At 40.4% G+C, this 102,361-nt stretch overlaps 2 protein-coding genes across 5 annotated transcripts; both read right to left on the reverse strand.

Moving 5' to 3' along the window:
- Nucleotides 1-27,870: 27,870 nt before the first annotated feature.
- LOC149323242 (ribitol-5-phosphate transferase FKTN-like) lies at nucleotides 27,871-42,468 on the reverse strand. Its single transcript, XM_089488636.1, has 9 exons — nucleotides 42,358-42,468; nucleotides 40,411-40,470; nucleotides 39,552-39,755; nucleotides 38,068-38,345; nucleotides 36,947-37,079; nucleotides 36,350-36,479; nucleotides 34,445-34,582; nucleotides 32,937-33,063; nucleotides 27,871-30,864 (listed from the first exon to the last, which is right to left on the reverse strand). The coding sequence occupies exons 1-9, from the start codon at nucleotides 42,460-42,462 to the stop codon at nucleotides 30,651-30,653; spliced, it is 1,389 nt and encodes a 462-aa protein (XP_089344762.1). The 5' UTR covers nucleotides 42,463-42,468; the 3' UTR covers nucleotides 27,871-30,650.
- Nucleotides 42,469-51,295: 8,827 nt separating this feature from the next.
- LOC149323243 (FSD1-like protein) lies at nucleotides 51,296-88,910 on the reverse strand. Of its 4 annotated transcripts, none has more exons than XM_089488632.1 (14): nucleotides 88,849-88,910; nucleotides 80,079-80,174; nucleotides 78,775-78,906; nucleotides 74,484-74,585; nucleotides 71,025-71,047; nucleotides 67,744-67,865; nucleotides 63,996-64,205; nucleotides 61,984-62,082; nucleotides 59,581-59,710; nucleotides 57,517-57,549; nucleotides 54,996-55,093; nucleotides 54,553-54,804; nucleotides 53,051-53,139; nucleotides 51,296-51,430 (listed from the first exon to the last, which is right to left on the reverse strand). In XM_089488632.1, the coding sequence occupies exons 1-14, from the start codon at nucleotides 88,861-88,863 to the stop codon at nucleotides 51,308-51,310; spliced, it is 1,524 nt and encodes a 507-aa protein (XP_089344758.1). In that variant the 5' UTR covers nucleotides 88,864-88,910; the 3' UTR covers nucleotides 51,296-51,307. The 4 variants fall into 4 exon arrangements, with proteins under 4 accessions (XP_089344758.1, XP_089344757.1, XP_089344760.1 ...); XM_089488631.1 differs by having other exon boundaries at nucleotides 54,996-55,096; XM_089488634.1 differs by lacking the exon at nucleotides 57,517-57,549.
- Nucleotides 88,911-102,361: the final 13,451 nt, after the last annotated feature.

A 102,361-nucleotide genomic window follows, 5' to 3' on the forward strand; every position in this document is an offset into this window, starting at 1 on the left:
ACATCAGTGTAGGGCCAGGGGCAGATGGAGTTCTTGGTGGGGGAGACTGGTTGGGTCCAGAAACCTGGTGTGGCCATGCTTTCTTAGTGCAGTATATATATACAGCCTTGAGATCAGCGGTGAGGGGCTCGATCGGGGCACTCCCTCCCTCTTCTTCCTCCTTGCCTAAGTGTTGTGTTCATGTTTACTGCTTTTACTCTTTCCCCCTCCTCTGATCTCACCACTTCTTCGAGCATTCACTGGTTCGCTCACTCATGAAGCGATCTGCAATGTACGTATGGGGGACTGGAGAGTGAGTGAGTGAGATCTCCACATGAGCGAATGGGTGAATGTTTGGGAGGGAAGATCAGAGGAAGGAGGGAGAATAAAAGTATTAAACATAAACACAACACTCAGGCAGAGGGGAAGAAGACGGAACGGTCTCCCAGTTTAATCCCTCACCGATGATGCCACTTTCATACATGAAAGATAAATAAGATGCAGTTTTGAAATGAGACATCTTCAAGCCCCGCTATCCTCCACTGCTCTGCTTAAGTCTTGCATATTCAACCCCTGACCAACCTGATAGAGTCAATCCAGCTGGTGTGAGGTCTTCCTCTTTTTCTGTTGTTTTCTACCTTTCCCAGTATTATTATCTTTCCTAATGAGTCTTGATATGGCCAAAGTACAACAGACTCAATTTAATCATTTTGACTTCCAGGCAGAGTTCAGGACTGATCTCTTCAAGGACCCATTTGTTTGTCTTTTGGGGTGTCCCCATTATTCCCGGCACTCTTCTCTAGCACCACATCTCAGATAAGAATTTTCTTTTTACACACTTTCTTTACTGTCCAGCTCTCACATCTGAACATGGTGATGGGGAAGACAATGAATTGGACAATTCTAACTTTAGTGCTCAGTTGTATTTCTTTATTCTTTAGAATCTTGTCTAGTTCTTTCATCGCTTCCCTTTCCATTCCTAATCTTTTTATTTCTTCACTGCAGTCTCCATTCTGATCAAGGTTTGATCCAAGGTACAGGAAATATTTAACTATTTTGATTTCCTCATTATCTAGGTTGAAATTTATGTAGATCCTCTGTGGTCATTAATTTTGTTTTCTTTATGTTCCGCAACAAGCCTGCCTTTGCACTTTCTTCCTTAACCTTCTGTAGCAATTGTTCCCAGTTCATGATGTTTTCTGCTAGTAGTATGGTTTCATCCACATCTCTTAGATTGTTGATGTTCCTTCCTCCTATCTTTACCCCTCCTTCTTCTACATCTAAACCTTCTCTACCTATGATATTTTGTGCATACAAGTTGAACAAATAGGGTGATAAAGTGCAGCCATCAGCTATACTATTCCCATATACATACATCAATATCTTACTTGATAACATGATAATTTATAATTTATAATAAAAATTCAAAAACCGATTATCTTATTAAAATAGCCATTATTTGCCAGTTAGTTTCACTTGGAAGAGCATTCCACAGTCTCACTTAGAAGATCTTCTTTTCTGTTCTTACAAAACATGCCTGGGAATGTGGATGCACCAAGAGCCTCCCTTAATGATCTTAAAACTTGAACATACTCATATGAGGAAATACAGTCCTTCAGATCACCCAGATCAACCCTGTAGTACTTTATAGACCATTCACAGTTATTTTGAATTGTGCCTGTAAATGGACAGGTAGCTAAGAAAACTGTTGTAACAAGGAACTTATATGTTGCCTCTAACCACATCTGGCCCACAATTTAGCTGTAGCATTTTTGTCTCACTGACATTTCTAAACACTTTCTAAAGGCAGACCCACATCGGAAGTTATTTCAAAATACAGTTTCTCATTCTGGTTCAAAGTAAAAATGCAAATATCATAGTTTGACATTATCATTTCATAGAATAATTTGCTCCTTAGTGGAAGTCAGAGAAAGAATGACAAGAATAAAAGAAAGGGATGAGAGCATGCATGCCTAATAGCCAAATGATGATTTGGCTTCACATGTGAAACAGCACTAAATGAACCAATTCAAATATAAGAACTAAAAAAGCAAGGAAGAAGTAGATTCTTTAAAAGAATATCCTACTCTTTCTCCCTCTCTGCCATATATCCTCAAAACTTTTTTTCCAAGGGGCAAGACAATGCATACCTGCCAACATTTCACAGATGAACGCCAGGACATGTGTGGCCAAGCCACATCAGAGTTATTAAACATTATTAATGAGGAAGAACACACAAGTTATGAGAGGCTGCCACAGTTTGCTTTTGCTTAAACCTATTGGGAAGGGCAAGATTCCACATTTCCTCTCTTTTCCTCTCTGCTGAGTTTATTGAGTGCAAATTGCATTTGTACTTTGAACTCAGTTTGCAGCAACTGAAGTAAACTGAGGACAAAGGGGGAAAGTGGGAGGAGGAGGAAGAAACTGGGACATTTTTAAAACAGCTGAAAAGGTGGAATGACAGAGGATTAATATGGATCATCCCTTCCAAATCAGGACAGTTAGAGAGGATGGTAGTGCCTTGTTTCATGTGTCTGCATAGGGTTAAACTCCCCTGCCTCTACTTTCTTCTATTTCCCCCCCTGTTAGGACATTTTCCAGAAGATAACATGGGTTTCTCTTTTTCAGGTTGTCAGAGTAGCAAAGGTAATGACAAAGAGGGAGGAAAAATAATTGGAATATATTTCCAATTAATTCCCCCACCCTTCACACACTTTTATTCATTTTATCTCTCCTTCCATGTGTGTAGGACTGCATAGAAACTAGGTGCCTTATGTTAAGTAATTTGCTACAATTCAGTTAGATGTGATCCATATATTTAAGGCTTCAACTATCAAGGTAGGTTCTCCATTCTTGTTATTTTTAAACACAATTTGTTTTATTAATCTACTATGTACCTCCATGCTTGGCACCATTTTATCCTGATCTGCTCTTGCATCTTTCATAGCAATCTGAAATATGCTTAAATCAAGAGGCTATGGGGTGTGTGTGTGTGTGTGTGTGTGTGTGTGTGTGGCATGGAAAGAAATGGCACTAAAATCTTCATCTACTCTATTTCTGCAGAGATGTGGGGTCAGTAAAAACATGGCAACCCTTGTTATTGTTGTCGGTATGTGCCTTCAAGTCAGCTTGGATTTATAGTGACACTATCATAGAGTTTTCTTGGCAAAACGTATTCAGAGGAGGTTGCTGGGAGAATGTGACTTGCTTAAGGTTACCCAGTCAGTTTCCAGCATTAAGCTGCTCTATACCGTATCCTCAATCCATTTCATCCATGTAAGGAAATAGACTGTTGCCTATGAAAACTCAGGTCACAGCAAGCCAGTTAGGCTCAATTCAAATAGTGATTTCGTGGTGAGACGATCAGTCGACTTCCGGTGGCAGAGTTCAGGTAACCATTCAAACGGCCACAAATGCATACCCAGAAACATTTCACAGATGAAAAATAGGATACTTGTTGCCAAATAACATTGGAGTGTGGCCAAGATGGCAATAATTATTAATGAAGAAGAACACACAAGCCAGGAGAGGCTGTAGCAGTTTCTTTTATCCGGAGCCTACTGGGAAGGGCAAGATACCACCTCCATCTCTTTCTTCTCCCACTGAATTTAATGCAAACTGTTTTTACATTTAATTTTATATATTTCTGTATCACTTCCCAGCCCACAAGGGCTCTGGAGGCAATGAGCAAATAAACAAGATTCTCTGAAGATGCCAGGCACAGATGCTGGCAAAATGTCAGGAATAAACTCTTCTAGAACATGGTCACATAGCCCGAAAAACCAAACAAAATTCAGTTTGCACCAATCAAAATAAACTGAGAATGGAGGGAGAAAAAAAAGAGGAGAGAGAAAATGGGACGTTTAAAAATCAATTGAAAAGTGGGGCAACAGATTATTAACTGGGACTGTCCTGCCAAGTTGGGACAGTTGTGGTAGGGTTGCAGTAATTATATTTTACAGCTATGGGACAGCATTATTTGCCTCGAGGTGGAAAGAAATAGAAATAGAAAATAGAAAATTTGGCCCATGTCTGACAATTATATATATATAGGCAGATATTGCATGGTGGAGTGGCACATGTCTCTCCCAGATATATAATCCCAACTCTTTCCTCCTGAGACCTATTAAAATGGCTTCCTGATTTACAGTTCTTCCGTCCCCAGAAGAGAGGAAGAAAGAAAATGTTGGACATGTTTTTATCCTTAGTAGGCTCCCAATGAAGTCTCTGTATCACGTATTATAATATGTGAGTGGTAAAGGGTGGTGTGAGGGCTAAGACCAGTCACCAGCTGCATGAATGTCTGAACCCAGACTAACTCTCAAGGGTATCACGACATCTTGCCTTCTCCTCAATCGTTTAAACTTATCCAAGCTTTTATTGTGCCATCCTCAAGGATAATCCAAACTCATCAAATAAAGGTTGTGTACACACAAAATTGTCTGACTCTGATGGCTACCTCCTTTCCCTTTTGGCTCTGCGCCCCCCCCCCCCCCCATCCCTTCTTGAAGGGCTTGGCATCACTGCAGGTGCAGTCTCTCTCCAGCATGGTGAGAGCTATGAATAGTAAAGATTTTTAGCTCAAGCACACGGAGACTGTTTAGCAGCCATTGGATAATCCCCAGTTAATCAGATTATGCAAATTCATCCTTCAAACCCCTCACCCTCACTCACTTTCCACTCTCTAAAATGAGAAATTGGGCCATGCTTTCTCCAAGAAAGACTAAAATGTCAAAAACAGGAAGATCTACTTATCCCATATTCCCTCCTGCAAATGTGTCCTCTCCTTTTTTATTTGTAACATCCTACCCAAGAAAGAATTCTGTGCAATTCAAACGTTCACATACCATACAACTGATCTTAATAACAATATAGTTGTAGTGTCCTTTTGCGGCATCATATACTATTTGGAAGTATCAACCACTGGAAGACTCAGCCCAGCTCCATGTTCATGTGCCAAATTTGTGAGGCAACACACACAACATTTAGGAAAGAATAGCTGTACAACTCGAAGTAGCAAGCAAGCCAAGGGGAGTGGGATCTTCAACCATTATTTCCCACTTCTTTCACAAAACTGGTTCCTGACTGGGGTGGGTGAGTTGGGGGACATGTAACAAACATAACCAGTTCAAGGTAGAAGAGGATATTTATATGTGTTGCAGAGTCTCAAAAACACCATTCTAGAATGCAATTAGCCAAGGGGACTTGGTTGTGCCAAAGCTGCCAATGTCCTGAAGATGCAACAAATGAAGATCTCATGATGGTTGTAGTACACAGCTATTGTGAGATCTGCCGTCTTTTTGTGACCTGATAGACTCATGAGATTTCAAAACCTTGTGAAGACCCTTCTTTTGTAAGGCTTCATGGATCCTTATATTCACATGTATCTTGGCCTCTTTCATCAGACAGATACCTACTCATGTGTCATTAGTGTTTTGGGTTCCCCATTGCTGGCTACCTGCAGGGGCTGGGAAGAATCTTTTTCCCCCCATATAATTGTGACATGTTTTTTGCCTTACCCGAGGATATACCCTTGGTTAGGTTGTTGTTTAGATCTTGTTCTCCTGCTATCAGACTGATTCGTTGTCTGTCAAACCTGCACGTGATTCTGGATGGCTCACTCATTTTTTGCAAACATTGTTTACTTACCTTCCAGCTGTCCCAGTTTGGTAGGAAGAGTCCCAAATAATCTTCTGTCATCTCACACTGCTATTAAAATGTCTCAGTTTCTTTCTCCTCTTCCCACTTTTCCCCATGGCTTACTTCAGCAGCAGAAAACTGAGTTCAAAGTGCAAAAGGAGTTTGCGTTCAATTAACTTAACAAAGGGAAAAGACAAGAGCAGTGGAATCTTTCCCTTCCCAGTAGACTCAGGCAAAACCAAAATGCTGCAGTTTCTCCTAGCTTATCTATTCTTCCTAATTGCCATATTGGGCATCCTCATGTTGCTTACCCATGTTTGTTCTGGTTTCCATTTGTAAATTGTTGAATAGTATGCGAACACATAGATGGATCAAGCCAAAATTGATGCTTTTGTCACAAACGGCAATGACTGAGGTGAGTGGGGTGAACGTCATATATAAAGAAGGGCCTTCCACTTGGCTAAAATTATAATTAGAAATACCGAAAGGCATGCTAGTGCAGGGAGATGGGTTAAGGGGGAATCTGAAAGAGAACACAATGAACTGCTATGTTTCCATTTTTTTAAAAAAACGACGCAATTGCTGCAAGAATGGGCTCATGTGGCAATGCCATCAGTCTGATTGCCCCCTAAAAGCAGTGAACAGTTTAAATCCCAACCTGGATATCTAGCTCTTTACAAGTAGGTAAAGGTAAAAGGTAAAGGTTTCCTCTTTGACAAGGCTGTCTAGTCATGGCCAAGTGTAGAGGATGGTGCTGATCTCCGTTACTAAGCAAAAAGAACCAGCATTGTCAAAGATGACTCTGTGGTCATGTGGCCAGCATGACTAAATGCTGAGGTGCATGGAACACTGTTACCTTCCCATCAAAGTGGTATCTATTTATCTACTTGCACTTTTACATGCTTTTGAACTGCTGGGTTGGCAGAAGATGGGACTAGTGATGGGAGCTCACTCCCTCACGTGGCACTTGGGTCTTAAACTGCCAACCTGGCGATCTTATGGTCATCAAAGTTCTTGTAAATATATTGAGAAAGAGACAGCTACCCAGTTTGGGATTTAAACTGTCCACTGCTTTTAGGGAGCAATCAGACTGATGGCATTACCATATGAGCCCATTCTTTGCATCAGTTAAAAAAAATGGAAACATAGCGGTTCCAAAGTAGCCATTTTTGCACATATTTGCTATCGCATGACTGGGCTACTATCTCCATTATATTCTCTTCTGGATTCCCCCTTAATCCCATCTCCCAGCCCTAGTATACCCTTTGGTATTTTTAATTATAATTATAGCCATATTGAAGGGCCTTCTTTGTATATGTTAAGCCACCGCATCTGAGAAAGGGTTAAAAAAAAACATATTCAACTTCTCTATGATTAATAAAAGGCAAAGACTAGACAGGGCTGGAAGACCAGCTAAAGAAAGGAAGGCCACATGAGCCAAGCCCCAGGGCTGATTCTATCATTAGGCAAAGTAAAGAAACTGTCTCAAAAGGCAGGTACTGGGAGTGGGTAATAATGGCAGTTACCTAGCTGATCCTCCTGAGATTCCCAGCCAATCCCCTCTGTTGGAGGACAGGGTTGGTGTAGCCAGTGTACTACTGGTCCTGTTCCCCTAAATTGGTTTGTCACCCTCAGTTGTGGAGTATGCTGCCTCGACACCACTGTTGATGTGAGATTAACTACCAGGCCAAGTACCCTTATGTATGTGATGTGAGAAGGGGATGCCATCTTGTTCTTCACCATATCCATTAGGATGTTGCCATGTCTCCCTTTGGGAATTCTCCCCATCCATTCAAAGAGGAGATGAGGCAACCACAGCCTCTTTATTGCCCCGATCTCAGCTTTTCCTGCTAACCCATCTTCCACCTGTGAGGCAGAATACCTGCTTGCTACAGCAGAAGATGACCCAGAAAGATATGTTGAGGTCAACATTATCCAAAACAGTAGTTCAAAGCACACCTGCAACTTCCGTGGATGAACCTACAAAGCAATTTGTTAACACATTTTTGCATCTGCCAGTGGGACACTTGTTCCTTTGATTTGCTTTTCTACATGTTTTGCACACAGGTGTACTTTTCTTCTATGTACGTAGAAATAGCCTTTGGCATTCCAGAAATGAAGGGGGGCAGGGATGTATAACACACACGTTGGCAAATCTTGAGGCTTAGAAGCTTTCTCTTTTCTCTTGCTGGGGGGATCTCAGAATATATCCTGACCCACATTAAGAAAAGACAACAACGATGCTTGTTCAGATTAAACTTTGGCTTTTTAATATGAGTGTTATGGTTTTATTTGATGAAGAGGTGGAGATCTTCCATTATTTTAGGTCCAAGTATTTCAAAATTCTTCAGTGTCGAGAATTGCTTCTATGTTAAGCATACATTGAGGTGTGACTGCGTTTTGCAACACATTCCCTGTCACACATTTGAATGAAAACATGGAAATGACAGGCAAGCTAATCTCAAAGGAACCCTGTCTGTTATTTTACTTATTTTAAAGCTGAGGGATCTCAGATAAGCTTCCAAGGATAACCATAGCTAGAACCTTCTGTTAATAAGTACTAATTGAATAATTTATAGATCCTCATTCAAATAAAGAAGATATTTTATTTAAATAAAATTAGTGGTATATATTACTCCTAAACCAGCTTTATGGAATCTGTTAAAGCATACTGTTTAGTGAAATACATAAGATGCTAACCCTGTTACTGAATAATACAAGATTTTAGAGTTAATCTGCCATGTCCTTTAAGTATTATTATTATCTCTGCTTTAGCCATTTGAATATTTTGCAGCCATTGTTTAATTGTGGTTTATAATGTTAATAGTTTCATATTCCCATATCAAAATATATGTTAAAATGAAAGCAAGAAAATGTCATGCTATAGCAAGGAAGTAAACAAGTAACTCCTTTGAGTCTTGTCTTTCCTGTTAAAGACTTCTGCAAATATTACATGAAGAACATCCTTATTGCACAGTCACAGCATTTTCCCATCGCAAGGACCAAAAGACGGAATCACCCCAGATACTTTGCTCCATGAGACAAAGGATAAGTTCATTCCCAGCACTCCACTCAACACAGATAAACAAACTGGACTAGCCATTGTATTTGTTGAAACTCGGGGATGGGACAGTGTCCTCCACTGGAATTAGGGACAGAAAAACCGTTGCTGGATTCAACAATTGTAAAGCCTTTTTACAGTTGGTTTGAATGCTGGACAAGGACTCTAGGAGACAGGAGTTTGAATCACAAGTTATCCATGGAAACCCACTGGCTGAGCTTGGGCAACTCACACTCTCTCAGCCTCAGCAGAAGGCAATGGCAGTCCTCCTTAGAATAAATCTTACCAAGAAAAACCTAGGCTAGGTTCTTCATAAATCAGAATTGATCTGATGGCACACAACAACAAACTACACCTGAGTACAGGAAACTTCCTTAGAGGGTCTGGGGAAAGCCATATGGCACACTATATTCTGTCATATAGAGAGATCTTGTAGCACATTTGAGACTAACTGAAGGAAAGAAGTTGGCAGCATGAGCTTTCGTAGACTTCAGTCTAGACTGAAGTCTACAAAAGCTCATGCTGCCAATTTCTTTCCTTCAGTTAGTCTCAAAGGTGTTACAAGATCTCTCTACATACTGATTCCACAGACTAACATGGCTATATCTTTGAATTCTATATTCTGTCATCTTCAGGAGACACAAAATAGAGATGGGAAGGGGAATGAAGGGGTTGATAATTTGGTTTCAATTAGCCAGGTCTTTTGAGATACACACTTTGGGTAATAAGAAAGTGGGTTCAGCCTCCAATTGATTTTTTGATTTGCTGGCTAGATCACTGATATCAGAAATGGAGGCAATCACACTACTGGATAATAAAATAAACAGTCTTGACTGTTTTTGCTGGACTCAGGGTTCTGTAAAAGCAAACATTTTCCCATTCCTCATGGTCTTTCCTGTTCACATCTGACTGGAGTCCAAGATGTTCCCTCTCAGACTATCCTCTGCTTAATTACCTCTGCACACGTTCTGTGACCCAAGATTCTACTCAAGAAAAGAAGATGTAGTAAGCTAAGGCAGACAGACTTTTAAAAAACATATTTGAAATCCTATGTTTGTTGTTGCCTCTTGTGTCCTCCCTGGTTCCTTCTTTCCTCTTATAAAATTTGACAGTAGTTTTAAAAGGACAGTCACCACCACAAAATTCTTGAAACTCATGAAAGACTGCCCACTTGCAAACTACCCCGTGTTCTAAGGAGTTTCACAAAGGTTGTTTGTTCATTTCTGTTGCAAATAAAAATTCAAAGTGCACCACCAAAACCTGTCCTCCTAAGCAGGGTGGACAGGATGGTTCATAAACTCCTTGAGTAGCTGGACCGATTAGGTTGAATCAGGACATTTGTCCTGACTTGTGGCAGCTCACAAATAACTCTTTCTGTGAATTCTTGCAAAGAAGTGGTGAAAAATAACAAATGTCATCCCCATTCCCAGATTGATTGCACAAACTGTTGCTTCTGAGCAGTCCTCAAAGGCAGATCCTTATACACTGCTTTGCAATAATGTGAGCAAGATAAAGAGTAGCCATTACTGCGGCCAAGCTATAAAACTATATATAAAAAAGAAGAAGAGATCTGTTTATCAAGCTACATTGTTATTGCAGGTGTCATGTCTCAGGGCAATGGCTGAAATGTCAGAGAACTGCTATGCTTCCCCAGGTGTACAAGTGGAGTGTGTGATGTTAAGGGACAAAAACCTTTGATTTTATTCTGTGAGGTGACTTTAAAGCCTCAGTACTCTTCTCCTTTTCCCAATGGAGATGAATTGATGCAATGCCAGTTAAAATAGGGAGTTTCTGGGTTGATTCTTTAAAGGTTGTGATATCTAAGAAATGGACAGATATCTTTGGAGATATCAGAATTACAGCTCTTTGGGTCATATCAAAGTTAGCATGGATTTAGTAGTACTAGCAGCAGCAGCAGCCACCTATATACTAGATCCCCTAGACATCTATCTGTGTACCTAAGATCTGTTTAGGAGCTGGTGCCAAAAATCTACTGTCTGTCTTGCTTTCTAATACCCTCACACACTATTTTGCCATTTTTGCACAGGGACCAGCCATCCTATCCCGAGTTTTATCTTTGAACTCTTTGGGAACATGAAGCTATAGATTTAATAAGACTAATTGTAATCTAGAACATCCAAAAGCATGAAGTGAGGAATAGCACTGGAACCATGAAACCACCATTCAGCCCATGTACAAAGCATTCCCAAATAGCCATGTTTTTACTGCTCCTTTTTGTCGTCGTATTTATTTATAGTTCACCTTTTCCACAAGAATGGGACTCAAGGTGACTTATGAATTGAAATCATTACAATCCATAAAAGTCAAGATTAAAATAGAATTGAACTATTAACACTATTCAAGCAATTTAAACCATCCACGTAGAAAGGATAAATAGCAGTTAAAACAATGCAATTTAAAACCTCTGGAAACCATTTTCCTTTTTAAAAAAAAAACCTTGGTGAAAAGGAGTGGCTGAAGAGCTAAAGGCAATCTGGACAAGCATTTCATTGAAAAGAACCTCTCTCTGGCAAGATAGGGTTTAAAACAACAAAACAACATATAAAACTGCATTCAAATAAGTAAGTCCTACTAGGTGCAGATGGATGATGCTCAGAGCCTGAAAATATTACTACACCTTCCAGAAGTCTACCCAGCTTGGCCAATTGTAATCCAAAACAGTAAATTTTCTAACTCCTGGACATGATATGGTTAATACATGCACCCTTACCCCCTTTTATTCTGTTAAATGTCAGCTTTGCTGTAACAGCATAGCTGTTATATAAATGTGATTGGAAGGTGTATTATAGATTTTCTGGGAAGCCCTCAGATGTCTTTTGCCACCTGCCCTCCTACCTCTGATTTAGCTGAAGTAGCACAAAAGGCACAAAACCCACAGCAGATAAAGCAAAGATTCACTTGCACAGCAGGTATTTTTCTCACCATAAATTCCCAACCTCTGAAAGCCTGCAGTCAACAGCCATTGCTTCCTCACACACCGCACACATAAAAGCACAAGGAACCGAGATCACTGTGCCAGGAAGCCCATCCAGCAGCAGGCCAAATGGTGACCATTTCAAAGAGCATCTGCCAAAGGGAGCATTCAGGGACCGTTTCTATAAACAGAGCTACCGTAAATACTGTAGGCTGCCATTCTCCCAGCCTAGAAGAGAGTTCGTGCTGAAGGAACCTAGCAGAAATAAAATCACCTGTTAAATCTCCATTTAAGCCTACTACGGTTGAATTTTGAGTTTGGGACCAAGCAATACTGATTCAATAAGCTGCTTGATCAGGAAACAAAAACTGGGTGGCCTTGAGAAAATGGTTATTTCTCAGCTTGCCCTATATCACAAAGCTGTTGTGAATCTAACCTGTCTCTCTAAACCTGTGTTCTCCAAACTTTGGTCCTCCAGATGTTTTTGAGTTTAGGTCCCAGAATTTCTGACTGTTGCCTAGACTAGCTGAGGCCTCTGGAAGGTAAAGTCCAAAACACCTGAAGGACCAAAGTTTGGGAAACACTACTCTAAACTTATTGGAGAAAAAGTAGGATATACGAATAGCATCATCAACAACAAAATCTATGGACTTTATCACATGGGCAAAAAAGATGGGAACATAGTGGGATGCTCCCGTCAATATCACGTGAATTAAGAGTGGTGTTAGAATTCCTCTTTATTCATGCAATAATCGCCAGATAATTGCAGTATCATGCAACGTTGTGTGATCATCTTCGCGTTATTGCGTGATATTGATGGGAGCATCCCTCTATGCTCCCATCTTTTTTGCCCATGTGATAACGTCCTATTATCATAAAAAATACAACTGTTCCAACTGTCCGAACTATCTGCATTGTAACTCTTTTCAAATTCTGTTTAAAGATTAATTTCCCTCAAACCTATATTGCATTTTAAAAAGAATCACTTGCAAATACTATCCATATATTTCATGATGCATGGCTTTGCTTGTTATAGTCAATGGCCCTTCATGCTTGCAAATGCATAGATGTATAACCAAGCAAACAAATACCTTTGATACATTATCCATAAAATATGGCCACTAAACCACACAGGATGCCATGAGTAAACCTTGACATAGTGAGAAGCTTCCAAGAAACACGTTGAAGAGAGTTCCCTTGCATTCTTCACCTGCAGGATCACAAATAAGGAAACTGCTGCAACCTTCCTTTTGCTATAGAATTCTCATTTTTCCTTTCTGCTAGTTGCTATTTTTGTTTGTTGTTAACTGCCCTCAGGTCAACCCCAATTCATGGTGACTCTATCTATGGATGAGAAATCTCCAAGTCCCCCATCCTCCACAGCTCTGCTTAGGTCCTGCAAATTTAGTCCCATGACCTCCCTGGTTGGAAGAAGACTACATATCCATGTAGTCCTCTTCACTTTCTACTACCCTTTACTTTTCCTAGCATTATTGTCTTTTCTAATGATTAATACCATCTCATGATGTGGCCAAGATATGAGAGCCTCTATTTGATCATCTTGACTTCCAAGGAGATTTTAGGTTTGATTTGTTCAAGGGCTCATTTGCTTGCTGTCTGCAGTATGCTCAGAACTCTTCCCCAGTTGCTACACCAAGTTGCAAAAACACATCCGGAGATATGCTACCAAAGAATGATCAAATAGATGAGTGGTGTGAGCATTGGAGACATAGGGCCAGAACTGCTTTCCATATGTATGCGATACATCTGTCAGAATCAATAGTTCCTACAAGCACCTGGCAATTTCTTACCCCATGAAGATTCAGTTCACAGGCCTCTGTATGACTTGGCCAATAATGAAATGTTATATGTGTACAAAGTGGCAAATGAAAAATTCACAAACATTGTGCAAATAAGCATACAAACTGAAGGTATGAGTTACCAACAATATTTAAGATATATCTGTTGCAAAAAAAAAAAAGTCTTACAACTTATTCGTTATAAATATTAGGCATAAGCTTTTGAGAACTTCAGGCCACTTCATGTCTCCATACATAGCTGATGAAGTGAACACTAGTTCACAAAATCTTATGCCAAATAGCAACTGTTAGTATTCAAGAATTTCCATTATTTTTGCAATAATGCTAAGGCTTTATTTTTAAAAAACTGAATGAAGAATTAAATCTAAATGAGCATGGCGGCAAAATCTCAGCAGAGAAGTCTTTGTGTGAGACACTGGAGGAAGGATAAGAGAACCTCTACTAAAATAAACAAATAATAGGACATTTTTAGGAATTGTCATTTTTAGTATTTGCTTTTTAATTTTCTATCACTTCACAAAACCAGAAAACAGACAAGCATGTTTAACTGTAAGGCCATATTTACAACCCAACTAGTCAATCAAAGCTTGCAACCCTGTTTTTCTTTTCAATAAAGTGTTTCACAAAATGTCAACTGGCAAAAGTAAATACAAAATCAGGCGACCTCTCCTTCCCTCAAAATACAAAATGAACAGAAGGTTTTAAAAGGGTCATAGTGATGTCTAGATTTAATTCACCATCATCTTTGATTAACAGCTTTGGGAAGGTTTAATAGAACTGGTCCATGATAACCACAGAACAGCAAATGATGCTCTCCCTCCAAGTTGAGATTCATTGTACCAAAGGCCTATCACATTATTTTGGATGGTACCTCCAACAGAAAATTCCATTGACTCTTGTACAAAAATTTCCTATCCTTTTCTGACACCCCAGATCAGGTGCAAGGTCTGACTTGGACGAGGTAAGGTAAATTGAATGTACCTATATACACCATGAAGGAAAGTAAAACATCCCTAGAGAAACTACTGTCTCCAACCTGAAGAGGCATTGGGGAGAAATTATGATTGTGTAATTTGTTGGAAGCTTCTTTCAGAAATCCCTTTTGGTTCTGTTATATGCCTGGTAAGAAATTTACCTGGCACTGCCCCGGCTGAACCTAAGGATTTTGCTTAAGATCTGAATGAAACAAATGTTTGACCAGTAATACCCATCACCCTTCAAAATGTGTTTTATACAAAGATCCATGCAACATGGTTTAAAAACAGCAATTTTCTAACCAGCACAAAAATATTTGGGATGTCAGCCCAAATATGTATGTATGTATGTAGTATGTGAGTATGTAAGTACTACATTTGGTTAATATCAGTTTATAAAAGTGCAACCTGGGAGTGGGGAGGAATTGCACAGATCCAAAGTGTTTGTTCAGGAGATAGCTGAAGTAGTGGATCGATTGGGTCCAAACCATTGAGTACAGTCTTTGCTTTGGGTCCATTTGGTACCACACACCAAGGCTAGAATTGTGTTGTGTACTATGTTTGTGTAAGTATGCTGCGACAGGCAATGAGAGTAGGAGAAAAAAACGCCATGAGTCCAATGGCTATGGAGGGAGTAACTGGAGAAAGAGGGTGCTCAGAGGGCAGATTTTGCCTGTCTTCCTTTATCACCATTGCAGAACCCTGGGAAAAAGTGCAAACACTAGTGTTAATTCACAACAGGCTTCCAACTGAGATCATAACTGTGATCAAGCATGTGGGTTTGTATACCATGAAAGACGAACATTCAAAATGCTTTAAACGGAATACTTAAAAACCACATTTTTAGATATACACTTGTGTGGCTACCTCACTTGATTCATGTCTTGTTCCTTCCAGTCAGCTTGCTTGCAGTGCTAAGCAACAGTTCAGAAACCATAGGGCAACCCTTGTGTAATACAATGGGAGCTGAAAAATCAGAATCCTCATCCAGCTCCCTGCCAGTAAATGGCAGAATTGCTGGGGGATTTGATGAAGGCGGGGGAGAGGAGCAGAAGAGTAAAAGAAAAGGAGGGGCTGGAAGAAGAGGAGAGCTTGCGTCTGGCTCTTCATTCCCTATTCATTGTAAAATGGGGATCACTCCAGCTAACTGGCCCAGAGAGATAAGGATTTTCAGACAATCTGCCTTCGCCTGATAAGGACAGCTCACATTGCGGAAAGATTATTTGTTAAGAACCTCTGCAGAGCAAAATATACAGTCAAAGGCCTTATCACTGGAACTCATTATCCATTCACACACATGGTCACCATCACCAATTTTGCTATAAACACAAATCATCTGCTTGTAGCTGAACTACACAGGGATGATACAGGCATTGGTGGTGGGGGGGGGGGGGGAGGAGGACCAAAGCTGGAAAGAGGAGGAGAGAACAGACACACGCTTCAAATCCTTCAGCCACAGCCATTTGTCCCATTGTTTGAATCATTTTGCTATTCCAGATCTCTTATAGAAAGGGGGCAGATTCTTAACCTCTTGTTTATTCTCAGAGCTTAAGAACAGAGCAAAAGCTGAAGACTGTCTCGCACTTTCATTTCCCTGCGTGATAGGTGGATCCAGGGGAGAAAGCACTGGAGGTCTTAATAGAGTTATAGAATCGTAGAATTAGAAGAGACCCCAAGAATCATCCAGTCCAAACCCCTGCCAATGCAAAAATCCACAGCTAAAGTATCTCCAAGAAATAACCATCTAGCCTCTATCTAAAAACCTCCAATGAAAGTGAGTACAGTACAATGTTTTCTGGATAGCCAGTTCCACAGTTGAATAATTCTTACCACCAGGAAGGTCTTTCAAATGTTTAGTCAGAATTTCCTTTCTTGTAATTTGAATCCACTGGTCCTGAGCTTAATCTCTGAAGCATTCCAAAGCAAGCTTGCTCCAGCTACCACATATCAACCATCTTGATTTTTGAAGATGACCATCATAACACCCTTCAATCTTCTTGTTGCAAAGTTAAACATACTCAAGTCCTTAAACCATTCCTCACAGGGTTTGGTTTTAAGATGTCTCCTCTGAAATGTCACAGCTTGTCAGTGTCCTTAAACAGTGATGCCCAGAGTTTAACATAGTATTACAAGTGACCAAAACAGAATTTGTTGTTGTTTGCAGTCAAGTTGACTTCAGTTTATAGCAATCTTATGCATGAGAGACCTGCAAGATCCAGAGACATCAACTACCCTGATCAGGTCTTGCAAACTCAGGGCCATGGCTTCCTTGATAGAATCAATCCACTTGTAATGTGGTCTGCCTCTTTTCCTACTGCTTTCCACCTTACCTAGAATTATTGTCTTTTCAGTACATCATGTTGTCCATGATGTTGCCAACGCCTGTTTAGCCATCATCATGTGTAGTGAGAGTTCACCCTTGAATTGCTCTGAAACCCATTCAGTAGAACTTTTCCAGTGCCACATTTCAAATGGGTCAGCTTTCCTCACTGCCCAACTTTCACAACCATATATAAAAACTGGAAATATTGGATGATTCTGACTTTGGCATTTAATGTTATGTCTTTACACTTAAGGATATTATCTAGCTCCTGCATAGTTGCCTTTCCAAGTCTTAGGGCTTTTCTACACCAGTGAAAAACACTGTATTCACCTTGAAGCCAGTGAATACTTCCGGGGAGGATCCGTGTTTTCCTGCCCTTACCCTGGCTTTTCTCTGAACTAAGTAAAGTTGAGGAAAACCCCAGTGTTTCCTGGAAAAATTGGCCCGTTCCATTTATCCACACACCAAGAGCTGCACCACCCTTGTTTCCCCTGCACAGCAGCACAGGGAAAGGCGATGGCCTGGTTTTGGAACCACCACCACTTCCTCATGGGCAGGAGTTCTGAATAAAGGAAGGCTGGTGTGCCAGTGGTCAGGCTTTACATGGAGCTTCTGCCTGTGAAGAAGAGGCAGTGGTGGCTCCAAAAACAGGGGACAGACCAGCAGGGCCAATGCGGTGTTGGCCCAGCTGGCCTGTGTGCACAATGATGCAGTGTCACGCTGAATTTGGCCCAGTGCGTGTGGTCATCTTCATGGTTGATCTAGGACTGGTCTGGGCATAATGCTCTGGACTGGCCCCAGATTAAGCGGCCAGTGTAGAAATGCCCTCAGTCTTAGTCTTCTTTTGATTTCTTGACTGTAGTTTTTATTTTGATCAATGATTGATCCAAGGCATTGAAAACCTTTAAAGTGAGCCTTCATTACTCAAAGTTATTTAAATCTTCTGTGGTCATTATTTTTGTCTTCTTAATAGTGACCTGTAACCCTGATTGTGCATTTTCTTCCATAATTTTCCTCAGTAATTGTTCCAAGTCTTTGCTATTTTCTACAGGTAATATTGTTAGCTAGAATGGTGTTGTGGTTTGGGCGTTGGATTACAAACTGGAGAACAGGGTTCAAATCCATGCTTGGCTGTGGAAACCTACTGAGTGACCTTGGACAAGTCACACTCTTAGCTTTGGAGGAAGGCAAAGGCAAACTCCCTCTGAACAAATCTTGTCAAGAGAACCCGTGATAGGTTTGCTGCAGGGTCACCCTAAGTCAGAAATAACTTGAAGGCACACAACAACAACAACAAACAACAACAACAACAACATGTCACCTGCATATTTTAAATTGTTGATACTCCTTCCCCCAATTTTCACATCTACCGTACTCCCTTTTAATCTAATCCTGCTTTTGATGTGATATGTTCTATATATAAATGCTCCCCAACCGATGGGAAACCATTCTATGTGTCCATACTGTGTCTTAACCATGACTTCTTGTCCAGAGTGTAACCGATGGGAAACCATTCTATGTGTCCATACTGTGTCTTAACCATGACTTCTTGTCCAGAGTGTAACCAATGGGAAACCATTCTATGTGTCCATACTGTGTCTTAACCATGACTTCTTGTCCAGAGTGTAACCGATGGGAAACCATTCTATGTGTCCATACTGTGTCTTAACCATGACTTCTTGTCCAGAGTGTAACCAATGGGAAACCATTCTATGTGTCCATACTGTGTCTTAACCATGACTTCTTGTCCAGAGTGTAACCGATGGGAAACCATTCTATGTGTCCATACTGTGTCTTAACCATGACTTCTTGTCCAGAGTGTAACCGATGGGAAACCATTCTATGTGTCCATACTGTGTCTTAACCATGACTTCTTGTCCAGAGTGTAACCGATGGGAAACCATTCTATGTGTCCATACTGTGTCTTAACCATGACTTCTTGTCCAGAGTGTAACCGATGGGAAACCATTCTATGTGTCCATACTGTGTCTTAACCATGACTTCTTGTCCAGAGTGTAACCGATGGGAAACCATTCTATGTGTCCATACTGTGTCTTAACCATGACTTCTTGTCCAGAGTGTAACCGATGGGAAACCATTCTATGTGTCCATACTGTGTCTTAACCATGACTTCTTGTCCAGAGTGTAGGTTACACATCAGGACAATCCAATACTATGGCATTCCCATTTCTTTTAGAGGAAACCCACATTTCTCATAATGTTCACAGACAAAAGCTTTGCTGCAAAGCACAGGTTAATTTTGTTCAGAAATTATTTAATGCATTCCATTATCCAGTATATGACTCCTGATGCTTCTTCCTTTTCTGAGCCTTTCTTGCTCCATATGTGGTAAATGCCTTTCTTGTAAAATCTTGAGCAACACATTGCTTGCATGGGGGACAAGTGCAATATTCTGGTGTTTACTACAATCCTTTTGCAGAGACTGGAATGTATACTGAGAATTTCCAATGTTTGGACCATTGTTCTTGTTTCCATCTGTTGCTGATTATTTATTTCACCCAAGTGTTTGGGGAGTGTTTTCCACTTTGCTTTCCCATATTGTGGGTTCATCTTCAAAAGGTTCTTCCCCAAAGAAATCTGTCAACATTTCATCTTTTACATAGTTCCTCAGTGTACTGCTTCCTTCAACTTTTTATTTTGTCCCGATCCCATAATGTGTTCCCTTGTTGATTTCCTTTTCGTTTCTCAAATCCTGTGGAAGAGGTCTCTTAAACAACCTTGTTGATGTTTTCTTCTATTTAATAATAATAATAATAATAACAATAATAATAATAATATTTATTTGTATCCCATCTCTCCCTATATTGGATCGAGGCGGGTAACAGCAAACAAGAACAATAAAATCAAACATGAATATCAATGAAAAAAACATAGCAGGACATATTAGATCCTAGTTCCCCTATCTCCCTCCCACCCTAAAATACCATTAAAACAATTCCCACTAAAATGGTTTTTATAATACCTTCGTTCATATACACAAGTTGCTGAACAGATGCATTCAGGATTATGGCCCAAACAGAACACAGTGATACTATTCCATCCCTTGATTTGGATGATACTTCTTTTGAACTGGGGTTTTATTTTATAACCCATCATATCACACTGCTGACTGATGTATACCCTGTGGCCTCCAAAAAACCTCCTATCTCCTTTTCACATGTACTGTAGCTTAAGCCAGGTGTGTTTTGTAATATCTGTTGATTTACCAACACACTGAACAGCACCCCTATACTTCATGAAGATATACTAGATAATACTTGATACTGTGAAAAATGTATTTCAAATATGGGGAAAGTGGCGAAAACATAGGGTCCCATAGTTTTTACCATTCATATGTCAGCCTCTATTTGTTGACCAAGACAAATTTCCTCAATGTAAAAACTGGGAAACCAAAAACCTGTATCATTTGCATGATTTATTTATAGAACAATGGAAGTCAGAGGCTCAAATAAAACAACTGGGTAATGGATTGCTTCATGGTTTCAGATTCAACAGATTTTACATTTTATATCCCTTCCTCAAGTAAAGCTTATAATAAACCATTCATTAACTAAATTTGAGTTACTGGTATTTCAAAACAACTGTAGATCTGCTGGATTAACACCAAAAATATACTCTATCATGAATGACGATACTTATGGTAATGTGTTGGGTTCAAAACTGGTATTGGAAAAAGATTTAGGATTGGTAACAGAAGATGATTTATGATCCCACTGATAGAAAGCCTCAATTTGAGCTAAAATACATGAATGATGTTGTAAAATAATTTATGAACAGTATAGTACTATAGTACTATTTGTTGCTATTGTGTGCCTTCAAGTCGGTTCCAACTTATGGTGACCCTAAGGTGAACCTTTCACGGGGTTTCCTCGGCAAGGTTTGTTCAGAGGAGGTTTGCCATTGCTTTCTTCCCCAGAGGCTGAGAGAATGTGACTTGCCCAAGGTCACCCAGTGAGTGTTATGGCTGAACTGGGAATCGAACTCTGGTCTCCAAAGTCAAATCACTACACCATGCTGGCTCTCACTATAGTATTAACTGTCAGAGAAACTGTTATGCTGTGGGTGCTTTCTTTCACATGTGGTGGTGGTGGTATCCAAAACTTAATTTTGGGTGGAGGTTTTCAATGAATTGGGGGAAAAATACATTTAAAAAAACCACTTTATCAGCACTGAGTTTACACTCTTTCTTTACACAAGAAAAAAAATCTTATTTGTAAAAAACTTTATTTTTTCCTTCTTTTCCTTTTTTTTCTCTAGAAGCTCATGTGGCGACTGCTCAAAATGGAAAGTTCTACACCATTTAACTTTGGATTGTTGTTATGAGAAATTGTGGTCTCTTGCTCTTCTGGAAAAACTGAGACAACAGGTCCCCAATCCCAACTTAAGAAATGAACTCCATGATGGCTCCTTTATAATGGATTGGTTTCCATTTATTTTCTTTTGTTAATAGAAATAGAGGTAATCTAGATCCACCCGATTCTCATGTTTGTCTTTGAGATGACATCTTGATTTGAAGGCTGGAAAAAGAAATGCATGCATAAGTGTTTATTATATATATATATATATATATATATATATATAATTTAAAATGCTGACAGTCTGAAAAATTTATTCTGTTGAACTTTGTTAAGTTATATTTATTTCAGTTTTGAAAAGCTTTAAAAGATTTTGTAGTTAGTTCAGTTAGGAATAAGAGTGAGAAATGGGAGTTAAGAGTATGAATGGGAGATGTGAGTTTGTCAGGATCAGTCAGCCATTAGATGTGTTAAATAAGTAATCTTTAACTTCATGTTTAATTTCTGTTAGTAAATTATTTTTGTATTATACACTTGTACTGGAAAGCTTGGGTTCAGACATACTGTGTCAAACATAATGTGTTGGAAGTAGTTATTCAATTATGGTAGTGTCCAGTGGTAGGATTAGATGAATAAAATCCCATATAAGAACCATAAGGGCAGCAAGGGTCCCTACATTTGATGCCATAGAAGTGAGATAGCAGAAGGGCTTCAGATTTGGTGGCAGTGGTGGGAAAGGTAAAAGCCCCCACAATTGGTTGAAGAGCAATGGTTCCAAATCAAAGTATATGCTACAAATCAAAAGATGTAGCAAATACAGAAGTATGGTTTTTAAACTGAAGTGTGTGTTTGAAGTGGAAGGTGTGAAGAAGAAAAAATGACAGAAATTTGTTCTTTAAAGAAAGGCACTGATTGGGAGGTACAGGATACTAAACCTGACCTATGAAATAAACATTGTGGAAGAATTAAAAATAATATTGATTAAGCATGAAATTCCAGACCTTGGTGAGGCAAGCATAAGTAAAAACCCAGAATCCTCAATCACTGATCCAGTTCGTTTAGAAATTTGGAGGGAACAAAATAGGATTAAAATCTTGGAACGGTGGGAAAGAGAAAGGAGATTTCAGGCTGAAGAAAATGAGAAAAATACAAGGACAGGTGATCTAAGAGAATGAAAACTGAAGTAGAAGAAAGACAAGCGTAAGATACAGAGGTGCAGATGCAAGGAGAGCTTGAAAAGATGGAGACAGAAATGGTGTAAATGGTGAACAAAGTGGGTGGGAAAAGCAAGAAGAGAAGGAAAAGGTTAACATAGAGAATCCTTTAAAAATTAAAATATCCCCGAGATTTTGTGGCTTATGCACTTGGTGATGATTTGGAAATGTTCTTATCAACTTTTGAAATGACTGTTCGGATTTGGGAAATATGCCCTACTGATTACATGGAACATATTCCAAGTTTGATTGAAGCAGAACTGGCTGAAGTATATCACAGTTTTACCACAAATCAGCTCTTTAACTTATGTATTTAAAGAGACTGTTTAAAGATGACCTTTGAAAAGGTCTGTTTAAAGATTCAAACTGGGGACAGACCAGTTCAGAAACCACCACCCTGGCAAGACATACATAGATTAAGAGCCCCACTTTTTATTTGATGAATAATGCAAATGTCAAATAAAGAGAGGACATAAGGAATTAATGATTTTGGATCAGTTTGTGTTTCTGCTGCACTCAGAAATCAGATAAGGGCCCGCAGATAGTTGAAGAAGGTGCAGAGCTGGCAGATCAGTTTACCTTGGGAAAATGGGCGAGGGACAGGCAAACTGCCCAGAGAAAGCTGAAATGGAGCAGGAGAGTAGCAGTTTTCTCTGTGCCTCTATGCATGACATCATAGCACTTCCATTCTCTTCCCAAGGGAGATGGTCATAAAAGTGTCTTTTGTCACTCTGGAAAAATCCATTCAACAAAAGGCATGCTTTTACAACTGTCTCCCTTGGGAAAAGAATGGAAGTGTTAAAGCGTCATGTGAAGAGGCACAGAAAAAGCTGCTACTCTTCCACTCCATTTTGGCTTTCTTTTCTCATGCAAAAAAGGTAAAAAGGTAAAGGTTTCCCCTTTAACTAGTTGGTCATGTCATGTTTGACTGTAGGGAGTGGTGCTCATCTCACTCAGCCAAGGGAGCCAGCATTGTCAAAGACAACTCTGTGATCATGTGGACAGCATGACTACACAGAATGCTATCACCTTCCCACGAAAGTGGTACCTATTTACTTGCACTTTTACATGCTTTCGAACTGCTAAGTTGGCAGAAGTTAGGACTAGTCATGGGAGCTAATTCTGTCCCGTGGTGCTTGGGTCTCGAACCTTATGGTATGGTATTGCGATTGTCAGAATCAGCATCTTAACTGTTAAATCATCCTTTTCTCATGCAAAAAGGATCTTAATCCCTCACAAAACCATGAACATTACAAAAATCAAAGGGAGAGGCAGGTAATAATCATAATAAAAATAATAATAAAATTTATTTATATCCCACCTCTCTACAAAATGCAATCGGGGCGGCTTACAAGGTTAAAATATACAGTCCAAACCCTCAACCCACCCACACCTTAAAATACAATTAAACAATGTGGAATTTAAAACATAAAACATACTTAAAAATCATTCAATAATCTGTGGTGAAGTCAGAGGTCAGCAATTAGATTTTCCTAGGTGAGATCTATTGACTTAGGTAGATTTCTTGGAGAGGAAAAGAAGGACTCTATGAAGTGAGTATAAATTCTGACCAGACTGATGCTGTGGTATTAGAGATATTATGGGATACAATGCAAAGGCATATATTACCACTAAAGGACCAATGGCTAAATCTGCACGGAAAAACTTGGGGCCCCAGAGTGATTGTGACAATGGATCTGCTAAGACAGAGAAAATGCCTATTATGCAGATGGAGGGGACCGTTTTTTGTGGAGAAAATTACAGGGTCAGAGCCAGATTTGAAGGTTCAAAGCAAGGGTGACAGTGTATCTACTGTGACAGAAGTGGCAGCTGTTACCATACCCTACACCCCCTCACTGAATATGGGGTTTCATATTTTCATATTTGATAACTAGTGTCATGTTTTTGAGAGGTCACAATGACCTTTGGAACACTAGGAAGTTACGCATAAGAAGGCATGCTGGCCCAAAGGCATATGGGAGACCGAGATAATACTAAAATAAAGATTGAATGGCTTTGCTGTTTATTCCATCCTCCTCTGGGCTCTCCACATATCCTCTCACAATGGAAACTAAGGAAGTCCCATTGCAAAGGCAGTTGAAGACTACCGTATGTCTCTACTCTACCCCAGGATCTGACTTTCTATTCAGTGAAAAAACCCAAACCAAAATAATTAAAATTAAAAATGGTAAAATCAGCCACAGGGCCATTGTGTACTGGCTTGGTAACATTACATGAACAAGGCTGGGGACGACAATACCGGCTGTCCACCTTGACATGATTATTCCTTTTCTTGCTTTCTGATGGTTTCCCATGGAGAATGCAATTTGTGAACAGAAACCACAAGAAAAACAAGTTCCCCAGGAGACCTGGCCCCATATATCTGATCTGTCAGGGAGTCCAACCTTAGACCTGCCAACACTGCCAGTCCTTGAAACAAACATTTTGGCCTTCCTTTTGTCTTCAGTGGCACCTATTACTGTTTGCTCAGAACTCCCTCTCTACCAAGCAGCTGGGAAAACGAACGCTGCTGCCATTACCAAAAAGCGCAACAAAGTGGGTAACCTAGGCCAATAATAGGAGTCTTGAAGTGTAAACATGGAGACGTTTCATCCCAAAGAAGCTGCTACGGAAACAGAGACCGAGGCGGCTGACAGGGAGCACGGTGTTAAGTGGTATAATGTCAGTTCAAGATGAGAGGCTACAAAAGTCAAACAGCAATTCGAGGATACTATAGTAGCACTTAAGAGCCTTGAGTTTCCAATTGCCTGAAAGGCCAAATGCATCATTAATTAGCTAATTTAGAGGAAAGAGGCTATTTATTTTTAAAGCAAGCTTGAGAGTGGAAAGACGCTGGGGGAGGGCTTTATTAGGAGTGCTTTTTAGAGCATCTGTGGGGGGGACAGTGTTGGAAGGGGACCTACATTTAGGTATGTTCAGGTTTAAGTGATCAAAAACCCAGCATATTGAAAGAGTGGTTTTGTTGGCCTTATAATAGCCAAAGATAAAGTGAGCTTGAGTAATGTTTGCTTTAAAACTGAGGCTAATAGTAGACCCCTTATACGGGGTATTGGGGGTTTAATTGCCACTCGAATATGGTTTTCATGTTTATAGCACTCCAATCAATCTCTTACCTAGAGTGGCAATGGTTGTTGTTGTTGCTGTGTGGCTCCAAGTCATGTCCAAGTTATGGCTAACCTAAGGCAACCCTAACATAGGGGTTTCTTGGGAAGATTTGGTCAGAGTGGTTTTGTCTTTACCTTCCTTTTTGACTGGGAGAGTGTGGTTTCCATGGCTGAGAGAGGATTCAAACCCTGATCTCCAGAATCATAGTCCAATATTCAGTAATATCTGCTGAGGAGAAAAACTAAGGCAAGACAATCAAGTAGTAGATCTGAGTGCTGTTAAAAGGAGACAGAGTGAGCGGGTTGATAAATCCAATCCACAAGAGAGCATTCATAGTGAATCCCCATCCAAGTCTGTTGAAATTAATGAAAGCTATGCATTTCTATGGAACTGAACTCAATTTTTAAAGCTTCAGTAAGGAGGGAGGAAATACTTTTAGCATATACCCAAACAATCAATTTTTTTTTAATTGTGTCACCTGGCAGAGGTTGGAAAAGAGGACAGGCAGACCTGTCTCTTAAAGCAGGTCAAATCCCAAGGCTTAGGTGGCAAATTATCACTGTGGCAGAAAGGTGTGAAATAAGACAAATCTATGTACCACACTCAGCTGACCTTGCCCTCTACAATAGCCTTCAGACTGCACCATTGTCAGCTCCCAGTTCTTTAGTGTTTGCTTGTCACCATGCGTGTGTGTGTGTCTTTTTCTTCACCTCAGGAAAGAACATGTTTTTAGCCAGCCTTGATGTTTTTTCTATGTTGTCATGTTAGCTTTGGATTATGGTGATCATATCAGTTCATATCATATCAATGAGAGGCCTCCAAGAACCCCAGTCATCAGTTACCCAGCTCCGTTCTTGCGGACTCAGGGCTGTGGCTTCCTTGATTGAATCAATCCCTCTCTAATGTGGTCTTCCACTTTTCTAACTGCCTTCCACTGAGACTCACAGTCCTGATAGAGCCATTTAAATGCAGACTGTGGGGGAGGCTGCTGAAAGTACCTTCTCTGTGTTGTATTCTCTCTCATAATTATTACGGACATCTATACTGCACTTTTATCACATAGCTGTTTTAACACATGGTTGGGAGCTAGAGTAGAAAACATACATGACAGCACAACAACATCATGGTAAACACTCCCATACCTAAGGGAAAAGGAAATGTAGGAATAGGGATGCTGTCTGCAAGAACATTAATATAATCCATAACTATGCCCCAAGTACAGTCGTCCCTCTGTTTTCGTGGACTTGGGAGTCTGTGTCCCTCACCCATTCGCGAGCGTCAAATGGGGGAGACAAAATGGGGCATGCACCACCATTCAATCCAAAGGGGCTTGAATACTGGCAATTTATTGTTTTTGATGGGGCTCTGGAACGGACCCCCTGCGAAAATGGAGGGGCGACTGTAAATTGCTGCTGGATCTGTTATCTTTTCAGTTTACTTGCTAAGCACAAGAATATTTTTAATAGCACATTAGAACATACCAGTGATACCATATATTTAGATCATGGACTTAAGTCAATCAAAGTCATGACTGCGAGCCTGCAATACTGGAACAGGACAACAGATGACAGGCTCTTAGAGGCCTCTAATTCAAAGATTACCAAAATTAGAATTTGGCCCGACAGCAAAGAGGAACAGACCTGGGTTTGCATTTATAGACAGCCTGTCCGTTTCATGATAAATGTCACTGTTGCCAAGGATTGTGTTTTGCATACTCCCTCCCTGGAGCAAGCAGATTCATTATTTTGAAATTCCAAGCAGGAAGGATTTTTAGTGATCAAATGTAGGCAAAAATTCAAATTTTTATATTTAGTTGCAGAAAAACATTATGGCAACTAGGTAATCAGATTTCTGGAAGTGTTTGTTTTGCATCTGCTGTCACCTATTAAACATTCATAATGATACAAAGGATCATCTTCAAAATTATGTAAGAACATACTTCCTTGCCCATGTCAGTTTCTCTCAATGGGACATATTAACAATTAGTCATGTAGACTTATTTGTGTCAAGAATGCAATCGCCCCCCCACATCCCTATCAATCCCTATCCACTGATGTCACCTCAGTGTGCTAACCCATGCTGTTATCCCCAGGCTTGGAATTGCCAGGCCAATGATCCTTTAGGAGCACAATGGTACTCTATAGAAGAGAAAGGATATGGTTACTTGCCAACAGTTGGTGGACTGGGGCATCTGAAGGGCCTGTCCATGTACCAGTCTACATGTCTTGTTTACAAGTCCTGAAGGGATCCAGGCGCCATTTGGCGGCAGGAGACAACTCCAGTTTACTATGGCATTCCAACAGTGTCTCAGCAGCCTCCTTGCCAACTCTGAGTGAGTGAAATGGGTCCCTTCAGTCTCTGGAGTCCCAGTCTACCTGCAGAGAGATGCAGTAGTACCTCTACACCAGAAGGCATACCACCCCCTATGATGTGCCATCTGGTTCAGTATGTACCCCCAGAAACACCCTGGTTATATTGTAACTTCATATAATGAACAAACAGGTTGGCTTTATTTTTACATGTTTATAACAAAGAACATTTCCATAAGAATGAAATATGTCTTTTAGACGTCTCAAATGTCTTGAGATTGTTTTGTAATGATTAGCATCCTAAACTGCAAGTTAAAACTGTACCATGACATAAATAACATAACAAGTATATCCTAAGCACACAGTCCCAATAAAAAAAAACCTAACTTCATTCATTCCAATGGGACTTAATCACAACTAACTCCCTCGATTGGCACAGCTGACTAGATTATATAATGTACAAAATAAACATGTTCCAATAAATAAAACTCAATTAAATACTGTTAGCCAGTGTTACATATTAGTTCCTTCTCTGTTAATTATTCTCTATTAAAAGCACCCAAGAACATTTTGAACATGTTGGAAAATATTCTATTCATATTCTCCCTTCTCATAGAGAGCTGTTATATTATTGTGCTTTGTATTATAGAGCTCCAAATAATTTAAACATACTTTAAGTCCATGTTAACACTTCATAATAAATAATATATACTAGGAGAAGTTTCATCCAGCACTACTTAGAAATTGAGTTTCTTGGTCTAGCTTTCTCTGTTTCAAATTTCTAAAATTGCTACTCTTAATAATGTGATGTGACAAATTGACATTGTAAATGAATTTCAATACCATGACCAAATGCAAAACAAGTTGGAACTAGCAAAAAGGCTGAACTGTCAGTGGCATTCAATCACACATGTATGAAAGCTAACTGGGGTAGGATTTCAGGGAATGCCCTTAAAGAAGAACCAGAGTGAGAACAATTGGGTTCCTTCCAACACTTTAAAAATGTAAGAGTCATGCTGGATCAGATCAAGGGCTCATCGAGCCTCACCCACGTTTTTATGCAGTAGGCAACTAAATGCTTCGAGAACATTCGCAAGAGGAATATGAAGGGCACACTGTTAATTCTGCTATTGCTCCTTTGCGACTCAAAGACAGTCTCTGAGTACAGAGGTAGCACAGAGCCAAGAAAACTAACTGCCGGTACAGACTGGTAAAAAGAGCTAGCTTCAGGGTGGCTGGCCCACAAGCCAGCATCATGCCGCCCCACACAGGGTAGCATCATGGCATTTCTGTAGCACAGCATTTACATACACCATGCCACAGAAATGGGGAAAAGTCACCACTGCAACAGAAAGGGCAGCTTTTTTTCAGCCCAAAAAGCAGCAGCATTTTGCCGCTTCTTTTTGGGTTAGAAAAATGCCAGATTGGGGCTGTGGCGCACAGTCTCTGTGACCCCGATCTGGTGCTCAAAGGCGCCCCTTTACTACCATCTGTTTTCAGCCTAAGTTAGTGATAGTCTGCCCACCCTATCAGCATTGGTTCTTACTGCCAACTGTAGTCCGCCCACCCCATCAGCATTGGTTCTTCCTGTCAACTTACTGCCAGCTAACCTCATCAGTACATCTTGGGCCAACAAATTCTATTAATTATGCAGAGGGTGGACAACTCTGCTACGTGGAAGCCATTTTTTACCCCTGTGCCCCCATGGCTGGCCATAGGAGTGCATTCAAAACAGTCTGAAGTGACATCACTTCCAGTTTAGGTCTTTTAGCTGAAATCACCTGCTTTTATTTTGAGATAGGTTTGGGGGATGAAGAGAAGAAAATGTTCTCATGCCAGTGATTCTGATTGTAGCTGCTTGAGTGGTTTAGGAGAATTTTGGAACTGAAAAGTGTTTTTTTTAATTGGGATGCCTGAGTTTGGGGGATGGGTGAAGGGTAGTGAGGCACATGTGACCTGCAGGCTGCACTTTTTCCACCCAATTATATTCTTTACTCTGTCTTGAATCGTTCGTCACTCTTAGCCACTAGATGCCCCTGTGAGTTCTACTATTAATGGGGAAAAACACCCTTTCCCTATTCACTTCTTCCACCCATTAGTAATTCCCTAAAATCCTTAAATATTCCAGTTCTTCCTTGTAGGGAAGGAGCTTCAGTCCTCGATCCATTCCTGTGACTCTCTTCCAGCTTTATACTATACTTCAAAGGACAGGGTGTCCAGAACGTCAGACTGTTTTCCAAATGCATCCATATCTTAGCTGTGTATCAATGCTTGGTGACACCAATTGTTATGCTTTCAAACCCTTTTTTGAAATAATCTGTAGGAGAAGGTGGAATGATGGAGACTTGCATAGGCTTACGCAATGGGCTGTTGTACCAAGTGATTTATCCCTGTCCCTTTCACCTTTTACAATTCTAGGCTGACAGGAAAACTTGTGAAATTTAGGCAGCTCTGATGGAATATTATACATGGTTGTGGGGTCTGGCTGGCTTTAGTGTGACACAAAGTATAGTGTACAATTTATCTCTTAAGTCAGTTTGACACAATGTTGTGTGCTTTCACGTCGTTTCCGAATCATAGTGACTAAGGTGAACCTAACACGGGGTTTTCTGAGGCTGAGTGTGTATGATTTGCCCACGGTCACCCATTGGGTTTTCATGGCCAAGTGGAGAATCAAACCCTAATCTCCAGAATCATAGTCCAGGGCTCAAACCACTACACCATGCTGACGCAATACCATTTCATCCTGCTTCATGCTGCTCTTTTCCTCACAATTAAACTGTTGTAAAAATTCTCCCCAGTTATAGAAACAACTGCCAAGAACATACACTAATCCTCTAGCTTGTTCTATCTCCATTTCCAACTAGAATGAAGCATCCCAGAATTGAGGAGGAGTTCTGGGCAAGGTGCAATTCAACTGGCAACAGATACATTCCAAAGTCTTGCAAACAGATCAGTAGAGCTGAATTACTTCATCCCATTCATCAATAGGCCACATCCCATTGGGCTGGACATTGGGTGGTGAAGTTTTCCAGTCCCACAACTGCACAGGGATCTTCCAATCTTTACCATAGTTCGCTTCAATGTAAAGGAGGGTTTCACAGGGTACACGTACCTTGAGTTCTATGAACTCAGTCCAACACAGTGTGAATTTGGGAAACAAGTACCTGTGTTACAGAAAGTACAAAAAGGGTCAATATAAATCAAGTAAGGTGCTCACCAATCAGTGCAACCTGTGGTAGAAAAATGCCATGTGAGATATGTGTATGAAGCAATGCATGAAGAAAATGTTTCTGCAGCCAGTAAGATCAGATTTTGCAATCTGTAAAGATGATTTCTGCAACTGATGTAAATTATGCACACTAAATAGCTCTTTATGATTTATATTTATTTAAAGCATTTATTTATAGCTTCTCAGCCTGCTGGGACTCCTATTGTGATGCACAATAGACATTAAATATAAATGGATAAAAACCTAACTTGAAAACAGATTTATAAAAGTAAAAAAATTAAAGAGAACAAGACATTCAAAATAGTCAGACCTGGAAATAATAAGCCTAGCTTTGAAGACTCAAGTGAGATAGACCAACTTACTGTAACTTCTTTTAGGAGGGAGTTTTACAGCCAACTACAGTGAAAGCCCTGTCATGTGTACTCACCTAAGTAGCCTCTAGATATATTATAATCCTAATCATCCTCATTATTATTATTCCAGTTTTCAAAGTTTTCAAACATTAGTGTGTTTCAGCACATACAAAGGATTCTAGAGCACCTTTCAGATTAAGTACATTGGTGCCTCAGAGAACGAAGCCTCTAACAAAGCGACTCCTGTCTTTTTACACCCACCTCTTCCCTTTTATTCTTTGTCCTCTACTTAGCTGTAAGTTTTTACATCCATCCAGTTCCTTGCCTTTTTCTTCTTGTCATCTTTCTAACTGGAAGCTTTTTAAATGAGCATCAGCACCAGAAGGTTGGTGAAGCAGCACAGAAGAAACATAGAACTTTGGTATCAGGTTGCAGCAGCATGTCTGCAGTAAATAATACAATCCAAGCTTGAATTGGGAAAGAATGTGATTCTACTCTAGCCAATCCTACTCTATCTAGTCTTATGTTTTGGCCAACAAGAGGAAAGATAAACATCAGGTCCCTCCACAATCCCTTACAGAGCATGTGTGCACAGCTAAATAGAAATAAAAAGGGGAAACAGATAGATTTATATAGCACAAGCATGTTAAAGCAGTGTATGCCCACCTGATTATGTTCTGATGAGACTACTGCAGAATACATGTATACATGAAACACTTAAAAGGCCTGTGCAGGCTGAGCAATCTGGGGCAACAACTGTGACTAGTAATGGGAACTCTACAATAAGTGAAGTCCAGCTACAAGGCCCACTTTACCCAGTTCTTGCCACTGAATTCTAGACACAGACACCATTTTGAAGACAAGGTGCAGATGGAGTGTGCATAGCTAAAATAAAATAAGGCCTCAGGGGTGAAACATGACAAAAGAAATAAACTCGGGGGGGGGGGGGAATAAACAAGAATGTCACATTTCTTCTACCTTGAAATGTCGATTTAGATATACAACATTTCTCCAAACCCACCTGATTCCAAATCCTCAGCAGGGCTCTCAAGAATTCAATCAGTACCCCTAGTTTAAGAGCACTTCGTTGACTTTTGCTCTCCTTGCTGCTCCACGAATCACTACAGCAAGTACCTTAGTCAAATCAGTGATTTTCAACCTTTCTACTTTCTGTGAATCCATGTCACACTGATTCTTCTGCCAAGGAACTTCTGTCTGCCCACAATAGCATCCTTGTACTTTAAAGATTATTCTAAATGTTGATCTAATGTAATCACTGTTCCAATAGGGGACTGATCACTGTCACAGGGCCATACTTTATCTTCAGGTCAAGATAATTATCTCCAGTTCAAGACAACGGCTTGGAACTGTGGATTTCAAGCATAGTTTGACCTTTTTGGCTTCACTTCCAAGAATTCCTGACTACTGGTGGGGACTTCTGGGAATTGAGAAACAAGAAGATAGGGAAAGAAGGCCAAAGTTTGGAAAGAACTGTCTTAGGACATAAAAAGCAACCACCTGTAGCTATACATTGCAAAAGAAGCCTGGTAAGGCTTAGCTATACAGCAGTTTGCCCCTAGTTATCACTGAGAATTCCATCAGTGTTCTTCAAAAAGACAGAAAACCAACTGCAGAAGACTCAACCAAGTCTTACTTGAATTTCTTGCCCGATTTCACCTGAGTTCCTCCATTCCACATATGGTCATTCTCTTCATAGAAGAAAAAAATATCAAGTTTCACATCATCACCTCCTGCCTGGAAGGACAGTTCCAAACTGTCTTCTACCTGTCAAAGAAAACAAACATATATAGTGCAGAACACAGAAACTGGGCCAGGGATGGGGGGTGGGAGGAGATGCCAAATAAATAAATGTAGATATTCAAGATTGACCACTGTGAACATGCATCTTTTACAAACAATTTTATGACATGTTATCCACTTTAAAGAAGAATGCTTAAAATACAGCTTAATTTAATAAATATATGGGAGTTTATTACAGAGTATGTGCAAGATTCTGGACCAGTTTCCTTTTGAGGGGAAAGAACCACATCCTTTCGGTGGAAGAGACTTTGTCAGAAAAGTGGTGCAGGATCTGATGTGAATCAGGTGAGAATTCTAGTTTGAGAATCTATAATAGCTTTTTCTTTAAAAAAAGAGTGAATGGTTTACGTGCATTTAACCTTACAGCCTTTGTACAGAAAATATTAAGATGGCACCAAGGCATACAATTAGTCCAATGATTAAACCAAATCCAAATTATTTCAATCAGTGAAAACCAAGCTACTGAGAAAAAACTTCTGCCTCTCATTCATACTCCAATGCAAGGAGCATGCTGGGATGTGGCTCACACAGAGACCTGACAACTAGGATACAAACTATTATCTTTGTCTGCAAGAACCTCAAGTTAATGGACAGTTCCTGTTCCCTTCTCCATTTTATCCTCACAAGAACTGTGTGAGATAGGTTGGCTGAGGAAAAACCCGAAGTCACCCTAAGTAAGACTCAGGCCTTATTTGCATGGGCTAAATACAATGGCCTCCCCTCTGATCCCTCGACAAGAAGACCAAACAAAGCATGGGCCAAAGCCAAGTTCTGGTGCAAGTAGACCAAACTATGTCCAGCCTGCTCAGTATCACAACTGGGTTTCACCCCTCTTGTCCTAGATTTCAAAAATTCTCTCATTTCTCTGGATCTTCAGTTCTGATGCTTGGCAGTTGTTTGAAATGTGTCCTGCTGAGCTGCCCAGTGCATCCGCACCAACAGCTCACTCTGAGGTCAGACCATGGTATCTGGCCATGTGACTAACACGGGAAATCTTGTTCTGACCTCAGAGCAAAGCAACCTACAGTGGCAGTGGATGTGCTGGACAGCTCAGCAGGATATGTATGTGATCAACTACCCAATGTCTTTGCAACAGAGGAAGGTCAAGACAGCTCTGGAGGCAGGTTACTCCAGGCTGCCCCCGCTCCAGTGCAAATAGGTCTCAGAGCTGAGGAGAGATTTGAAACCAGATCTTCCTGGGTCCAACCAGTGTCCTATCCACCCTATTTCTCTAAGAAGAGTCAACACATGCTTCTAAGAGCTTGTTACTGCAATGGTTACTGCAGACACGTGGAGAAAGATGAGAAAGATAGCCAATTACCAGTCAGACACATTATCTACCTACCTTGCCAAATTTGTGCTTTAGTGGTAATCCTGCCTTCTGAAATGCTGAAATAATCTCCGGTTTATAGTCTTGAATAAAAATGCCCAAGTCCACATCTTTGCTGTAGGGAATAATATTGCACTGTCTGTACCAACCTAAAAATACAGCAGAACCATGAGCTTCAGGGCAAATAGAAAGGTTAAGGTCTATGAACTGCAAGCTGGTACAGTTTAAACCCACAAAAGTTGCTTTCCTCCAGAGGCCTTAAAAATTTTTTTTTTGTTATCCTACTGAATGCTGACAGAGAAATGGTAGAGAGCTCTAGCCCTTCCTCAGCAGCCAGTTACCTTGCTAGGATGGATTCAGGAGAGGGGTTTTTGCCCTCTGAGTACCCAGAATAAGATGTTAGCCTATGTTCAAATGGAACAGTCACATATGAGAAAGTTGTGATTCTCTAAGCTTTTGGAATGTTTCTATGATGGAAAAGAGACAAAAGCATTTCTATATAAATCTTACTAAAATGTTTTGGCATATTACAAACCATCGAAGTGCGTTGAAATTATTTTGTTCTCAGACTAAAAAGCCTTGTACAGAGAAGCAAAAGGTAAGTCATAAAGGGGAAAACACCCCTGTCCCCAATATATATTGTAAGATGTACAATATACTATGCTTCATCACTGGCCAGGCTGGCTAAGGCTGATGAAAAATGAAGTTCAACAAGAGTCAGAAGGCTACCCTGACAAATGTCCTAATCTCAAATCTAAAAAAATGAAGAGGAAACACAAATGAAGGAAACTGATGTGAAAAAATTCATGGGGAGTAAAATGCATTTAAATAATACATACATTCTATATGGTCAAAATCATCTAACTGAAAAGTAACTAAGGTGCGTTACAAACGCGCGCATAGTACGCGCTCCATGCGTACTAGGGTTAGGAAGAGCCGTCTCTTCCTCACGGTCCCCAACCCTAGTACGCGCGGAGCGCGTAAGAGATGGTGCCACCCGTCCACATGGGGGCTGCTATCTTTATGTAGCGGAAGCTCTGCGTCCACACGTCACGCCCCGGATATGACGCTGCGAAGTGCGCGACTAGCGCCTCACGGCGTCACATCAGGGGCCCAGGAAGGAGCGTGATTTTCGCGCTCCTTTGCTGCATCCAGGAACTGCACTGTTTGGCAGCAAACGGCGGCGGCAGCAGACCACCGCTTTTCGGCAGTCTGTAACCCGCTCATGTCCCCTCCCTCCAATGATAGGATACCCCAAGACAGATAATCCATTCAAGTTATTTTTCTGTTGCTAACAGAATTGAAATTTTATTACATGTCTTTTATTGTCCTTTGTCTCTGATCCCCACATGGCCAAGAAGGAGAGTAATCTCTGACAGTATTGAGATCCCTCCAGAACTACAACAGAAACATCTGATACAAAATGTAGACACATGTCTATGAAAAACTTTGCTCTTTCAGTTAGTCTCAAGGGTGCTACAGGATCACATTGAAAAATGTAGGCCTGTGACTCTACCATTTTTCTTCTCCTGTATGATTATTACACATCTTTTGCCGGATGAAGCCACCAGCGAAGCTACAAAAGCTTGCATCAAGTATTTTGTGCATTTGGTTGGCATTTATTTGAGTTTTGCTCTTTCTGTGAATTTTTGGATACTGTTGTATTTTGCTGCATGGCCAACATGGCTACCCCTGAATATGGCTTTTGAAATGAGCACTAGAAAAGGAGAAAATGGAAATGTGGAGACCTTTGTAAGCTTATGGAAAAGGCTTGCAGCAAGCTGGTGCTATTTTAGACTCTCTGATGTACTAACACAATTAATCCATTTGATGCATTCAGTTCTCACTCAACAGCCAACACAAGGGCCAATTTTTTTAAAAAAAATTAGTTCCAAAAGTGGTAGTAAACTCCTTACCTAAGCAAGTTCCGCTGCTCAGCCAGAATTTGACTCCTAAACTATTTAAAGTCAGAGCAGCAAGATGCAGCAATGCCTTGGCCTTTCTCCTGAATTCCACTGCATCCAGAGATGCATCATCAGGGTACACCTTTAAAAAAAAATAACAAGAAAGGGTGATTATTTTGTAAATTATCCTGGTTTATGAAAATAAAGTGATTTAGTAAACTGTCCTACTTTTTATCTTTCTCAGATGATTCATGAATTGCTATGCCTTCAAGTCATTTCTGACTCACGGCAATATAATGCAATGCTTTTCTTGTTGTCCTGCACAAATGTGTTCTTCATAGTTTATGTTCATTCTTTGGCGCCACCAAGTGTTAAGCTGCATAGCAAATCTTAACAAGCAACTACCACAAGTGCAAAATATGGGACCTTGTGGCTGGCTTTTAGGCTGAAACTTTAAGTTATTGTTTTGATAGGTCTGAATTGAATCTCATTAGATCTTAACAGGACTATGGTCAAAATCAAAAGAACTATGTAGAAGGGACAGAAATAGGAAACCACAGCTATAAATAATTCACATTTTGAAGGTAACGCTACTCGGTAACCACTAACCTGGAAGAAAGAGCGAGCTTCTCTGTACCTACATTCAATAAAGCGAGACTGGGATCTTTCCTCTAAGAACACAGATGGTTCTTTTGGAATCTGGACTGTTAACCCATCAATGGAAAAACTCAGTAGTTCTAATCTATTGTGAAAGGAAAAAATGTTACATTATCCTGGTCAGAAATCTGACAAAACTGATCACTTCCTTTCCAATTTGCATTATTAAGATGATGAAAGGAAGGGAAAAAAAGCCCAGTAGTGTAGGTACTATCACCTCAGATACATAAACGCTAAAGGCATTTTCATTTCAGCACTCACAATCACTCCATCCATCCACATTAACATGATGCAAAACTCTTCAGCCCACCAGTGCCAACAAGCAGCAATCAGAAACGCATGTTTTTAAAGCCTTTTCCCTGAATATGTATTATATAAGTTAAAGCTGTTTTTAGACTTGTGCAATGTTTATTACTTTAACTGATACGAATGAATGTGACAGACTGAAAGGGGAAATGTAAAGAATAAATAAAATTAGAAGCGGGAGGGTAGGTGACATGACAATGTAACTGTTTTTGCCCTGATACAATAGGTATGTCACTATACCAGAGGTTGACCATCAGTTGGAAAGGGATTACATGTGCTATCCACAGAAGACAGATGTATTTGAGTGGATTTACCATTGAGAAATTATAAGTTTTTTCAAGATTCAAGATGCACATTAATTTATTTCTCTCTTACTTTGTTTGATGCCCTGTCTATATTCAAAGGTATGCCTGCCTTTATATACAGAAATTCCATTTAATTATAACAGCTAATAGCTACTGGTAGACAATTATGTATTTAAGGATGCATTTCTTTTGTCTGTCCTGAACCTATTGCCAAATAGTTACTGGATGATTTCCAGTGTTGGTACAGTATTAAGCAAAAGAATGAGAAAGGAAAGAGAATCAAGTTGTCTTATAACTTGCATTAACATATGTAAAAGTTTGTTTTACTGACCTAGGTGCCTTCCCATTTTTAACCCTCCCCATCTGATCTTAATGGTATTTCAATGATGCTGGCAATTTTTATTTGACAACTAAAGCTCAGTGATTGAACACACTGAACCTTGCTGACCAGCCCTCTCTTACTTGTCATAGGCTCCAGGATAGCGGCCAAACTGTAACTTCTGGAAAGGAACAAACTTCCGGTCCATGTGTAATTTTAACCGCAGTGGCCCATGCCAGAGGTAGTTTCCACTTCTCTCATAAAAAACAACCAGGTGAATGGCATGAGCTGCCAGCCTGAAGATGTAGTGCAGGGGGATCTCAGTCCCAGAGAGGTCATCCATCCCTTCCAGACGTGGGTCTTTGTTCTGAATCTTTAGCCACTGGAAGCCCACTCGCTCAGCAGCTCGAAACAAGCCCACCTAAAATTGACAGATGGTATTTGTTCTGGCTCTGCTCATACAACCATTGTACTGCTTTGGAAAACACCCTCAGCTTTCTGCTTCATTCATTCTTTACTCCAAGATCAAGAAGTTCACCCTTTTCTCTCCCCTGCCAACTCGGTTTTAACCATAACCAGAGAGTTCTAGTTAGAAGTCTCCCATCTAGTGACTCAAACTGGTACTGCAGACTTCATATTAATTTGGATTAACAAATCGACAACAAAATAAACCTGAGATGCACAACCTTAAGGTTTCTTTAGTATGTGTACCAAGTTTCAAACTGCACGAGTTTCTTAATTTGGAAGTTATGACAGAGACACACACACTCACTCTCTCCTTTATTACTATAGATTATAATGTCTGAATCTCTTTCCGAGGGTTTGTTCAAACACCAAAAACACCAAACACGAGTGTGTGCATGCGTGTATACCTTCAAGCCATCTGCTGAGTTATGTAAACACCATGAATTTCATAGGGTTTTCTTAGGAAAGGAAAAATCAAAGGAGGTTTTGACAGTTTTTCCTCTGAAATATATCCAATCCATTTAGCAAATCAGTCTTGGGCAACTGCCCCCCACTTGAACTTTTAGTTATATTGTGCAGAGTTGAGTTCTCTCTCTCTATCACTCTCTGTCACACACACACACAAAAGTTTCCCTACAGACATTGTGAGGGTTATCTAATCTCTTCTTTTTGTCCAACACACCTGGCATCACACATATCATTTAATCTTTATTTTTTGTTGTTTCTGCATAGCATCACTCCCTTCAGTTTTTCTCCAATTTCTCTTCTAAGTACTAATATTATGCTTAAGGCAAAACGAAGTCACACAATGACCGGATTGCAAAAGCAAATAATGCTTAAGTGAACCTTGCAATAGCAGAAGAGCTCTTGGAATTCATATTTGGAGGTGGTATCTCTTTCTGAAGGCCAAAGGAAACATGAATCGCCATCACAGACAAACTACTATGGCATCCTTAAGAGTTCTGATGCTATGGCAGGGTCAGTCTAATCACCTTAAGGATGAGATCACTTTATGACTTCCCCTTGCCACAAAGACTACTGGAAAATTAATTGTAAGCTACAAGTCTCTCATTGTTTCATTTAGTATTTCATTTAGTATTTAGTCTTTAAAACCGCTGTCAAGTTTATCATGGTTAGATAAAGCTGCAGGAAATGATCTCACCTCGTGTTTCCAAGCTTTGTCCAGTAGTGCAAATGTGGTGCAGTCCCGGGGAGTACAAAAGTACTTGCATTCTGACTGGCTGCCATCAGGGGAGGTCCTGAGCTGCTCCAAGTCTACATCAATCAACCCCAGAAGCATGGGATCAATCAGATGCACAGCTATGTTGTGACTGGACACCAAACTAAGGAATTTTCTAACCACGTGCTGTTTAAAGAGGCAAGAAGGAACATTTTTAAAAGGCTATTTTCAAAAGCTGAAAACTCTGCAGCAGAGGAAGCTGCTTTCTAGTGCACAAGTTTCTTGTTCCATCTACCATAATGCCATGTATATTATTGGGCAATAGTTCTACTGGATTTGTGGCAAAGAAATTGTTGGCATGCTGCAAAAAACAAGAATTTATCCATGAAATGCAATCCAGATGAGAGGCTTGGGAGCATCCAGTTTCTGTACTGCTTACAAAACCAAAGTTATTTTGGACTATAACTCACCAAATCCCCAGCTACCATGGCCCCTTGCTGAAGGATTTTGAGAGCTATAATCCAAAAATAAACTGTTTCAAACCAAAACTAGATATTAAGGATCCTATCTGCAAAGTGCTTGCAAAAACAAATAAATAAATGAATGAACCACAGTGGAACAGGGATAAGATCACACACACACACATATATATATATATAACCTGATCTGTTAAAAAAAAAAAAGCAACAACAGCGTATGTCTAAATAAAAGGTGCTGATTTTACTTGAGGTGGTGAGCTTCACCCTGTGCACCAAGGAATATTGCAATGAATTTACTCAGGAGAAACAAAATCCATCAAATGTACATTTAAAAGGAAAAGACGATGAGCAGAGTAACTTACCCGTCGACTACTGTCTTGCCCTGTTTTGGTCCCTTTAATCTTGGGGAAAACAGCTCCATTCTTTAAAAACAAAAATAAAAAAATAAAAGAGGCTGTACAAGTCAAATCTCAGCGATAAAAAAAAGAGAGAGCAATGAAAAGTGAAGCTACAACAGCATTTCCCTTTATTATTGTTTATCAGGATCCAATCATCTTTGTTTAGTAGCCTGTCTGGTGATGGTTTCAAATCTCAGGATAATTAACCATCATGCTCACACAAAGCAGGGACTTAGCCAAGGGGGGGGGGGGGTTCCATGGGGTCCGGACCCCCCTTCCATTAGATACAATGAATGGTGTGTGCCACTGCGCCGCTGTGCCCAAGCCCAATTATAATGGTGGCACTTAGTCTGGACCCCCCCCCCTCCCCAAAATCCTGGCTATGTCCCTGCACAAAGGAGGACCCAAATATGACATTTAGTTCTCATGTGTCAAATTATACCTTAAAAACTGCTTTTGATCAAACTGCATTACTTCTGCAGTGCAGTTGCAGCCAAGGACATTTTTCTTGACACCTTGCCCTTCTATGGTGCCAATGAAGTATATGGCACTTTACATAATAGTAGGCATGACTGATCTCCTATACACAGGGGTTTACAGTCTAAAACCGACCCAGGGAAACAACAGATGAAAGGGATGGAAATGGTGGAATAACTAAGCAGGGAAAGAATAAAAGAACAGCATAGTGTTCCTGTTGTTGTTGTTGTATGCCTTTAAGTCATTTCCAAATTATGGCTACCCTAAGGCGAACCTACCACAGGGGTTTCTGGACAAGATTTGTTCAGATGGGGTTTGCCTTTGCTATCCTGAGGCTGAGAGAATATTACTTGTCCAAGGTTTCCATGGCTGAGTGGGGATTTGAACCCTGGTCTCCAGAGTCCTAGACCAATTTTCAAACCATACTTTGATTTAATTACAATAAGGTATAAAGACTAAGGGGGTGATCTAAAATCTTGCTGGAAAAGTGATTTTGGAGGAACGCAAAGAAAATAACAGAGATGGTCAAATGGAAAAGTGGTAAGAGACAGGTCCAACTGTAAAGCTGTTTTGAAAATCCAAATGTTAAGGAAGGCAAGTATTGGTGGGCAAAGCTCTGTGTCTTATTTTTTAAAATAACTTGAAATGATGCAATATGGGAATGCTATAAATACAAACACAGAAAATGGTCCAAGGGCTACTAAATACCAAAATTAACAAGGTTTCTCATCCAATCACTTAAAAATATACTGTCTGACTATTCCTACTCAGATTTTTTTTAAAAGAACACAGACCTGTCAGAATTTAAGGGTAAGTTAACCATCAGTAACTCAATCTAAACATTACTAGCTCTAACTCCAACCCTTTTGTTTTTATATGCATATATACATTGCAGTGGGCTTTACATCAGAAAACACCTTCCTTCATGTGGGCAAATGAAAATTGTTGGGTTTTGTTACTCGTGAAACCTCAAGAGCCATATTAGATACTTGGCTCGCAGCCATAGCAGTCAGGAAAATGAAATGTATAATACCTGAACTAAACCATGTTTACGTGAATCAGTGGAATTTACTATTGAAACAACTGCTTTTGAGTGCTCCTTTGCTCACAATTAATACGCACTGCAGAAATAATCCAGTTTGACACCACCTTGACTGCCATGGCTCAATGCTGTGGAATTCTGGGAATTGTAGTTTGTTGTGGCACCACAGCCCTCTGACAGATAAGGCCGGATTCTCAGAAACTACAACTCCCACAATTCCACAGCACTGAGCCATGGCTGTTAAAGTGAACTGCATTATTTCTGCAGTGCGGATGAGATACAATATATTCAAGCAATGCACTTTAGATCAGAACAAACTTCTTTTAGATTAGGTATGCAGAACTTACATTTATTTACGTATTATTTAATTATAGAGCTGCAGCAATTCTTACCTTGGGGGACAAATAATACTTATAATAGTACAACTGGAACAAGAGGAAGACTGAACTGGTTAAAGTCAGAAGACCCAAAACTACGTTCTTGTTAATCCTCTGCATCAGTCTTCGGGACCTTCCTGGCTGTCACTGGAAAGCAGCAACTTAGTTCTTCTCATCTTTTTGGATAACGGATTACGTCTTCACTGTACAAAACAAAGCTGGGAAAATGTAAACAACAACAAAAATATATATCCTAAATCCTTGCAAAAATTGTATACATTGTACAAACCACTTCATTCACTATTTTTATACAGCTGAACCATTACACAAGTCTTTGCATTCATGGAAATGCAACTTTGAAAATACAATCACAGGTTGAGTTTCCCTTATCCGAAATACCTGGGACCAGAGGTGGTTTGGATTTCAGATATTTTTCACACTACATAATAAAACGGTTTTCAAACTGGTTTGGGCCACTTTAAAGGGCCCTTGTTCACACTGGCACCAAATTTCTCTGCTGCAGTTTGCGGGGGGGGGGGGGGGGCAGTGCTAGACCCAGTTAAACTGGTTCTTCCGAATCTGAGGCATTTACCACATCTTTTTAAAGGATTTGGTTCAATGTAAGTTCAAATGTGTTGTCCATTGTATTTGGTTTCCTGTGATGCGATCATCACTGTGACGTCACACATGGAGAACTCATTTTGAATCAGTCCAATAGATAATGTGACGCACGTTAAAATGAACATGGGTTAAACTGAAATGAGCAGGTTTGATCGCGGCCACCAAAGACTGAACGTCTATTTGGTGTCGAATCACTGCATTGATTCGAAACGATCCTACGCAAAAATCAGTTTATTGTGTAATGTGAATGAGCCGTTTGATAGTTAGAAAACATTGTTTGCAGAGCGGACTTAGAGGCCAGAGAGTGAAAATCGAAGGAAGGAACATTAGTAACCTAAGCTACACAGATGACACCGTACTACTAGCTGAAACCAACAAGGATCTGGAGTAATTACTGAAGAAAATCAAGGAAGAAAGCACCAAGGCAGGCTTAATGAATTAAGAAAACAGACATAATGATCATGGAAGAGTTACAAGAACTCATTTTCCTTGTTGTCATTTTGTGCCTTCAAGTCCTTTCCAACTTATGGCAACTCTAAGGCGAACCTATCATAGGGTTTTCTTGGCAAGATTTCTTCAGAGGAGGTTCATCGTTGCCTTCCCCTGAGGCTGAGAGAGTGTGACTTCTTGCCCAAGTTCACCCAGTGGGTTTCCATGGCTCAGCCAGAGATTTGAACCCTGGCTTCCAGAGTCACAGTCCGCTGCAGATGTCTTTGTGCTTTACAATACTAAAAACAACTGTACTGTAATATGGGGTGCATACACTGAGGGAATAATGCACTTTGACACCACTTTAACTGCCATGGCTCCGTCCCACAGAATCCTGGGATTAGTAGTTTGGTGAGGCACCACCAGCACACTCTGGCAGAGGAGATTAAGGGCCTTGTAAAACTACAGATCCCAGGATTCCACGGGACAGAGCTACAACACTTAGGCTGTATCCGCTCTGTAGAAAATATCCCAGTTTGAGACTGCTTTAACTGCCCTGGCTCAGTGCTAGGGAATGGGGAACCCTGGGGACTGTAGTCTGTTGTGGCACCAGAGCTCTCTCTGACAGAGAAGGCTGAATGTCTGACAAAACTACAAATCCCAGGGATCCACAGCATTAAGCCAGGGCAGTCAAAGTGGTGTCAAAACTGGATTGTTTTCTGCAGTGCGGATGCAGCCTAAGTGTTGGGTGGCTTTACATTTTACAAGGCCTTCACAGCCCTCTGTGCCAAAAGGTGCAGTCTGCACTGTGGAAATAATGCAGTTTGACCCAATTTTAAAAGTTTAATGCAATAATTTAATAATAATAATAATAATAATAATAATAAATTTAATAATAACTAAATAATGCAGTTTGTCCCCACTTTAAAAATTTAATAATAATTTAATAATAATAACAACAATTTAATAAATTAATAGTGCAGTTTGTCACTTTAAGAATTTAATTTAATAATAATAATAATAGTTTAATAAATATTTTAATAATAATAATAATTTAATAATACAGTTTGGGTACTGCTTTAATAATTTAATAATAATAAAAATAATAATTTAGTAATTTAATAATGCTCTTTGACACCATTTTAATAATTTAATTTAATGATAATAATTTAATAATAATTTAACAATAATTTAATAATGCAGTTTGACACCGCTTTGATAAATTAATTTAATAATTTGATTTAATCATTTAATAATAATAATTTAATAATGCAATTCAACACAGCTTTAATAATTTAATTTAATAATTTGATTTAATCATTTAATAATAATAATAATAATAATAGTTTAATAATGCAGTTCAACACTGCTTTAATAATTTAATAACAATAATAATTTAACAATAATTACATAATTTAATAATAATTTAATAATGCAGTTTGACACCGCTTTAATAATTTAATAATAATAATAATAAAAATAATAATTTAATAATGCTACCAATACTAATTTGATCATCATAATAATTTAATTATAATAGTCATAATAATAATCAGCATGTAATAACTGACCCCACTTTAAGCGCTGTGCCTCCCTCCGTCCATGAAGTGGGTCCCAAAGTGCATTATGTCAAAAGGGGGGGAGTGATGGAGGGAGGCCCGGAAAAGGCACCCAGGGGCCCAGACATGGCCCTCCTGCCTTGAGCAGAAGCCTGAAGCTGGGAGTATTGATCATGATCATTACTCTTAAGAGCAGGCAGAGAAGGCAAAGGGCGGGGGGCATTACAGGGGAGTTTACCTTACAGGAAGAGCCCCTCTCTCCCTCTCTGCGCTCTCAAGAGGGCGTGCTGCTTTACGGCTGCCGCAAAACCCTCCGAGGCGGCGGGAGGGCGAGGGAAGGCCGACAAAAAGGAAGCCGAAAGGGCAGCCAGCCAAGCGACCTTCTGACCGTAAGCAGCTCTATGGTTACGTAGGACGCCTCCGTCGTCATTTCCGGTTTGGCTTCGAAAGCTACTTCCGGGTTGGGAATGACGTCACTCACCGACCCTCAGAAATGGCCTCCAAAACGCAATGCGGAAATAACCCGCTTTAACTGCCCTGGCTCAAGGCGAGGGAACCCTGGGAAGTGTAGTTCTGTCAGAGAGAGCTCTAGTGCCACAATAAACTAGTTCCCAGGATTCCCTAGCACTGAGCCAGGGCAGTTAAAGCGGTTTCAAACTGGGTCATTTCTCCAGTGTGGATGCACCCTCCAGTCTCCGAAGCGAAGCTCCTTTCCTGACAAGTTTTTCTTTCCTTTTCCTCCCCCTTCCTTCCTTCCTTCCTTCCTTTTTGTACAACACCCATGGCTCCATCCTGGGATTTGTAGTTTGGCAGACGAGACTAAGGGCCTTGTGGAAACTACAAATCCCAACGCTTAAAAAAAAAATGGCTCCCCGAGAGGCCCATCCAAGCTGCGCCCGCCCCGACGAAATAATCTCTCCTTTCACTGCCATGGCTCAGTGCTGTGGGGTACTGGGAATTGTAGTTTGCCAGAGCTGAATGAACTACACTTCCCAGAGTTCCATAGCACTCAGCTGCATTGAAACCGGATTACACCGGCAGTGCGGACACAGCAGCCATAAATCAGTGACCAGACTATCATAACCATAAAGGAGAACGTTAACAAAATTGACTCTTCTATGAATATAAATCCATGCTTCTTATTCATGCTCAAAATGGAGGACATAATGGAATTCCTCCTGGAGAGAAATGGAGGCCCTGTAGTCGCCCTGCGCTTAGTAGCTGTTGTGTGCCTTCCATTTCCAGCTGACCTATCATCATCATGGGATTTTCTTGTCCAGAGGTTTGCCCTTGCCTTCCCCTGAGGAGGCTGAGAGAGTGTGACTTGCCCAAGGGCACCCAGTGGGTTCCCATGGCTGAGCTGGGAACTGAACCCTGGTCTCCCAGAATTATAGTCCAGACACTCAAATCACTATTGGCTTTTTATGGAGACCCATGGTCTAGACCAGCGGTCCCCACACTATGCTCTTTGAGGGATATTGGCCAACATGGCCAAGGCTTCTGGGAGCTGAAGCCCAAAATCTCTTAAAGGGCACAGTTTTGGGACCACTGGTCTAGACAGTGGGCCCTCCACATTTGGTGAGGTTGGGGACCCAGGACCCCCCTGAAAGTGGGGGGGGGGAGGTACTGGTTTATTTTCATTTTCACCTAGAGAACGCACCTCTAGGAATCTCTTGATCCTCCAGAACAATTATATTGTCAAAATCCACCAGAAACTGAACACAGAACTGTGTTGGAAAGACCTACAAATGCCTTCTTGAACTCTAGGAATCCCTAGGCCTCCCAGCAAAACATCTGGCAAACGCTGGCCAGAGTCAGGCTGGAGAGGACCCAAATGTTCCTAGGAAGAGTGTAATAATAATAATATTCATTTGTATCAAATAACCAAAGCCGCAAAAGTCAAAGCCACAAATGCAGAGGGTCAACTGCAATTAGAAGTGAAATGGCACCAACTTGAATCACCTCCAGCATTTTGCTATCATACAGTTAGCATGGAAGCGATTTTAAAAAGTAATTTATAGATGGCATTTCACCTTCTTGGCAAGATGAAATAAACATACATTTATCATCAGAGTCCTGGAGGGCTATGGGGGCAATGGTACTATATATACCTTTTAGATATATATATAATTGCCAAGATGACAAAACAAACATTAAAATGTGTGTTGTCTTATTACTCTCTTTGCTCATTAAGGCTATACCCACCCAATTCAGTGCTACCTGAAGGCTCTGGTCCATGGACTGGTGCCATCAGCTGCCTCTCTGCAGGTAGTTTACTGGAATGAAATAAACAGGTGTAGCCAGTGGGCACAAATATGGCACTGGACCCTGGCACATTAGGGGGGGGAATGGCTCTCTCTCACATCAAATAACCTTAGAAACACTAATCTGCGTTATAAGGACATTATGTATGCCTTCTAGTAGCCAGAAGGAACGGAGAGAGGTCACAAATGAAAAGTTCTGATGAGCTGAAATGCTGAATACTGGTTACAATGTCTGGCGATCTGCACTCACATAATATCTTTCTCACAAAAGAAAGGGTATTGGAGGTAAAAATTGTGATATATTCACTAACCCCACTTTTCAATTTATTGATTTCGTAAAGAGAGAAAGTATATTAAAGTCCATTTCTAACTTTTTGAACTTTTATACAATGTTTATCCGCATGTGCCATTACCTTCAGGGCCACATTTGCTTTGACATGAGAAGCCTTGGACCTCATAAAACCTTCTCCCTACAATGTTGCCCAGAGTTGTTCTTTCTGTATTGTCTCTTTTCTACTTCCTTTGTATATTTGATAGGTTGTATATACCTTGATAAAATAAAATCATATTAAACACAAGGAATCTGCAGTCTTTAAAAAGTTTTATTAATACAAAACGCCTGTAAGATGTGTTTGATTTCAAGACACAGCAAATAAAAACACTCCATGGGGTCTAAGGCACCCGGATTTTACAGTGTTGCTATGGCAAGTAGGGCTGTTGTCTTAGGATACTTAACAAGAATGAAGCACTGCATACCTGAGGTACTGTCAATGTGCAATCTCCCTGTTCAGTAAGATCAGTGTGATGTAACAGCAATAAGCGTTCTAGCATCAACACCTTATGCCTCTAGCAGAGTAATGATATTGAGCCATTTTGAGAAGGCACAAGCAGAAGTGTTTATCATAGGTGAAAACTGAACAGCTCATGGGGCAAAACCTGCCCAATGCAAGGCATGGGTGTATCCACACTGTAGAAATAAAGCAATTTGACACCACTTTAACTGCCACAACTCTATCCTACAGAATCCTGGGATTTGTAGTTTGCTGAGGCACCAGATCTCTGAGACAGACCAGATTGAAGACCTCACCAAACTACAAATACCCTATTCTGTAGGATAAAGTCATGGCAAAAGTGGTGTCAAACTGTTTTATTTCTGCAGGGTGGAAGAAGTGCCAGAGAGGGTGAGCAAATTTAAAGGTCCCCTTCAAATCAATTAACTTTCAGAACACTTTACTTTAATCCCAGGGGGGAAAATAACATCCAGAACAGGTAAGGTTAACAAGATGGACAACCATTATACTATTACACTCAGTTGAAAAATGACTATACAAAATACTAACTTGTCAATATTTGCCAGATTGTATCTTGCTTCCAACCTGTTCTACCCCACAAAAGGGAATAGAGCCCTAGCAAACAGGATAAAGAACAGAAGAGAGTGACCGAAGGTGGTGTTGCTAAGTCCTCAAGCTTAAAATTAAGTCTTTAGTTATTGTATTACATTCAAATGTTAAACCTTGAAATCCCATTCATAATATTGTTCATGTGGCTTGGGTGCTCAAGACGTTCACATTTGAAACTCTCAGCAAGTTCACACAGTCTGAGGTTTAAATTCAATTTGCTATTGGATTCCCTAAGATGAAGCCAATTTTTGTTACATAATTATAATAAACGAAAGGTCATAATTTCTGAACACTAAATTAGTCATACACCTTAGGGTTTTTTTTCCTGTAAATATACAAAACAAACCCTTGCTTGCTACAAATACAAAAATACTTTAAATTTTACATTGGGTATGCGGACAAATTATGTACATACAGGGAAAATGCCATGCCTTGTCAACCACAACTGCCACTTGAAGAGTCAACACAATCAAACTGAGCAATCCTTTTCTCAATTGCACCAACATCAGCATGCTTATTCCAGAATGAGAACCAGTCAGGGCTGTGAGCGCATACATTTCACAATCTAAGAAACATGTCTAAAGTGCTTAAGGCATTTCCTCTCATCATTGTACCCTATTTCATTGAACTGATAGGGAACTACCCTGTTGAGCAGCAACAGAACTAAGCACCAGTGTCACAATTTCACAGTAATCCTTCCATAAAGAAAAAAATAATAACCCTCAGCTATGTGTCAGTTTATGCTTCCAGATGCATGTTAGGAAACTCTAACCATGGAACTGCATCTGGATTCCTATGCAGGTCAGTTAATCTGTAGAAAATTTTTAAAGATGTTTGAACTAGATATATTGTGGGCATGTACACACCAAGGGAAAAACCATGACCTCAGTCCTGCTTTCATAGCTTACTTAGTGGCTAATAGGAACTTATACCCAAATGGTATCATTTGAACTTTGGGGATCTCACCACTATGCAGACTAACTGGATGTTGGTTTACAGGACTCAAAATATTCACTAAAGTATTTTGTATACTCTGTTTTATCCCAACAGTAGCTGGCATTTGATCTCAAAACCTGTTATCAAAACACCTTTATTTCACAGATCAAAAGTGCAAGGAATAAAAACTTGAGGTTAAGTGCGGCAAATACAAAAAGAATCGGCATCAGAAGTACAGGGAAGTGTTGCAGTATAGAATGTAACACTGGAATAAATAATGTGTTCTTTGATTATTGGAATACATGATAAAGCTAAACAGAGAAGGACATTTTAAGTGATCCGAACATCCTTACTCTGATTTGTTGAAAGGGAACTCTTTTGCAAGAGGACAAGAAAGAACACTGATTAGATAAACATAGACACATAAAGAATTCTGTAGAAGCAATTTACATAATTCCACTGAGAAGGTAAACATCCAAACTGAATCTATTTTTCAGAACAAACAAAAACACATTACTGTCCTTTTGTGAGGTTTCTCAGAGACCGCCAGCAAACCTACAGAAACTTTTTAAAAACCCAACACTAAGTGCTTTGTTGGAAACAGGAGAAGGAAGCCAAGACAAAATTTTATAAAGGTGAGAAGAAAAGTACCATGAAATCTAGACATGCCAACCTTCATTTATGCTTCTGACTCCATAATATGAGCACATGAATTATGAGTCTTCAAACTGGAATGTATAATCTACTTTTTATACCTAAAGAAGAAAGCCTTGATATGGATCATTTAGGACCAGAGTATTTCCCACGTTAGAGAATTAAGGTATTTGACTATCTGGGAGTTCAACAATTATAGATTCCATCTAGTTTTAAATGCTTAAGAACTAAGGTGTATATATGGAACAATCCACTTGTTTAGAGATAAAGCAGCATGGCTTGAGCAGACTCTGAGAGCAATGTTACCTCAAAGAGGTTTGCTCATTCAGAAAAAAAGCTAGAGAACTGTTTTATCAACATAGTTCAGACTGAATTCAGCAATGTGACTTAATCTCCACCATTACAAGTATTTCACATAAGGAAAGCACTTCAAAAATTGGAGATAAATAACATGATCTTACAGCATTTAATGCAAGTGACATTCTTCATTCCACAAAACATTCTATCTGGTTAATGGGACACTGTGTCCAAACACCAGTTCAAAATGTGGTCCGTGGCATGACTAAGTAGATGTTTCAAGGTTAACCATAACAGTTTAGTAGCAATCTTAAACTGAAGGACACTGATCAAAATAGATGTATTTTAACCCTCCCCCTTTCTATTTTACTGGGTGGTAAACCTTTAGACCAGCATTAGCAGGTTATTGGTGAAGCCTCAGTGCATGACTCCCTAGCTCAGCATCAGGAGTGAGTCTATAGAGAAGAAAAGCATTTAGGGCTTTTACAGTAAGATCATAACTGTCTTGGCTCTACATCATGTTGAAGTGATCAATTATAAGCATCCATAGACAAGTAGTCAAATTTAGTCTAGAAGAAGCAGATAGCTACAGCCTGAAATACTTTCTCCTCTAAAAAAAAGATGCCTATTTTCCTATTACACTGCAGATTCGCAGTACATTCCTGCTAACACTTCAGTGCAGCTCCAAACATTTTGCAGTAGTGGCACTCAGGCCTTAGAAATAGCAGGAATACATTAAACCGTTGCTCACAAACCCTTCAAATACTACCTGCAAAGAAAAGCAGTAAACCTAGAAGTGGAAACATCACTGGGTAACATTGGTTAGACTACTAGAAGAACCGCTTAATCCATTTTCACTCTTCTGCAGTGTTTTTACAGCAGTAGGAACTTGAAGTCCCGTTGTTAATGTAAGACCACCACACCAAACCTTTAAAGAAAAAAGAAGCAAAGTGAAGGTTTCTTACATTTGGACTCTCTTCTCACTTAAAAAACCTATTAATACCCTATTCAGGAATTATTAAATGTATGTGCAGTAAGTAAACCCAGCGAGTCACATGTAGTATAATGGCTTGAGTGTTGGACTACAGCTTTAGAGACCAGGGGTCAATTCAACCATGAAACCCACCTCTGAACAAATCACTGGTATGTATGCATCAAAAATATACTAATAATGCTTAGCAAACAAATCTATGGTTTGGTACCTGCTACTAATTTTAATAACTGGTGTGTTTACAATAATTTGTTATATTCTTACTGTTGGTTTATATATTGTTTTATTCTCTTTGGTGCTAATGCAATAATTTTAAATGAATGAATTTAGATTTTGATTTTACGGTCTGCAACATGCAACTACAGACTGCATGCTGTCGGCCACAGTAAATTAAGAGGCCATACCTGAAAATATCTGACTCAATTTATTATAATTTAACAATGCAGTTTCTCTCCAATGCTAAAAAATGGTTTTTAGCTTCAAAAGGAATCTAGCTCCCTAGACATTTTTAACATGAATAGGAAGAGAATTCATTGATATCAGACACCTATACGACACTGGATAGTGTAAATTCTTAGATATGAAGTGGTATGCTTCTTCTCCCTTTGTTCTCCAATTTCTTCCTCCCTCAACTGCCTATATTGTATAAGTCCTGAAAAAAACAGTTAGCATGAGCCCTTGAAAGACCACCCTGGATTTTATTTTCATTTTATTTGCAAAATAAAAAAGGAAATTAAAAATGTATATATGAGGTACGTCACAAGTATCCAGAATCTTTAAAAAAAAGGAGACCCTGTTTTGCAACAACCTGCTAGAAGTATGACTATGACAATTAACATTAAGAGGCATTTTGCAGTATTACAGCCTCAAAACCAAAGGCAAGAGAGTTATCTTTTCGAAAGATGGCTCTTGAAGCATTAAACATGCATTATTTTTTTCTAGTCCCTAATTCTGAAGTATATACAAAGACACAATTCAAACGAAGAAGTGTCCTGGTATTAACAGATACATGATTTACTTTATGTCCTTTCAAATATTACTAGCAAATGTCAATCCAACAAGGCAAGAGCATAGCCAGGTTTAAAAAAACTATTCCAATATGATAATACTCCATATTTTTAAAACAGTAAGATATGTGCAATCACAATTAATCTATCTGTTCACCTAGGTCAATCCAAATTCTGCAACCTGCACAAAATGTGCACATTATTTTCCAAAAGTGATGGCTTGAACATTTTCTATTTTAAAACACAAACTAAAGATTCTCAGTTCCTTTAGATGTTTCTCTGCACTCTTGATCTGTGGCATGCCTAAAGCCCTGGAATAAGTAATGGTAACCAGTTTTGCCCCTTGGGTAAACAGTTTTTAATTATATGTCATCAGTACAAATGAAATACTGACACACTAAACATTTGAAATCAGTCCCAAATTTTTGTTCCAATAAGGGCATTTTCCACATTATAAAAATATTTTACTTGCACTTTAACCAGTGAGTGATATAGACAATGCTATTTAAAGCAGTAATTACAAAGACTTGATTAGTTAATAAAAACTAACCATGAAGCCTGGTAAGAGTGGTTGGGTGAATCTCGTTTTGAAGGTGTACAGTAACTGCTTTGAAGTTGCATTATAGAAAGAGAGCTGACCTGAGGAGAAAAAAAGCAGATTGACAATTCAAATAAATACCAGTTTGCCTTCCTTTTAATTTCTCTAGTCATTAGGTTGTATATTTAACAAATATGATTCAAGCTCTGTAGGAAAATATTTGACAACTAGAACCCAGATCATAAGAAAGCAACATGATTTGATTACGCTACAACAGTTTGCAATAAAATGGATCTAGATAGAAGGGGAAACTGACTTTACCACATATTCATGTGTTAAATCCATTTTAATTCCAGGTAGTAGTTGACATTGTTGTCACTTGATGTACATGAGATACAGTGGGCATTTGGTGTCCGCAGGGAATCCGTTTTGGATCCCCCCACGGATACCAAAATCCGTGGATGCCCAAATCTCATTGTCCTCAGTGGTGGAGTGGCCACACTGCCACACTACCATTGGGGATATTGGAACTTTGCCACCCCCGCCCCCAGAAGTCGCTGCTTCTCTTCCTCCTCTGGCTCTTCTTTCTTCTTCCTCCTCCTCACCGCCATCTCTTCCTCCTTCTCTTCCCCCACCACCTCCATTGCCACCGCCACTCTTCCTGCTGTCTCTTCTTCTTCCTTGTTCCTCCTCTTTTCCCCGCTGTCGCTGCCTCTGCCTCCTCTCTTCCTCCCTCGTCCTCCTCTTCCCCCTGCCGCTGACACTCTTCTTCCTCTTTCCTCTTCCTTCCTCCTCTTGCTCTGTGGACATGCGGACTGGCGTGCACCAAAATGGTGCAGTGGAGGCGAAGTTAGGGCATCCAGTGTGAGGACAATGTGCCCTGACTCTGCCCACAGGTCAGCACAAAGTGCTGGTCTGTATAGGCCATTAGTTTTTAAAAACCATTTTAGCTCTGTATATTACAATTGGGGGGAGGAAGGTGAGGTTGGGGATATTAATGTCTTTTTCTTTGAACATGTTTTGGCTGGAAGTCACCCAACTGCTATTTCGAACCTCAAGAAGAAATAAGCAATGAGGGTTTTCCCATTTTTCTGTTAAAAGCCACCAGAGCATCACCTGCAGTTTTAGGCCTCCTAACCCCATTTAACCCAGGTTTTCTTCCCCAGCATAAGTAGAACACAAGAAGTAATTGTGTGGTCCTCCAGATGTTGAATTGCAACTCCCAGTTCCTTATTAATAGCTATGATGGAAACAGCAGTCCAACATCTATAGGGATGCAAAACTTCACTAGAGCCTCAAACCACTGTTATTTGCAATAGTCTAAATCCAACTGCTAAAATAAAGGCATATCACTGTCAATGCTTCAATGTCTCGACACTAGTTGAGAGTAGCAACTGCATTTAGGCCAATGCTCTCATCTCGCTCTGAAAAAAAGCATCTAGCAAATCAACAAAGATATAAGTTTCCAGGATTTCTTCACAACATTTGCTTAGAATACGGGGACTCAGAATTACCTCCATCAAAGTCACAATAGACTCCTATTCTGTCTGGAACAATGACGTCTAATGTTTTTGCTTTATTATTGTGTTTGGCAGCAAATGTGGTCTGGAGCCAGTTATTTACATGTACACACCAGCTTGTATTAGTCTTTCCCAGCTGATCAAATTTCCCCATATTTTTATATGCTACTCCTACACTGTAGGATTTGCAGTCTTTCTGGGCCTTTACTTCCCAGTAGTGTTGCCCATTTTCAATAGTAGTATCACCTGTAAAAAAAAGTACAGAGACATCAGTGAATACTTCAGGTAAGTTTAAACACACAAACTTTTCAAAAATCAGAATTCAAATCGTTGAATGTGGTTTATAATTTCATGCCCCAGTGAAAATAAAAAATCATTCCAGTGTTTTCTATCCACAATGCCACAACTGCAAGTAAGAAAGCTTGAAAACACCTTACCTAACACTGTGTACGATTCCCCAGTAAATCTATCTCTGCTTCCTCTTATCAAAGGTGAACGTGAGGTAACTGATGACCGTTTTGGAGATGGAGTGCCACTTCTGTAAGATGACAAGAAATGAATTGGTACCATGCTGCACCACACAAGCAATGGACACTATAGTATGTGAATAATGGAAACAAGGTAGCTTTGAAAAAACACAAGCATTTAGAGTAATATATGACTCATGCACTATTAGAGGCGTTTGTTCAGCTAGCCATGCTTAGTCAAGAGGTAATCAATATGAACAGCCATGCACAAAAGATGCTACTAGAATGGGAGATAAAGTCATGCTGTGTCAACAGAAGAGCTGCTATTACAGAAGATCAGACGGTGTAGGTGGATGGGAAAGATTGAAAGTGAGTATTCTGGTATATCCATGGGGGAGTGGGAATGACACCTTACAAAAGGGACCAAGGCCAGTCTGATTAGAAGTGGGTATCTTGAAATCAGACAGCTCCCCAATCTCATTACATCAGTAACTCTCCCTGCAATGCTGGCATAATCTTACCACTCTTTGGTATCACACTGACTGCAGTCAGCTCATTATATCTCAAAAAAAATTTTTTTGGGAGACTAGTCTGAGTCTTGGGGGAATTTTAAAGTGGATTAGTTTATTCTGTAAAGCAGAGTGTCTATGGTAGAAAAGTGGTTTCAAAGTAACTGCATTATTATTTTCAGAATGAAATTCTAATGTGGATGTGAATACAATTACAACAACACTGAAAAGGTGCCTTGAAAAGACAAAGCATACTAAAGAAAAGTTACTTACCAAAAGAAAAAGAGAAATAAGGGAAGCATGAAAAGATAGCAAAGCCAAGAAATTAAAGCATATCTTCAGGGAAAAAGAGGGAACACATAACAACACTAGATCCTACTCTATGTTTATCTTTACTATGAAGCCCTTCTCTTTTCTACCATAAAAGCAACCTTAGTTCTGCTGCCAGGTAAGGAAGAAAAATAGCATGCTCATTAACACAAATGCATTTGTTACAAACAGGCCAGACTGCAATTAATCCTTCCCACACACCCAGCAAATTCAACCCAAATGTTGTCATGCTATTTTTCAGGTAAGTGGTCACAGATCCCTTCACCGAGAAGACAACAGTTACACTAACAGCCTTTACTAGTATACACACAGACATGTACCATATTTGTGAATATTTGGTGCATTTAAATAATTGATTGCTCACATCAAAATAAATGCCAAATTCTCTGTAACTGTATGGTTCAAGGATACCATATACACCAGTGTTTCTTAAGCTATCTGTTGTGGGGGACAGGCACCATATTTATGCCCATGGACTGCAACTGTTTCTTGCTTTCCTGGAAACTCACTAGGGACTAGGAGCTGATGGCATATGGACTAGCCCTAGTCCATGGACCACCACTTTGAGTGGTGCTGATGTTCGCTATTTAATTTCTTAAGGCACAATAATTATACCATTGCCATTTCTATAGTATTTTATTTGTTCAATTAACAAAGAATAATAGTTTTGACTGCATCTCTATGAGAGAAGACATACAAACTGTCAAGACAACCTGATTAATTCTCTAGAACCATTACTTCAGCCAGGTTGGCAAAGGGCAAAAGGTGATATCCAAATTACAGCAGACATGTGTCAGTACATTTAATAACTGTTCCCTTCCTAGTACTGTTTAGTGATACAAAATTTAAGCATCATGTTTCAAGCTATACCTCACTTCACCAGTTGCTCCTACCAGAGCAAGGGAAATAATAGCATCCTCTGTTATTAAACTGAAGTTATTGGAAGGAGGCAAATTAGATAATGGGGTATTAGGTGGCTGTCTCAAGTCTGTTCTAGCAGCTAGCTAAAAACTGAAATCCTCTTTCAGGAACGATATATATTAATTCACACAGTATCAAACAAGGAGCCAGGGTGAGGAAGAATAGAATCTGCTGTAGCACTGTCTGTTCAATATGATTTTACGGAGCAGCCATGCTGTTAATTTTGGCAGTATAAGACCCAGTGGCAACCCATATTTTAAGTAGCAGGGGAACATCTAATCCTGTGGCTGTGGGATGAGCTCCCACCCATCCCTCAAACCACAGCCACTGCTATTAAGATCCCTTCATTTACTTCAAATTAAAAAGTGACAATCTAGGGTTACAGTCCCATTATGGAGGACATGGCGAACTACATATCATAAACATCAGAGAGGCCAACATTATCTTACTGACAACTGATGACTTTATATTTCAATTTTTGTCAGTAGTTTTCAAGATGTAAAAGGCTAAAATTCAATAGCACCTTCTATTCTTTTCAGAAAGAGTTTAAGTGTTAAAGCAAAAGATGGCATAACAAAACTGTAGGATCCACAATGGAACATAGCAGTTTGTCTACTGGTAAAGGCTGTTGAAGTGATTCATGCTAAGTCTAAAGAGCAAGAACTGAAAGAAGAACACTAAAGAGTAATGCTGGAGACTAAATCCTATGGCTGGAAGAGGCACATTATCACCTTGCATTGTTCTTCAGATGGGTGATCTGGCCACTGTTAGACAAAAATAGGCAGTTAAAAGCTACTTCATGGCTATGTACAGCCATATTTTTTTAAAAAGCAGAAATATCTTCTTTAGAACCAACAGTATTTGCCTTTTTGTAATGTAGCCACTGAGTATTATCTATACATATTTACCAAAAAAATGCTGATTTCTTATAAATTAAAATATAATGACAAGTATTTTAAGAAATATATTTCAAAGCAGGTTTTAAATGTGTTAAGCCTTGCTGGAATTTTACAGAAGTTTCATCTTTTTGTGTATATGCCTCTAAGTTGCATGGTAACTCCATGAATTTCATAGGGTTTTCATAGGCAACAATTTCTCAGGGGTGGTTTTGCCAATTCCTTCCTCAGTAATATAGCCTATGGTACTTGGTATTTGTTGGGAGACTCCCATCAGAGTACTAACCAGAGCTGACCTTGCTTAGCTTCCTAGATCAGACAGGATCTGATGCCTTTAGGGTATTTAGGCCTTTCCAAGTTTCATTCACTGCACTCAGTTTGTTACCACCTCCTTTTACATAGTGGAATCTACTACTATTGAGACCAGAGACCCATGGAGCTGACCAGGCTTAGGATGTCTTCCTTCACACTTGAGACATGGAGAATGTTTATAGCAAATGTTGTCAGCATCTGAACAGCCCTGTTCAATTACAAACAGTCAATACAGAAATACTGACCATAGCAATGATTTTACTAGCTGCTAAGCATGTGGCTTTGCCTGAAATTTCACAACACACACCTGTGGGCTGCTGTGTATGCTTCTCTCCTACACACACTTGTGGTTCCCCCAACTGCTTTTTACTTCCCCTATGGACCACCAATTGCTCCACTAAGGTCCAAAACACATTACAGAAATAATCCACTTTGAGACTGCTTTAACTGCTTTGGCTCAATGCTAAGGAATTCTTGGAACTGTAGTTTTGTGAGACATTTAGCCTTCTCTGTCGTAGTGCTCTGGTGCCACAATAAACTACAATTCCCAGGATTACCCAGCACTGAGCCAGGACAGTTAAAGTAATCTCTAACTAGAATATTTCTGCAGTGTGTTCTGGACCTAACTTGAATGAAAGAATGGTTTTGCTTACCTATCTGACCATCCCCTGGACCATGCTGTTCCTTAGGTGTAAGTGTGAAAGTTTACTGCATGCCAATAGATTGTAACTTCAGTACCTTCAGCCTTTTTTTTGTAAGCACTCAGAAGGATGTTGGTTACAAAGATGCTTAAAAGAACAGCTTTGCTTTTTTAACATGCTAGACGCAGAAAAGCTCCAAAAGTTACGGATGTGATATTCACATGATAAACAGAACAGCAACCATCTATAAAGGAGACATTCTTTATGTCTAAAACTTTCTATCTTACTAGAAACCCCAAACTGATGTTTAAAAAACAATTAATTCCATTGTTTCAATTCATTCTTATTTGCAGCTTTACAAATATAATTTTCAAAAAAGCAAACCTTGGTTTTGCCATCTTTTTTCAATAAGGGACACCAGTTTACTAGGCCATTATAGTTAATGGGACTTGAGCATCCATGGATTTTGGTATCCAGGGTAGGGTGGGAACCAAACCCCAGTGGAAACCAAGGACCCACTATACCTACAACATACAAAAAAGCTGCTTCCAATGAGTGTGGCTTTCATGCATGAGCCATATCACAAAAGAGGCAAGTCCTTAACCTTAGTACATACCTTTCTTTTCATGAGACAGGATCCACTTTAAGGTCAATATATATCCATCTAAAATTCTTTGTGATAATACTTTCTTTGTATGTTATGTCACTTTTCCAGAGCAAAGGAACTTCTCATATCAATACAGGTGCCATATTATTTGTTCTTAAAAGCTTCTTAAACTACTGGCAAGAATGTTTAGTATCAATGGCCAACATGTTCATTAAATTTAAGATTATACTTGCACTTTAAATATCTTCAGCCAACAAAAATTACAAACATCTATTCACCATGTTGGACCTCTATGAGACTTGTAAAGCTACTTCTGAGGAAGAAATCAGTTTTCCTTACCTGCCTTTGTTCTCTTTCCCCTTTATTTTGTTTTCCTGGCTTTTGCCTCCTGTGGAGTCCCACTCAACACAGGAATCTTCAACTTTCAAATTAATATGAGATGAAGAACCATCCAGATTGAATACAAGAGCTGACCAAAGACAAGATGCAGATCTTGTTATTCACAGCATTTTTTTTCAGTGTAAAGGAAGCTAATGTCTCTAAATAGGTTAACCAGTCAAACAAATGATGTTTGTTCAAAATGGTCAAATACATAATGTTATTCTTTTTTTCTAACGCATGCTCAACTTGGTTGGTTGCTTACTTGATTTGTTTTAATGGCTGTGGAGATATGATCTGAATACTCTCAGTCAGAGCCTTTCACCATTTTTTCTGTTAATAACTCCTTCCAAATCTGCTGTTTACTAAAAGCAACACCTTTGCGAGCAAATTATCATGGGAAGAGTGATTTTGCAGCAGAAGAAAGCTCTCACTATTTCGTCAAAGTGAGAGCAAAAGGTTGAGCACACTTGTAAAATATGTGGCTTTGGTCCAGGTGAGTTCATCCCAGTTAACTATACAAAATGATATAAAGTAGGGCTTTATTTCTAGTTTAACCTTAAAAACAGTTATTTTATTTTTGTGGTAAGAGCCAATTTGTCATTATAGTTCTATGGTAGGCTTGTCTGCTGCAGTAGGCATTTAAACCTTGTGACTGAAAATGCTATGGAAAACGTGGATTTTTTAAACGCTCACTTAACAAGTGTTAGGGTGATTTGTATGACAACATTAGAAGACAGAAGTTAGGAAAACGCTACCACCTCCAGATCTTTAACTGGTAAAACCAAATGCATCAAGTGGGAACAGATGAGCAATTTCTACCATGATCTTTCCCAATATTAAGTTTAATACAGGAATTTTCAGTATGTATAATTTATTCAAGAAGGCTTCCAATTTTTAGTGCTACAAAGGCAATGTCAATGAGGTAAATGAGGTAAATAATATTCTGGCCTCTGGGAATGTTACTATACAATCCAGCAGTCAGAATTGAGTCACTGTTCCTCACTGGAATTTGTTTTTGTGCAAATTTAATCTTTGTTACTGCCAACTAAGCAGAATAATTGAGCCTATGTTTCTGTGCTTCACTTTTGGAAGCTAAACAATAGCTGTCATACTAAACAGACCCTATTCAATTAGACTGCATTAAAAGCAGTTCTTCGCTATTTCAACATACAAGCTTTGAAATTCCTCTAGGAAAGGTCAACAAGGCAATGCTCAGTTTGAAGACTGTAACAAGAAACTATCAAGCCCACGTAAACACAATCCAGTTCTAGAGAGAAATAAGTAAGTTAACAATAGCATTAAAATGAAAAAGACATCTGTTAGGATTGGCACAGGCTGAGAAGTCATGGGTGATACTGGTGGTTATACAGTAGCTAAGGATAGTTTACTAACACCAGATTAATGCATCTTCCAAGCCAAGCCCAAACATAGTTGATGCAAAGCTAAGCAATGCAGCTTCCTAAAAATGTTTTGCAGTAGTTCTAATCTTAGAATAGAAACATGTGGTGATACAACCAATGACAAATACACATATGGACATTTGCAAACTCATTTGTCAGGGAGCCAGGTTCTTTTTAAATCTTAAAGTTGAGGCTTCTTTCAAGAACTTTATATTTCAAGGCTTTAAAGGTGTCTCTTTGCAGAACCCTCTATAGTAGCTTTCTAGGGATTTCCTTTCACCTGAATTTATGTACCTAGACAACTGGTCATTTCATACGCTATAGTAAACTGATCTCTGTATGGGCCTCTCCAATGATATCTTCAGTATGAACTCACATTTAATCCAGGCTGGCAAGAGATGTCACGAACTGAAATAAAATCCAAAGCTGTCTGAGATAACTGACCCTTATTCTAAGTTTTCTATTTTCACTTGATTAATGTCCTTTGCAAGCCTCTCAGTATCATAAAGCATGCTCTTCAGCTACAGAGCTAAACCATCACAACTGAATTATATTAATCCAACATGCATAGTGCCCAAAAGCACCCCCATAAATTCTGTTGCAAATGTAAGACTACTACCCATAATCAAAGTACTATACCAGGGATGGGCAAACTGTGGCCCATAGATTGCATGCACTCTCCCTTCACTGTCCTTTCAGGCCTTTGCCAGACCCCCCCTAGGCCCTCAAATTTAGAACAGTGAAAATCATCCACAATTATCAAATCCCCACTCCAGAGTGATGGATAGCTGAAATAAATAAATCCTCCAGACCACTACCTGCATGAAAATGCACAAAAATGAAATTGGACATTCCTCTTGTTCTTGCTTTTAGCCAACTTTGGGGAACAAAAAATTGGGTCCCTATCACAGTTGCCTACTGCAGCACTATATTATGTTAGTACATGATTACATGCTTCTACCTTTTGTCTCTAATGTCACAGGATCAGAATAATCTCCAGCCACAGCCTTGTTACAAGCACGGACACGGAAGTTCATGTATTTTGAATCAAACCTCAAACCTGCAAGAAGGAAAAGTCTTCTTACAAACTACAATTATGCTGAACAGGAGTACGAAAGGAACAGACAGAGATATTTAGGTTTCCTCCTGTTACATGGCCACATGCACATTCAGGTATTAATGACATCTGATGGTAGGGAAATTACATGAGACATAGAACCTCTGTATTATCACATTGGAAGCATAATGTATTTGTGAATGTAGTCTTCTTATTTCTAGTGAACTTAACAATAAAATGGGGGGGGGACCAGCTGACTCTAATACATATACAGTAACTAATAGACTTCAACGGAATGTGATTATAACTGTTAGCTCATCCAAAGACTCTGCTTTGTCAAAGGACTGAGATTTATAACAACTGTATACACAAGGGCTGGACTAAAAAGCAGATGATGTACATAATAATTAAGAGTGTTGGGCTAGTCTCCAAAATATTGTTTTAATGGGAAAATTACACAAGGAAAACTCCATAGGCATGTTAAGAAGATTACCCATCCTTGTCATCATTCATTGTTCTTTTAAAAATATCAATTTGATATTGTGGTTTTATTGTTATTACTTTCCCAGAACACAGTGTAATAATCAAGTTAATGAGAACACACTAGAAAATGAAGAAATGCATAGATTAGGGTTACTATACACCCTCCTTTTACTGGACATATCCTCTTTTTCAGAGAAAAAAATCTGTTTGGTCAGATTTTTAAAATGTTAAATGTGTGCAGCCCCTTCACTTCATGCTTGCTCCACTAGGAGAAGGGATGCAGGCTGACCTGGCAGAGAGAAAAAGAGATAGCAATTTGGGAGGTGAGGGACAAGGGAGATGGTCCCAGAGGGAGAAGGCAAGCTAGTTGAGGGAATCCCCAGGTCTGTGAGGAATGGATTTGGAGGTGATGGATCAGGGCAGTTTGATGGAGCACCTGTCAGAAATGGTGGAGAAGGGAGAAAGGGAAGGCAAAGTTGTTCTTTAAGCACAATGAAGGACAGGAATATTTCTAGTAGCATTTGTTGAAGCTTATACAGTAGAGGTATTGAAAGTGAGAGTCATCATAGTGATTAATGGTATGAAGTAGTGAGTTGGTAAATGCGTCCTCTTTTTTGCTTTTCACAATATACAGTCTGCCCTTCTTATACACGGATTTTTTATACACGGATTCAAGCATCCACGGTTTGAAAATGTTCAAAAAAAGTATAAATTTCCAATATCAAACCTTGATTTTCCATTTTTTATAAGGGACACCATTTTGCTATGTCATTATATTTAATGGGACTTGAACATCCACGGATTTTGTTATACATGGGGGATCTTGGAACCAAACCCCAGCATATAACAAGTGTCCACTGTAGTAAGTCTAGCATACATGAAATAATAATGGGCTTACAAAAGAACAAAATTATAACAAAAGCAAAAATGCTTAGGTGAAAAACATAACAAACAATGAATAAAGGAATGTTTTCCAGTAGCCCATTCTTTAAAATTCTTTGACAATGTTACAAGAAAGCAACAATAATGCAAATTTGCATTGTGCAATTTTAACCCTATGTCAAAATAAAATCAACCTGGAACAGACTGAACTCCCTGGGATAAAATTTTCCCCTGAGGTCCAATAACACCCTGCACTGTATTCTAATTGTTTTGTTTTGATATAAAAATGATGTACAAAAAAAAAAAATCTAACTTGGCACTTTCAATGTGGTGTAATCAATTTATGATAACCATATAATAAATTATTTTCCTGTCCTTTTTTGTGAAGTCTCTCAAGTCACATAAGGTGCTGGTATTTACATTTTCTATTTGTTTCAAAGGAGTAAATCAGATCCCAGATTGTTTGATGAGTTACTCTCATTGACCTTCCTGCTGTAGGAAGTTCTACCAGAATTCTAGTCAACTAGAAGAGAAAACAAAAATGAAATTACCTGATAGAGTATATTCTGTGCCCTTAATATAGTCTATAGGTTCCCAGCACCTCTCATCTTTTATTCGAGGAAGCCCATCAAAGTTGGTTTTTCTGTATTCTAGAACATAGTGATCAATTTTGCTGTCTTCTTCTGTCATTTGCCAGGATACTGTTACAGAGTTGTCAGCTACGAGGCAGTCTGATAGAACTATTTCGGGAGCTCTGGGAACTGTTAAAGAAAAGGAAATGAGAATATTGAACGTCTAGGATGCTTATCCATATGGAATTCTTTCAGAAGGTCCAAATGATTGAGCACATACTTGAGTGTAAAAGACATCCAATGTAAAATAGCAGTTTGAGAGCTGAACTAGGATTCTGGGAAACCAGAGTTCAAATCTCCATTCAGCCATGGAAATTCCTTAAGAGACCCTGGGAAAGCCACAATCTCAGCAATGAGGGAAGGCAATGGCAAAACTCCTCTGAATAAATATTGCCAAAAAAAGCTCATAATGGGTCAACATAATCTGGAGTCGAAGGTAAACCACAACAACAGACAGAGTTTTGGAAACACGTTTAAACAAACATGACCATATAGCCTGATGTTCACTTGCACTTACCCCAATCGCTTGTACTTACAGTTTGATTCCATGGACCTTGACAAAACTAATTTAGTAGACTGTTAGGTCAGGACTGCATTCTGAATGCTTATATTAGATTTTAAAATATTTTTGGAACATACTGTAACTCTAAACTATGTCCATTAATAGTAAAGTTACCTTTAAAAAGTTTTAATCTTTTGTTCAATACGTACAAATTGATAACTCTCTCACTATCAAATTGCCATCTATATGCTTAAAAGAACTGCTAGGAATTTACCTACTGCAGAAATGGACAACTGTGGAAGACTAGGGGGGCACATTGGTCCCTCCCATGAAATCTTGGGGGGCTGGACCTCCCAAATGCACTACCCTGCCTGCAAAAACATGGGAAAACTTTTTTGCCCACAAATGCTACATCATCATCATCATATTTATTTGTATCCCACTTTCCCCCCAAAATTGGGATTCAGAGCAGGTTACAATTTAAAAAAAAAACAGTACAATTAAAAACATACAAAAGTGATGCATTAAAATAGAATTAAATTATTACAATATTTAAACAGATCACTTGTTAAAAGAATAAAATAAGGTTTAAAAGATAGAAGTGTTGTACTGTACACCCTCTGGGGGGATTTCAGCCATGTATTTTTTTTTTGGGGGGGGGCTGCAATTTTAGCCACAGGACAGCCCTTTTTTACAAAAACAGAAAGTGAGCAGAAGCCTCTCCTAGGCCTATATTAGTTCTTTGAGGGCAAACAAGTAATGAAAATACATCCACTCCCCATAGAGGAAATTTGGGAGCATTCTGAGGCAAATAAATGGCCCTGGAGGAGCCACACCCTGCCCAACCCTGACCTAATGGATCAAATATGCTATGCCAATAACCATATTCAAGAACGTAGATGTCCTTAACCTAAGCTTGGGGAGATATGTCCAGGAAGACTAACTAAAAATATAATATATCATAATATTATACTCTAGGATAAATGCATTTCCAAGTTGTGAATTATGTATTCTACAGCTTTTGAACTGACACAAACCCTTCCAGCTCTAAATTTTTTGTAAACATTAACTGAATGTAGGGACACTGGGCATCTCAGTCTGCTCTGGTTCTTTTGACAGAAGAGCCAAGTCCCTCACACTACAGGTATCAAATCACAAAATGAGAATCCCCTCCCTCTCCTCTAACTGAGGGAATGGAATTTCTCATTATGCAATGAACAATGCCACATGCCTCTGTTTTCCCAAGGGTTATCCATGTTCCAGATATATAACAATGCAAACAGATATGGTTACAATCTCTGTGAGACTGAAGACTCAATCCACAACACAAGGATTAATCCCCATAATGTATAAGTCTCTTACAAAGCAGAGTTCAGGCCATTTGTATACACTTTTGAAAGATGTTCATAGCTGGGTTCATGCAAGCCAATCAAGACTTGCATCCCATTTTAACTTGCAACAACTTTATTTTATGCTAAGTCAAAAGATATGACATGGCCAAGTGAGAGTCTGGACAAAGGTATCCCCAACTCAACTCAGTTCACCATATTAATACTCCACTATCCAAAGCCTGATGAAAGGAAGTATCCTGAATTTCAACATTAATACAATTACCATGCACACTCAACTATAAGTCAAAAAATGTATGCCCTAAAATGTATGCTCTAAAACCCTGAGTCAACTTATATACAGGTCAATACAGTAATACTGCTTAGAAAGGTCCTGAAAGAAGCTCTGCGCTGGTGCCCCACTCTCCCTGCCTTGGCAATAATTTCTGAAAGAGCTGCGAAAGCAGGGAGTGTGTGCGAAAGAGGTGATTAACCTTTTCAATCTGATTGATGTTAAAACCTTCTCTCCCCATTCTACTCCTCCTCCTTCTCTAGATCTCTCTAGATCTCTATGACCACCAAACATCCCATTTCCCTCCATTTCCTTCCCTTCTCAATCCAATGTTAAAACCTTCTCTCCCCACCAAACACCCCATTTAACCCCACTTCCTTTTCAATCCAATGTTAAAACCTTCTCCTCCAGCACAAGGGAAGTGGTGTTAGGTGGTCAGGAAAGGTTCAAAGGAGGAGGAGGAGGGAGCAGTGTTTTCTCTATTAGGACCTTTATTACATGCCCCTAAATTTTACCCTCAGATTATCCACAGGTCATATCAAAATCTATAATTTTGGCCTTTGGCTTATACATGAGGGTTGACTTGTACATAAATATACATGGTAATTCAGGAAAGCTGAAAGAGTTGCTTCAATCAAATCTGCATGATTTATAAATCTACAGCAAAAAACACTACTTTTGCTGTTTTTCCAGGGTCAGAGAATACAGACAGAAGGGAAGAAGCAACAAATAAAAGAGTTGACAAGGACTTAAACCAGTCCTACCAACTGAATATTCTGGAGTGAGCTACCAGCAAGTCATTCAGTTACAAGTGCCAAAGTTAGATATGCCAGAAAGGAGAATCACTTGCACATCACAGAAGTCATTTAAATCTCAACTATTTGTAGCAATCTGCCAGAAACAATGTCCAAAGTGAAAACTCAAAAGTGCCCAAAGTGTTTTGGACCTTTATAGCAACAGATTACAAACAATTCATCATTCACAAGATAAATCAGGTTTGATATTCTGACAGTTTTAATTTAACATTTCAGTACAAAGTCTTACATTATCCTTGCATGAGCAGAAATAGGGTATCAAAATGTTACATGGACTTTGGCTTTGTAGGATAGAATTTTTTAAAAGGCAAAACTCACTGACTAGCAATTATACATGAACTCTCCTAAATTAGCAGGGAAGACTATGCCTTTGTACATGAATATTTGGCAGCGCCCCAAATCTCCTAGATCACACCAGACACAGTTTAGCTACCACTTTTCAATACTCATTATTTGATCGGTGGCTTCAATAAGCTGCAGGATTATATGTGTGAACACACCCAGCAGGTCAACAGACATTGTTAAAAAAAATGAAATGCAGGTTATGTCATGATGTATACAACCATGATCGTAAGTAGGGGAAAGTGCCCAGTCCTCCTGTAGCTTTAATATGCATTACATAATGACCTACGGTGGCAAGCAGCAGTAATTGTCCTGCATTCATTCATATACCCCATTTTTGGCAAGGGAAAGTCAGCCCCTTGTTTGCTGCAGCACAGACTATTTTTACCTGGCAAAAATTTTAGAGCCTGGAGCATTTGTCTTTCCTGAGAGAAGTCCACCATCAAATGCGTCATGTTGTCACTCACTTTGGGTTTCAAAGACAGGCGGAATGCTGGAGCCATTGTAACTCTAAAGTAACAGAAATTACAAAGGAAAATTCTTTAAATCTTGAACAGACAATGGTCAGGCTGTGGAAGATGTAACGTTCATTTTTACCACTGATCTATTAATATGCAAACTGATTATGGTCATTTCTAAGAAGCATAATTCACTTAAAATGTTGATATTTGATAGCTAGGAATGCATGCTCCAGTAATCACTTTTGTAGGAAACTACAAAAAGCAATCAAGTGACAACAGTAAGATGTCTGGAAGTTACTGGAAAATATTAAATCTTTCAGTGGTTACTCCTTATTGTAGAGAAAAACACATGGTAGAATTGGCAAAGAATGGCTGCTTCAATCTGTACTAATTAATTAGGATACTGAGCATAATAAGAACTTGTTTTACAAAGAGGTCTCAGAATATATAGCGTTATAATATCAGTTTTACATCCCTTACTAATAACGTAGTTGATTATTAATGAACATTAATATACATTAATGAACACTATCTCTTCTGATATTTGATGTGCCAAGTAGACCTGACTTATTTAAGTGTCACTAGCCAAGTGTCTAACCTGTAAAAATTCTTTAACCTTGGTATTTAAGCTACATATTATACAACCAAAAATCCAAATCTTTACTTGCTTTACTATCTGGCTCACAAAATATTAAGTATAACAAGTTAACCTAGCTCAGTGATGGTGAACCTTTTACAGACCGAGTGCCCAAACTGCAACCCAGACCCCACTTATTTGTTGCAAAGTGCCACATCCCTCTGGCTTTCTAGTAAGAAACTCTGGCAAACTCTGTGCTAGGGCGACAGCATGTGTGCCCACAGAGAGGGCTCTGAGTGCCACCTCTGCATGCGTGCCATAGGTTCGCCATCACTGCCCTAGCTCATAGTAAGGATACTGTCCCTTGTGACTTACAAATTAATCAAATGAGACAAGAAGAGCTGGGCCCTAGAATCATGTGAGTAAGCTCCAGTTATGGAAAGCGTACTAACAGTGCTCTCTAACAGAAGAGGATGAAGCAACCCCCCCCCCCCCGAAGAGGGAGATAAAATACACCCCAGAAGTTGGACTGCCATTTCTGGCATTCTTCCCTATTAGTTATGCTGGACAATAGAGTCACATTTGGAAAGCCTGTACAGAAGGAACAGGTCCTCTTTGGACTAGAACGGGAGGAGATGTAGAGAAAAATCAAATTCTCCATAAAAATAATAATCCCCCCTTATGGTTAGCAGAAGCCTCTGCTGTATCACAGGCACTTCAGTTCATTTGAGGGAACCTTAGAATCATGTAACATTGTGATACCCTAAATCTTTATCACTGGAGTGAATGAACTCTAAAAAACAGTTACTACTTTAATGTGCTGTCGAAAAACAGCCTTATAGCATTACAGAATTAAAGAGCTCTATTCAAAAACACGTTTTCATAAGGTAGAGTCTACCAGTGGAGTGTAAGGGCTTCAGCATTGGATTAGGACACTGGGAGAACAGGGTTTGACTCCTGGCTTGGCCACGGAAATTCACTGGGTGACCTTGGCCAAGTCACACTCTCTCAGCTTCAGGGAATGGCAATGGTGAACCCCCTCTGAAGAAACATGTCGAGAAAAGCCCATGATAGGATCACCTTAGGGTCACAGTAAGACAGGAACAACCTGAAGGCACTCAACAACAGCAACATGTCTACTTCACACTTATGCTTTGGGAATTATATGACATGAGACTTCTGTTTAACTCTACTCATTCTGAATAAACCAAATCTCCTTAAAATAGTATAAAGTCACAGTCTTAACTAAAAGAAAAAGTTAGGGTATACACTGAATTAGGCTTCCTCAAAGCAGCAGCTAAGGAAGGACATGGGTTCAAAACAAGGGGGATTAGACTGCTAATTCTTTCTTCAAATGGAATTACTGTTAGGGTGTGGGGACAGGACTACATTTTCAGGGCTCATGCTGCAGCTTCTCAGACCTCTCAGTCAACTCACCACTGTGATGAAGACACTACACTACATATCCATCTAGACTGTCACCCTTACTCCACTTCAGGAGCACATACTTCAAAACCGCACTACAGAAACTAAACAGGCCCTTACCACCAATTTTCTTCTGAAGAATATTCAGTCTTGCACTTCAGGTTTCATAACCTTAATCTAAGGAACTATGAAAGGTCCCAATGTGAGATGAATCTCAGTCCACTAGGAGACTTCTCACATATGGTTTGTTCTATGTTTGCCTGTATTTTTTGTAAACTCTGGGCCAGGCTAAATGCTACATGTGATAATTAAACATTTGTATATTTAGGGTGTCTATGTACCATGTACCACATGAGAACTGTGGGGAACAGATTTTGGCAACAGAAATAATGTGGAACCTCCACATTTGCTGGAGTTAGGGGCACAGGACTCCCATGAAAGTGGAAAAACTGCAAATAAAAAAACACTACTTTTTTATCTGAGAGAACAACTCTCTAGGAATTTCTAGGTCCTCCTGCACATGTCTATGATCAAGATCTGCCAGATGTTGACTGTGAAATTGCACTGGACGATCTACAAATGCCTAGAGAGGTGTTCCCTCTAGGAATCTCTAGGTTCTCCAGTGTGACTTTTGGCAGAAGTTGATAGAGTCATGCTGGAAGACCTAGAGATTCCTAGAGAGAATATCCTAGAGAGAGATATTAATCAAATAAGTGAATAATCAAATCCGTAAAAGTCAAAGCCGCAAATGTGGAGGGCCAACTGTAATAGACAAGTGTGCAAATTTTCTTTTTTCAGATTTTCGTAATAATCAAGTTGTCTTGGATAAATTATGTACTAAATTTGAAATTTGCTGAATCATGGCAAAGTGCCTTAACATGCAATGAAACATACAAACACCATTATTGAGCTCTAGCAGCCAAAGGTTTCAGGGCTACCCTTACACTGCACCTAAAAAACTACAATAGTGACAACCGTATTTCTATTTGAAGTCTGATCATTTTCTTTGTGAACGGAAAGTTCACACACAAAGGCAGCAGGAAGTATAAAGTGAAATGCACTATATTTTGTTACCATGCAAAAAATATTTTTATATTCTGGTTGGTGAATGCTAAATAAAAATGATCAGATGAGTGACTTGAAACTTGAATTCTCCACTCCAGTTAAGAAAAAGTAGGAAGAGAATCAAAGAAGTTTGTACCGTACCTATCCTTGATCTGTCTGGCAGCCTTGAGGTGCATCAGGAAGAAGAGAGAGAAGGTAGTTAATGGTTTCATGCAAGTTTCATCTGCAGTAACATGCAAGAAAGGGTTAGCATATGAATCTCAGATGTCAACCAGAATTTTATCAAATATTTGCCCCATAAGCATTGTTAATTCATGGTTATTAGAAATCCAGCAATAAGCAAACAAAGTAATTTCAACAAGCCACAAACCAATTCTAAGTTAGGTGCCATCAGAACACAATACTGAACAGTAACATTAAAATAATGTGCTCAGTTCATGAACAGCCAAGTGAAATTCGGCATACTGTTAGGCATGACATCAGTTGCCCTCCCTCCTCCAGCAACCATATAAGCTGCTCATTTATTGGATACTCCCCACATTTTTTAAAATCCCAAAGCCTCTAATCAAAGTATAGTTTTTTGGTAAACTAAATTTTATCTTCTGATGTAGGATCCTGTACTGAGAGAAATGTGAAATTTAAATCCAATAAATAAAATAATTAAATAAATAATTAGCAGCTCAAAATGGGCAGATTACCATTATACATTGTAAGACACTGCAAAACACCCCCAAAAGCTGTTATATTCTAGTGAGCATGTTCAGACTCTTAAAGAAAGATAGTAGCCAGGCTACAAAATTTCCTTGGGGTCGGAGGAACCTTATGAAATATTATGGCTTCTTGTTGTAGGGTGCTGCCAAAGAACTAAATAAAAATCCTGTCAGTCATAACTGCTTGCTATGATTTTCCAAGTCAAAAAGAATGCCAAAAAAGTCAGAACCTCCTCCTGTCAACAAAAGTCTGATTTTTAAAGAAATCTGTTGCCCTCTGTGAATCAAGCAACTAGTTCTTTATGTATATACTAAACAAAAGAGTAGAATGAATACCCCTCAATCACCACAGTGCAGTGTCTTAACTCATGAGATAACCATGTGGGATGGAGGAGATTATTAAAGATAGAGCTTTCCTGACTGAGATTTCAGATGTCTGACGAGGCTTTCAGCATTAAATGTATAATGCAACAAGCAATGGTGTAGCAGAGCCACAGTTCATGGTGTTGAAGCCCTGGGACTTTTTCATTAGCAGAGGAGTACTTATTCTGATACACACCCACACACTTGTGTTCTTTCTGAATCAATGGGCAATCCCTACAGAAGCTTGAGAAACAAGGGATTTTCTTAGTCATAATGTATTTGTAATAGCTATCTCTGTGCAATCAAAATATTTAGTGGTGGCTCCTGACTGAGCAAAACCCATTAGCTTTACAGACAAAGTGATAAAAACTGGTAGAAATGTTTTCAATAGATAGACAGATATACAGGCAGAGCAACAGAGCTGCTTGCATTTCCCCCTCCCTGGAGGTGTGTCTAAAGAGTATCAGGATGAAGGCCTGCACTCAAAACTAATCACTATAGCACTGGCAACAAGGCAATATGACATTTATCAAAGATGCAGATTGTGTGATGGATGAAGAAGAAACACTAATTTCTATACTTTCAGTATACGAAGAATTTTCTAATTACAATCATTGCATCTAAGGTACAAAAAACCACAGTGACTTCCCTAAGGCCACACAGTGAACTTTACATAATTGCAGTTCAGTTGCTTGTCATCTCTTATGTACTAGACAAAAACCCTCCAAGCTATTTTCTTCTACCATCTTCAACCAGACCACTGATATTCCTAGTCTACACGACGATTGCTTAAATTGGTTACTGCATAAATATTTAATGGAAAATGGATCAAAGATTAAATTACTCAATGAATTTAGCTAGAAGGGAAATGAACGCCTTCTATATATATTCTGCTACCTCAGCAATTAGCCATAAGTAGAGTTGAACTACTTTTCATGCCAAATTTAACAACCTACGTAATTAATTTTGATAATCACGCAATAGTGAAGAATAGCAACCGTATGAAGCAAAAAGAAACTGAGTATACTGCCATGACAAATACTGGCTATGACCAGCAACAATCAGGATTCTTCTCTATCCAACTTGATTCTTTCCTCATTTGAACTGAGGCACTTTTAGAATTCCTTCTGAAAACCTAAATATGACATGGCCACCAAGAGAATGGTTTCATGAGTTTTGTAAACCAAATAAGCTTCATTTGGCTGTGCTCAGCAAAGAACTTTTCAATACAGAAAGTGATGAAACAGCAACTTTTCAAGCACTCACGTATTTAAGATTTACCAATCCAAATTATTTTGGATCTATGATCATTTGGCAAGCATAAAAGGATGGAGCAACAAGCAGAATTAGGATTTGTTGTCAGGCTCAGAAAAGCAGAAATAATCAGGGAACTGGAGACCAGGAATCTGGACAAAGTCCAGGGGAAACACTGCAGCAGATGGAAAGGAACTATAATCTAGGAGAGAATAAGACCAATTAACCAGAATCAAAAACTAGGATAGACAATAATTGAGGACAAAGGGTTGCCAGATGGGATGTGAACAAAGGGTATCTAAGAAGCAACTTTTACTATTGTGTTTTTGCTCTGGTTTAATTTCTAGGTAAGCTACCCGAAGCATCTCCAAACAAGCTGGCCAAACAAATCAAATCACATTTTAACTTTAAAACAGGTTTCACTTCAAACACTTGAAGCCAACATTCCAAGTGTGACTTTGCAATTACTTCAAGTGTTAGTTTTAAAGCATTACATAATGGAACAAGCACCTCCCATTCCATTTAAGAAAAAAATCTGGCAACAAGTATAAGGAAAAAGTGATAGGCATTGTTAGTATAAATAAAACATCAACCCAAAGCAATTAAAAAGCCAACATGAAAAATCCATGTTACAGAATTATTGGTACCACATTATAATGGAAACTAACTGATAATTTTATTTATATGTTTATCTCAAGCATTTGTTGATAATCTCTCAGCCCATTACTCTTTCTACTTCACTCCTGGTTTGTAGGTTTTCCCCTTCAACAATACATTATTATATGGTAACACTGATGCCTTTATGGTTTTCATGCTTTCTACCTTTTGAGCCTGAAGAGACAATGACAGTTCTCTGCAAATTATTAAATATATATATAACAGTAATACTGATTTGATCCTAGAAGCTATAAGATGTTTTTAATACAATACATGCTATCATAAAACTTATCAATTCAGCTACCTCAGCAATCATTAGCTCTTTACCAGTCTTCTACCTCTATAATTCTTTCAAACAATCTACAGAATTTATTTTATGTACATACATGAAAGTTAAACCTGGCTACAAAATCATCATTTGTGTGGTTCTATTTTCCCAGAGCAGTGTTACTATATCCACATGAAATACTTAAAGTATAATGTTTAACGTTAAAGAGATTCCACTTAATTCCCACAGTTCTACCACAAAGTATTATTCATTTTAAGTTAGTTGCAGACAGACAACATACTATTAGGTAGCATCCCCTTTCTTGCTCACATTAGGCAATTTTTATACCTTTGAAAATTCCTCAGTGTCCTTTACGTCCAGTGACCGTGTGGCAAATTCCAGCAATTCTTCAGAGTTCTCTAGGGCACTACTACATTGGCTAAGTTGACTCTAGGGGGGGAAACAAACACTTAATTATACAAACTTGTACCAGGTTTATTAATTAGAAAACTCATTTTAGAGCTCTCCCTTTTCGATTATATGTTTTGTTCAGAACTATGGTGAGAGGCCATAGTTCAGCAGTGGAGGACATGCTTCACACTGGGAAGGTACAAGGTTTGATTACTGACATCTCCAGGAAAAAGCAGCAAGCAGCACATGATACGAACTTTCTGCCTGAGACCCTAAAAGTGCTACCACTACGATGATCAACACTGGTCCAAATAGACAAATGGTCTAACGGGGAATAAGGCAACTTCTTATATCATGTCTGCTGCCCCTTGTTCTATGCTAGGTCTGTCCAAGATATTTTTGTTGCACTAAGATAAACACCTCCTCTATACATAGCCACCAGGTATATGCAGACTTGTTCTAAAAGTAACATATGCCAGAAGTCTCAAGGACCTACAGAACACAGACTACCACTCAACATGGGACTGTTCCATTTAAGTCATCCAAACAAACACTGCCCAAAATACTGGGCAAAGACATATGCTTCCACCATCATTCAGATACCCAGAACAGCTTATTTTATCAGGTCCTAAGGCACTGATTGGCTGGTATGAAAAGAGGTGATCTGTAAAATTTCCTTCAACCAAGCTATTTACAACTTTAAAGGTAATCATAATTCTTTCCAATTGGGCCTGGAAAGAAACTGATAACTAGCACACCCAAAACTAGATTTATTTATTTAATATACAGCCTTTCTCCCAGGATGAGAGCTAGGACAACCAGCAAACTAGAACAAATGCTTTAGGGCCCTCAGAAGCTGGCAGGTCCCACACACATGCATCAGCACATACACAAAGTGTCTTATATGGTGATGCTATCTAGCTATAAGTGCTCCTGAGATGGGGAGTGTAGTGTAAATCTCTTTTTCCTTGCTCTCTCCAAGCTCTGGTAATTTTACAACTCACCCTGGATTCATTTTTCACATGTGAAGAAAGTGAAGAGGTGAATGGCACATTGTGGACTGAAATTCTAGCCTTGGCCACAATTGCTGTGGCTGAAAGGATGCTGGCCTTTCTCAGGCCTGAAAGGGATTGGCTCTGACCCCAAGAAGGGTTTCTAATGGCCTGACGCTGTCAAGCCTGATCTGCTGCCAGTTAAGCCTAGCACTCCAACAGCGGAATTCACTAACACAAAAAGGGGCACAATTTTTGGAATTTCTCCACAGTACCAACTGCTTTAATCTGTCCTTGAGTGCATCCCCTGCTGCATTCTGGACCAACTGTGATTTTCAAAGGCTTCCCATGCAAAACCATTGCAATTAGTGATCAAACCTACATATCTGGCCAGGTGTGACCTCAGCCTAAGTTGGATAAGGAGACTCCTAGCTATAGTTTCCATGTATACCCCAAACTCTTATCACAATGACTGCCTGTATCCTTACCAAGGGCATCCCTGTGTTTTCTGGATTAAATCTTAATTTATTAGACCTTAACCAGCCTGAAACTGACTCCAGACACCAGTTCAGAACTTTAGCAGCTCCTTGGTGACAAGATGAAGAATTAAAATAGAACTGGACATCATTCATATTCTGGTAACAATACACTTGAAATTCCCAGATATTTTCTTCCATGCTCCTATGAAATAATATGGGAACAGAACTGAACCCTGTGATATAACGATGGGCAAGTGTTCAAACGTAAGTTCCACATCACTTTCTGTAACCAAAGAAAACCATTTTCCTTCTCTCATTTATCTCTCAGAAACCTTCACCTACTGTGCTACATGTTTAAATGTCTCTGTTCAGTGTCAGCTTCCTACACCAAACTCAAGTATTTTACAGAGAGACAGCCATGCTAGTCTGAAATATCAATATGAGGAAGTACACCAAGTCTATAAGAGCGTATGCTACACCTTCTTCCACACAGTTAGTCTCAAAGAAGCTACAAGACTACATTCAAGTATTTTAGTGATATATACCAGGTTGCTAAGTTAATAGAAACAGGAGATGGAGAACATCCTTTTCCACAGGTGGATGGGAGCGTGCTATTAGATTGTTATATTGAAGAATGAGTAAGTCCACCTCATTGGTTAAAAAAAAAAGAACATCATGTAAAATAAATCATATGTACACAAAACTAGCATGTCAGAATGCTATTCTCCAAGTGAATTGTTATCTAAAATACTGGCATCTCCTCTCTCCGCGGAAGAGCACTCAGTCATGTGAACCTTTATCTACAACTCAATGATGCACCCTGTAACCACCTCAAAAATAACTCAACCATACTGCTGTACGTGTAAATGTAAACATAGCAAGACACACCTGATAAATCCCTGGGTGAGTGCGATGTACTTTGGTCTGCTGTATTCAAATACAACCTAGAGAAATCTACAGATGCTGCAGGTTACTGAAGTTAATAATTCATAATGAAGGAAAATAATATACTACTTATCTAAGCCAATTAACTGTTACACCCAGTAGGGATATAATCTGCTCCTGGTAGATCATAATATAAGGGGGCTCTTAATTGTGAGGCGAATCAGTTGTGAATGCCTTTTCTTAAGTTTGCTCAGCATTAGAAGATCAGCATTTCTACCCAGTTATGCTGCATTTGCTGTATTAACTCTAAGGTTCAGGGAATGCCATGTGCTATTAAGTGACAATCTAGTCATACAATATTAAAGTATCCTGGTCACATTCCTCAAGACAGCAGTACAGTACTGACAAACAAGGTTTCTAGTGTCAGAAAGTCTATTCTCAATTCACAAAGCAAAGCTCTTTCCCCCAACTTAACTGCTTTGTCAGCCCACCAGAAACATCACTATGTAACTAAATGCTATAGGTATGCTTCATGCATGTTTCAAAATAATTCAGACTTGCATTGATCACTGGAGAAATACAGCAGAGTCCGTATTATATGAAAATCTAAATTACAACTAGGCACACAGAGTTTGTCTATATTTAGATATAAACATTTTCATTAGATAAAGGAACCAAACAAAACTACACAACTCATTACCAAAATGAATTCATCACAGTAAATTTGTGGAACAGATGAGGACAGCTACATATGTATCTTTATTATCCAGTGGGTTGCACAAAACTGGAGCCAACAAATTTAAGCACAACGTATCAACATCTTGAGCATGTTTGCCAGCTCCAAGTTGATAAGTGCAGTAACAACCCTTGGATAAAACATTTACTTTTCATGTATCTTACTCTGAATGCCCACGCTATCCAAGCTTACTGGCTTCCATTTCATTTAACTAATGTGCTGACATAGGGATTTAACATACGCATGGTACAAAGCAAGACCACAGACAAAGGGCTTTCAATTATCTAACACAGGCATGTTAGTGTTATTGTCTGTTCTAATACTTGCTTGCATTTTTTCTGGGTTGATGTGGCTGAATATACTATACATTAGGATCTAGTAATAGATATCTTGCATACTGTACGCACCAATACCAATAATTTTCTTCATTTATAGATGTTCACATCTGCCACAAAGGTACAACAAATGTAGTGTGCAAACATAGCCTAGTGACTAAAGAAATAGTTACAAATTCCTGCTGCCCTGCCTGAAGCTGACAAGTCTTTATATAAGCCACATAGGGCAAAATTTGAGTGACAGTGTTTTACTTTTCTTTCCACATTCAATAGCAAAATGACACTAGAAATAAAGCTCTCAGTCTAAAATAAAGAGCCATACTCAAAGGTGCAGCAAGTACTCTCTTTTTTTCACTCTTGAATGTTACAGGAATTTTTATAACGTACATCTGAAAATTCTTATATGCTCATTTATCTAGCTATATTTAAATAGAAATCCATACTTTTACACAAGTATGCTTTTAACAGTATTCAAAGTTCCTTTGGAAACTGACACACCTTTGCTTACAGACTACCAAGTAAGTAAAATGACAAAATGTGATACCCTAAGAAGGGAACAAAAGCAGGTTAAAAATTTAATATAAATTAAATGAATTTGTTCAAGACAAATAAAATACTAGTCATAGAACTTTTAAAACTTATTTTTAGACAGCCCTTGTAGCACCTTTGAGACTAACTGAAAGAAAGAAGTCGGCAACATGAGCTTTCATAGACTTCAGTCTACTTCCTCAGATGCATCGTAAACATCTTAGTTTTTGAAACACAGTATTTTTAAGAAATCATTTTAATATCTGAAGTTACCTGAAGTTCTTGGGTTTTATGAGCATGTTCCTGCTTGATACTAGTTGTCATGCTCTCCTTCATCTCATCAAGTATTGAATATAAGCCATCAAACTCCTCATCCAGCTCAGCAATTACACTAGAAGAATTAGCCTGTAAATATAAACTAAGTTGCATAAGAACTGCAATATGAAATACATAGATTTGTTCAGCACAACTGTAAACAGTAGCCAGTCTACATTTCCTAAACATCATGCTAAATGTAAGAGCACCACAAGTTAATACTGATATGTAGAGATAAATATGTGTAGGACTTGATCTAAGGCTTTAGTAAGTCTGGCCCAAAAAGAAGTCAGAGAAAATTACAACCTAGCATAATAATTGGTTTGGTAGGGTTTGCTACCCCCTTTCCAGAAGATACCACATTTATATCCTGCCTTTTTTCATGAAGCACTGATAACTGTACATGAGACTATCCTAAATATTGTATACAGTGGTACCCCGGGATACGAACGCACCGCGTTACGAAATTTCCGGGGTACGAAAATCTTAGATTTAAAAAAACTGTTCTGGGTTGCGAAGATTTTTTCGGCTTACGAACATTTTTTCGGCGCGTTTCGGCGCGAAATTCAAAAGCCGCCGCTAGCCGCTAGCGGCTTTTCGGGGCTTTTTGGGTTGCGAAATGTATCGGGTTACGAACGGCGCCGCGGAACGAATTAAATTCGTAACCCGAGGGAGCACTGTACTTACAATTACCTTCTGTGATAGTCAAGACACAGATAATGACACATTTGGAACAATTTCACTCCAGTTCAAATACAGCATTATGACCACTATTAAGAGGCAACTAATGCAAGATACCGTAGCCCTGTGAGCACATACAGACTAAAACTGGAGATAGATGTGAGCGTCATCCTCCAATATCCCCGAAACACATGGATGAAAGTCAAACCTTTTCAGCTCAAAACTAGCTGGGTCATATTGCAGACACATAAATCTATTTAAACTAGTGCTCATTCAGGTGCTCTCTAGCAAGCTCGTTTTTTACCTGTTAACAGAGCAGGCAGAGAAAGCACTGTTGCCTCCTCAGGATGGCAGATTCCACATAAAAGCAAGGATGGTTCAACTCACCAACCATTTGAAACCTAATTCCTCTCTTTATATGCAAGGCAAATATACAAATGAACTCAGAGGGCTCGTGGGGTTTTTTTGGCCATTGGTCTGAAATACAAAGAACTTAGCACCAATTTAGAGAGGTTTGTTTAGCTGTGAACATAGTATGTTTCGCTGTGAACATAGTATTTTACATTATCTTTACAACATACCTGTACACCTTTTAGAGTGTGATTTAGTGTTTCAATGAAATTTTGGATTTCATCATTTTTGTGTGCCAATGTAGAGATAATCCTTTGCAGAGCTTCCTAAAAGAATAAGAAGAGGTTCATTACACATTCCTTTTTCATACACAACTTGTTAGCCTTCCAGCTAGCCATTACTAGTGAGCAACTTGTTTGGAAACATAGTTTGACTGTGCAGCTACTGCAGCCACAAAGACCTATGGTGGCAGACAAGTTGGTAGCATTTTTAACATTTTTTCTCACCTGTAAGACAGGAATGCATGTAATACCACTTGCAACTTTGTGAAGTAGTAATATAACAAAGTCAATATGGATACACTTCCCAGACAATAAGCACAGTATAAACACAATTATGGTTTGTATCCATAACATTTTCATTGTTCAATATCAATAAAAGTGATATTTTATCCAATATATTTTTACCCTGCCTTTCTAGTGGGAGAAGAGTAATTTTGTTGCTGCTATAGGGGTCTGAAACCCATGCTGTCCTACTTATCACCCAGATACCTAATACCAAATGTACCTTCTGTCAATCCTTACCCTAGTGACACAGAAACTCCAAGTTCTCCAATCAAATTCTTCATATCTGTATTTTTGTGTTGTATAAAACGTATATACAATGTATGTAACCGTTTTTGCTGTTGTTGTTGTGTGCCTCCAGGTCTTTTTTTACTTATAGTCAAAAATCTGGGAAGTTCCTTTTCTTGAGGCAAAAAATAAATACCCATGTTTAGTGAGTATAAATATTCGTATTTCAGAAATTATCAACTGGATTTCTGCATGGAAAAGACCCCCTCCCAATAACACCCTTTAGCTGCTTATAGCCAAAATTTAACAACTGTCCTAAGGCTCTGCTATGTTTAACAATTTTTGCTTCTGGTATATTGTATCTTCAAAACCCATTCAGTTTCAGACTTTATATGCCATGCCTCTGCAGTACTGCCACTTCTGTCATTTTTTACCACATTGCCTCGGTTTGACAGAGTGCTTTTACCACCAGCCAGTCCCCTAGATGAGCAATGTGTGTGTTGGCCTGCAGCTAACCCTTAGATCCTATAAATATAACTGTCAGCTTGTTTCAGTCAGAAAAACCTTCCCTTACTTTGATTAGAACACATTTAGTGCCACCACATGGAAAACGTTTTATTTCCACGAACAGAGAAGCAATAACCGATTTGGGGGCAAAGGTTTCTATCTGAAAAGGTGCCAAGACAGTTCAATATATAGCCACTCCTAAAATACAAACATACCATCTGTGCTATTTTACACTTACCAATCACTTCTCCACAAATAAAAGTTTGAGAAGGAAACTTGTTAAACTAGAGTATGATGTTTTTTAAAAAATGAAAGCAAATGTGAGCACAGTCTCATTAGTGAAGGCACATTTACATAGTTGCTCTTACTTACAGCCCCGTAATTTTAACTCACTTGAGTTACAGTGACTCCTCACCTGCCCAATATAGGAATGCAATTACTTTTAAACTGACCTTTACTAATTGTTTAACGCTGAAGTAGTGTATTTCAAACAGTTTTAAACTCTTCTAACTTAGAGAAGTAAAGGTGCTTGGTAGAAGGCAGGAAGAAACATTTGCCTTTCCACATTAACGTTGCCTTGGGTCCCATGCTGGGAGAAAGGTGGTATAGAAATAAAATGTTTAAAAGAAGGCCTGACTAGCTTCTGCTGAGATTTGGAACAAAGCTGCTATTTTCAGCGAAGATATCTGTTACTATTTATACAATGCTAGTAAAAAAACAAGTTATTTCTTTGAAAATCCACATGGCATCTGTCTCAACTATCCAGGTACCTGGAAAAAACAGCCAAATTTCTGATATCCATTACCCACAATAAATATAATGTTTCCTTACATTAAACCAATATTTATAGGTAGCCCATACTTATCTCTTATAATGTTTTTCTCCCTGCTCTTCACTAGAATTCAGAAAAGCTGCTACATCTAAACAAGAAAGTTTAGTCATGGAACTAGCATCCAAAATTAAATAATTTGATTAACCTATGCTATTTTATCTGTGCAGTTGATAATCTGCATTTGCTTCCATTGATGCAATGGTAGCATATTACTTCTTCCAGAGGTACACATTTAACCTTGCTCAGTTTGCTACATACTGAATTATTGATAAGAGCCTCTTCCATTCTCTAGCACATTGTCCTACTTTATCAGGATAGCATATTCACATATAAACACCAGCTTTAAAGGGATTTAGGATTATATATACACTGGTCTCCATCAGTGCATGACACAACCATCTCAAATCTATGCCACACAGCTATATATAGTTGTCTCCCCAAAACACCTCTGAGGTGAAGTATATATGATGTGGGAGACCCATAAATTGCCTAACCCCTTCTTTACCAAATAATACACCGATCTGTCACATTTGGAACAGGCCTGTACCACCAGGACAAAATGACTCTGAGAAGCTGCTGCTAGCTATAGAAGGGGAGAAGAACAGATGCTTGTGCTTTTGTCTCCTAACAGCCACCTGCAACTTCAGGGAGGGAAATGAAGTATTAGAAAGGGAAGGCATCATACTGATCAATGTCAAAACACACTCTTATTGTGAACTCTGAACTTTCTAAAAGACCAACACAGTTGTTTATATGCTATATGTTTTTGAGAAAAACAAAGGTAGTAGTTTGTTCATTGTACAATGGCAGCTTGACATCAAGTATAAACGGATTAGGATCTGGCCATCCTAAAGGATTAGCTTTCTCCTGACTAGAATAAGAATACCTTCCAGTTCTGAGATCTCTCTGCACTAATAAACTCTGCTCTTTGTCACCCCAGAGAGTTGGAGAGAGAAAGGATGCTTTAGTGAGCCATTTAATCCATTATCAGATTGGTATGATGCACAGCAAGATGTTATGCCACTGGTAGCAAGGAAACACTATGCCACACACAGGCAAATAACACAGAAATAATAATTTATACCATGATTGTAAGAATATTTCACAACTCAAAAAATGGAAGCTGTAATACTCTTTTGGACAGTTACAAACAAGAAGAAATAAAGCCAATACTATTTATTTCTGTAAGTAACATTTCAGAATTCATCTAATACTAAATTTATCAAGTCAAGATGTTTAACTTGTCACATGATCTATTATCTACTCTAACAAATGATATTTCATGGTTAGAGATGGCAATTTAATATACTGGAAGAGTGCCAACACATCTAATTGTTCCTCTTGCTAGCCTATGGCTGCTTTAAGTCTCAAACCCAAATGGCTCAAAACTAAACAAAATTTAGAGTTAACCAAATGCTCTTCAGGGGTCTCTACTATTGCTTCATGGACCCCCATTCACTGACTCTTAAGCCTCACCGATTTCTTTCAACAAACTTAATGTGCTCACTTTGAAGCAAAATGCATATAATATAAAGTCAGTCAATGCAGCTGTCCATTTTCTTAGCCACCAAAATTAAAGATAGTTGTGCACTTTAAAACATTCCTTAAATATGCCGAACAAAACTGCCACATGCATCAGGTAGCTGTTCACAATGCACATGTTCTACTTTGGTTTCACCTAGTCAAAAAAGAAATGTTATGCAGATTGGCCTAAATCCAGTAGCTAATCCCAATTAGAGTAGAATTAATAAATTGGTTTATATAATTGTTGAATGTTAAGTCAATCAATTATCTACTTTACCTAGAACAGCTATCTGACTTAGACTTTTACTTGTGTTTATATCGGTTATATTTATTGGGGCTATAGTCAATGCAAACCCAATGTTCTGGGTTGAAGGAGATCTTTCCTAAAAGTAAACCTCACTCATTTCAGTCACACTTCAAAGTGTACATGCTTCAGATTTGCTAGATGCATTTCAAAGCATCCCCTCCCCTCGCAGGTTTAACATTTGCAAAATACCACTATTTTTTTTCCAAACCCAGAAGTCAACTGCTGGTCACTTTGGTTCATCTGTCTATTGGCATTTTGACAGCATATAAAGCCCACAGCAGTTTCCAGGGCAGAAAACTGCCCCCAGACACATTAGAGTTGCCCACCCATGCTGTAATGGTTGCTGGCAACATCAGCTGTCTTTCACAAATGTTTAAAGGCAGAATAAGATACAAGTATGTTAATAATTTGATTTGACTGTATTAGTATTACTAATTAAAAGAATGAGGACTGAGACAGGAAATACCTGGTTCAAATTTTATCTTCTGCCATGAACTCGCTGAAGGATTCTTAAGTAGCTTGATCAGTAGGAATATTACTAAGCTATTGAATAAACTTATTTTATAGGTACAGTAAGTCAAATTATTAATGTACAGGTTTTTTATTCTAGTTTTATCCTAAGCTTAGCTAAAATTGGCTGAGAATTAAAAATAAAAGCAGTTAAGACAGAAAAATGTTGGCTTAGATTCTTTCCTTCTACCCCAGAAACTTCATTTTCTATCTCCAACTATTCAAAAGGCTTTACAAAAGGGCCATAAGAGTATCTCTTAGGGGGGGGGGGGGGGTGTCTGCCTTCAAGTAGCCTCTCAATTTATGGCAACCCCATGGATTTTATAGGGTTTTCTTAGGCAAGAAAACTCAAGAGGTGGTTTCACCATTGCCTTCCTCTGAAATATAGCCTGTAACACCAGGAATGAATCCAATTACTAACCAGGGCTGACCCTGCTTAGCTCCCAAGATCAGGTGGGATCTGGTGCTTTAGGTACTGCTCTACAAAACTAGGAATGCGACCAATGGTTCAAAAATAATCTCCCACTAAAACAATCTCTTTTAATAAAATAGTTTTAAGTTTACTTATATCGTGTCCTAATCAGATCAATATTGTGTCCAAATCAGATATAGGCTTTCCATTTAGGGTTAAAGTCCAGGCACCAGTAAGACAGTATAGCTAATAAAGCCCCAAAGGTGTAGATTTTGAGATCCCTGGTTAGGTTCTATTTACTGACCAGGAAAAAAATGACCGGTGGATATGTATTGCGAATGATCTCTCTAAGGCGGTTGAAGGAGCAATTCACAACTAGTGGGTTATCCATCAGCTGACATAAAGGGAATAATCCACTAGCTGTGGATTGCTCCTTACCAGCGTGAAAATGTTCTTCTTCTTCAACCTTAGTAGAGGAAAATTCTTTCACAGAAATCCTTCACCACTATTTTATTGTTAGTTTCTTTTATAAAGAAGAAGAAAAAAGTTAGTTTTTTTCACAGATGCTCAGTGGGACTTATTTCAAAGTCAACTGGCTTGGGCTGCACCCACACTGCAGAAATAATCCCATTTGATCCCACTTTAACTGCCATGGCTCAATGCTATGGAATTCTGGAAATTGCAGTTTGTTCGTGCACCAGAGCTCTCTGACAGAGAAGGCTCACAACTGTCTGGCAAAACTACACATTCCAGAATTCCTTAGCACTGAGTCATGGCAGTTAAAGTGATGTCAAACTGGACTATCCCTGTAGTGTGGATGCAGCCTTGGCCTTCCAAGGCCTGGCCATGCTTACTCAGAAGTAAATTCCACCAAGGCTGTCGCTACTTAGAAGAAGACCAATAAGCATAGGACAAGTAGGGTCCAAAACACACTGCAGAAATAATCCATTTTGAGCCTGCTTCAACTGCCCTGGCTCAGTGCTAGGGAATCCTGGGAATTATGGTTTATTCTGGCACCAGAGTTCTCTGACAGAGAAGGCTAATGTCTCCAGAATTCTCTAGTATTCAGCCAGGCCAGTTAAAGTGGTCTCAGACTGGATTATTTCTGCAGTGTGTTTTGGACCCAGGTGCTACAATTCAACAGCAAACAAAAGTGGAAACAGCATGATACCTTTACTGGGGCTACTATGAAATGCCACAAAGTGACTTGACAAAAGAAGTGGGAGGAGGAGGATTGCAGAAATGCCTGTTTGCTGTTGTTGCTGTGTGCCTCCAATTATTTTTTTAACTTATGGTGTCCCCAAGGCAAAGCTATCACAGGGTTTTCTTGGCAAGTTTCTTCAGAGGGAGTCTGCCAATGCCATTGTGAAAAGTGTGACTTACCCAGAGTGACTCAGTGGGTTTTTATACTGAAGAGAGGATTTGAGCCCTGGTCTGTGACTCTGGAGATCAGGATTCGAATCTGAACTCAGCCATGTAAACCCACTAAGTGGCCCTGGGCAAGTCACTCTCTCAACTTCAGAGGAGGGAAATGGCAAACCACCTCTGAAGACCCCCCCCCCCAAACAAATTTATTGGATTGCCATAAAATGGCAACGACATGAATGCACACAGCACCAATGGTCCAAAACGTACTGCAGAAATGATCCAGTTTTAACTGCCCTGGCTCAGTGCTAGGGAATCTTGGGAACTGTCGTCTTGTGAGACATTGAGACTCCTCTGTCAGAGAGCCCTGGTGCCACGATAAACTACAATTCCCGAGAGTCCCTAGCACTGAGCCAGGGCAGTTGAAGCGGCCTTAAACTGGATCATTTCTGCAGCGTGTTTTGGACCAACAGCAACAACTCCAGAGTCATAGTCCAATGCTCAAACCGCTACACCACACTGGCCCTGCAAGATGGGAATATCCAAGTTGACAATTTAAAAACAAAAAACAAAAACATTTGTTTTGCACACTTGAAGTCAGCTTTGGCTATAGCTATGGAAACACCAAACATGGCTCCCCCTCCACACACACACACAAAGACACCACCATTCAGCCTCCCCAGCGCTTAAAAGGCAACCATGTACTTCCAATGCTTCCTAGGAAAAGCATTGCAACTATTGCTGCTGCTGCTGTTAGGCCGGTGTTCCCATAACAAATTGCTATATAATGCACAGGAATGTGGCCCACATTGCAAAGCTCTCATGCCCCAAACTAGAGAGAGAGAAAAGACGTTCCCAGGAGGACCTTTCTCTCCTTCCCTGTCATTTCTCACCCAGCCAGAAGTGAACTCCTCTCACAGGGTGACCAGATGTCCTCCTTTTTTCAGGGTATGTCCTACATTTCAACCTTCTGTCCAGCAGGAATTCAAAATGTCATCCATTTTGAGCAAGATAAGAAGCCCACCGCTGTCCTTTCCCCCTTTGAGGATGCATATGCGCTATGCAGTGATTCCCAAACTATGGCCTTCCAAGTGTTTTGGACTATGGCTCCCAGAATCCCAGTCCACTGGCCAAGATGGCTGAGGCTTCTGGGAGCTGTAGTCCAAAATACCTGGTGAGCCAGAGTTTGGGAATCACTACCTATAGAAATAATGTAGTTTGACATTGCTTTGACTGCCCTGGCTCACTGCTATGGAGTTTTGAGATATTTGGTCTTCTCTGTCAGAGGGCTCTGGTGAAGCCACAACAACACAAAACAACTATTTGTTATTATTATTATTACATGTTTTCCATGCAAAAATCCTAGCTTCGGTTTCCAGCAGGTGGGCCTGGGAAAGACCTTGGCTGCATATGCACTGCAGAAATAATCCAGTTTGAGACCGCTTTAACTGCCCTGGCTCAATGCTAGGGAATTCTTGGAACTGTAGTTTTGTGAGACATTTAGCCTTCTTTGCCAGAGAGCTCTGGTGCCATGAAAAACTACAATTCCCAGGATGCCCTAGCATTGAGCCAGGGCAGTTAAAGTGGTGTCAACCTGGATTATTTCTGCTGTGTGGATGCAGCCTGACAAACAAAGGCACTCTGAGTCCTGGGTGCGAGTCTTGTATGCTGCTGTTCCTCCTTGGGGGGAAAAAACTTTAAAAGGATCCATCCTGGTCCCTCTTCCTTGCAGTGAGGACAGGAAAACATATATATATATAATACAATAAAAACAATACAAGGTTGATAAAATATAGTGCATGTAACAGAGCTGCAAATAAACTATATACAGTGCATATATTCTGCATCCGCGCTGCAGAAATAACCCAGTCTGACACCACTTTAACTGCCATGGGAACTGTAGTTGTGTGACACCTTTAGCCTTCTCTGGCTGCATTTGCATTGCAGAAATAATCCAGTTTGACACCACTTTAACTGCCCTGGCTCAATGCTATGGGATCCTGGGAACTGTTAGTTCTGTGAGATGTTTAGCCTTCTCTGTCACTGAGCTCTGGTGCCACAGCAAACTACAAATCCCAGAACCCCACAGCACAGGAGCAGTGGAGGTTAAAGTGGTATCAAACTGGATTATTACTATTACTATTATTATTACTGCAGTGTGTTTTGGACCATATTTAGCCTTCTCAGTCAGAGAGCTCTGGCGCCGCAGCAAACTACAAATCCCAGAACCCCACAACACTGGATTATTACTATTTATAGCAGTGTCAAACTTGATTATTACAATTATTATTACTATCAACTTATTATATTACTAATTATTATTATTATATTACTAATATTAATATCAATATTATTACTGTTATTGTTACATTACTAATATTAATATCAACATTAATACTGTTATTGTTATATTACTAATATTAATATTATTATCATTACTACTATTTGTACTATTATCACTATTACTATTATTGTTATGCCTGCAGTGTGTTTTGGGGCCATATTCAGCCTTCTCTGTCAGGTGCCATCCCAAACAAGCGCCCACCCCCAGCATCCCAGAGCAGCATTGGTGCCAAAAGCGGGTTATTTCTGCAGTGCGGACGCACCCTGCGAGCGTTCTATTCCCCCCAGCCCTCCATTTTCTGCTCCTTTGCAAAGGAGGAGGGGACCTTTGCAAGGGGAAGGTAGACCCCCCACCCGCCCCTCTAGAAAAGAAGGAAAGGGGTCTCCCTCTTCCACACCCTCCACTTACTTTCTGCGCCTCCATGGCCGAGAGAGACAGAGGAGGAACACCTAACCCGCCCCTCCTTCGCCACCGACTGACTGACGCTGAATGAAGAAGGGACTGGAGCAGCAGCCCAGGACTAGAGCGAAGCCCCGCCCACCGCCTCGCCCCTGCAATGAGCATGCGCGGTGGGAGGCCGGGAGGCCGCGAGCTCAGCCAGGGCGGCTTTAACCTACAGAGCATGCGCGCCACTCTTCTGCCCAGCAACCGCCCTCTATTTACATTCAGTGCCGCCCCGCCTCTTTTCGCTTCTCCCTGCTCCTAGCGCACTAGCTCCCCTAGTGGTGGTTGGTGGGAAGTGTTTATTTATTGACTTTTATTTATATTGTTTAATGTATAGGCCTCCTAGAACAGGACCCAGGTGTCCTCCTTTTCCAGGAGGCGCCCTACATTTCAGACTTCTGCCCAGGAGGAGGTGTTTCCAAATATGTCCACACTGCAGTTTATATATATATATATATATATATATAAATAATTTATTTTAATTTTTTAAACTTTATTATTTACACACAGTACATAGTACAAATTATATAAGCCATAATTCGTAATATGCTTTTACCCTCTCCCACAAACAAAGGAAAAGGAAGGTCCAATTAAAAAGATTGTATGTACAGCACTGTGTAAATTTACAGCGCTTTATAAATAAAGGTTAATAATAATAATAATAATATAAGTGAATTAAATAGCATTAGTATCTTAAAGGCAACAGATCCTGTCTGATCTTGGAAATCAAGAAGGGTCAGCCCTGGTTAGTACTTGGCTGAGTGACCACCAGCAAGTTCCAGGTGCAGACTATGTTTCAGAGGAAGGAACTGGTAAAACCACCTTTGAGTATTCCTTGAGTAAGGAAAAAACAGTTGCCATAAGGTGACAGGCAACTTGAAGTCACATGCATCTGCACACACTCCTCTGCTGTTAGAAAGCTTATATGGGATTTATAATTGTTGCAGTGGTAATTACTTTCTAATACATTTCTCAAAAGATTGCAAGGCACTCTTCTGTCAGCCCTAAGGGTAAAGATACTGAACTACCTCCAGAGTTGTTTCTAACGGTTAAAAGCTAAGAACGGCAGATATACAGCCTGATTTAAGGTGACAAAGGTCTTCACGCATCTCAGTAATCTTTATGACAATCCTATAAGACACAGCTCACTTTGTCCTTACACACCCTTTTCTCTTCCTCTCTCAGTCTTTTAGTGTGTATGTGTGTGTATGTGCATGGCTGTCAATGGGGCTACCGCACTGGAACAGGTGAGATGAGAATAAGCAAATTATAATATTTTCGCAGCTTGGCAGATTGAAAAAGATACACTCTGTCCTGATTAATCCTCTGTCATCCCGCTTTTTCAGCTGCTTTGAATGTGTCCTAGTTTCTCTCACTTCCCATTTTCTTCCTTTGTAATCAGCTTCATTCATAGAATCATAGAGTTGGAAGAGACCACAAAGGTCATCCAGTCCAACCCCTGCCATGCAGGAACTCTCAATCAAAGCATCCCCAATAGATGGCCATCTAGCTTCTGTTTAAAGACCTCCCAGGAAGGAGACTCCACTACACTCCAGGGGAGTTTGTTCCACTGTGGAACAGCCCTTACTGTCAGGAAGTTCCTCCTAATGTTGAGGTGGAATCTCTTTTCCTTCAGCTTGCATCCATTGCTCAGGGTCCTAGTCTCTGGAGCAGCTGAAAACAAGTCAGCTCCCTCCTCAGTATGACATCCCTTCAAATACTTAAACAGGGCTATAATATCACCTCTTAACCTTCTCTTCTCCAGGCTAAACATCCCCAGCTCCCTAAGTCGTTCCTCATAGGACATGGTTTCCAGACCTTTCACCATTTTAGTCACCCTCCTTTGGACATGCTCCAGTTTCTCAACATCCTCTTTGAATTGTGGTGCCCAGAATTGGACGCAATATTCCAGGTGATTCGATTCGTGTAAACTGAAGTGCAAAAGTAGTTTTCACTCACTGCAATGTGTCCCATTGGTCCTAAAGACACATTATGCATCAGGACATGCTGTCCTGAAGTCCTGAAGTTGGGGAGCTTCTGACTTCAAAAATTGGCCAGCTGAGCAAGGCTTCGACCCGGGATGCATCTAGGCGGCAGCATCCCGGCTAGATATGCAGCGATTGAGATATGACATCCCAAATCCTGAATTCAAGCCGGAAGAGGTAAGCCAGTTTATTTGTTCATGGGATAAGCTCCTCAATTAACTCAGCAAGGGGGGAAAGCGAGGAGCAAGAGGAATCTTGCCCTTCCTTCTGGCAAAAACAAACTGCCATAGGCTCTCCTGTCTGATATGTTGTTCCTCATTAATCACATTTGTCATCTTGACCACATTTTAATGTTGCTTAGCCAAACATCAGCCAATGGAGTGCACCAAAGAATTCCAGAAGAAAATCAGCATGTGCTATGGAATATAGCTAAGCCTTTGAATGCATAGATCACAATAAGATATGGATTGTTCTTAAAGAAATCAGAGTGCTATTACATTTGATAGTCCTGATGAGAAATCTGTACATAGGAGAAGAGGCAGCTGTCGGAACAGAATATGGAGAAACTGAATGGTTCCCAATTGGCAAAGTGTTGAGGGAAGGATGCAGAAAATATCATATTAAAAGTAGGTTTAGACTCAGAAGCAGGAGGAGTCAAGATAGGAGGAAGGAACATCGACAATCTAAGATATGCAGACGACACCATACAACTAGCGGCAAATATCAGAGACTTAGAACAATTACTAAGGAAAGCTGAAGAAAGGGCAAAGGCAGGCTGCTTGCTGTTGAACATTAAGAAAACAAAAATTGGGACCTGTGGCTACTTGAAAAACAGACTGACAGAATGGCAAGTTACACAAGATAACCAAAATCTGGACCTTTTGTAGATAAATGGCTCCCACTCACTGACTTTAGAAACAAAGATAGAACAAGAGGAGACAACTTCCATCTCATCTGAAACTTTGGACAGGCATTATGGACTAGATTTACACAAAGGCAACACTGGACTTTTAAAATGACCACTTATATTGAACAAAACCCAAGAAGTAGACCCACAACACTATTCAAAATTGTGAGATGAATTGTTTTATTTTGCTTTATTGTTGTGATATGTTTTGTATATAGTTGTTAACTTATAATATTTTTTTTAAAAAAATAAATGTTTTTTTAAAAATAATCATAGAATCATAGAATCATAGAGTTGGAAGAGACCGCAAGGGCCATCCAGTCCAACCCCCTGGCATGCAGGAAATCCAGTCAAAGCATCCCCAATACATGGCCATCCAGCCTCTGCTTAAAGACCTCCAAGGAAGGAGACTCCACTACACTCCGAGGAAGGAGTGTGTTCCACTGTCGAACAGCCCTTACTGTCAGGAAGTTCTTCCTAATGTCGAGGTGGAATCTCTTTTCCTGGAGCTTGCATCCATTGTTCCAGGTCCTGTTCTCTGGAGCAGCAGAAAACAAGCTTGCTCCCTCCTCAATATGACATCCTTTCACATATTTAAACAGGGCTATCACATCACCTCTTAACCTTCTCTTCTCCAGGCTATACATCCCCAGCTCCTGAGTCGTTCCTCATAGGGCAAGGTTTCCAGACCTTTCACCATTTTCGTCGCCCTCCTTTGGACACATGGCTCCAGTTTCTCAATGTCCTTTTTGAATTGTGGAGCCCAGAACTGGACACAATATTCCAGGTGGGGTCTGACCAGAGCAGAATACAATGGAACAATTACTTCTCTTGATCGAGACACTATACTTTTATTGATGCAGCCTAAAATTGCATTGGACTTTTTAGCTGCCGCATCGCACTGTTGACTCATGTTCAACTTATTGTCTACTTGGACTCCTAGATCCCTTTCACATGTACTTTCATTCAGCTATGTGTCTCCCATGACTCACCTCGACGGATGACGTCAAGCAAGGCCTCGATGTCGGGCATGTACCTGGGCAGCAGGGCATTGATGCTGTGGCTTAATTCCCTGCAGAGAAGAGAGAGCGAAGATCACCTCACTAAGTCAACAGAAAACCCTGTTTGTTCAGTAGAGAGATTTGCATTCCTCCATCTGGCCCCATCCAGCGGACTAGAAACCCCAACGGACCCTTTCTCCCCCAGCCTCTACTTGTAACACAACTCACTCCTTGAACTCCTTGCGGTTCTTAGCACGGAAATTGTCTTCAGTCATGGCAAAAAGCAAGGCCTTTGTGACAAAAGGTACCCACGGCTCCAGCGTCTCCTCAAACTCGATGACGCCTGCGATTAGCCCAATGGCTTTCATCGCCTTCAACTGGGATGAGAAGGAGATTCTGGTCTCAACAAGAGGACAACACTTGCAAACAATAAGGAAAGAGATCGAGGGTCACCCTGTCCTCCTCCCCAATTCTCAAACACAAGGTGCAGCCTTTGAATTTGCTCCGCGTGGAGCAGCCATGTGAGGGTCAGCAGGAAAGACCCCTTCTGGGCGATGTCCCTACCTTCCTCAACCAGGAGGATTCCATCACCTCGGCCATGAGGAATAGCAGCGCATGCTCCTGGTCGCAGGACGGAGAATTGAGGACTTGAAGCAGGAGCTTTTCACAGCTGCTGTCAAGAGAAACAGGGAAGGAGAGGGAAGTCGCATCCTTACTGGACTTCCGGCCCCAGAGAGGGAATATAGGCCCAGGGTCCCAGGGATGCGTGGGAGACTAAGAGGCAGTCCACCTACCTTTTGGGTGACTCAAAATAGTGAGCCAGGATGAATTCTAAATTTTCCTTGGCCGCAACGTCTACGACTAACTCGCTCACTGTAGGGTCCAGATGGCGGAACCATTCACAAACAGTAAACTCCACGGAGAAGTCCAAAGGAGCAACAGGAATGTTGCCTTGGAGCTGCCTTGGATCCCATTTCAATGTATATTCAATTTGTTTGGTTAATCTTTATATTTAACCTCCAGTTTGTTAAAACTCATCCATCTTATTACTGGTCAAGGCATCAACATTTTTTCTGCAATCAGATGGATCAACAGAGTTGTGTTTCACCTGAACACTGATGTCCAGTGCACCTTAGATCTTCATGTTCAGATGTTTCATGTGATATTAAAGAGCACAGGAGACAAAAATGGAACCCAGTGGGATGCCACAGGCTAAAGGGCCAAGGTTTGAATAGCTCCATATTTTGGAACTGGCTTTTCAAGAATGATGAAAATCTTCTCTAAACAGTGCCTTTGCCGCATCTTGATATGTGAACCCAAATGTAAATGACAGTAAACTCCACTGAGAAGTCCAAAGGAGCAACAGGAATGTTACCTTGGAGCTGCCTTGGATCCCATTTCAGGAGAAAGGCAGGACATGAGTGGAATAAACAAACAAACAATCCTATCATGTTCCTGTTGTAGGTGGTCTATCAGAGAGATCAAAGTAATTTCCATCCCAAATCCCAAACAATTCCAGGTAATCCATTTAACTGGAGAATCTGTGAACCTAGAATGACAGGAGAGGCTTGACTGACCTGCCTAAAAATGGAATGTAAGGTGCAATATTTCTTTCTTTTGTTTTATATACTAAGTCTCTGACAAGCACCAAAGGCAGCTTACAGTTTCAAATGGCAGTTTCTCAGAAACCATCCCTGTCAATACAGGTGTTTGCCAGGGCTGTCTAAAAGCAGTTCTTTTATTTAATTTCTGTATGAACGGTATAATCTCTTCTCTATTAGATGCAATGTTTTTCTCCCCTTGTTTGAAGGATAAAGATATCCCCATTTTATTATATGTCAATGATGCCATCCTTCTTTCTTTTGCACAAGTGGTCTTGCATGGACTTTTCAGGACTCTAGGAGAATATTATGAGAAAGAATTCATGGGTTAATTATTCAAAAGCTAAAATCATGCTGTTTGGAAAATGAACGCAGAAATATCAATGGCAGCTTGAAATCACCAACAACTGGAGCAAGTTAGTCATTCTAAATAGCTATTGGTAACATTTAAGGACTCTGGATGCTGGACTACACTCTTGAAAGCTGCTGTAGCTAATACAAAAGCTAATGCTATTTTTCAATAGGCAACACATTCTGGTGGTAGGTTTGTGTTGCCATGCCTTGAGCTCTACAAGAGTAAGCTATTGCCTCAGTTGTTGTATGGGGCTGAAGTGTGGGTTTACTATGAAGTGGTTTAGAAATGTAAATGCTATTACTCTTTCCATTGTATGAATCATAATTCCCATATATCACTGCATGGAATGGCAATTGTTGTGGTATGAGCAACTAACAAAATTAAAATAAAACCTTAAAATGACAGTATCGAACACACAGCCTAAATGTATTTGGAGTCAGCCCTCCGTTTTCGTGGGGGATCCATTCCAGACTCGTGTGCAAAAACGGAAACTCGCAGGTATTCAAGCCCCATAGGCTTGAAAGCGGGTTTATGGCTGCAAGTGGTTGTGGACATGTGCCTTGGGTATACCCCCAATTTTAACCCCCTCCATAAGCTCCTTGGGAGTAAGCAAGAGTTACAGATCTGAAGTATGCAAAAACGGAGGGGCAACTGTACGTGTAAATACCTCCATGTGGTAAAAGTCAAAATTTAATAGGAAGAGATGTTTTTAAAGAAATTTTAAAAGAAGAAAAAACTAAATGAAATTAATACAACCCTGGGGTCTCTCCTTCCCCACCCCCAGCCCTGGCCACAAAGCCTATCTCCACTCACCCCATCTCTTCAGACCTTTACAGGGACACAGGCAAGTGTCACAGCTTATAGCTACAGTGGTGTCAGCCCCACTTCGGGCGTCCCCTGGAGCAGCTCTCTTCCCCCACATTCCCCTAGTGGTTATACTGCTTAAACTACAAGGTTGACACAATCCAGATTTGTAATATATAAGCCCATATACCTAGCTAGCTTGCACAGAAAGCCATGTTGTCCCAGAATCCATGCAACAGCGGGTAATAGCACTGTGCTTAACAGATTAGTGAAAAAGGCAAAGGAAACGAGAAATAGTTTTAAATCAATAAATTTATTTTCCTTGTATTAGCTCTTATTTCTCTTTCTGTTGGATTTAGTATTTTTATTATCTTCACCATGATTTTTTAAATGGATTTGAATGTGCCAATTAACCTCCCAAAGTGACTCCTGCTCAGTGCCCAGGGGAAGGCGAAAAACCTCCAGGATCTCAGGCCAATCCGCCCTGGAGGAAAATTCCTTCCCGACTCCAAAAGTGGCAGTCAGCACTAGCCTGGGCATGCCATGAGCAAGAGCCAAACACAAGTGCCCTCTGATACTCCTTCTTCCAATTTATATATTATTTGTATTGCCTTCTTTAAATGATATTATTTACTGAACTCAGTATGCCATCTAACCGCCCAAAGTGACTCCTGCTCAGTGCCCAGGGGAAGGCGAAAAACCTCCAGGATCTCAGGCCAATGCGCCCTGGAGGAAAATTCCCCCCTTCCTTCCCCCCAGCCTGCTCCTGGCCCTGGCAGACTCTGCCTCTTCAGCCAAGCTGGGGCAGAAGCCCCCAAGGAAATAGGTAAGCAGGGAATGAGGGAGGGAGAGAAGGAAGGAGAAGGGAAGAGGGAAGGAAGGAGGGAGGGAGGGAAGAAAGGAAGAAGGGAGGGAAGAAAGGAAGGAAGGAGGGAGGGAAGGAGAAAGGAAGGAATGAATGAATGAATGAATGAAGGAAGGAAGGAAGGAAGGAGTGTTGAGGGAGGGAAGGAAATAGGGAGAGGGTACAAAAGGAGGGAAGAAAGGAAGAACAGAGAGAAGGAGGAAGGGAAGGAGGACGGGAGGTGAGGTACTTTTGTCCCATTGTCCCTAATAATGGTGCGGCCGTGTGGGACTTGAGCATCCACGGATTTTGGAATGCCTCCCTTCCAGCCCCATCTTGTTTGACCAATGAGGCCCCAAAAGCAGGCATCCCCTTCCCTAGGCAGCAGGGGCTCCTGTGCCTCTTCTCCTCCTTTTGGCTCTCCTCCTTCCGTCCCCATGCCAGTCCCTGGTGCCAAGGGGTGGAATGGGCAGGGAAGAGGAGAAGACCCAGGCAAGCGTGTGGGGCTGGTGGACGGGTGTCTGCCCCAATCTTGTCTCTGCTATTTCCAGGCCTCCTCCTCCTCCTCCTCAGCTGTCCAGCACCAGAAAGGCGGAGGGCCAGGCGTTAACGCTGATACAGCCCTTGTTTTTCCCTGCGTGAGCGCTGGCATCGTATTCCTGAAAAAGAACAGAGAAAGCAGAGATGTTTTTGACTTTCCCTCTCTATTTTTTCCCCAGCAAGGCTGCAAATAATCCCATTCTCCCTTTCTTTTGGGAGAGAGGGATCGCTGCGGCTCAGGGGTTGGGGAAGGGAGAAAGGCCTTTCCCCCCAGAGAGAGACAGACAAGAAAAGCAAGACTCACCTCGACGGATGACATCAAGCAAGGCCTCGATGTCGGGCATGTACCTGGGCAGCAGGGCATTGATGCTGTGGCTTAATTCCCTGCAGAGAAGAGAGAGCGAAGATCACCTCACTAAGTCAACAGAAAACCCTGTTTGTTCAGTAGAGAGATTTGCATTCCTCCATCTGGCCCCATCCAGCGGACTAGAAACCCCCACGGACCCTTTCTCCCCCAGCCGCTACTTGTAACACAACTCACTCCTTGAACTCCTTGCGGTTCTTAGCACGGAAATTGTCTTCAGTCATGGCAAAAAGCAAGGCCTTTGTGACAAAAGGTACCCACGGCTCCAGCGTCTCCTCAAACTCGATGACGCCTGCGATTAGCCCAATGGCTTTCATCGCCTTCAACTGGGATGAGAAGGAGATTCTGGTCTCAACAAGAGGACAACACTTGCAAACAATAAGGAAAGAGATCGAGGGTCACCCTGTCCTCCTCCCCAATTCTCAAAGACAAGGTGCAGCCTTTGAATTTGCTCCGCGTGGAGCAGCCATGTGAGGGTCAGCAGGAAAGACCCCTTCTGGGCGATGTCCCTACCTTCCTCAACCAGGAGGATTCCATCACCTCGGCCATGAGGAATAGCAGCGCATGCTCCTGGTCGCAGGACGGAGAATTGAGGACTTGAAGCAGGAGCTTTTCACAGCTGCTGTCAAGAGAAACAGGGAAGGAGAGGGAAGTCGCATCCTTACTGGACTTCCGGCCCCAGAGAGGGAATATAGGCCCAGGGTCCCAGGGATGCGTGGGAGACTTAAGAGGCAGTCCACCTACCTTTTGGGTGACTCTAAATAGTGAGCCAGGATGAATTCTAAATTTTCCTTGGCCGCAACGTCTACGACTAACTCCCTCACTGTAGGGTCCAGATGGCGGAACCACTCACAAAAAGGAGTCAGAGACTTCTTTCTCGGGGGGGGGGGGGGGGAGAGAGGGGGGGAAATTAGGTAAGTGCCACCTTCTAAGTCTCCGCACGTCTGAAACGTAGGACGTGTCCTGGAAGGTGTCATGGGCACCCTGCTCAATGGGCCTCTTCGTTATGCTCATAACCGGAAGACGTTTTGGGATTCCTCCTGGTCAGGAGGTGGAAACGTCCTGGAAAAGGAGGAGGTCAGGACCCTTCCCTGCCTGGCCACAGGTCACGGTCCCTTCTCAAGACACTCTTGGTCTTGGGTCCAGAAGGGCAAAAGATGTATAAATACACACAGTGTGCCCTCCTTATCCACGGGTTTTTTCTACAAGGATACACGGCTTGAAAACATTCCTAAAAAGTACAACTTCCAAATAGCAAACCTTGACTTGCCATTTTATATAAGGGACACCATTTTGCTCTGCCATCACAGTGAATGGGACATGAGCATCCATGGATTTTGTTATCCACGGGGAATGCTGGAACCAAACCCCAGCGGATAAGAAAGCCCCACTGTGTGCGTGTGTGAGTGTGTTTCTTTTAAAAATGAATAACTAAATAAGAAGAGGACCCCCTCTGAAGGTCAGCCAGATTCTTTCCTTACCGGCAAGGGGCCAATCGTATCCCAGTACTCCTCCTCCTCAGCGCAGTCCTCCATTGGCTTCGGTTGTCTAAAATGGAGGCAGAAAAAGTTCATGATTTGTGGCACCTTCAGAGCATCTCTCTGAGGCAGAATGATGCTCCAGACATCCCACTGAGGGACCACAAGGGCATCCTTATGGAAGACCATGGACTGATGAAGAGAGTGCTCCTTCCAGAAGCACCCAGCCATTTCTCCCGGGTGAGGCATTACAGCACCCATCCCTGCCAGGTGAGAACAAATTACCTATCTGAAGCCAAGGGGGTTCTTTCTGGAAGCTAGGAGGAGAGACAATACAGTGCGCCAACTCCATACGCGGGCGCACCATATGCAGCTTCCTGTTGACACGGAAGCCACCCGGCAATCCATTGAAGGGGGCTCAAGCCTAGGCAGAATTTGCCTTACGTGGCGGGGTTCAGAACGGATCTCCGCATAAGGCAAGGCTCCGCTGTACAAAGGTCCGAACAGAAGCCCATCCATGGCCCCTCCATGGCCCCTCTTGGGCCCACATGCCCTTTGGAAATGGCAAGAAAAGGAGTACCTCTGATCCCTCTGGTCCTCCTCATTTTTGGCCTCCGTGGGCACCTCCTCCATTTCCAAGGAATCCTTTCAAAGGAAAAGAAGAAACGCAGTACATTCATGGAAAAATGTAGGACGTTACAAAACTGAAGTCATCACACACAATGTAAATACATGATTCTTAGCCATGCTGGTAATGGAGGACATTTTGTTATTCCTCCTGGTCAGGAGGTTGAAACATAGGACATGTCCTGGAAAAGGAGGACACCTGGCCACCCTCGAGGGCCCTTCAATGCCTGACCACAGGCCATGGTCCTGACTCAGGAAACTCGTGGGCAAAAGATGAGGCCCCTCTGTGGGTCTGAAAGACTCTTTCCTTACCGAGAAAGAGGGCTGGACCTCCACAGCAAGAGCAGGACAGGCAACATCATCCTTCTTGACGCAGGTTCCTTGCGGCTCCGTACGTCTGGAATGGGGACAAAAAAAGGCCTTTCGATGTGGCAACCTCAGAGCATCCCTAGCACCACTGACCATCTTTCCTGTCCAGCGATGCGGCCAGAATGGCGCTCTAGAAAGCCCACTGGTGGGGCCCCAAGAGTGGCATCTTCAGGTGGATCTCTGATCGCTTCCGTAAAGCCGTAACATAAATACCGCAAAAGACCTTAGAGCGCAGGAGAGAGGTCAGGAGAAATGAAACCTAAACCTAAAAGCCCCACTCAGCCTTTTCCCACTTCCCAAAGTGAGATATGGGCCTCATTCCCACATACAGAGAAATCGGTGTGTGACCCCAATCGTTGGATCCATTCGACATCGGATTGTGGTTTACACTACATTTGCCCCAATCGTATTTTCTGGCAACAAAATAAACCGGTTGTGGTTCCCATTCACAAATGAATTGATTCAACATGATTCAGTTCCAGCCGGCCGAAGGGGTAATTTGAATCGATTCTGATCCGCTTGTGGTTCACGACACTTGCGTCAAAAAGACGTGGGTTAAATGCATCTGGAGCATGCCCCCCTCTCAGAATGACTCCAACGATTCGGATTAAGTTGGAACCAGGGTCATTTGAACTCTTTTCTTGCCATCGGGTTCAAAAGGTAGTGGGAATGAGGCCATGAAAACACCAGCAGATCTATCTACCTCTCCCTAGCAAACAACAACTCCAAGAGATGCCCAAAAGTCCTCATTTCCCAGAGCCCTGTACAGAAAGTTCCCCAGAGAACATCAGCGATACAAGCCCTCATTGCCCAAACCAAAAGGAAAAACGAAGGGAGGGAGGGAGGGAGGGAGGGAGGGAGGGAGGCAGCAGGAAGTAGAGACAGAAGGAAGGAAGGAAGGAAGGAAGGAAGGAAGGAAGGAAGGAAGGAAGGAGACAGAAAGAAGTGTTGGAGGTAGTAAGAAGTAGAGACAGAGGGAGGAAGGGAGGAAGGACGGAAGGACATGGGGACTTACCTTGGAAGAGGAAGAGACCAGGCATCATCCTCCTCATCCATTGGTCGTATGGAGCAAGAAAACCATTTGATCACGGTTTTCTTGGCCCTCTGCAGAGGGAAGAGATGAATGAGAGTCAGAGAAAGGATGGCTGGCCAGAGCCATGGCCTCAATGGTCACCTCAGGCCTCCCTCTCTGCTTACCCCTCCATGCTCTTTGAGGAACGTCCACACGCTTGGCATCATGGCGCTGAGAACTTGGGTAGACCCAAGCCAAGTGCCCTCCAAGAACAGGTCTGGTCCGACCAAGGTCCAGAAGAGCACTGGCCAGTATCCAACGCACTGACCAGTATCCAACGGACTGAACAGTGTCCAACCCAGTGACCAGTATCCAACGCACTGACCAATAGCCAATGGCTGCACTGGCCTCAGCTGCATTCTAGAGTGGAGTCCAGATTCCAGAGCGGATACGGAATGCTTTCAAAGGCAAACAAATGCATCTGGCCAAGTGGCCATGGTTGCCATGTGCTTCTCTGGGCCGTGCTACCCTGCCTTGAAGGGCAGGCGGAGGTGCTGGTCCATAGGAGGAAATAAACAAGGCAGCAGAGTGTTTTGAAAGGCTTGGCACTACCTTGCCTCTTCCTAACTCTTGTCATTGGACCGCCTTACATCTCAATATGGCCCTTAATAGTCCCTGCCAAGTCTAGGATCCTATGTATTCCTGCAGGGCAGGAGGTGGGTTTCAGATTTTGGAATTTAGGAATATATACAGAATGAGATTGTATTGAAGATGGGAAAATCTAAACAGAAAATTCATTGATGTTTCGTATAACGAGTCTCCTTTTTTCTCCAAATTCCTGGGACCAAAGTGTTTTCCATTTGGAATATTTGCGGATACGTAATGAAATATTTTTGGAAGTGGGACACATCTCTAAACCCAAAACTAATTTGTGCTTATTCTCCAAAATTCCTGAGAGCAGAAGTATTTTGGTCTATTTATCTTGAAGACGGGACCAAAATCGAAACCTGGAAAGCCCTTACTGTTAGGAGGTTCCTCCTAATGTTGAGCTGGAATCTCTTTCCCTGGAGCTTGCACCCATTGCTCTGGGTCCTAGTCTCTGGAGCAGCAGAAAATATCTTATCACCTCTTAACTGTCTCTTTTCCAGACTAAACATCCCCAGCTCCCACACGGTCGCCGCCATTTCGACGTCTTGGACGCATAGCGTCCAGACGTGTCGCGGCGGAAGTGACGCCGCGAAAGCGCGCCTTGCGCTTTGCGGCATCACTTCTGGGGCCCACGAAGGAGCGCGATTTCCGCGCTCCATCCTTGGAGCGTCCGGGAGCCCCACGGTTTGGCCACTGTGGCTCCCAGATGGTGCAAGCGGCGGCGGCAGCAGACCGCCGCAATCCGGCGGTCTGTAACGCACCGTAGGTTCAGCCTAAAGAGCCATTGATGCCACTGATCTGTATTTTGGAACACTGATATTCATGTAAGCACTCAGTTTTTTTCACAAGAAATATATCAGTCGCTAGTGCCCAAATACATCACAAAGGAACATATACTGTTCATGTTGTCTGCCTTCAAGTCATTTCCAACTTCTGGCAGCC

The sequence above is a fragment of the Sceloporus occidentalis genome, unplaced genomic scaffold (genome assembly GCF_023333645.1).
Source record: "Sceloporus occidentalis isolate IW3139 unplaced genomic scaffold, rSceOcc1.0.p SCAF_1, whole genome shotgun sequence".
NCBI lineage: Eukaryota > Metazoa > Chordata > Lepidosauria > Squamata > Phrynosomatidae > Sceloporus > Sceloporus occidentalis.

Excerpts from the sequence above, each read along its gene's own strand:
- LOC149323243 (XM_089488631.1), bottom strand. Across the intron at positions 67,866-71,024 it reads GCCAGACAGATCAAGGATAG|AGTTACAATGGCTCCAGCAT; the intron begins GTACGGTACAAA and ends CTGTTACTTTAG. Across the intron at positions 53,140-54,552 it reads CTATTGTGACTTTGATGGAG|GTCAGCTCTCTTTCTATAAT; the intron begins GTAATTCTGAGT and ends TTTTCTCCTCAG.
- LOC149323242 (XM_089488636.1), bottom strand. The coding sequence starts at position 42,462 with ATGCAGAGGATTAACAAGAACGTAGTTTTGGGTCTTCTGACTTTAACC. Across the intron at positions 39,756-40,410 it reads GGCAAGACAGTAGTCGACGG|CACGTGGTTAGAAAATTCCT; the intron begins GTAAGTTACTCT and ends CTCTTTAAACAG. Across the intron at positions 36,480-36,946 it reads AAGCTCGCTCTTTCTTCCAG|GTGTACCCTGATGATGCATC; the intron begins GTTAGTGGTTAC and ends TTTTTTTTAAAG.